The 144,179-nt window shown below is 39.1% G+C and overlaps 3 protein-coding genes and 2 long non-coding RNA genes across 7 annotated transcripts; 2 read left to right on the forward strand and 3 right to left on the reverse strand.

Annotated features, from left to right (window-relative positions):
- Positions 1 to 1,421: 1,421 nt before the first annotated feature.
- Positions 1,422 to 29,305, reverse strand: LOC131356611 (carcinoembryonic antigen-related cell adhesion molecule 5-like). Its single transcript, XM_058395745.1, has 8 exons — positions 29,044 to 29,305; positions 27,814 to 28,083; positions 4,708 to 4,983; positions 4,288 to 4,563; positions 3,321 to 3,656; positions 2,725 to 3,000; positions 2,276 to 2,392; positions 1,422 to 2,006 (listed from the first exon to the last, which is right to left on the reverse strand). The coding sequence occupies exons 1-8, from the start codon at positions 29,162 to 29,164 to the stop codon at positions 1,957 to 1,959; spliced, it is 1,722 nt and encodes a 573-aa protein (XP_058251728.1). The 5' UTR covers positions 29,165 to 29,305; the 3' UTR covers positions 1,422 to 1,956.
- An 11,818-nt stretch (positions 29,306 to 41,123) lies between these two features.
- On the forward strand, positions 41,124 to 44,247 carry LOC131356617 (uncharacterized). Of its 2 annotated transcripts, none has more exons than XR_009205048.1 (3): positions 41,124 to 41,249; positions 42,080 to 42,866; positions 43,826 to 44,247. It is a non-coding gene; the product is annotated as an uncharacterized LOC131356617 (long non-coding RNA). The 2 variants fall into 2 exon arrangements; XR_009205047.1 differs by lacking the exon at positions 41,124 to 41,249 and adding an exon at positions 41,775 to 41,963.
- Positions 44,248 to 46,560: 2,313 nt separating this feature from the next.
- On the reverse strand, positions 46,561 to 83,698 carry LOC131356610 (B-cell receptor CD22-like). Its single transcript, XM_058395744.1, has 10 exons — positions 83,616 to 83,698; positions 73,082 to 73,117; positions 72,437 to 72,718; positions 71,231 to 71,500; positions 49,847 to 50,122; positions 49,427 to 49,702; positions 48,460 to 48,795; positions 47,864 to 48,139; positions 47,415 to 47,531; positions 46,561 to 47,145 (listed from the first exon to the last, which is right to left on the reverse strand). Exons 1-10 carry the CDS (start codon positions 83,644 to 83,646, stop codon positions 47,096 to 47,098), a joined length of 1,950 nt encoding a protein of 649 aa, XP_058251727.1. The 5' UTR covers positions 83,647 to 83,698; the 3' UTR covers positions 46,561 to 47,095.
- Positions 83,699 to 84,074: 376 nt separating this feature from the next.
- LOC131356615 (uncharacterized) lies at positions 84,075 to 87,667 on the forward strand. Of its 2 annotated transcripts, none has more exons than XR_009205043.1 (3): positions 84,075 to 84,215; positions 85,433 to 86,219; positions 87,181 to 87,667. It is a non-coding gene; the product is annotated as an uncharacterized LOC131356615 (long non-coding RNA). The 2 variants fall into 2 exon arrangements; XR_009205044.1 differs by lacking the exon at positions 84,075 to 84,215 and adding an exon at positions 84,577 to 85,316.
- A 5,515-nt stretch (positions 87,668 to 93,182) lies between these two features.
- On the reverse strand, positions 93,183 to 141,984 carry LOC131356308 (carcinoembryonic antigen-related cell adhesion molecule 5-like). The gene is made up of 11 exons (XM_058395210.1): positions 141,865 to 141,984; positions 132,829 to 132,864; positions 132,172 to 132,435; positions 131,060 to 131,341; positions 129,131 to 129,403; positions 128,394 to 128,657; positions 127,407 to 127,679; positions 126,164 to 126,427; positions 125,153 to 125,425; positions 93,636 to 93,899; positions 93,183 to 93,187 (listed from the first exon to the last, which is right to left on the reverse strand). Exons 1-11 carry the CDS (start codon positions 141,893 to 141,895, stop codon positions 93,183 to 93,185), a joined length of 2,229 nt encoding a protein of 742 aa, XP_058251193.1. The 5' UTR covers positions 141,896 to 141,984.
- Between the last annotated feature and the right edge of the window lie 2,195 nt (positions 141,985 to 144,179).

Raw genomic sequence — 144,179 nt, forward strand, 5'->3', positions numbered from 1 at the left:
CCAACCAATGATTTGCTCCTTCACATCCTGCACGATAATGCAGTCTTTAAAAAGCAGGAACAATCTGCTGAAGCAGTCATGTGTTTTACACAGTCGAGACTTAAGAGAATAAAATAATGAGTCAGTACATGGAAGTGAAGGAGAATGATTGGATCATGGATGAAACATCACTACATGTGAGAGTTTCCTTAAATCCCTGTAATGTTTTATTAGACCTGATATCTGTCATGTGATTTGTTGTAGAATAGTTTTAAATGTAATCTGATATAGGGAACAAAACATGATGAGCTTTAGTTGAGCCCACAAATAGTTTTCTCACTGAATATCACATTTTCCTTCATAACACACACTAATGATGTCTAACAGCCAGCTGATTTTTTTTCTTTTCCATGAGAAATGAATTTTAAAATCTCGTACACAAATGATACTGTAACTACTACATACTGTTTCATTGTGGACTCAATTACAGAGTGAAACCCCAGAACTGCAGAACTTTTATTTTGAAAGATGTCCGGAAGTACTAGTTACAGGCTTGTTCCTGCTTTTATTGCTTGTGGTTTCTCTGTTTGGAAGGTGTATATTATTCTCTTTTATATATAGTTATATATATCTGTCACTCCTCTACAAAGGTGCAGCAAAGGGCTGTGTCAAAGTCTGGTCTTAAGTATACTGCTGGACAGGTTCAGGAAATCCAGGTTCATCATCCTGGAGAAGTCTGTAATTTGTTCTCCTGCTATCACTGTGTGCACCACTGCTGCCCTCTGCTGGCTGCTGTCGGTGTAGCATGGTCTCAGAGTAACAAACAGGATTTAATGTTAATTAATACAGTAAAATATACAAGAAACTATTTTCATGTTACAGTTTTCCCCTTGAAGAAGTGTGTGATGTTCTTCACTGCAGACACCTAGCAACAATTCACCTCAATTCTGTAGAGCGTGTTAGTGCTCATATACAACACTGATTTAGGTCTAAGCTTGATTTACAAACCTCTAACCCTGACTGTCTTACTCCCTCTGCCAGGACTGGGAAGAAATGCACTTATGATGATGTTGTCTAGCAGAGTTTTACACTGAAACCATGTACTTCACTTCATAAGTAGCTTTTGATTGGCTGTAATGTTGATTTCCTGATTGGTTTTCAGTGTTGTGTTAGTCCTGTACATCAGTGTACCAGTGTGTAGACATGCAGAAAGAGTAACAACACTTCTGTTTGATTCCTCATTTACTCCTGACCTTTACTGCACTGAGATCCTCTACTGACACTGAATAATACTGCAGGATCGAGTTATCTGATAAAACTTTATTAATCCCACGGAGGAAATTCCAATGTTACAGCAGGAGACAAGAAACATTATGAGACAATGAAAAGACAACAATATAGCAGCAGTGAACTGATAATGATGTATTTATTTAATTGATCAAACATTTCATTCATAAATCTCCTCAAACAACTACAATTAAAGTTCACACAGCTGAAAAGTCACACAAATCTAACATCAGTGTCTAACTGAGATGTCTACTCCTTGGTCTATAAATAGAACAAAATCTCTCCAAAAACGTCTACTCCTCATTATTTAACTCGAGAAAATCTCATAGAGAAATAAAATAAAACACAGCAGTACAAATACAGTAGAAGTAGAACTAATACTGAGAAAACACAAAACACAATATTAGTTCAGCACCATATTTCAGATGACCGTCAATAAACTTGTTTTTATATTGCATACAAAGCTGGATGTAGGGCTTATTGAACACTACACACATGATCACTTTCACCTCATGAGGAGGTTTACAGGCTTTAGCTAAACAAATCCATTCAGAACAGTGAGGGTGTCTAAGATGCTGAGAAAATAACAGCAGGACATTAAAATGAGAAATCAGAATTATTTTAAAATCCACACAAAACCATAAAGAACAAGAAATTCTGAATTATTTTTCCAGTAAATATATCCTCTTTTTATAGATGAACGTTGACTGCATTCTCAATTCTCTCTTCATCAGTGTGAGCTGTTAAAGAAATTTAAAAAGTCATTTCTTTCATATCAAAATTTATTCCATGTAATTATAGCACGAAAAAAAAAAACTGCATTTGATATTGTCCTAAACACAGTTTAAATGGTGTTTTTAATTTTAATTTAAGAACAAATGTAGATTTTTGCTTTTAAAATAAGAAGAGTGCTTTCTACATTTCCTCAGGTGAAGATGTTTTTCTCACAATAATTAAAGTCATGATGCTCGTTATGTGAAGTGTCGAGACGTACTGAAAGAGTTCTTACCTCGAGCTCTGTAACATATGAGCAGCAGAATGATGGTCACCAGCAGATACGGAGAGACCGTCACCACACTACAGATCAGCATGAGCACTGAGAATGGAGCTTCTACACCTGATGGACCTGAAGCAGAATAAAATAATAATCATGCTGAACTGTTTGAATTATTATACATGACCCTGAGTAGCACACAAGAGTAATCAACATAAACAGAGGTATTCAAAACGTTCCTTCACATCTCTTATTGATTATTTATTGGTAACTGTGAATTTGTATTCAGCCTGGAAGGAAACACAGGTATCCTTACTCAGAATTATAGAAATTGCAGGTAATGTATTGAGGGAGGAAAACTGTTGTCTTTGTCAGATTGAACAATTCTTCCCAGTTGGAATTTTAAATAATCTGAAACATTTCCCCTTTTCCTTTAACATTAAACACACTCCATGAAGACTCACCATGCACTGTGATGTGGACAGGATTACTGTTTCCTCCAGATTCAGACTCACACCAGTAAACTCCAGTGTAGGATGTGGAGAGGAAGCTGATGTTACATGTAGATCCTGTAACTGATCCCCAGTGTGAACAATCTAACACTCTCTCACTGTGTGTGTATCGTCTCACTGTCCATCCAGTAGAGTTACTCTGGTCCTCACAGCTCAGTGAGAGAGAGTCATTAGTAAAGTGTTGAGTTCTGCTGGGATTGATGATCAGAGAGACTGGAGGAGATTCACCTTAAACATAGAAAAGTAGCCATGTGAATAAATAAAAAACTAAATTAGGACATGCACAATAATAAGCAGAACACAGGATAATTAATGTATTGATTTTGAAAGTTTTTATTTTCTTGTATGGTACCAAGAAAAATGACCCAATAACAAGAGCTGGAGAAATCACAAAATAAAGGGGAACACAAGGAACATCATAACAGTAATTATCTACCAGCATTTAGTACTCTGACATGTACTTATGAATAAATAAATGCTGCATTAATCTGATCTTACATTCACACTTTTCTATTCTACACTTCAACACAACAGTTAATTTTCCTCACCAGTGATCCATAGTGGCTGTGGATTGCTGTACTGTGAGTGAAGGGCTGGTTCTCCTCTCTCTCCTCTGCACATATAAACTCCTGTGTGATTAAGAGCAGCAGGACTGAGAGTGTATTTGCCTCCAGATCCTCTGCTGCTGTCTGAGAGGAGCTCCACATACACGCTATAGCCACCATTATTATTTATTCCAGTTAAGCCGTCTCTGTAGGGAACAACTGTGTACCAGCTGAATGTCCAGTCTGTAGAGGAGTCTGTAACCTCACAGCTTAGAGTCACTGACTCTCCTTCAGTCAGCCAGCTCTGTGGAGATACACTCAGTACTGCCGGTGGTCTCTCTGTTGCACAGGAAATACAAACAATGTCTTTTCTAGATGTATTTAATACCCAGTAAGAAGCTTTTCATGAATGTCTAACTGCACATTTTCATGTCTCCAGAAATCCTCACACACTCCCCTGATACAGTCAGTGTAACTAGAATCTGTCAGCAGTCACGATATCTTACAGAAACACTACAATTTTACACAGACCTGTTTAACTACAAAAGACCAACTAAGAACTAAGAATTAAAAATACTAATTATTCTGAGTTACTGTACTTTCTATCCATTTATTGTTGAGGAATGTCTGCAAAAGCAGTTCTTGTTCTCACTTACATTATAGCAGCTATAAACAGTCATATCATCAATAACATATTTTTCTCACTCCTTTAATGAATCAATAAATTCGTTGTTTGTTTGTTTTTGTTTATTAAATAAAATGTTTTTAAAATGTTGCAGTGGATGTCACCAGCCACAAAAGATAAATTCTTGTATATACTATATGTGTTTTAGGATTACTGTGAACATAAAAATAGCAGGAAATAACAATATATTATAAAGCAATATTTACAATTATTACAATATAATTAAGCAATATTATAACACCTCTAACAAACGTAATCAGAGTAGAGGAAAAAGTCATGGCATACCTCTCACTGTAATCTTGACAGGATCACTGAACTCTGTGAAGTAGTAGTAGTTGTTGTTTATCCTGTTTGCCCGACACCGGAACTCTGTTTCTCCTGCATTATCCACTGTCACTTTAAGTGTGTTCTCTTGTTCACTGCTCAGATTCTGTAACTGATTATTTCTGTACCAGAGAAACTTCCATCCAGTCTCCTGCTGCAGCTCACAGCTCAGAGTGACGGTGTCTCCAGTGTAGACGGAGCTCTGAGGATTCACTCTCACAGTCGCTTTGGGTTTTGCTGTTGATCCCAAATGAAAAATTATTTGTACAGAAAATAAACTATCAAAATAATTTGTACAAATTTCCAGGAGTTTCAGCTGAAATGAAAAATCATAATTACAATTACACTGTAATCAAAGTAGAGGAAAAAATCATGACATACCTCTCACTGTAATCTTGACAGGATCACTGAACTCTGTGAAGTAGTAGTAGTTGTTGTTTATCCTGTTTGCCCGACACCGGTACTCTGTTTCTCCTGCATTATCGACTGTCACATTAAGTGTGTTCTCTTGTTCACTGTTCAGATTCTGTAACTGATTATTTTTGTACCACTGAAACTTCCATCCAGTCTCCTGCTGCAGCTCACAGCTCAGAGTGACGGTGTCTCCAGTGTAGACGGAGCTCTGAGGATTCACTCTCACAGTCGCTTTGGGTTTTCCTGTTGGTATGAAATGAAAAATTATTTGTACAGAAAATAAACAACTATAAAAAAAATTGTTTCCAGCTGAAATGAAAAATTATAATTATAATTACAGCATAGTGCAGGTTTCCTGTACCATTTCATGTATATATATATATATATTTTTTTCATTACAGTTGTTTTTAACCATTAACACTTCATAACTATTTGTGAAAATAATTTCTTACATGTCTCACACATTCACTCCTGGTGTTGGAGGTACTGTATATTGTGTATTTATTTTTTTCTTTTAACAAAGTTTAAGTAATAAAACACTCTGTCTAACACTGTTATAGACTTCCTGTTTCCACCCTGTAGTACAGATTATTTTTAACAGCATGTGCCAATGATTACAGTTTAATTATTTAATGAATGAGTGTAATGTTCATACATTTATATTTACAGTTACTGTTGTGAAATGTCTGCAAAACGAGTTAGTTCCTGTTTTTGTCACATTATGGGGCTGGAGGCAGATACAAGTGTAGAAGTTCATTTATTTACAGAGAAAAAATAAACTATAAAAATGTGACACAGAAACAAAGCAAAAACAAACACTAGATCAGGGATGTGGAAGAATAAACACACATGGATAATATCAGTATTTTCTGTCCCCATAACATCCAATTATGGAATTGTAGATATGTGTTATATAAGAGCAAATATTTATTTTACCAAAGTAAATGCACCTTTTAGATAAAACTGGAAATATCTTATGATTAAACATAAACTTTAAATGATGGAAACTGTATGACAGTGTTATCAAAACAATCCCACAATCTAGTTCAAATGCCATACAATTTATATCATAATAATGAACATGCTCTCACTAGCCCAAATTTTCACAATACCATAATTATGAAGGCCTATGTCAAAGAGCTATAACCTTTATGAAACAACAGATGATTTATTGTGATGTAGATTTGCCTGTACACTTAGAGAAGATTCACATTACTGGTTATTTCCTAAATTTAGAGAAAAAAAAGTGATTGTTGGCATTATTGTAAAAGATGACATATCAGTCAGTGCAATTATTATTCTTTTAAAACTTTTTAACTTTTTTGGGTTGTTTTTTTTTTTTTACACAGGAACAGATTTCTTAGATTTCTTTAGATTTTTTTAATTTCACAACAAAAGACAGTACATTGTAGACAAACAAAACAACAAATAAGAACAAATGATGAGAAGACAAGACTTAAGTTACCCATGTACAGTGTGTGTGTTTGTTTGCATAAGCACACCGGGGTAATGGGTGGAGGGGTTGTTTTTGGAAAAGAGAAAGGAGAGAGCAAAGAGGGAGGACACAGGAAGAGAAAAAAAACATAATAATAATAATAATAATAATAACAACAACAACAACAACAACAACAACAAAAGGAAGGAAGGAGAGCAAGAAGGAGAAAAGAATACAGGAAGAAGGGAAAAAAGAAAATAAAGGAAAAAAAATAAATAAATATAAGAAAATAAAGAAAAGGACAAATATATAACTCAAAAATGCACGGCCCTCACCTTATTGTAATAATAAAGTTGGGGAGGGGGGTCGTTTATTCAAGGGGGCTCCAGGGTGGTCCAGCTAGGTATGGTCTACCTTTTTTTTTTTCTTCGGTTTAGCCTGACCAACATTCTCCCGCTCTGAGTCGCTCTCAACCCCTACAGGTGAGGGCTGGCCCATCACTTGTTACCCTCCTAAACCACTCCCCAACCCTAAGGAGGGAGCTTGTTTATCTGGGCAAAACAGTCGACAAAATGCAGTTGTGGCCAAAACTGAAACCCCTCCTGTTCCAATAATAAATTAAAAAAACAAACAAACAAAACAAAAAAACCCTTTTGTTTGGATGATAGTGACAGGTGATACTAATGGTAGATTGATAGGTAAGTATAAATAAATAAATAAATAAATAAATAAATAAATAAATAAATAAATTTGTTTTTAGGAATTTCCAGGTGTGTGTGTGGGGATGTACGTGGCTTTTGTATGGTATGTAGCAGTTATTTGTTATGTGTTCTGTAAGAAGATTAATCTAGTGACTGATATGTGATACGTTTTTAGTTTTCCAGTTAAGAAGAACGATTTTGTTTGTGATAGTTAGAGAAATGTTTAGTGGGTTTCTGTATTTAACTGGGAGATAGTCGCCTTCTGAGATGTTTCCGAGCAAACAGAGAGATGGGGATGTGGGGATTCTGCAGCTCAGGATGGTGGAGAGTTTCTCTGTTACCTCTACCCAGAGGGAGTGAACTGGTTTACATGCCCAAGTGGAGTGGAAGTAATTGTCTATGGTACCTGAGGTGCACTGTGAACAGGTGTCTGTGTCGGTTAAACCCATTTTAAACATTTTACTTTGGGTGACATGGATTCTGTGGATAGTCTTGTATTGTATGAGTTGTAAATTTGTGTTGCTGGTCATAGAGAATATATTGTTAGACATTTCTGTCCAAAAGTCGGAGTTGGGGGAGAAAGTAAGATCTTTTTCCCATTTTGCCATTGGGATTGTTGTCATAGTGCCTTTATTGGATGTTATTTTATAGAGTTTAGATAGTAGTTTCTTTGAGCTTGTAATGTTCATAATCTCATCAGTTAATTTGGAAGGCTGTAGTGGGATATTAGTTATATTAATTTTTAATTTAATTATGGATTTGAGTTGCTGGTATTGGAGGAACTGTTCTCCCCCAACTCCATACTTCTCCATTAGTGTCTTAAATGATAGAAATTGGTTATTCTCAAATAGGTGGTGAAGGTGGGTGATTCCTTTATGCTGCCATGTTGGAAAGTGAACTGGGGTATTGTGTAGTTGAAAGTCAGGATTGTGCCAGATGGGGGTGTATCTATATTGTGTTAATGTTAATTTGGTAATCTTGGGATCTTTCCACCATGCTGTCAGAGTTGATGAAATAGTAATATTCTTGAAATAGTTCATTTTTTTATTGATTACAGCATGAAAGTGAGATCAGTGACTGAAATACATTTACATTGATTTTGTTCTCGGTCTATCCATGAGTTGGTGAAATTATTCTTTTGAATCCATTTGACAATGTTAAATGTTTCCTTTAGTGAATTGTAGGGGTCCTGTAAATGTAATAATATGTCATCTACATAAACACTTATTTTATGTTGTAAATTTGTATCCTGAATTCCTTTCATTTTGATGTTTTCTCGTATGGCTGCTGCTAGTGGTTCTATAAAGATGGCAAATAAGGACAGGGAGAATGGGCATCCTTGTCTGGTTCCCCAGTGAACTGTGAAACTCTGTGAGGTATTCTGGTGGCTAGTGTTTTGGTAATTATTTTTAAGTCTGTATTGATGAGGGAAAGGGGTCGGTAGCTGGAAGGGTGGGTTGGGTCCTTATTGGGTTTTAGTAGCCATAACAGCTGTCATAAGTGTCATAAGTCATAAGTGTCATAACAGTTGTATTCATGAGTGCTGGTGTTGTTGAGGTAGCTTTAATTTCTGTAACTACTCTGTGATAAAAACTGTTTATTTACTTGTGATAAAAACTGTTTATAGAATTCTGCTGGAAATCCGCCGGGTCCAGGTGATTTGTTATTGGGCATTTTATTTAGTGCTTTATGGAGTTCATGTTCTTGGGATAGTGAAGGCAGTTTACGGTTGTTTAGAAAGAGGTCTATATCTGACTGATTTACATTGTGATCAGAGGAGTATAGGTCACTGTAGAAGTTTTGAAAAACAGCATTAATATCCTGTGAATTGTGGACCATTTCACCTGTAGAGTTTATTATGGATGGAATAATTGCTATCTTTTTTATGTTGTAGTTGATTTGCTAGATATTTACCTGTTCTGTTGCTAGACTGGAACTGTTCATATTTAAGTTGTTGAATGATCGTTTTGGTTTTTCTGTGTATAATACTCTCATATTGCATTTTATAATAGTTTAACTCGTTCTGTGTTTGTTCACTGGGATTATTTGAGTATGAGTTTGTTCATTCTTTAACAAATCTTTCAAATCTTTTGCTCTAAAGTGGTTTCCTGTTTTTGTTGCTGTTTTTTCTTGTATGATGAGTAGGATATTATTTTACCTCTTAGAACTGCTTTGCCTGTTTCCCATAGTACTGATGGTGTGATATCAGGAGAGTCGTTCATCTCCAGAAAGGATGCCCACTCTTCCTTAATGAGATGATCAAATTCAATGTCTTGAAGTAGTGATGAACTGAAATGCCATCTTGTGCAGGGTTTAATATGAGCGTGGATGTTTAGTGTGATGGATATGGGGGCATGGTCACTGATTATGATTAATGATGAATTATGGTCAGTTACATGTTGGGTGAATGAGTTGCTAATGAGGAAAAGATCAATTTGGGAAAAAGTCTGATGGAGTGGGGAACAGTAAGTGTATTCTCTAGATGTGGGGTTATTTATTCTCCAACTGTCATTGAGTCCATGGTGATACATATATTGTTTTATTATTTCAGAAGAGTGCCAATTTCTTGTGTTATCAGAGGAACTTGAGCGGTTGATTTTGGGGTTTATAACAGTGTTGAAGTCACGAGCATTGATGATGTTTGTTGAGTCACATAATAGAGAAAATAGATTATGAAAAACAGATGGATTCTCATTGCTTGGGCCATATATGTTAAAAAATGTAAGCATTGTATGATTAATTGATGCATTAATGATAATAAATCTTCCTTCTAGATCAATAATAGATGTATTGTGGACCAGTGGTATATTTTTATTTATTAAGATTGACACACCTCGTTGTTTACTTCTGTATGTTGTTGAGAATATTTTATTATATTGCTTAAATGTTAAGTTTTGCAGGTCTGAGTTTGTCAAATGTGTTTCCTGTAAGAAGTATATCAGCTTTAAGCTTAGTTAGGTGATTGATGACTTTAAATCTTTTTGTCTGGGTTCTGAAACCACACACATTCCACAATACTACTTTAAGGTGTTGTGTTATTGGTTGTTAAAAGTAAAATGTCTTAATCTAAACGATGGAACGTTATACCTGCCTATGTGTGTGTTTAATACATGTACTGAAGCTGAGGGAATAGAAAGAAAGAAGGAGGGAAGCAGGAGGAATGTAGCGAATAAGGAAAACATGGGCTTAAAAACATTGGTTGATGTGTGTGTGTGTGTGTGTGCGCTGTAGTTGAAACATAACAGTGTAAAAAGAAAAACGTGGTGTACGGGGATTAGAACAGTAACACATAGAAACAAACAAATACACATACAAACATGTTTTGAGAAAACGAGGGAGACATTAATGCAGAAAGAGGTTGTACGGTGCGTTGTGCAGAACAGATTTCTGAAAATGAAATAAACTTCTATATTTTTCAAAAGAATTATGTAAATACTTTTCATCTTTGAAATTAATGCAGAAGAGGAATCCCTTGATTCTTTATAACCTGGTGGAGGAGATTAACCAGGTTAAGATCTTAGCTATGTGTTCTTTTTTTAATTTTGTCCTTAAAACTTTACATTATTTATTTATTTATTTATTTATTTATTTATTTATTTATTTATTCATATTATTTTAGATTTTGTATGTATCGTGGTGTGTGAGTGTGTATAGGTGTGTATGTTAGTCACGTGGTGTGTGTATAGGTGTGTATGTTAGTCACGTGGTGTGTGTGTGTGTGTATAGGTGTGTATGTTAGTCACATGGTGTGTGTATAGGTGTGTATGTTAGTCACGTGGTGTGTGTGTGTGTATAGGTGTGTATGTTAGTAACGTGGTGTGTGAGTGTGTATAGGTGTGTATGTTAGTCACGTGGTGTGTGTGTGTGTGTATAGGTGTGTATGTTAGTCACATGGTGTGTATAGGTGTGTATGTTAGTCACGTGGTGTGTGTGTGTGTGTATAGGTGTGTATGTTAGTAACGTGGTGTGTGAGTGTGTATAGGTGTGTATGTTAGTCACGTGGTGTGTGAGTGTGTGTATAGGTGTGTATGTTAGTCACGTGGTGTGTGTATAGGTGTGTATGTTAGTCACGTGGTGTGTGTGTGTGTGTATAGGTGTGTATGTTAGTAACGTGGTGTGTGAGTGTGTGTATAGGTGTGTATGTTAGTAACGTGGTGTGTGTGTGTGTGTATAGGTGTGTATGTTAGTCACGTGGTGTGTGAGTGTGTATAGGTGTGTATGTTAGTCACGTGGTGTGTGAGTGTGTGTATAGGTGTGTGTTAGTCACATGGTGTGTGAGTGTGTGTATAGGTGTGTATGTTAGTCACATGGTGTGTGTATAGGTGTGTATGTTAGTCACGTGGTGTGTGTGTATAGGTGTGTATGTTAGTAACGTGGTGGGTGAGTGTGTATAGGTGTGTATGTTAGTCAGGTGGTGTGTGAGTGTGTGTATAGGTGTGTATGTTAGTCACGTGGTGTGTGAGTGTGTGTATAGGTGTGTATGTTTGTCAAGTGATGTGTGAGTGTGTATAGGTGTGTATGTTAGTCACGTGGTGTGTGAGTGTGTATAGGTGTGTATGTTAGTCACGTGGTGTGTGAGTGTGTATAGGTGTGTATGTTAGTCATGTGGTGTGTGAGTGTGTATAGGTGTGTATGTTAGTCACATGGTGTGTGAGTGTGTATAGGTGTGTATGTTAGTCACGTGGTGTGTGAGTGTGTATAGGTGTGTATGTTAGTCATGTGGTGTGTGAGTGTGTATAGGTGTGTATGTTAGTCACATGGTGTGTGAGTGTGTGTATAGGTGTGTATGTTAGTCACGTGGTGTGTGAGTGTGTATAGGTGTGTATGTTAGTCACGTGGTGTGTGAGTGTGTATAGGTGTGTATGTTAGTCACGTGGTGTGTGTGTGTGTGTATAGGTGTGTATGTTAGTCACGTGGTGTGTGAGTGTGTATAGGTGTGTATGTTAGTCACGTGGTGTGTGAGTGTGTGTATAGGTGTGTATGTTAGTCACGTGGTGTGTGAGTGTGTGTATAGGTGTGTATGTTAGTCACGTGGTGTGTGTGTGTATAGATGTGTATGTTTGTCACGTGGTGTGTGAGTGTGTATAGGTGTGTATGTTAGTCACGTGGTGTGTGAGTGTGTATAGGTGTGTATGTTAGTCACGTGGTGTGAGTGTGTATAGGTGTGTATGTTAGTCAAGTGGTGTGTGAGTGTGTGTATAGGTGTGTATGTTAGTCACGTGGTGTGTGAGTGTGTGTATAGGTGTGTATGTTAGTCACGTGGTGTGTGTGTGTATAGGTGTGTATGTTTGTCACGTGGTGTGTGAGTGTGTGAATAGGTGTGTATGTTAGTCACGTGGTGTGTGTGTGTGTATAGATGTGTATGTTTGTCACGTGGTGTGTGAATGTGTATAGGTGTGTATGTTAGTCACGTGGTGTGTGTGTGTATAGATGTGTATGTTTGTCACGTGGTGTGTGAATGTGTATAGGTGTGTATGTTAGTCACGTGGTGTGTGTGTGTATAGGTGTGTATGTTAGTCACGTGGTGTGTGTGTGTATAGATGTGTATGTTTGTCACGTGGTGTGTGAGTGTGTATAGGTGTGTATGTTAGTCACGTGGTGTGTGAGTGTGTGTATAGGTGTGTATGTTAGTCACGTGGTGTGTGAGTGTGTGTATAGGTGTGTATGTTAGTCACGTGGTGTGTGAGTGTGTATAGGTGTGTATGTTAGTCAAGTGGTGTGTGAGTGTGTGTATAGGTGTGTATGTTAGTCACGTGGTGTGTGAGTGTGTAGAGGTGTGTATGTTAGTCACGTGGTGTGTGAGTGTGTGTATAGGTGTGTATGTTAGTCACGTGGTGTGTGAGTGTGTATAGGTGTGTATGTTAGTCAAGTGGTGTGTGAGTGTGTGTATAGGTGTGTATGTTAGGCACGTGGTGTGTGTGTGTATAGGTGTGTATGTTAGTCGAGTGGTGTGTGTGTGTGTGTGTGTATAGGTGTGTATGTTTGTCACGTGGTGTGTGAGTGTGTGTATAGGTGTGTATGTTAGTCACGTGGTGTGTGTGTGTATAGATGTGTATGTTAGTCACGTGGTGTGTGAGTGTGTGTGTATAGGTGTGTATGTTAGTCAGGTGGTGTGTGTGAGTGTGTGTATAGGTGTGTATGTTAGTCACGTGGTGTGTGTGTGTATAGGTGTGTATATTAGTCACGTGGTGTGTGAGTGTGTATAGGTGTGTATGTTTGTCACGTGATGTGTGAGTGTGTATAGGTGTGTATGTTAGTCACGTGGTGTGTGTGTGTATAGATGTGTATGTTTGTCAAGTGATGTGTGAGTGTGTATAGGTGTGTATGTTAGTCACGTGGTGTGTGAGTGTGTATAGGTGTGTATGTTAGTCACGTGGTGTGTGAGTGTGTATAGGTGTGTATGTTAGTCATGTGGTGTGTGAGTGTGTATAGGTGTGTATGTTAGTCACATGGTGTGTGAGTGTGTATAGGTGTGTATGTTAGTCACATGGTGTGTGTATAGGTGTGTATGTTAGTCACGTGGTGTGTGAGTGTGTATAGGTGTGTATGTTAGTCACGTGGTGTGTGTGTGTGTGTATAGGTGTGTATGTTAGTCACGTGGTGTGTGAGTGTGTATAGGTGTGTATGTTAGTCACGTGGTGTGTGAGTGTGTGTATAGGTGTGTATGTTAGTCACGTGGTGTGTGAGTGTGTGTATAGGTGTGTATGTTAGTCACGTGGTGTGTGTGTGTATAGATGTGTATGTTTGTCACGTGGTGTGTGAGTGTGTATAGGTGTGTATGTTAGTCACGTGGTGTGTGAGTGTGTGTATAGGTGTGTATGTTAGTCACGTGGTGTGTGTGTGTGTGTATAGGTGTGTATGTTAGTCACGTGGTGTGTGAGTGTGTATAGGTGTGTATGTTACTCACGTGGTGTGTGAGTGTGTGTATAGGTGTGTATGTTAGTCACGTGGTGTGTGAGTGTGTGTATAGGTGTGTATGTTAGTCACGTGGTGTGTGTGTGTATAGATGTGTATGTTTGTCACGTGGTGTGTGAGTGTGTATAGGTGTGTATGTTAGTCACGTGGTGTGTGAGTGTGTATAGGTGTGTATGTTAGTCACGTGGTGTGTGAGTGTGTATAGGTGTGTATGTTAGTCACGTGGTGTGTGAGTGTGTGTATAGGTGTGTATGTTAGTCACGTGGTGTGTGTGTGTATAGGTGTGTATGTTTGTCACGTGGTGTGTGAGTGTGTGAATAGGTGTGTATGTTAGTCACGTGGTGTGTGTGTGTATAGATGTGTATGTTTGTCACGTGGTGTGTGAATGTGTATAGGTGTGTATGTTAGTCACGTGGTGTGTGTGTGTATAGATGTGTATGTTTGTCACGTGGTGTGTGAATGTGTATAGGTGTGTATGTTAGTGACGTGGTGTGTGAGTGTGTATAGGTGTGTATGTTAGTCAAGTGGTGTGTGAGTGTGTGTATAGGTGTGTATGTTAGTCACGTGGTGTGTGAGTGTGTGTATAGGTGTGTATGTTAGTCACGTGGTGTGTGTGTGTATAGGTGTGTATGTTAGTCACGTGGTGTGTGTGTGTATAGATGTGTATGTTTGTCACGTGGTGTGTGAGTGTGTATAGGTGTGTATGTTAGTCACGTGGTGTGTGAGTGTGTGTATAGGTGTGTATGTTAGTCACGTGGTGTGTGAGTGTGTGTATAGGTGTGTATGTTAGTCACGTGGTGTGTGAGTGTGTGTATAGGTGTGTATGTTAGTCACGTGGTGTGTGTGTGTGTGTATAGGTGTGTATGTTAGTCACGTGGTGTGTGAGTGTGTATAGGTGTGTATGTTACTCACGTGGTGTGTGAGTGTGTGTATAGGTGTGTATGTTAGTCACGTGGTGTGTGAGTGTGTGTATAGGTGTGTATGTTAGTCACGTGGTGTGTGTGTGTATAGATGTGTATGTTTGTCACGTGGTGTGTGAGTGTGTATAGGTGTGTATGTTAGTCACGTGGTGTGTGAGTGTGTATAGGTGTGTATGTTAGTCACGTGGTGTGTGAGTGTGTATAGGTGTGTATGTTAGTCACGTGGTGTGTGAGTGTGTGTATAGGTGTGTATGTTAGTCACGTGGTGTGTGTGTGTATAGGTGTGTATGTTTGTCACGTGGTGTGTGAGTGTGTGAATAGGTGTGTATGTTAGTCACGTGGTGTGTGTGTGTATAGATGTGTATGTTTGTCACGTGGTGTGTGAATGTGTATAGGTGTGTATGTTAGTCACGTGGTGTGTGTGTGTATAGATGTGTATGTTTGTCACGTGGTGTGTGAATGTGTATAGGTGTGTATGTTAGTCACGTGGTGTGTGAGTGTGTATAGGTGTGTATGTTAGTCAAGTGGTGTGTGAGTGTGTGTATAGGTGTGTATGTTAGTCACGTGGTGTGTGAGTGTGTGTATAGGTGTGTATGTTAGTCACGTGGTGTGTGTGTGTATAGGTGTGTATGTTAGTCACGTGGTGTGTGTGTGTATAGATGTGTATGTTTGTCACGTGGTGTGTGAGTGTGTATAGGTGTGTATGTTAGTCACGTGGTGTGTGAGTGTGTGTATAGGTGTGTATGTTAGTCACGTGGTGTGTGAGTGTGTGTATAGGTGTGTATGTTAGTCACGTGGTGTGTGAGTGTGTATAGGTGTGTATGTTAGTCAAGTGGTGTGTGAGTGTGTGTATAGGTGTGTATGTTAGTCACGTGGTGTGTGAGTGTGTATAGGTGTGTATGTTAGTCACGTGGTGTGTGTGTGTGTGTGTGTATAGGTGTGTATGTTAGTCACGTGGTGTGTGAGTGTGTGTATAGGTGTGTATGTTAGTCACGTGGTGTGTGAGTGTGTATAGGTGTGTATGTTAGTCACGTGGTGTGTGAGTGTGTGTGTATAGGTGTGTATGTTAGTCAGGTGGTGTGTGTGAGTGTGTGTATAGGTGTGTATGTTAGTCACGTGGTGTGTGAGTGTGTATAGGTGTGTATATTAGTCACGTGGTGTGTGAGTGTGTATAGGTGTGTATGTTTGTCACGTGATGTGTGAGTGTGTATAGGTGTGTATGTTAGTCACGTGGTGTGTGTGTGTATAGATGTGTATGTTTGTCAAGTGATGTGTGAGTGTGTATAGGTGTGTATGTTAGTCACGTGGTGTGTGAGTGTGTATAGGTGTGTATGTTAGTCACGTGGTGTGTGAGTGTGTATAGGTGTGTATGTTAGTCATGTGGTGTGTGAGTGTGTATAGGTGTGTATGTTAGTCACATGGTGTGTGAGTGTGTATAGGTGTGTATGTTAGTCAAGTGGTGTGTGTATAGGTGTGTATGTTAGTCACGTGGTGTGTGAGTGTGTATAGGTGTGTATGTTAGTCACGTGGTGTGTGAGTGTGTGTATAGGTGTGTATGTTAGTCACGTGGTGTGTGAGTGTGTATAGGTGTGTATGTTAGTGATGTGGTGTGTGAGTGTGTGTATAGGTGTGTATGTTAGTCACGTGGTGTGTGAGTGTGTGTATAGGTGTGTATGTTAGTCACGTGGTGTGTGAGTGTGTATAGGTGTGTATGTTTGTCACGTGGTGTGTGAGTGTGTATAGGTGTGTATGTTAGTCACGTGGTGTGTGAGTGTGTGTATAGGTGTGTATGTTAGTCACGTGGTGTGTGTGTGTGTGTATAGGTGTGTATGTTAGTCACGTGGTGTGTGAGTGTGTATAGGTGTGTATGTTAGTCACGTGGTGTGTGAGTGTGTGTATAGGTGTGTATGTTAGTCACGTGGTGTGTGAGTGTGTGTATAGGTGTGTATGTTAGTCACGTGGTGTGTGTGTGTATAGGTGTGTATGTTTGTCACGTGGTGTGTGAGTGTGTATAGGTGTGTATGTTAGTCACGTGGTGTGTGAGTGTGTATAGGTGTGTATGTTAGTCACGTGGTGTGTGAGTGTGTATAGGTGTGTATGTTAGTCACGTGGTGTGTGAGTGTGTGTATAGGTGTGTATGTTAGTCACGTGGTGTGTGAGTGTGTATAGGTGTGTATGTTAGTCACGTGGTGTGTGAGTGTGTGTATAGGTGTGTATGTTAGTCACGTGGTGTGTGTGTGTATAGATGTGTATGTTTGTCACGTGGTGTGTGAGTGTGTATAGGTGTGTATGTTAGTCACGTGGTGTGTGTGTGTGTATAGGTGTGTATGTTAGTCACGTGGTGTGTGAGTGTGTGTATAGGTGTGTATGTTAGTCACGTGGTGTGTGAGTGTGTATAGGTGTGTATGTTAGTCACGTGGTGTGTGAGTGTGTGTATAGGTGTGTATGTTAGTCACGTGGTGTGTGAGTGTGTGTATAGGTGTGTATGTTAGTCACGTGGTGTGTGTGTGTATAGGTGTGTATGTTAGTCACGTGGTGTGTGTGTGTATAGATGTGTATGTTTGTCACGTGGTGTGTGAGTGTGTATAGGTGTGTATGTTAGTCACGTGGTGTGTGAGTGTGTATAGGTGTGTATGTTAGTCACGTGGTGTGTGAGTGTGTGTATAGGTGTGTATGTTAGTCACGTGGTGTGTGTGTGTATAGGTGTGTATGTTTGTCACGTGGTGTGTGAGTGTGTGAATAGGTGTGTATGTTAGTCACGTGGTGTGTGTGTGTATAGATGTGTATGTTTGTCACGTGGTGTGTGAATGTGTATAGGTGTGTATGTTAGTCACGTGGTGTGTGTGTGTATAGATGTGTATGTTTGTCACGTGGTGTGTGAATGTGTATAGGTGTGTATGTTAGTCACGTGGTGTGTGAGTGTGTATAGGTGTGTATGTTAGTCAAGTGGTGTGTGAGTGTGTGTATAGGTGTGTATGTTAGTCACGTGGTGTGTGAGTGTGTGTATAGGTGTGTATGTTAGTCACGTGGTGTGTGTGTGTATAGGTGTGTATGTTAGTCACGTGGTGTGTGTGTGTATAGATGTGTATGTTAGTCACGTGGTGTGTGAGTGTGTATAGGTGTGTATGTTAGTCACGTGGTGTGTGAGTGTGTGTATAGGTGTGTATGTTAGTCACGTGGTGTGTGAGTGTGTGTATAGGTGTGTATGTTAGTCACGTGGTGTGTGAGTGTGTGTATAGGTGTGTATGTTAGTCACGTGGTGTGTGTGTGTGTGTATAGGTGTGTATGTTAGTCACGTGGTGTGTGAGTGTGTATAGGTGTGTATGTTAGTCACGTGGTGTGTGAGTGTGTGTATAGGTGTGTATGTTAGTCACGTGGTGTGTGAGTGTGTGTATAGGTGTGTATGTTAGTCACGTGGTGTGTGAGTGTGTATAGGTGTGTATGTTAGTCACGTGGTGTGTGAGTGTGTATAGGTGTGTATGTTAGTCACGTGGTGTGTGAGTGTGTGTATAGGTGTGTATGTTAGTCACGTGGTGTGTGAGTGTGTATAGGTGTGTATGTTAGTCACGTGGTGTGTGAGTGTGTGTATAGGTGTGTATGTTAGTCACGTGGTGTGTGAGTGTGTATAGGTGTGTATGTTAGTCACGTGGTGTGTGAGTGTGTGTATAGGTGTGTATGTTAGTCACGTGGTGTGTGTGTGTATAGATGTGTATGTTTGTCACGTGGTGTGTGAGTGTGTATAGGTGTGTATGTTAGTCACGTGGTGTGTGAGTGTGTATAGGTGTGTATGTTAGTCACGTGGTGTGTGAGTGTGTATAGGTGTGTATGTTAGTCACGTGGTGTGTGAGTGTGTATAGGTGTGTATGTTAGTCACGTGGTGTGTGAGTGTGTGTATAGGTGTGTATGTTAGTCACGTGGTGTGTGAGTGTGTGTATAGGTGTGTATGTTAGTCACGTGGTGTGTGAGTGTGTATAGGTGTGTATGTTAGTCACGTGGTGTGTGTGTGTGTGTATAGGTGTGTATGTTAGTCACGTGGTGTGTGAGTGTGTATAGGTGTGTATGTTAGTCACGTGGTGTGTGAGTGTGTGTATAGGTGTGTATGTTAGTCACGTGGTGTGTGAGTGTGTGTATAGGTGTGTATGTTAGTCACGTGGTGTGTGAGTGTGTATAGGTGTGTATGTTAGTCAAGTGGTGTGTGAGTGTGTGTATAGGTGTGTATGTTAGGCACGTGGTGTGTGTGTGTATAGGTGTGTATGTTAGTCGAGTGGTGTGTGTGTGTGTGTGTGTATAGGTGTGTATGTTTGTCACGTGGTGTGTGAGTGTGTGTATAGGTGTGTATGTTAGTCACGTGGTGTGTGTGTGTATAGATGTGTATGTTAGTCACGTGGTGTGTGAGTGTGTGTGTATAGGTGTGTATGTTAGTCAGGTGGTGTGTGTGAGTGTGTGTATAGGTGTGTATGTTAGTCACGTGGTGTGTGAGTGTGTATAGGTGTGTATATTAGTCACGTGGTGTGTGAGTGTGTATAGGTGTGTATGTTTGTCACGTGATGTGTGAGTGTGTATAGGTGTGTATGTTAGTCACGTGGTGTGTGTGTGTATAGATGTGTATGTTTGTCAAGTGATGTGTGAGTGTGTATAGGTGTGTATGTTAGTCACGTGGTGTGTGAGTGTGTATAGGTGTGTATGTTAGTCACGTGGTGTGTGAGTGTGTATAGGTGTGTATGTTAGTCATGTGGTGTGTGAGTGTGTATAGGTGTGTATGTTAGTCACATGGTGTGTGAGTGTGTATAGGTGTGTATGTTAGTCACATGGTGTGTGTATAGGTGTGTATGTTAGTCACGTGGTGTGTGAGTGTGTATAGGTGTGTATGTTAGTCACGTGGTGTGTGTGTGTGTGTATAGGTGTGTATGTTAGTCACGTGGTGTGTGAGTGTGTATAGGTGTGTATGTTAGTCACGTGGTGTGTGAGTGTGTGTATAGGTGTGTATGTTAGTCACGTGGTGTGTGAGTGTGTGTATAGGTGTGTATGTTAGTCACGTGGTGTGTGTGTGTATAGATGTGTATGTTTGTCACGTGGTGTGTGAGTGTGTATAGGTGTGTATGTTAGTCACGTGGTGTGTGAGTGTGTGTATAGGTGTGTATGTTAGTCACGTGGTGTGTGTGTGTGTGTATAGGTGTGTATGTTAGTCACGTGGTGTGTGAGTGTGTATAGGTGTGTATGTTAGTCACGTGGTGTGTGAGTGTGTGTATAGGTGTGTATGTTAGTCACGTGGTGTGTGAGTGTGTGTATAGGTGTGTATGTTAGTCACGTGGTGTGTGTGTGTATAGATGTGTATGTTTGTCACGTGGTGTGTGAGTGTGTATAGGTGTGTATGTTAGTCACGTGGTGTGTGAGTGTGTATAGGTGTGTATGTTAGTCACGTGGTGTGTGAGTGTGTATAGGTGTGTATGTTAGTCACGTGGTGTGTGAGTGTGTGTATAGGTGTGTATGTTAGTCACGTGGTGTGTGTGTGTATAGGTGTGTATGTTTGTCACGTGGTGTGTGAGTGTGTGAATAGGTGTGTATGTTAGTCACGTGGTGTGTGTGTGTATAGATGTGTATGTTTGTCACGTGGTGTGTGAATGTGTATAGGTGTGTATGTTAGTCACGTGGTGTGTGAGTGTGTATAGGTGTGTATGTTAGTCACGTGGTGTGTGAGTGTGTATAGGTGTGTATGTTAGTGACGTGGTGTGTGAGTGTGTATAGGTGTGTATGTTAGTCAAGTGGTGTGTGAGTGTGTGTATAGGTGTGTATGTTAGTCACGTGGTGTGTGAGTGTGTGTATAGGTGTGTATGTTAGTCACGTGGTGTGTGTGTGTATAGGTGTGTATGTTAGTCACGTGGTGTGTGTGTGTATAGATGTGTATGTTTGTCACGTGGTGTGTGAGTGTGTATAGGTGTGTATGTTAGTCACGTGGTGTGTGAGTGTGTGTATAGGTGTGTATGTTAGTCACGTGGTGTGTGAGTGTGTGTATAGGTGTGTATGTTAGTCACGTGGTGTGTGAGTGTGTGTATAGGTGTGTATGTTAGTCACGTGGTGTGTGTGTGTGTGTATAGGTGTGTATGTTAGTCACGTGGTGTGTGAGTGTGTATAGGTGTGTATGTTACTCACGTGGTGTGTGAGTGTGTGTATAGGTGTGTATGTTAGTCACGTGGTGTGTGAGTGTGTGTATAGGTGTGTATGTTAGTCACGTGGTGTGTGTGTGTATAGATGTGTATGTTTGTCACGTGGTGTGTGAGTGTGTATAGGTGTGTATGTTAGTCACGTGGTGTGTGAGTGTGTATAGGTGTGTATGTTAGTCACGTGGTGTGTGAGTGTGTATAGGTGTGTATGTTAGTCACGTGGTGTGTGAGTGTGTGTATAGGTGTGTATGTTAGTCACGTGGTGTGTGTGTGTATAGGTGTGTATGTTTGTCACGTGGTGTGTGAGTGTGTGAATAGGTGTGTATGTTAGTCACGTGGTGTGTGTGTGTATAGATGTGTATGTTTGTCACGTGGTGTGTGAATGTGTATAGGTGTGTATGTTAGTCACGTGGTGTGTGTGTGTATAGATGTGTATGTTTGTCACGTGGTGTGTGAATGTGTATAGGTGTGTATGTTAGTCACGTGGTGTGTGAGTGTGTATAGGTGTGTATGTTAGTCAAGTGGTGTGTGAGTGTGTGTATAGGTGTGTATGTTAGTCACGTGGTGTGTGAGTGTGTGTATAGGTGTGTATGTTAGTCACGTGGTGTGTGTGTGTATAGGTGTGTATGTTAGTCACGTGGTGTGTGTGTGTATAGATGTGTATGTTTGTCACGTGGTGTGTGAGTGTGTATAGGTGTGTATGTTAGTCACGTGGTGTGTGAGTGTGTGTATAGGTGTGTATGTTAGTCACGTGGTGTGTGAGTGTGTGTATAGGTGTGTATGTTAGTCACGTGGTGTGTGAGTGTGTATAGGTGTGTATGTTAGTCAAGTGGTGTGTGAGTGTGTGTATAGGTGTGTATGTTAGTCACGTGGTGTGTGAGTGTGTATAGGTGTGTATGTTAGTCACGTGGTGTGTGAGTGTGTGTATAGGTGTGTATGTTAGTCACGTGGTGTGTGAGTGTGTATAGGTGTGTATGTTAGTCAAGTGGTGTGTGAGTGTGTGTATAGGTGTGTATGTTAGGCACGTGGTGTGTGTGTGTATAGGTGTGTATGTTAGTCGAGTGGTGTGTGTGTGTGTGTGTGTATAGGTGTGTATGTTTGTCACGTGGTGTGTGAGTGTGTATAGGTGTGTATGTTAGTCACGTGGTGTGTGTGTGTGTATAGGTGTGTATGTTAGTCACGTGGTGTGTGTGTGTGTGTGTATAGGTGTGTATGTTAGTCACGTGGTGTGTGTGAGTGTGTGTAGGTGTGTATGTTAGTCACGTGCTGTGTGAGTGTGTATAGGTGTGTATGTTAGTCACGTGGTGTGTGAGTGTGTGTATAGGTGTGTATGTTAGTCAGGTGGTGTGTGTGTGTATAGATGTGTATGTTTGTCACGTGGTGTGTGAGTGTGTGTATAGGTGTGTATGTTAGTCACGTGGTGTGTGTGTGTATAGATGTGTATGTTTGTCACGTGGTGTGTGAGTGTGTATAGGTGTGTATGTTAGTCACGTGGTGTGTGTGAGTGTGTGTATAGGTGTGTATGTTAGTCAGGTGGTGTGTGAGTGTGTGTATAGGTGTGTATGTTAGTCAGGTGGTGTGTGTGAGTGTGTGTATAGGTGTGTATGTTAGTCACGTGGTGTGTGAGTGTGTATAGGTGTGTATATTAGTCACGTGGTGTGTGAGTGTGTATAGGTGTGTATGTTTGTCACGTGATGTGTGAGTGTGTATAGGTGTGTATGTTAGTCACGTGGTGTGTGTGTGTATAGATGTGTATGTTTGTCACGTGGTGTGTGAGTGTGTGTATAGGTGTGTATGTTAGTGAAGTGGTGTGTGAGTGTGTGTATAGGTGTGTATGTTAGTCACGTGGTGTGTGAGTGTGTGTATAGGTGTGTATGTTAGTCACGTGGTGTGTGTGTGTATAGATGTGTATGTTTGTCACGTGGTGTGTGAGTGTGTGTATAGGTGTGTATGTTAGTGAAGTGGTGTGTGAGTGTGTATAGGTGTGTATGTTAGTCACGTGGTGTGTGTGTGTGTGTATAGGTGTGTATGTTAGTCACGTGGTGTGCGAGTGTGTGTATAGGTGTGTATGTTTGTCACGTGGTGTGAGTGTGTATGTTAGTCACGTGGTGTGTGAGTGTGTGAATACGTGTGTATGTTAGTCACGTGGTGTGAGTGTGTATGTTAGTCACGTGGTGTGTGAGTGTGTGTATAGGTGTGTATGTTAGTCACGTGGTGTGTGTGTGTATAGATGTGTATGTTAGTCACGTGGTGTGTGAGTGTGTGTATAGGTGTGTATGTTAGTCACGTGGTGTGTGAGTGTGTATAGGTGTGTATGTTAGTCACGTGGTGTGTGAGTGTGTATAGGTGTGTATGTTAGTCACGTGGTGTGTGTGTGTGTATAGGTGTGTATGTTAGTCAGGTGGTGTGTGAGTGTGTGTATAGGTGTGTATGTTAGTCACGTGGTGTGTGAGTGTGTATAGGTGTGTATGTTAGTCACATGGTGTGTGTGTGTATAGGTGTGTATGTTAGTCAGGTGGTGTGTGAGTGTGTGTATAGGTGTGTATGTTAGTCACGTGGTGTGTGTGTGTGTGTATAGGTGTGTATGTTAGTCACGTGGTGTGTGAGTGTGTGTATAGGTGTGTATGTTAGTCACGTGGTGTGTGAGTGTGTGTATAGGTGTGTGTTAGTCACATGGTGTGTGAGTGTGTGTATAGGTGTGTATGTTAGTCACATGGTGTGTGTATAGGTGTGTATGTTAGTAACGTGGTGTGTGAGTGTGTATAGGTGTGTATGTTAGTCACGTGGTGTGTGAGTGTGTATAGGTGTGTATGTTACTCACGTGGTGTGTGAGTGTGTGTATAGGTGTGTATGTTAGTCACGTGGTGTGTGAGTGTGTGTGTATAGGTGTGTATGTTAGTCACGTGGTGTGTGAGTGTGTATAGGTGTGTATGTTTGTCAAGTGATGTGTGAGTGTGTATAGGTGTGTATGTTAGTCACGTGGTGTGTGAGTGTGTATAGGTGTGTATGTTAGTCACGTGGTGTGTGTATAGGTGTGTATGTTAGTCATGTGGTGTGTGAGTGTGTATAGGTGTGTATGTTAGTCACATGGTGTGTGAGTGTGTATAGGTGTGTATGTTAGTCACATGGTGTGTGTATAGGTGTGTATGTTAGTCACGTGGTGTGTGAGTGTGTATAGGTGTGTATGTTAGTCACGTGGTGTGTGAGTGTGTATAGGTGTGTATGTTAGTGAAGTGGTGTGTGAGTGTGTGTATAGGTGTGTATGTTAGTCACGTGGTGTGTGAGTGTATAGGTGTGTATGTTAGTCACGTCGTGTGTGAGTGTGTATAGGTGTGTATGTTAGTCACGTGGTGTGTGTGTGTGTGTGTATAGGTGTGTATGTTTGTCACGTGGTGTGTGAGTGTGTGTATAGGTGTGTATGTTAGTCACGTGGTGTGTGAGTGTGTATAGGTGTGTATGTTAGTCACGTGGTGTGTGTGTGTGTATAGGTGTGTATGTTAGTCAGGTGGTGTGTGAGTGTGTGTATAGGTGTGTATGTTAGTCAGGTGGTGTGTGAGTGTGTGTATAGGTGTGTATGTTAGTCACGTGGTGTGTGTGTGTGTGTATAGGTGTGTATGTTAGTCACGTGGTGTGTGAGTGTGTGTATAGGTGTGTATGTTAGTCACGTGGTGTGTGAGTGTGTGTATAGGTGTGTATGTTAGTCACGTGGTGTGTGAGTGTATAGGTGTGTATGTTAGTCACGTCGTGTGTGAGTGTGTATAGGTGTGTATGTTAGTCACGTGGTGTGTGTGTGTATAGATGTGTATGTTTGTCACGTGGTGTGTGAGTGTGTATAGGTGTGTATGTTAGTCACGTGGTGTGTGTGTGTATAGATGTGTATGTTTGTCACGTGGTGTGTGAGTGTGTATAGGTGTGCATGTTAGTCACGTGGTGTGTGAGTGTGTATAGGTGTGTATGTTAGTCAAGTGGTGTGTGAGTGTGTGTATAGGTGTGTATGTTAGTAACGTGGTGTGTGTGTGTGTGTATAGGTGTGTATGTTAGTCACGTGGTGTGTGAGTGTGTATAGGTGTGTATGTTAGTCACGTGGTGTGTGAGTGTGTGTATAGGTGTGTGTTAGTCACATGGTGTGTGAGTGTGTGTATAGGTGTGTATGTTAGTCACATGGTGTGTGTATAGGTGTGTATGTTAGTCACGTGGTGTGTGTGTGTGTATAGGTGTGTATGTTAGTAACGTGGTGGGTGAGTGTGTATAGGTGTGTATGTTAGTCAGGTGGTGTGTGAGTGTGTGTATAGGTGTGTATGTTAGTCACGTGGTGTGTGAGTGTGTGTATAGGTGTGTATGTTTGTCAAGTGATGTGTGAGTGTGTATAGGTGTGTATGTTAGTCACGTGGTGTGTGAGTGTGTATAGGTGTGTATGTTAGTCACGTGGTGTGTGAGTGTGTATAGGTGTGTATGTTAGTCATGTGGTGTGTGAGTGTGTATAGGTGTGTATGTTAGTCACATGGTGTGTGAGTGTGTATAGGTGTGTATGTTAGTCACGTGGTGTGTGAGTGTGTATAGGTGTGTATGTTAGTCACGTGGTGTGTGAGTGTGTGTATAGGTGTGTATGTTAGTCACGTGGTGTGTGTGTGTGTGTATAGGTGTGTATGTTAGTCACGTGGTGTGTGAGTGTGTATAGGTGTGTATGTTAGTCACGTGGTGTGTGAGTGTGTGTATAGGTGTGTATGTTAGTCACGTGGTGTGTGAGTGTGTGTATAGGTGTGTATGTTAGTCACGTGGTGTGTGTGTGTATAGATGTGTATGTTTGTCACGTGGTGTGTGAGTGTGTATAGGTGTGTATGTTAGTCACGTGGTGTGTGAGTGTGTATAGGTGTGTATGTTAGTCACGTGGTGTGTGAGTGTGTATAGGTGTGTATGTTAGTCAAGTGGTGTGTGAGTGTGTATAGGTGTGTATGTTAGTCACGTGGTGTGTGAGTGTGTGTATAGGTGTGTATGTTAGTCACGTGGTGTGTGAGTGTGTGTATAGGTGTGTATGTTAGTCACGTGGTGTGTGTGTGTATAGATGTGTATGTTTGTCACGTGGTGTGTGAGTGTGTATAGGTGTGTATGTTAGTCACGTGGTGTGTGAGTGTGTATAGGTGTGTATGTTAGTCACGTGGTGTGTGAGTGTGTATAGGTGTGTATGTTAGTCAAGTGGTGTGTGAGTGTGTGTATAGGTGTGTATGTTAGTCACGTGGTGTGTGAGTGTGTGTATAGGTGTGTATGTTAGTCACGTGGTGTGTGTGTGTATAGGTGTGTATGTTTGTCACGTGGTGTGTGAGTGTGTGTATAGATGTGTATGTTTGTCACGTGGTGTGTGAGTGTGTATAGGTGTGTATGTTAGTCACGTGGTGTGTGAGTGTGTGTATAGGTGTGTATGTTAGTCACGTGGTGTGTGAGTGTGTGTATAGGTGTGTATGTTAGTCACGTGGTGTGTGAGTGAGTATAGGTGTGTATGTTAGTCAAGTGGTGTGTGAGTGTGTGTATAGGTGTGTATGTTAGTCACGTGGTGTGTGAGTGTGTATAGGTGTGTATGTTAGTCACGTGGTGTGTGAGTGTGTGTATAGGTGTGTATGTTAGTCACGTGGTGTGTGAGTGTGTATAGGTGTGTATGTTAGTCAAGTGGTGTGTGAGTGTGTGTATAGGTGTGTATGTTAGTCACGTGGTGTGTGAGTGTGTATAGGTGTGTATGTTAGTCACGTGGTGTGTGAGTGTGTATAGGTGTGTATGTTAGTCATGTGGTGTGTGAGTGTGTATAGGTGTGTATGTTAGTCACATGGTGTGTGAGTGTGTATAGGTGTGTATGTTAGTCACATGGTGTGTGTATAGGTGTGTATGTTAGTCACGTGGTGTGTGAGTGTGTATAGGTGTGTATGTTAGTCACGTGGTGTGTGTGTGTGTGTATAGGTGTGTATGTTAGTCACGTGGTGTGTGAGTGTGTATAGGTGTGTATGTTAGTCACGTGGTGTGTGAGTGTATAGATGTGTATGTTTGTCACGTGGTGTGTGAGTGTGTATAGGTGTGTATGTTAGTCACGTGGTGTGTGAGTGTGTATAGGTGTGTATGTTAGTCACGTGGTGTGTGAGTGTGTGTATAGGTGTGTATGTTAGTCACGTGGTGTGTGAGTGTGTGTATAGGTGTGTATGTTAGTCACGTGGTGTGTGAGTGTGTGTATAGGTGTGTATGTTAATTCCTCTACACTCTGGTGGCAAAATTCAGGATTAAACATTCGGGTCTAGATTAAAATCATTCGGGGCTCGAGCTCTAGAGACACCCCTGGATGGGCCCTAGAGATGCCCCTGGCTGGGCCCTAGAGACGCCCCTGGATGGGCCCTAGAGACGCCCCTGGCTGGGCCCTAGAGATGCCCCTGGCTGGGCCCCTGAGTAAGTTAACCTTCAATTGCTCACTTGTATAAACTGAGATGAGTTGAGATGAGTAAGTTGCTCTGGATAAGGGCCTCTGCCAAATGTAACGCTTGTCTCTTCCCAGCACTGGGTTTATATTTTGACGCCATCTTTTTAATTTTTATATTTTTATGAGTTCAATAATAAAGTTAAATATATGTGTGAGTTTGTCCTCTGGTAGTCTGGTGGAGAAATGTTCCAAATATCAATGAGAATTCTCTCTTACATTATACATTACATGTTTTATCACCAGATTCTTTTTTACTCACTCTTATAATGAATAAATATAAAAATGCAGCTTGTTATGTTACAATAAAAAGGCAAAATATAAACTCCACTGTCCTGATAATTTTAAATGTTGGAAATACGTTTAAATACTTTTGAACATGTATTTCAAGATAATCTTGAACATTCTGGAAAAACAAGGAAGTGCAATAATTAAGCAATATTTTTTCTTACCCCTTCTGTGACAAAAAGAGGAAAAAATCATGACATACCTCTCACTGTAATCTTAACAGGATCACTGACGTCTGTGTAGTAGGAGCGAGTCTCACCGTAGTCGAAGTTCAGCCTAGATGCACGACACTGGTACTCTGTTTCTCCTGCATTATTGACTGTCATATTAAGTATTTCTGCTTGTAACTGATTATTTTTGTACCACTGAAACTCCCATCCAGTCCCCTGCTGCAACTCACAGCTCAGAGTGACGGTGTCTCCAGTGTAGACGGAGCTCTGAGGATTCACTCTCACAGTCGGTTTGGGTTTTGCTGTTGGTATGAAATGATGAAGGAGTCAGAGCTGCTTTTCACTTTACAACATAAGCAGTAGATTCACTGTGTCTAACAGATGCTTTGTGTCTAAAACAAACATTTATATTTAACATTTGATACCAGATGTTACAGTTGTATGTTTTCTTACACGGCTGGTATTCAGTTTATTTTCTATGGAACAAAGTTCATGATTAGATTGAAGTGTTTTGTGTTTTTTAGATTTTATTTCATGTATTCTCACCACCATCTGAACATAGGTATTTGCAATTTCTTAAAAATGATCAAAATCATGATTCATATAGTAAAACCATGACAGAGAACTTTTTCATTCTCCTTAAAGACACAGAAGAGACACACAGCTGAGGGTTTGTTATTTATCTCCATTTAGAGGATCACTTCACATGACAGTTCAGATATTTGAAAGTTTATTCTATCTGACTTTTGGCTTTTTAAAAAATGTAAGTAATTCTATTAGTATGCTAGTTAATGAATGTATATGAAGCAGACTAGAAAAATTCATTAGAAATTTCTACAACTGGATGCTCCTGTGCATCACATCATCATTAAAACAGGGGAGTGCTTTCACATTTTATAATATTTTACAAGTTATAAAATATTTAAATGACTTAATTCAAAGACATTAATAGAAATATAGCCAACAGAACAGAAGTGAATCAGGGATCAGTTCCACAGTGGTGTTTGTGTGAACAGACATCAGTCAAGTGAGGAGAAGATAATGAGGTGTGTATTTAAATGCTGTGAGGGATTTCTACCTCAGGTGATGAGAAAGAGACTGATGTGGATGATGCTGATCATCAATATCTCTCAAAATTACTGAATTTTCATTTAAAAAAAACCTTATAATTTCAAGGCAACAAATTGTCTTCTAGGAAAATCTGAACTCTAAAATATAATGTTAACATATTATATAAGAAATAAAAACACTCACAGACTCACCTGATACAGTCAGTTTAACAGCATCACTGATCTCTGAGCTCTGAGAGTCTCTCCCCTTTATACTGCAGGTGTAGGTACCACTGTCAGAGACTTTAACAGACCGGATTCTGAACACCTGCATTGTGTAGGGTTTCCCTCCTCCCTCTGAGACTACTTTATTATTTCTCTTCCAGCTGTAAGTCCCCTGAGTGTCTCCTCCTCCCTGTATGTCACATCTGAGAGTAACAATCTCTCCAATGAACACATGTGTATCAGGCGTTATGGACACAGCTTTAGGACTCCCTATAAAACATTCTGTTGTTAATAAACCTTACATAAAGTCATTCCCAAGTCTACACTACTAATATCATCTTTAGAGTGAGTGTGAGTACATGTTTTTGTTACTTGTTGATACTGATGTGTGTAACCTGCTTAATATTAAGAAATCAGGGGCATCATGGAGCATTTTATTTAGCACTAGTGATGTCAGTTACTCTCTTGTGCTGCTGTCATTAAACTTGTGCTGTTTTATATTTAAGTTATAAAGACATTTAAGCAGCATAAAATCTTTTGACTATAAAACAATTTATTGCATTTATAAACTGCATTTACAAGCTTATCTGCAAATCTGCAGACAATATAAAGAATAAAGTATATATAAATCACCTTGAGCCTGGGCCACTGGTATAAGTGAAATCAGCACTAAAAAGGAAACAGAAACAGAACATGACATAAATATGTTAATAAGTTGGATTTTATTAAGGGTCTGTACACTCTTGTTGGAGTAAGAGATTCTGGTCCATTTGCTCATTCGGATGTGGTTCCACTTTACTGGTTATCTCTTGTCCACCTAAAGTCAGGACCATGAAGGAGAAAATTCCTAATAAATGAACTGTAATATTTTATATTTGATAATTAATTCTAATGTAATATTTAAATCTATACACTGCATTTCTAACTAATATCATCATTTCTGTACTTAAGCGCTCAGTTAATTACAGGCTTATCTATTTATCTTACACCTGCACTGTGATAGTAATGGTTCAGTATGAGCTTGTCTAAGTGGCTGATGGAAATTGTAGAGTTGATTAGAAACAGAATGTCTGGTCTGAAGAATTTTTTCTGTACCATGATGTAGATGGTCAGGATTTAGTGTCTACAGCATGAATCCATGACACCATCCTGCATGTGAACAGTTCAGGCTGCTCGTGGCGGTCTAGGAATGTTTTCTTGATACACTTTTCATCCCTTAATACCAGTCAGACATTGTTTGAAGTTTGATCCATTTATGAACAAAATTTACAGCTAACTCCAGTAAATAAAGTGTTCCTAATAAAGTGACCAGTAAAGATAGTTAGATAAAGATAGTTATTGCTTTCACACACCCATCTTCACACCTCGCTTCTTCACAGCTGGATTTGCACCAGAGAACGGCTCCCAGAAACAATTATTGAACTTATATTTAATATGGAAATAATAATCATTGATAATTAGTAAATAATAAAATAATAAGTGATTATTTTAAAATAAGTTAAGAATAATAGTTATGCATTAGTTCATTAATTACAGATTCTCTTCTCATGACAGATATGGATACACTGATCACAAAGAAAAGATAAATGCCCTGCTGGAAGAGGTCTGAGTAGAAGACTGACCAGAGTGTTTGTGTGTGTGTGTGTGTGTGTTTGTGCATGTGTGTGTGTGTGTGGTTGCCTGTGTGTGTGTGTTTGCCTGTGTGTGTGTGTTTGCCTGTGTGTGTGTGTGTGTGTGTGTGTGTCGACTTCTGTATTTCCTGATCTGTGATACTACAGGAGACCCAGCAGATGGTGCTGTTCTTTTTCTTTTTAGAAGATGTGTGTGAATGTGGAGACAAATAGAGGCTAGCTCAGGTGCATTTCTTAAATTTAATGCATCTTGTAGTCAGTGGATTAAGATTCACTTGATCATTACAGATAAAACCAGCATTATTCATTGTAGGGCCAATTAAAATTCTATTCATTTATTTTTTTTATGTGCTAACTAAATTTGCATAATTGCCAAAGAATAAAAATTATACCTCATAATTCAGGTGCACTTAAATTTCATTTTTAATATGGAAATTCAGATAATCATCCCTATTTATTTATTTATTTGTTTGTTTGTTTATTTATTCATTTATTTAATTAGCATTTTCCATTTTCTTTGTTTTGCTTTGTTGTATTTTGGAATATTAGTCTGCTTGTCAGATATATGAAAAAGTGTGTTAGAGTGTGTGATGCTGATTAATGATGAATCATAAAATTGCTGCTAGAAAATTATTGACCACTGGGTCATACAGAGGATTAGTAACATACTGTACGTAGATAAATGTTTTAAAGGTTTAGTGAAAATGTCATTTTTATCCATTGGCTTATTGCAGTTTTTGCACTGTATATTTATGTGATATTATGTGATATTTTGTTGCTGGTTATGGAAAGTCAATTATAATAACTAAAGTCAGTACCATCACAAAGAGAGAGAATTAAAGAGTCCATTAGGACAGAGGACCAATTTGTCGGTTGTTTTAGGTTAAGAACCATGTTTTAGGGATGGTCTGGAGGAATATCAGACATCAGACAACATAAACAGTAAATTGTGGACAACAGAACTTTGTGTTATGGACACTGAGGGAAGAATGGACTGAAGGAAACCATCACATATTAGACACTTTACTTGAAAGTCAGGTTGGAGCTAATGACAGATGACATTTCTACCTGGATATCAGCACCAAATATACACCTGGGTAAAAGAGTGAATGAGTGACCCAACTCATCACTGACCTTCTAGCTTACAATATCAGACCCCTTTCTCTTTCCCACTTACAGGTGAGATCTGGATCACCAAAAGACTCTGTAGTGGGAGAAATTGACTAGTGGTCACCCTCCATACAGAGATAGACAGTGTGGGGTTAGGCTTCAGTTTATGGTGAGGTTTTAGGTTAGATTTATGATACTCATTCATTAGAAGCACTCTGCAGCTCATAGCCCAATATATTTCACACAGTGAGTCCTTATCTTTGGCACTTATGGGAATGTACACTTTGACAATGAAAACAGTGGTGAATTCCTGTTGTAAATCAAATGACCTGCATCTAACAGTCACAACTCCAGTGATGAGCAGCAACTAGAAACAAGCACAGAGTTCTTGCACCATTCTGTGTTGATGTTAACACACATGCCACCACCCTGAGTCTTACCACATAAAGCTTGACTAATGATAACTGTTTGTTTCCACACAAACCATTTCTCTTATTTTTAATATAAAAATAATAAGCAGCCAAACAGTGCACATTTAACATACAGCTAGTGCACATCAGTGCTGAATTTAACAAGACAAGACATAGACTAACACAAGACATGATACACATAAGACAACTAGTTGACCTAGCAAAATAGGAGCACTCTGCTGAAACTGCCATCTTCACCATCTTGGATCTCCAGAATGTTGGTGATAATTGTTTAGTAATAGTAAATAATGATTAGTGCTGTGTATTAGTTTGGTATTAGTGTGTATTAGAGTGAATTTGCTGTACTTATGACTGACTGACAAAAAGAGGTGTGGTGTGGGGTACAGCCTAACCACTTCCTGTTTGCTCATGGGGGCAGAGAGTGCAGACAGAGAGAGAGAGAGAGAGAGAGAGAGAGAGAGAGAGATTAAAACCACCTATCTAATACTGTGTATGTCCCCTTGTGCCAGAGAGAGAGAGAGTCACCCAATGTATACACATTTCAGGAAAATAAAAATTTGTATGAATATTTTATTAATACATTTATTGCTATATGTTATAGATTGATATATATGATGATATTATGATAATATTATTAATATTATATTAATATTATGTAATTTAATTAATATTATGTAATATAATATACATCATACTATTTTTCTTTTCCTGAAGTGTATATACATTTTTTGGTTGACACTGTATATATAAATTGTGAACATGAAGCCATATTTAAAAAAATAAAAATAAAGGGGCAAGAGCCTCTAGTGGACATAGTCTAGTACTGCAGGAGTCAGGCCAAAACCATGTCCAGTCAATGGACTGATGAATGTAAAAATTTGTTGTGAGCCGTTAGAGCAAAATCATGAAACTAGACAAACTTACTCTCAACCAGTTGTTCTTTCTATGTAAAATGTTTTGAAACATTCCACTGTTAAGATATAAGAACATTAATTTTCTTCTATTATGTCCTCACCATAGCAACATCATTCACAATATCACAAATTCCTTCACAGCTTCACATCAGCCATGTCCTGACATTATTCTGACTGATTTTCAACCAAATCAGATGAAAGTAAGGGACAAAACATTAGATTTCTAAAACATACTTCCTGCTGCCAGTTGGTGGCGCTATGACTGAGACTCACAGCAGTCATGACCGTGTGATCAGCTTTCTTCTCTTAACATAAAGTTGAGGTTTGATGTACATCACTTAATGTACACAGAAGTTATTAGCCACTTCCTGTTTCCTTTTATTCGCCATAAGTTTAAGGGCTCCTCACGGCTGAACCGTTTGAGATATCAAGAATCCCTTCACAATTTGGCATTATCAATGTCTTGAGATCATATTAGCCTGGGTTTGGTGGGGGTTGTATCAGTGTCTTGAGATCATATTAGCCTGGGTTTGGTGGCGGTTGTATCAGTGTCTTGAGATCATATTAGCCTGGGTTTGGTGGCGGTTGTATCAATGTCTTGATCATATTAGCCTGGGTTTGGTGGGGGTTGTATCAATGTCTTGATCATATTAGCCTGGGATTGGTGGGGGTTGTATCAATGTCTTGATCATATTAGCCTGGGATTGGTGGGGGTTGTATCAATGTCTTGAGATCATATTAGCCTGGGTTTGGTGGGGGTTGTATCAATGTCTTGAGATCATATTAGCCTGGGTTTGGTGGGGGTTGTATCAATGTCTTGAGATCATATTAGCCTGGGTTTGGTGGCGGTTGTATCAGTGTCTTGAGATCATATTAGCCTGGGTTTGGTGGCGGTTGTATCAATGTCTTGATCATATTAGCCTGGGTTTGGTGGGGGTTGTATCAATGTCTTGATCATATTAGCCTGGGATTGGTGGGGGTTGTATCAATGTCTTGATCATATTAGCCTGGGATTGGTGGGGGTTGTATCAATGTCTTGAGATCATATTAGCCTGGGTTTGGTGGGGGTTGTATCAATGTCTTGAGATGATATTAGCCTGGGTTTGGTGGGGGTTGTATCAATGTCTTGAGATCATATTAGCCTGGGTTTGGTGGTGGTTGTATCAATGTCTTGATCATATTAGCCTGGGTTTGGTGGGGGTTGTATCAATTCCCTAGGAGGAGTATTTCAAATTCCATTGGGTGCGTTTTGCAAACAACTCAAAATAACTGACTTCCTATGGATTAGACTTAATGACATGCAATGAGAAAGTTGTTCAGTTCAATGAGATCTAAGTGTGTACCAAGCTGTACATGGATACGTGCAAGTGTGTATCAGCTATGCAGCATGATTTTCCCAGGGGGCGCTGTGACGGGTGTGTGCCACGCCCAGGGCCGAGCCACAGTGACGTCCTAATGGCGGCAGATTCCAACCTGTCTGCTGATTTTCATGAGTTTTTGAGCATGTTAAGACCCCCAAAAAATAATCCTTAGAAGAAAAAGAGGGTCCTCCACACTGCTAGTGCTTGGGCCCTAATAATATATAAATAAAGTAAGGTAGGGTATATGTGTATACAGAATATGTATATAAAATATAGAATATATACAAGAAATGTAAAATGTAAACAGCTGTATTGTACAGAACTATATAAAGTGAGTAGTGTTAAATAATGTGCAAAGTTCAGACAGCAGCAGTACAGGGTGGTCCTGTAGTGAAATAAGGTGATGATGATGAGAAACAGTGTTATTGTCTTCATCTCCATCTTTAAAGTACAGATGTGCACAAGTCCTCTTTGTGTATAAATGGGAGCAGAATGTGCCAGATATATATATATATATATATATAAGCACAACATGCTTGTGGCTTAGTGAAAACTTCCCTTCATGCATTGACCACATCATTCACAAGCAACAGCAGCAGGCTTCTCACTAAATATCTTGAATTTATTATTTATAATTAACTATAATTAATTAGAATTATAAATAAAGTAATAAATAAATAAAGTAATTATAAAAAATTAGAGTGGAAGAGTAATAACAAACAAATGCTTTTTGTTAATAAAAAGGTTGAAAACGAACACTTTCCTCATTGCTGCAGAAGTACAGTATACCAGTATCTTAGAGTGGCCTTAAAACACTGACTTGGAGAAGAAGGGGACCTTGGAGTAAAAAAGGTTAAGAACCACTGATTTAAACATTTGTAGCATTGATGTTCAAACTAATATCATCATTTGTTTCCTTTATTAAAACTCACCCATTACACCTACATGGTGATGGTAATGGTTCAATCTATGAGCTCGTGTAAGTGGCTGATGGGAAGATAAGAAAAAGGAATCATGATTTCTGTTCAAAGAATTTATTTGTCTAGAAATTTAAAAAATATTATACCTCATATTTCATGTGCACTTACATTTTCATTTTTAATATGAAAAATACTGTATAATATTTATTATATATAGCATTTATCACTTATAGCAATTAGCATCAACAATCAGTTGCTTGTGGGATATGACACAGTGGGTTAGAGTGTGTGAAGCTGATTACTGATGATTCCTAAAACTGCTGCTACAAAATTATGGGTCATATGAGGGTCATAGAAGGATTAATAATATATGAAGTTGTGTTTTAAACGTTATTGAAAATGTCATTATTATCCATTGGCTTATTGCAGTTTTTGCACTGTAGGTGATATTTTGTGGCTGGTTATGGAAAGTCCACTATAATAACACTGTGGAGTAACATCACAAAGAGAGAGAATTAAAAGAGTCCATTAGGACAGAGAACCAATTTGTAGGTTGTTTTAGGTTAAGAATCTTGTTTTAAGAATAGTGTGGAGGAATATCAGAAACCAGACAACATAAACCGTAAATTGTGGACAACAGAACTTTGAGTTATGGACACTGAGGGAAGAATGGACTGAAGGAAACCTAACTGACATCTTAGACACTTTACTTGAAAGTCAGGTTGGAGCTAATAACAGATTCAAATACAGACCATGGTAAGACTGAATGAGGACAGTGACCCAACTCTTCCTCCTATATCTTATGTAAAGGGTTACGAAATGGTGCATTAAATTTTTAGTGGAAAACAGACCCCCCCCCTCACCCTAAGTTTTAAATTTTAGCATCACAAATGGAGTTATTTAAATATACATAGGTATGTGTGTGTATCAGGTCACAACTGCAGCATCAATTTCACGCCATAAGTATTGTGGTCGTAAAAATTATTGTAACATCTGGGAACCCCTGCCTTGTGCAGGGCATGAACCAAGACCTCCGTGGTGGTGGCATGCACTGACACGCCATGGAGAAAGACCCAGGATTTAATGAAGTACTGCTTTACTAACATAAACACAAGACATGGGGCAGACTAACCTAACACTAGACATGATGTTACTGAAATCAAAAACAAGAACATGCCATAACCAGATACAGGACAAAACCACAGCGCAGATGAACAATGACCGACAAGGCCACAAGGGTCCTTATTTATAGGGCTAGACATTAAGGTAAATGGGGAACAGGTGATACAACAGGAAGGAGAACAATAGGAAAGGCATCACACAAAATACACACAAAGAAGCAGGCTTCCAAGAATCCTGGAGCGCCCTCTCCAGGCCTGGCAGGGAACTGTCCAGCTGTTTCTGACAAATATAATAAACCAAACAAAGAAATCTAAAAGAAAAGAACACAAAATAGTAGGAATTAAATACTAAATTTTATTTTCCTTGCTTACTTTCTTTACTTTACTTTACTTATTTCTTTCTGCTATATTTGGTTGTAATTTTCTTTTTATCCACGCTTCCGTTTTCTGTGTTGCTAGTTTGAAATTCCAAATATCCAGAAATCAAGTAGAGTTTTATTCAGATTAGAGGCAGGATAAATGTGTCCATTGGTCCACTGCTTCTGACAGCCTTTTTTTCTCTTTTTTTTAATTAATTAATTAATTTATTTATTTATTTATTTATTTTTCTGGAGACTAAGCAAAGTTTATCAAATCAAATTTTAAGAAAATGTCATACACAATATAGATATCAGTTTCCACTTGGTCAAACACTCAATGTGTTTTTTCCTGTAACATTAAACAGAATGTGAAGAAACTTTAAATAATCTTCACTGCAACATTAAGCATGATAGAGAAAAGAAGCAACATCTCTCTGGAATAAAGCCCTTAAATTGAAATTTGGAAGCAAAACCTCTATTATAAAGTGTACCACTGAAGTAGTAGCTTCCTGTGTAATATTCAGTATCGAGCTCAATCAGCGGTCTCAGCCAGGTGTTACCTGCTCCAGGAAAACTGGACAGAGACACCAGGGGCTTGATTTCTCCGGCAGGAATCTTCTCTCCGTACATATGGAGTCCTGCACAGGCGTAAATAGTTTCCTAATAAAGTGGCCAGTGAGGACATTTAGTGACACCTTCTCACTTTGAATAGTTCTTTTGTCTTCATCTGACTGCTTTTGACTTTAAATGAGTTCGATGTTGTCAGTGGATTTAAATTTATCCACATTATCAACAGGTAAATGTTAATTATTGCTTTCAAACCTTCATCTTCACACCTCCTCCTCTTCTTCACAGCTGAAATTGCATCACTAAATGAAAATAGAAAATAAACCACATCTGTGACCTGCTCTCTGCTCTCAGGCCTCTAACACGGTCCCTGCTCTGTGTGTACAGGACTAATGAGAAGTGTCTGATAACACAACTAGATGACCAAGCAAAATACACTCCGGTTTATACAGAACTCTCAATAAACTGAGATTTGCACAGGACTCATAAACACGCAGTTTTGGCACATAACAGTTTTTGCACATCGACTAGGTCTGTAACTTTAAACACTTGTCTTTGCACATTATTTATCTTGTTTTTCATCTCATTCTCCATATTTATTTCTAAATCTCTGTATTTAGTAGTTTTCTGATATATTTTGTTATATTGTTATATTCTGCTATATTTGGTAATATTTTATATTCTTGTTATTTGATATATTTTTTGTTATATTTTTGTACCCTAATTTGGTTATTTTAGTATTTTTGTTATATTCCTTCCTATTTTATCTATTACCTGTGTTTGTGGATACTGCTGGAAACTGTGAATTTCCCTTTGAGATGAATAAAGTATCTATCTATCTATCTATCTATCTATCTATCTATCTATCTATCTATCTATCTATCTATCTATCTATCTATCTATCTATCTATCTATCTATCTATCTATCTATCTATCTATCTATCTATCTATCTATCTATCTATCTAAAATAGGAGCACTCTGCTGAAATTCCCATAACAAAATGTTAGTGATAATTATTTAGTGATTAGATTTAGCATTAGTTTGGTATTAGTTTGTATTACAGTGATTTTGCTGTTCTAAGGACTGACTGACAGAGCAGTGGTGTGGGTGAAAGTCTTAGCACTTCCTGTTTTCTCATGGAGAGAGAGAGAGAGAGAGAGAGAGAGAGAGAGTATAACATGTTCCCCTTTTTCTGTCAAAACAGCTGTGATGGACAAGGCATGACCTCTAAAAGACCTCTGAAGCACCTAGACATTTGCAGCAGATCTTTGAAGTCCTGTAAACTGTGAGCTCAGGCCTCCATTCCACAAAACAGGAGATAGACATGCAGCTCAATATTCAAAGGTCTGGATAGGAGTTTTGTGGATGTGGAAAAGAGATATGCAGAAAAACTGACATGTGACATCAGTAAGCACAGCCTGTACAATGAACATGCGACAAATAAATTCAGTTACATTCTAATGAATTAATCTTCCGGACCACACTTCACTTTACCTTATTACTTTTCTTCTGCTATTTCACAATTTTTTGATTTTCTTCGTATATTTTTGCCAATTTTTTTCAAGGGATATGTCAAAACAGCAGAAGATCACTCCTGTCAGACAAGAAAAGGAATCCAATCACAGAGTGGACACAGGCTCACCCAAACTGACCGTTTGAAAATGGCTTGATTTTTACTGCATGATGCATGTGGCAAATATTTTTAGCCTTTACACCTCCTCCCCTTCATCACAGCTGCACACACAGCACTGAATTAAAAAAAGAAGAAGCTAAACCACAACTTCCAACTTGTCTCTTTAAAAGAGTCACTACACTGTGTGTGTCAGTGTACAAGGCTAATGAGAAGTGTTTATTTCTGCATAAGTTTTTAATACATTTGACACAGTAAGTAAATAAGTTTTTGGGTGTCTCCAGGCAACCGGCATAAAATGTTTCCTGAAGATGGATTCATGATTTTATGAGTCGATCACAGCAGTTCCTTTGTTTTTAGGAATTTTAGGAATGTGAGGAATATCAATAGTGGTCTTGAGCAAACCTGAGCACCCCAATATATTCTTGTTACAATTTTTCTAAAGATAACACAACCTGCTGCACCAGCATTCCCACTTATAAATTCATAACATTTAATTATGCCTCGTATGGACAGTATTCCTAACATAGGTGACCACTGAAGCTTCTGACCAGAAAAAAAACCTCTGAGGATGATGAATAATAAAAAATATGTAATTTAATTTTGAAATAAGAATAATTATTCATATCTACAATGTCCATATAGAATATACCCAGTAATACTGATGGTTCCTAATAAAGGCTAGTTCTGAAATCTAATCAAACTGAATAGTTGTTTTGTCTCCAAATGTCTCTGCTGTGGAGACGCTGTCTTTAAATGACTGTCTTCAGATTGGACAACTTTTGAATTAAAAAGAGTTCAATGATTTCAGGGGAGTTAGATTTAGTCCATCTTCACACCTCCTCATCTTTTTCACAGCTCAAATTGCATCAATAAATGAAGATAGAAAATAAACCACATCCTCAAACTGCTCTCTGCTCTCAGGCCTCTAACATGGTCACTGCTCTGTGTGTACAGGACTAATGAGAAGAGTTTGTTTCTGCCCAGAAAATGCTGTTTTTTTTATAACATAAAATAATAATTAGTGAGAATGAGTAAATAATGATTTGGGATTATTTTATAAATGCAGTGCAATCATTTGGTATTAGTGTATATTAAAGTTAACATTATTCCTACAATAATAACAAAAATGGAAATATAGGTTATGAGGCATTTTCTCAGAAAATCTAATTAATAGTTTTGTTAAAATCATGTTACATTTAATATGGTTTTTAACACAAAACATGTTTCTGTATACAGGAAACAACAAAAGACAACCATCAGGTACAGATTCCAACTCATTAGATGATTTAAACCCTGTGTTTTAAACTCGCTCTACTTGTACTCTTGCCTGTTGTTCTATCATACTTACTGAGAGTAGATACACATCAAACTAAACCCTTCTCATAACAGATATGGAGACACTGATCCACCTGAGCAGTCATGCTGAAGTACACACAATGTCCTAATCACACAATAAGATCATCACTCAGGACATTCAGACTGCAGATGAACAACTTTATACCCCACCACTCACTCTAATGAAGACACAAAGAGAACATTTACTCACAGAGCATCACAGAGAGTGGACTGAGCTCCATCCTGTCCCTCTAATGACTGACTGACTGACAGAACAGTGGCGTGTGTTAAAGCTGTGCCACTTGATCACTTCCTCTATTCTAACACACACACACACACACACACACAGACAGAGACCCACCACAATGTCTGTCTGTGACCCCTCTTGTATGTAGATATGCAGTTCAATATTCAGACATCTGAATAGGAGTTTTTGGATGTCTGGGGATGTGTAGGACAGGTGCAGGAATTATTATTGACATATAAAAGTTCAATTTAGTTCAGACGTTGTGGTGTGTGGTTGCCTGTTAGACCATAATGTTCTAATGGTCTAATTTTTTTGGACTAATTGTTTGATGCTTTGGCAATTGTTTTTGAAATTTTCATCAACTGAACTAAATGTAATTATTACAAGTGGTGTTGCTGTACCTAGTTGAACAAGTGCTCGCGCATGCGCAGTTCAGATCAGACAGCGGTTCCCCTCCATGCTCGAGTCTCCTGCTTGTAGTCCATGTGATGTTCTGCTCTTGTCAGGACCGTGTTACAGCAAGACAAAAGTCACAACTCATCCAGATAGTTGAAGACACTTAAGGTAAGATCAACTAAGTTCCGATTATAAATGTACTTAGTGTTAGCTTTATATTGTAGACTTCTGGAAGAAAGTATGTCCGGGGGCGGGGCTAGGGGGAAACAGATCCCCAAACAGAGTTGGATAGATGTTTTAATTTTGTCCTCTTTTGGTCAGAGCAGCGTGTCGCAGCAGGTTAGAGTACAGTTGTGTACAAGGGATTCAAACCTTGATATTTTATACTAATATGTGGACTTGGTGTATGAATACAGGTGTCTTTACACATAGAGACTATTTAAACGGTTATTATTGGTTTTACGGAAGTGACGTCTTTGGTTCGTGAAGGTTTCCGGTTATCTTTTGCACACATTCAAAAACATCGGCGTGAGGCCGTTTATATGGCGTCAAATGATGTGTATATGCTGCCTTTATATTGTTTATATATTTTGTTTACATTTTTGTAAAATCACTTTTGTAATTGAAGTTAAGCTGTGTTTGTTATTTGTATCTTTATAGATTGTTTTGTTTTGTATGTTGCGGGACTTTTATTTTGAAGCCTCGGTTCCGGTCTCGTGCAGATGCTGATTTAGCGGGAGGGTTTTTAGTGAAGAAAGTTAGCGGTAAGCACGGACATTATGGATGCTCTGATAAAAGTTTATTCTAGTCATAAAAAGAACTTAAACTATCATAAAGAAGATTTAAAGACTATTTCCCTTTCTCACAGCATGCAGCAACGAGGTATTTGTTTATTTGTCTGTATTTTCTGTCTGTAAACTGCCATTGCTTCTGTTCCTCACGCTTTCACTGTGTGTCAAGATAATGTGTTTGTTGTGTTTTGTTGTTACTGTGTTTAGTTTTCACGGTGGATTTGAGGAAAAGTCTTCAAATAAATCAGTAACAGGAGATCCGTGTGTGTGTTGATGATCTTGGAGACGGTCATGTCATCAATACACTTGTCGATGTAGCCGGTCACTGATGCCGTGTTCTCCTCCAAGTTGATAGAGTCTCCGTTGGTTGCAGCCTCCCTGAACATATTCCAGTCAGTGAACTCAAAACAGTCCTGAAGAGCAGAGGTGACTCCTGCTGACCAGGTTTTCTACTGTTTCAGAACCGGTTTAGAGCGTCTGACCAGCGGTCTGTATGCTGGAATTAACATAACAGAGATGTTGTCACCATTCTGTGTTGATGTAAACACACACACCACCACCCCGAGTCTTACCGCACAGAGCTGCATTTCTGTCGGCAAGAAACAATGAGAGCCCGGCTATCTGAATGGCGGCGTCTGGAACTCTGTTGGTGAGCCACGCCTCTGTGAAAACAGACGCAGCAGTCTCTAAACTCTCGCCGTGTTTACTGGAGTCGGACGTGGTCTGGTTTATTGTCCATTGAGCAAACGTTGGACAGAATAATGGACGGGAGAGCCGGCCAGCTAGGTTTTGTTTTAGCCTAGCACGGACACCTGCCCGCTTTCCACACCTTCCGCCTTCCTCAAGCACCGCTTGCGACATCCCCTCTCCTGGCCACCAGCATCAGGTGACGCTGAGGTCTGAAGGCCTGGTCTTCACAGCAAGCCGAGGTTCAGAAGTTTTCTGAGTAAATCATCATTATGGAAGTGGCATCTTTGGTCCTTGAACATTTATGGTTAGTTGTTGTGCACATTCAAAACCTCAGTGGGAGGCCGTCTATACACTTTTGTAATAATATTGGGTGTGGCTATATCTGTCTATCTTTGTATGTGACTATCCATGAAAACCACAAGAGAACTGACTTGAAAAGTCAATGTTTGCCTCTAGTTTTGACTCAATCTAAAGTTGTCGTTATACATGTACTAATCTACTGTTACTTTTACTGTTACTAGCAACACAAGTTTATGTATTAGAATATTAAAAGTTAAAGACACTAGCAGACACTGAATTGAATGCAGCTTCTTGTTTATTATTTATACACACAAGTCTCATATCACAGATGGAGCCTTTAAACCCTCTGACACACTGTTCCACAGCAACAAGGATCACAGCAACATGACAACAAACTTCACCTCACCTCCAGACTTTCTGAATGTAGAAAATAATTACGTTTGCAGTAGGTAATAATGGCACAGAGTTATTTTACTGGTATACATTTAGAAATGTAATTTATTATTTGCACAGATATACAAGCCATGCAAGTGTAATGTCCACTAAGAACCTCACCAGTCACCATAGCGAGAAACCATGTGGAGTAAGTTTTGGACACCGAATGACTTGCTCCATCTTCACCACAGACAAGACAAATGTCTTCCACACTGTATGAGCAGATGTTCCCAACTTTTCCACTTAGAAAATAGTTATAAACATCCAGACTGTGATAAGCTTTTACAGATTCTCTCGTATAGACACACTCAGGTTCAACCAGATAATGATACACATCTGGATTTGAGACAGATTTATAAAGTACACTCTTGGTATATTGTTTTGATAGATTTCAGAAATGAAAATGGTGACACTGTAAATGTTTCAGGACCAGACATGCACAGCAGCATTGCAGTGCGTTTGTTATTGTTTACATTTAACATTTATGAAATGGTCTATATAGAATTGTTTCTTTTTCCTCTCTTGCAGCTGCAGTAATGAAATGGAGCAAAGACACAGCCGAGGAGACGATCAAACAACATGCTTCAGATCTCCTTAATCATGCAGCAGTGAGAGAGAGAGGGATTGGTGTTTATTTATTCATTTTTATCCACTGCAGTGTGAGGTAATTATCAGGTTTGTTTATCACTTTCTCAAACACACACACACACTTACACTCTATATTATTCCACTCCCTTCACAATTTTCCCACATTTCTTTTTAGACTGCTGCTACAACAATAAAACACAATGATCTGTTTTTCTGTTAACTGTGTATTGTGTTTACATCCACAGCATTTTACTATTGCACTTTATTCATTACAAAACTGTGTAGTGGTCAGTGCTGCGCTGTCCCTGGTCAGTTATTGTACTGTACTGTACTGTCTTGCACTGTGTACACACATGCACTTTATGTAGTACTGTGTAGGTCTGTGTAGTGAACTTAGTTCTGTGTTGTCTCCTGTAGTTGTGTGTTTTATGTAGCACCATGGTCCTGGAGGAACGTTGTTTCATGTTACTGTGTACTGTACCAGCTGTATGTGCTTCAAATGACAATAAAAGCTACTTGACTAAACACCAGTGACCTGGAGTCCCAGTTAATGACGTCCGCTCGTAACAACGAGTCTAAAGTCTTTACTTATGGTTTAGTAACTGGATACATGGAAATTATTTTAACTCATTTCAGCACTTTTCAACACTACACAGTTCTGGACCACATTATTCTCACACCAGTCTCTTCACTACACAAATCTTTTCTGATTGGCTCATAACAGATCCATCATAACAGGAGAAACTTCCTATTGGACGATCAAATAAAAACTGTTACAGCAATTACATTTCACATAACTGAACACATTCATACTCAATATATCCTTCTTACTGTATTATATTTATGTATAATTTCATATTAAGAAACTAAGTCATGTAATTTTTATCTAAAAATGTAACATTATCTAAATGTACATTAATTTCTCACTGTGTACTTTATTTATTATTATATATTTATTGGTGCAATTATCAAAGTCTGCCAATCATGTAGCAGCAGCACAATGCATACACTCATGCAGTAACACACACACACACACACACCAGTCTGTATAGATTACACAAACAAACAGAAAGCCTTGTTGGTGAGAGCGGTCAGAGGAGAATGGTCAGACTGCTGGAGCTGACAGGAAGGCTACAGTACCTCAGTATGTGGGGGTCAGTGATTGAAAAGTGAAACTAAAATGTCTTTGACTCCCTCTAGTGGTAACTGCTGTATGGTTTTAATCCTGACTAGTAAGGGGTGGATTCTTCAATACATCCAACCAATGATTTGCTCCTTCACATCCTGCACGATAATGCAGTCTTTAAAAAGCAGGAACAATCTGCTGAAGCAGTCATGTGTTTTACACAGTCGAGACTTAAGAGAATAAAATGAGTCAGTACATGGAAGTGAAGGAGAATGATTGGATCATGGATGAAACATCACTACATGTGAGAGTTTCCTTAAATCCCTGTAATGTTTTATTAGACCTGATATCTATCATGTGATTTGTTGTAGAATAGTTTTAAATGTAATCTGATATAGGGAACAAAACATGATGAGCTTTAGTTGAGCCCACAAATAGTTTTCTCACTGAATATCACATTTTCCTTCATAACACACACTAATGATGTCTAACAGCCAGCTGATTTTTTTTCTTTTCCATGAGAAATGAATTTTAAAATCTCGTACACAAATGATACTGTAACTACTACATACTGTTTCATTGTGGACTCAGTTACAGAGTGAAACCCCAGAACTGCAGAACTTTTATTTTGAAAGATGTCCGGAAGTACTAGTTACAGGCTTGTTCCTGCTTTTATTGCTTGTGGTTTCTCTGTTTGGAAGGTGTATATTATTCTCTTTTATATATAGTTATATATATCTGTCACTCCTCTACAAAGGTGCAGCAAAGGGCTGTGTCAAAGTCTGGTCTTAAGTATACTGCTGGACAGGTTCAGGAAATCCAGGTTCATCATCCTGGAGAAGTCTGTAATTTGTTCTCCTGCTATCACTGTGTGCACCACTGCTGCCCTCTGCTGGCTGCTGTCGGTGTAGCATGGTCTCAGAGTAACAAACAGGATTTAATGTTAATTAATACAGTAAAATATACAAGAAACTATTTTCATGTTACAGTTTTCCCCTTGAAGAAGTGTGTGATGTTCTTCACTGCAGACACCTAGCAACAATTCACCCCAGTTCTGTAGAGCGTGTTAGTGCTCATATACAACACTGATTTAGGTCTAAGCTTGATTTACAAACCTCTAACCCTGACTGTCTTACTCCCTCTGCCAGGACTGGGAAGAAATGCACTTATGATGATGTTGTCTAGCAGAGTTTTACACTGAAACCATGTACTTCACTTCATAAGTAGCTTTTGATTGGCTGTAATGTTGATTTCCTGATTGGTTTTCAGTGTTGTGTTAGTCCTGTACATCAGTGTACCAGTGTGTAGACATGCAGAAAGAGTAACAACACTTCTGTTTGATTCCTCATTTACTCCTGACCTTTACTGCACTGAGATCCTCTACTGACACTGAATAATACTGCAGGATCGAGTTATCTGATAAAACTTTATTAATCCCACGGAGGAAATTCCAATGTTACAGCAGGAGACAAGAAACATTATGAGACAATGAAAAGACAACAATATAGCAGCAGTGAACTGATAATGATGTATTTATTTAATTGATCAAACATTTCATTCATAAATCTCCTCAAACAACTACAATTAAAGTTCACACAGCTGAAAAGTCACACAAATCTAACATCAGTGTCTAACTGAGATGTCTACTCCTTGGTCTATAAATAGAACAAAATCTCTCCAAAAACGTCTACTCCTCATTATTTAACTCGAGAAAATCTCATAGAGAAATAAAATAAAACACAGCAGTACAAATACAGTAGAAGTAGAACTAATACTGAGAAAACACAAAACACAATATTAGTTCAGCACCATATTTCAGATCACCGTCAATAAACTTGTTTTTATATTGCATACAAAGCTGGATGTAGGGCTTATTGAACACTACACACATGATCACTTTCACCTCATGAGGAGGTTTACAGGCTTTAGCTAAACAAATCCATTCAGAACAGTGAGGGTGTCTAAGATGCTGAGAAAATAACAGCAGGACATTAAAATGAGAAATCAGAATTATTTTAAAATCCACACAAAACCATAAAGAACAAGAAATTCTGAATTATTTTTCCAGTAAATATATCCTCTTTTTATAGATGAACGTTGACTGCATTCTCAATTCTCTCTTCATCAGTGTGAGCTGTTAAAGAAATTTAAAAAGTCATTTCTTGCATATCAAAATTTATTCCATGTAATTATAGCACGAAAAAAAAAAACTGCATTTGATATTGTCCTAAACACAGTTTAAATGGTGTTTTTAATTTTAATTTAAGAACAAATGTAGATTTTTGCTTTTAAAATAAGAAGAGTGCTTTCTACATTTCCTCAGGTGAAGATGTTTTTCTCACAATAATTAAAGTCATGATGCTCGTTATGTGAAGTGTCGAGACGTACTGAAAGAGTTCTTACCTCGAGCTCTGTAACATATGAGCAGCAGAATGATGGTCACCAGCAGATACGGAGAGACCGTCACCACACTACAGATCAGCATGAGCACTGAGAATGGAGCTTCTACACCTGATGGACCTGAAGCAGAATAAAATAATAATCATGCTGAACTGTTTGAATTATTATACATGACCCTGAGTAGCACACAAGAGTAATCAACATAAACAGAGGTATTCAAAATGTTCCTTCACATCTCTTATTGATTATTTATTGGTAACTGTGAATTTGTATTCAGCCTGGAAGGAAACACAGGTATCCTTACTCAGAATTATAGAAATTGCAGGTAATGTATTGAGGGAGGAAAACTGTTGTCTTTGTCAGATTGAACAATTCTTCCCAGTTGGAATTTTAAATAATCTGAAACATTTCCCCTTTTCCTTTAACATTAAACACACTCCATGAAGACTCACCATGCACTGTGATGTGGACAGGATTACTGTTTCCTCCAGATTCAGACTCACACCAGTAAACTCCAGTGTAGGATGTGGAGAGGAAGCTGATGTTACATGTAGATCCTGTAACTGATCCCCAGTGTGAACAATCTAACACTCTCTCACTGTGTGTGTATCGTCTCACTGTCCATCCAGTAGAGTTACTCTGGTCCTCACAGCTCAGTGAGAGAGAGTCATTAGTAAAGTGTTGAGTTCTGCTGGGATTGATGATCAGAGAGACTGGAGGAGATTCACCTTAAACATAGAAAAGTAGCCATGTGAATAAATAAAAAACTAAATTAGGACATGCACAATAATAAGCAGAACACAGGATAATTAATGTATTGATTTTGAAAGTTTTTATTTTCTTGTATGGTACCAAGAAAAATGACCCAATAACAAGAGCTGGAGAAATCACAAAATAAAGGGGAACACAAGGAACATCATAACAGTAATTATCTACCAGCATTTAGTACTCTGACATGTACTTATGAATAAATAAATGCTGCATTAATCTGATCTTACATTCACACTTTTCTATTCTACACTTCAACACAACAGTTAATTTTCCTCACCAGTGATCCATAGTGGCTGTGGATTGCTGTACTGTGAGTGAAGGGCTGGTTCTCCTCTCTCTCCTCTGCACATATAAACTCCTGTGTGATTAAGAGCAGCAGGACTGAGAGTGTATTTGCCTCCAGATCCTCTGCTGCTGTCTGAGAGGAGCTCCACATACACGCTATAGCCACCATTATTATTTATTCCAGTTAAGCCGTCTCTGTAGGGAACAACTGTGTACCAGCTGAATGTCCAGTCTGTAGAGGAGTCTGTAACCTCACAGCTTAGAGTCACTGACTCTCCTTCAGTCAGCCAGCTCTGTGGAGATACACTCAGTACTGCCGGTGGTCTCTCTGTTGCACAGGAAATACAAACAATGTCTTTTCTAGATGTATTTAATACCCAGTAAGAAGCTTTTCATGAATGTCTAACTGCACATTTTCATGTCTCCAGAAATCCTCACACACTCCCCTGATACAGTCAGTGTAACTAGAATCTGTCAGCAGTCATGATATCTTACAGAAACACTACAATTTTACACAGACCTGTTTAACTACAAAAGACCAACTAAGAACTAAGAATTAAAAATACTAATTATTCTGAGTTACTGTACTTTCTATCCATTTATTGTTGAGGAATGTCTGCAAAAGCAGTTCTTGTTCTCACTTACATTATAGCAGCTATAAACAGTCATATCATCAATAACATATTTTTCTCACTCCTTTAATGAATCAATAAATTCGTTGTTTGTTTGTTTTTGTTTATTAAATAAAATGTTTTTAAAATGTTGCAGTGGATGTCACCAGCCACAAAAGATAAATTCTTGTATATACTATATGTGTTTTAGGATTACTGTGAACATAAAAATAGCAGGAAATAACAATATATTATAAAGCAATATTTACAATTATTACAATATAATTAAGCAATATTATAACACCTCTAACAAACGTAATCAGAGTAGAGGAAAAAGTCATGGCATACCTCTCACTGTAATCTTGACAGGATCACTGAACTCTGTGTAGTAGTAGTAGTTGTTGTTTATCCTGTTTGCCCGACACCGGTACTCTGTTTCTCCTGCATTATCGACTGTCACTTTAAGTGTGTTCTCTTGTTCACTGCTCAGATTCTGTAACTGATTATTTCTGTACCAGAGAAACTTCCATCCAGTCTCCTGCTGCAGCTCACAGCTCAGAGTGACGGTGTCTCCAGTGTAGACGGAGCTCTGAGGATTCACTCTCACAGTCGCTTTGGGTTTTGCTGTTGATCCCAAATGAAAAATTATTTGTACAGAAAATAAACTATCAAAATAATTTGTACAAATTTCCAGGAGTTTCAGCTGAAATGAAAAATCATAATTACAATTACACTGTAATCAGAGTAGAGGAAAAAGTCATGACATACCTCTCACTGTAATCTTGACAGGATCACTGAACTCTGTGAAGTAGTAGTTGTTGTTGTTTATCCTGTTTGCCCGACACCGGTACTCTATTTCTCCTGCATTATCGACTGTCACATTAAGTGTGTTCTCTTGTTCACTGTTCAGATTCTGTAACTGATTATTTTTGTACCACTGAAACTTCCATCCAGTCTCCTGCTGCAGCTCACAGCTCAGAGTGACGGTGTCTCCAGTGTAGACGGAGCTCTGAGGATTCACTCTCACAGTCGCTTTGGGTTTTCCTGTTGGTATGAAATGAAAAATTATTTGTACAGAAAATAAACAACTATAAAAAAAATTGTTTCCAGCTGAAATGAAAAATTATAATTATAATTACAGCATAGTGCAGGTTTCCTGTACCATTTCATGTATATATATATATATATTTTTTTTTTCATTACAGTTGTTTTTAACCATTAACACTTCATAACTATTTGTGAAAATAATTTCTTACATGTCTCACACATTCACTCCTGGTGTTGGAGGTACTGTATATTGTGTATTTATTTTTTTCTTTTAACAAAGTTTAAGTAATAAAACACTCTGTCTAACACTGTTATAGACTTCCTGTTTCCACCCTGTAGTACAGATTATTTTTAACAGCATGTGCCAATGATTACAGTTTAATTATTTAATGAATGAGTGTAATGTTCATACATTTATATTTACAGTTACTGTTGTGAAATGTCTGCAAAACGAGTTAGTTCCTGTTTTTGTCACATTATGGGGCTGGAGGCAGATACAAGTGTAGAAGTTCATTTATTTACAGAGAAAAAATAAACTATAAAAATGTGACACAGAAACAAAGCAAAAACAAACACTAGATCAGGGATGTGGAAGAATAAACACACATGGATAATATCAGTATTTTCTGTCCCCATAACATCCAATTATGGAATTGTAGATATGTGTTATATAAGAGCAAATATTTATTTTACCAAAGTAAATGCACCTTTTAGATAAAACTGGAAATATCTTATGATTAAACATAAACTTTAAATGATGGAAACTGTATGACAGTGTTATCAAAACAATCCCACAATCTAGTTCAAATGCCATACAATTTATATCATAATAATGAACATGCTCTCACTAGCCCAAATTTTCACAATACCATAATTATGAAGGCCTATGTCAAAGAGCTATAACCTTTATGAAACAACAGATGATTTATTGTGATGTAGATTTGCCTGTACACTTAGAGAAGATTCACATTACTGGTTATTTCCTAAATTTAGAGAAAAAAAAGTGATTGTTGGCATTATTGTAAAAGATGACATATCAGTCAGTGCAATTATTATTCTTTTAAAACTTTTTAACTTTTTTGGGTTGTTTTTTTTTTTACACAGGAACAGATTTCTTAGATTTCTTTAGATTTTTTTAATTTCACAACAAAAGACAGTACATTGTAGACAAACAAAACAACAAATAAGAACAAATGATGAGAAGACAAGACTTAAGTTACCCATATACAGTGTGTGTGTTTGTTTGCATAAGCACACCGGGGTAATGGGTGGAGGGGTTGTTTTTGGAAAAGAGAAAGGAGAGAGCAAAGAGGGAGGACACAGGAAGAGAAAAAAAACATAATAATAATAATAATAATAATAACAACAACAACAACAACAACAACAACAAAAGGAAGGAAGGAGAGCAAGAAGGAGAAAAGAATACAGGAAGAAGGGAAAAAAGAAAATAAAGGAAAAAAAATAAATAAATATAAGAAAATAAAGAAAAGGACAAATATATAACTCAAAAATGCACGGCCCTCACCTTATTGTAATAATAAAGTTGGGGAGGGGGGTCGTTTATTCAAGGGGGCTCCAGGGTGGTCCAGCTAGGTATGGTCTACCTTTTTTTTTTTCTTCGGTTTAGCCTGACCAACATTCTCCCGCTCTGAGTCGCTCTCAACCCCTACAGGTGAGGGCTGGCCCATCACTTGTTACCCTCCTAAACCACTCCCCAACCCTAAGGAGGGAGCTTGTTTATCTGGGCAAAACAGTCGACAAAATGCAGTTGTGGCCAAAACTGAAACCCCTCCTGTTCCAATAATAAATTAAAAAAACAAACAAACAAAACAAAAAAACCCTTTTGTTTGGATGATAGTGACAGGTGATACTAATGGTAGATTGATAGGTAAGTATAAATAAGTAAATAAATAAATAAATAAATAAATAAATAAATAAATAAATAAATAAATTTGTTTTTAGGAATTTCCAGGTGTGTGTGTGGGGATGTACGTGGCTTTTGTATGGTATGTAGCAGTTATTTGTTATGTGTTCTGTAAGAAGATTAATCTAGTGACTGATATGTGATACGTTTTTAGTTTTCCAGTTAAGAAGAACGATTTTGTTTGTGATAGTTAGAGAAATGTTTAGTGGGTTTCTGTATTTAACTGGGAGATAGTCGCCTTCTGAGATGTTTCCGAGCAAACAGAGAGATGGGGATGTGGGGATTCTGCAGCTCAGGATGGTGGAGAGTTTCTCTGTTACCTCTACCCAGAGGGAGTGAACTGGTTTACATGCCCAAGTGGAGTGGAAGTAATTGTCTATGGTACCTGAGGTGCACTGTGAACAGGTGTCTGTGTCGGTTAAACCCATTTTAAACATTTTACTTTGGGTGACATGGATTCTGTGGATAGTCTTGTATTGTATGAGTTGTAAATTTGTGTTGCTGGTCATAGAGAATATATTGTTAGACATTTCTGTCCAAAAGTCGGAGTTGGGGGAGAAAGTAAGATCTTTTTCCCATTTTGCCATTGGGATTGTTGTCATAGTGCCTTTATTGGATGTTATTTTATAGAGTTTAGATAGTAGTTTCTTTGAGCTTGTAATGTTCATAATCTCATCAGTTAATTTGGAAGGCTGTAGTGGGATATTAGTTATATTAATTTTTAATTTAATTATGGATTTGAGTTGCTGGTATTGGAGGAACTGTTCTCCCCCAACTCCATACTTCTCCATTAGTGTCTTAAATGATAGAAATTGGTTATTCTCAAATAGGTGGTGAAGGTGGGTGATTCCTTTATGCTGCCATGTTGGAAAGTGAACTGGGGTATTGTGTAGTTGAAAGTCAGGATTGTGCCAGATGGGGGTGTATCTATATTGTGTTAATGTTAATTTGGTAATCTTGGGATCTTTCCACCATGCTGTCAGAGTTGATGAAATAGTAATATTCTTGAAATAGTTCATTTTTTTATTGATTACAGCATGAAAGTGAGATCAGTGACTGAAATACATTTACATTGATTTTGTTCTCGGTCTATCCATGAGTTGGTGAAATTATTCTTTTGAATCCATTTGACAATGTTAAATGTTTCCTTTAGTGAATTGTAGGGGTCCTGTAAATGTAATAATATGTCATCTACATAAACACTTATTTTATGTTGTAAATTTGTATCCTGAATTCCTTTCATTTTGATGTTTTCTCGTATGGCTGCTGCTAGTGGTTCTATAAAGATGGCAAATAAGGACAGGGAGAATGGGCATCCTTGTCTGGTTCCCCAGTGAACTGTGAAACTCTGTGAGGTATTCTGGTGGCTAGTGTTTTGGTAATTATTTTTAAGTCTGTATTGATGAGGGAAAGGGGTCGGTAGCTGGAAGGGTGGGTTGGGTCCTTATTGGGTTTTAGTAGCCATAACAGCTGTCATAAGTGTCATAAGTCATAAGTGTCATAACAGCTGTATTCATGAGTGCTGGTGTTGTTGAGGTAGCTTTAATTTCTGTAACTACTCTGTGATAAAAACTGTTTATTTACTTGTGATAAAAACTGTTTATAGAATTCTGCTGGAAATCCGCCGGGTCCAGGTGATTTGTTATTGGGCATTTTATTTAGTGCTTTATGGAGTTCATGTTCTTGGGATAGTGAAGGCAGTTTACGGTTGTTTAGAAAGAGGTCTATATCTGACTGATTTACATTGTGATCAGAGGAGTATAGGTCACTGTAGAAGTTTTGAAAAACAGCATTAATATCCTGTGAATTGTGGACCATTTCACCTGTAGAGTTTATTATGGATGGAATAATTGCTATCTTTTTTATGTTGTAGTTGATTTGCTAGATATTTACCTGTTCTGTTGCTAGACTGGAACTGTTCATATTTAAGTTGTTGAATGATCGTTTTGGTTTTTCTGTGTATAATACTCTCATATTGCATTTTATAATAGTTTAACTCGTTCTGTGTTTGTTCACTGGGATTATTTGAGTATGAGTTTGTTCATTCTTTAACAAATCTTTCAAATCTTTTGCTCTAAAGTGGTTTCCTGTTTTTGTTGCTGTTTTTTCTTGTATGATGAGTAGGATATTATTTTACCTCTTAGAACTGCTTTGCCTGTTTCCCATAGTACTGATGGTGTGATATCAGGAGAGTCGTTCATCTCCAGAAAGGATGCCCACTCTTCCTTAATGAGATGATCAAATTCAATGTCTTGAAGTAGTGATGAACTGAAATGCCATCTTGTGCAGGGTTTAATATGAGCGTGGATGTTTAGTGTGATGGATATGGGGGCATGGTCACTGATTATGATTAATGATGAATTATGGTCAGTTACATGTTGGGTGAATGAGTTGCTAATGAGGAAAAGATCAATTTGGGAAAAAGTCTGATGGAGTGGGGAACAGTAAGTGTATTCTCTAGATGTGGGGTTATTTATTCTCCAACTGTCATTGAGTCCATGGTGATACATATATTGTTTTATTATTTCAGAAGAGTGCCAATTTCTTGTGTTATCAGAGGAACTTGAGCGGTTGATTTTGGGGTTTATAACAGTGTTGAAGTCACGAGCATTGATGATGTTTGTTGAGTCACATAATAGAGAAAATAGATTATGAAAAACAGATGGATTCTCATTGCTTGGGCCATATATGTTAAAAAATGTAAGCATTGTATGATTAATTGATGCATTAATGATAATAAATCTTCCTTCTAGATCAATAATAGATGTATTGTGGACCAGTGGTATATTTTTATTTATTAAGATTGACACACCTCGTTGTTTACTTCTGTATGTTGTTGAGAATATTTTATTATATTGCTTAAATGTTAAGTTTTGCAGGTCTGAGTTTGTCAAATGTGTTTCCTGTAAGAAGTATATCAGCTTTAAGCTTAGTTAGGTGATTGATGACTTTAAATCTTTTTGTCTGGGTTCTGAAACCACACACATTCCACAATACTACTTTAAGGTGTTGTGTTATTGGTTGTTAAAAGTAAAATGTCTTAATCTAAACGATGGAACGTTATACCTGCCTATGTGTGTGTTTAATACATGTACTGAAGCTGAGGGAATAGAAAGAAAGAAGGAGGGAAGCAGGAGGAATGTAGCGAATAAGGAAAACATGGGCTTAAAAACATTGGTTGATGTGTGTGTGTGTGTGTGCGCTGTAGTTGAAACATAACAGTGTAAAAAGAAAAACGTGGTGTACGGGGATTAGAACAGTAACACATAGAAACAAACAAATACACATACAAACATGTTTTGAGAAAACGAGGGAGACATTAATGCAGAAAGAGGTTGTACGGTGCGTTGTGCAGAACAGATTTCTGAAAATGAAATAAACTTCTATATTTTTCAAAAGAATTATGTAAATACTTTTCATCTTTGAAATTAATGCAGAAGAGGAATCCCTTGATTCTTATAACCTGGTGGAGGAGATTAACCAGGTTAAGATCTTAGCTATGTGTTCTTTTTTTAATTTTGTCCTTAAAACTTTACATTATTTATTTATTTATTTATTTATTTATTTATTTATTTATTTATTTATTTATTTATTTATTTATTTATTCATATTATTTTAGATTTTGTATGTATCGTGGTGTGTGAGTGTGTATAGGTGTGTATGTTAGTCACGTGGTGTGTGTATAGGTGTGTATGTTAGTCACGTGGTGTGTGTGTGTGTGTATAGGTGTGTATGTTAGTCACATGGTGTGTGTATAGGTGTGTATGTTAGTCACGTGGTGTGTGTGTGTGTGTATAGGTGTGTATGTTAGTAACGTGGTGTGTGAGTGTGTGTATAGGTGTGTATGTTAGTCACGTGGTGTGTGTGTGTGTGTATAGGTGTGTATGTTAGTCACATGGTGTGTGTATAGGTGTGTATGTTAGTCACGTGGTGTGTGTGTGTGTGTATAGGTGTGTATGTTAGTAACGTGGTGTGTGAGTGTGTGTATAGGTGTGTATGTTAGTCACGTGGTGTGTGTGTGTGTGTATAGGTGTGTATGTTAGTCACGTGGTGTGTGAGTGTGTATAGGTGTGTATGTTAGTCACGTGGTGTGTGAGTGTGTGTATAGGTGTGTATGTTAGTCACATGGTGTGTGAGTGTGTGTATAGGTGTGTATGTTAGTCACATGGTGTGTGTATAGGTGTGTATGTTAGTCACGTGGTGTGTGAGTGTGTGTATAGGTGTGTATGTTAGTCACGTGGTGTGTGAGTGTGTGTATAGGTGTGTATGTTAGTCACGTGGTGTGTGTGTGTGTATAGGTGTGTATGTTAGTAACGTGGTGGGTGAGTGTGTATAGGTGTGTATGTTAGTCAGGTGGTGTGTGAGTGTGTGTATAGGTGTGTATGTTAGTCACGTGGTGTGTGAGTGTGTGTATAGGTGTGTATGTTAGTCACATGGTGTGTGTATAGGTGTGTATGTTAGTCACGTGGTGTGTGAGTGTGTGTATAGGTGTGTATGTTAGTCACGTGGTGTGTGAGTGTGTGTATAGGTGTGTATGTTAGGCACGTGGTGTGTGTATAGGTGTGTATGTTAGTCACGTGGTGTGTGAGTGTGTGTATAGGTGTGTATGTTAGTCACGTGGTGTGTGAGTGTGTGTATAGGTGTGTATGTTAGGCACGTGGTGTGTGTGTGTATAGGTGTGTATGTTAGTCGAGTGGTGTGTGTGTGTGTGTGTGTATAGGTGTGTATGTTTGTCACGTGGTGTGTGAGTGTGTGTATAGGTGTGTATGTTAGTCACGTGGTGTGTGTGTGTATAGATGTGTATGTTAGTCACGTGGTGTGTGAGTGTGTGTGTATAGGTGTGTATGTTAGTCAGGTGGTGTGTGAGTGTGTGTATAGGTGTGTATGTTTGTCAAGTGATGTGTGAGTGTGTATAGGTGTGTATGTTAGTCACGTGGTGTGTGAGTGTGTATAGGTGTGTATGTTAGTCACGTGGTGTGTGAGTGTGTATAGGTGTGTATGTTAGTCATGTGGTGTGTGAGTGTGTATAGGTGTGTATGTTAGTCACATGGTGTGTGAGTGTGTATAGGTGTGTATGTTAGTCACATGGTGTGTGTATAGGTGTGTATGTTAGTCACGTGGTGTGTGAGTGTGTATAGGTGTGTATGTTAGTCACGTGGTGTGTGTGTGTGTGTATAGGTGTGTATGTTAGTCACGTGGTGTGTGAGTGTGTATAGGTGTGTATGTTAGTCACGTGGTGTGTGAGTGTGTGTATAGGTGTGTATGTTAGTCACGTGGTGTGTGAGTGTGTGTATAGGTGTGTATGTTAGTCACGTGGTGTGTGTGTGTATAGATGTGTATGTTTGTCACGTGGTGTGTGAGTGTGTATAGGTGTGTATGTTAGTCATGTGGTGTGTGAGTGTGTATAGGTGTGTATGTTAGTCACGTGGTGTGTGAGTGTGTGTATAGGTGTGTATGTTAGTCACGTGGTGTGTGAGTGTGTGTATAGGTGTGTATGTTAGTCACGTGGTGTGTGTGTGTATAGGTGTGTATGTTTGTCACGTGGTGTGTGAGTGTGTGAATAGGTGTGTATGTTAGTCACGTGGTGTGTGTGTGTATAGATGTGTATGTTTGTCACGTGGTATTTGAATGTGTATAGGTGTGTATGTTAGTCACGTGGTGTGTGTGTGTATAGATGTGTATGTTTGTCACGTGGTGTGTGAATGTGTATAGGTGTGTATGTTAGTCACGTGGTGTGTGAGTGTGTATAGGTGTGTATGTTAGTCAAGTGGTGTGTGAGTGTGTGTATAGGTGTGTATGTTAGTCACGTGGTGTGTGAGTGTGTGTATAGGTGTGTATGTTAGTCACGTGGTGTGTGTGTGTATAGGTGTGTATGTTAGTCACGTGGTGTGTGTGTGTATAGATGTGTATGTTTGTCACGTGGTGTGTGAGTGTGTATAGGTGTGTATGTTAGTCAAGTGGTGTGTGAGTGTGTGTATACGTGTGTATGTTAGGCACGTGGTGTGTGTGTGTATAGGTGTGTATGTTAGTCGAGTGGTGTGTGTGTGTGTGTGTGTGTATAGGTGTGTATGTTTGTCACGTGGTGTGTGAGTGTGTATAGGTGTGTATGTTAGTCACGTGGTGTGTGTGTGTGTATAGGTGTGTATGTTAGTCACGTGGTGTGTGTGTGTGTGTGTATAGGTGTGTATGTTAGTCACGTGGTGTGTGTGAGTGTGTGTATAGGTGTGTATGTTAGTCACGTGCTGTGTGAGTGTGTATAGGTGTGTATGTTAGTCACGTGGTGTGTGTGTGTATAGATGTGTATGTTAGTCAGGTGGTGTGTGTGTGTATAGATGTGTATGTTTGTCACGTGGTGTGTGAGTGTGTGTATAGGTGTGTATGTTAGTCACGTGGTGTGTGTGTGTATAGATGTGTATGTTTGTCACGTGGTGTGTGAGTGTGTATAGGTGTGTATGTTAGTCACGTGGTGTGTGTGTGTGTATAGGTGTGTATGTTAGTCACGTGGTGTGTGAGTGTGTGTATAGGTGTGTATGTTAGTCACGTGGTGTGTGTGAGTGTGTGTATAGGTGTGTATGTTAGTCACGTGGTGTGAGTGTGTATATAGGTGTGTATGTTAGTCACGTGGTGTGTGAGTGTGTGTATAGGTGTGTATGTTAGTCACGTGGTGTGTGTGAGTGTGTGTATAGGTGTGTATGTTAGTCACGTGGTGTGTGAGTGTGTGTATAGGTGTGTATGTTAGTCAGGTGGTGTGTGTGAGTGTGTGTATAGGTGTGTATGTTAGTCACGTGGTGTGTGAGTGTGTATAGGTGTGTATATTAGTCACGTGGTGTGTGAGTGTGTATAGGTGTGTATGTTTGTCACGTGATGTGTGAGTGTGTATAGGTGTGTATGTTAGTCACGTGGTGTGTGTGTGTATAGATGTGTATGTTAGTCACATGGTGTGTGAGTGTGTGTATAGGTGTGTATGTTAGTCACGTGGTGTGTGAGTGTGTGTATAGGTGTGTATGTTAGTCACGTGGTGTGTGAGTGTGTGTATAGGTGTGTATGTTAGTCACGTCGTGTGTGAGTGTGTATAGGTGTGTATGTTAGTCACGTGGTGTGTGTGTGTATAGATGTGTATGTTAGTCACGTGGTGTGTGAGTGTGTGTATAGGTGTGTATGTTAGTCACGTGGTGTGTGAGTGTGTGTATAGGTGTGTATGTTAGTCACGTGGTGTGTGAGTGTGTGTATAGGTGTGTATGTTAGTCACGTGGTGTGTGAGTGTATAGGTGTGTATGTTAGTCACGTGGTGTGTGAGTGTGTATAGGTGTGTATGTTAGTCACGTGGTGTGTGTGTGTATAGATGTGTATGTTTGTCACGTGGTGTGTGAGTGTGTATAGGTGTGTATGTTAGTCACGTGGTGTGTGAGTGTGTATAGGTGTGTATGTTAGTCACGTGGTGTGTGAGTGTGTATAGGTGTGTATGTTAGTCACGTGGTGTGTGAGTGTGTATAGGTGTGTATGTTTGTCACGTCGTGTGTGAGTGTGTATAGGTGTGTATGTTAGTCACGTGGTGTGTGTGTGTGTATAGGTGTGTATGTTAGTCACGTGGTGTGTGTGTGTGTATAGGTGTGTATGTTAGTCACGTGGTGTGTGAGTGTGTATAGGTGTGTATGTTAGTCACGTGGTGTGTGAGTGTGTATAGGTGTGTATGTTAGTCACGTGGTGTGTGTGTGTATAGATGTGTATGTTTGTCACGTGGTGTGTGAGTGTGTGTATAGGTGTGTATGTTAGTCACGTGGTGTGTGTGTGTATAGATGTGTATGTTTGTCACGTGGTGTGTGAGTGTGTATAGGTGTGTATGTTAGTCAAGTGGTGTGTGTGTGTGTGTGTGTATAGGTGTGTATGTTAGTCACGTGGTGTGTGAGTGTGTATAGGTGTGTATGTTAGTCACGTGGTGTGTGTGTGTATAGATGTGTATGTTTGTCACGTGGTGTGTGAGTGTGTATAGGTGTGTATGTTAGTCACGTGGTGTGTGAGTGTGTATAGGTGTGTATGTTAGTCACGTGGTGTGTGTGTGTGTGTATAGGTGTGTATGTTAGTCACGTGGTGTGTGAGTGTGTATAGGTGTGTATGTTAGTCACGTGGTGTGTGTGTGTGTGTATAGGTGTGTATGTTAGTCACGTGGTGTGTGAGTGTGTGTATAGGTGTGTATGTTAGTCACGTGGTGTGTGAGTGTGTGTATAGGTGTGTATGTTAGTCACGTGGTGTGTGAGTGTGTATAGGTGTGTATGTTAGTCACGTGGTGTGTGAGTGTGTATAGGTGTGTATGTTAGTCACGTGGTGTGTGAGTGTGTATAGGTGTGTATGTTAGTCAAGTGGTGTGTGAGTGTGTGTATAGGTGTGTATGTTAGTCACGTGGTGTGAGTGTGTGTATAGGTGTGTATGTTTGTCACGTGGTGTGTGAGTGTGTATAGGTGTGTATGTTAGTCACGTGGTGTGTGAGTGTGTATAGGTGTGTATGTTAGTCACGTGGTGTGTGAGTGTGTGTATAGGTGTGTATGTTAGTCACGTGGTGTGTGAGTGTGTATAGGTGTGTATGTTAGTCACGTGGTGTGTGAGTGTGTGTATAGGTGTGTATGTTAGTCACGTGGTGTGTGAGTGTGTATAGGTGTGTATGTTAGTCACGTGGTGTGTGTGAGTGTGTGTATAGGTGTGTATGTTAGTCAGGTGGTGTGTGTGTGTATAGATGTGTATGTTTGTCACGTGGTGTGTGAGTGTGTGTATAGGTGTGTATGTTAGTCACGTGGTGTGTGAGTGTGTATAGGTGTGTATGTTAGTCACGTGGTGTGTGAGTGTGTATAGGTGTGTATGTTAGTCACGTGGTGTGTGTGAGTGTGTGTATAGGTGTGTATGTTAGTCACGTGGTGTGTGAGTGTGTGTATAGGTGTGTATGTTAGTCAGGTGGTGTGTGAGTGTGTGTATAGGTGTGTATGTTAGTCAGGTGGTGTGTGTGAGTGTGTGTATAGGTGTGTATGTTAGTCACGTGGTGTGTGAGTGTGTATAGGTGTGTATATTAGTCACGTGGTGTGTGAGTGTGTATAGGTGTGTATGTTTGTCACGTGATGTGTGAGTGTGTATAGGTGTGTATGTTAGTCACGTGGTGTGTGTGTGTATAGATGTGTATGTTTGTCACGTGGTGTGTGAGTGTGTATAGGTGTGTATGTTAGTCACGTGGTGTGTGAGTGTGTGTATAGGTGTGTATGTTAGTCACGTGGTGTGTGAGTGTGTATAGGTGTGTATGTTAGTCACGTGGTGTGTGAGTGTGTGTATAGGTGTGTATGTTAGTCACGTGGTGTGTGTGTGTGTGTATAGGTGTGTATGTTAGTCACGTGGTGTGTGAGTGTGTGTATAGGTGTGTATGTTAGTCACGTGGTGTGTGAGTGTGTATAGGTGTGTATGTTAGTCACGTGGTGTGTGTGTGTGTGTATAGATGTGTATGTTAGTCACGTGGTGTGTGAGTGTGTGTATAGGTGTGTATGTTAGTCACGTGGTGTGTGAGTGTGTGTATAGGTGTGTATGTTAGTCACATGGTGTGTGAGTGTGTATAGGTGTGTATTTTAGTCACATGTGTGTGAGTGTGTATAGGTGTGTATGTTAGTCACGTGGTGTGTGAGTGTGTGTATAGGTGTGTATGTTAGTCACGTGGTGTGTGAGTGTGTATAGGTGTGTATGTTAGTCACGTGGTGTGTGAGTGTGTGTATAGGTGTGTATGTTAGTCACGTGGTGTGTGAGTGTGTGTATAGGTGTGTATGTTAGTCACGTGGTGTGTGAGTGTGTATAGGTGTGTATGTTAGTCACGTGGTGTGTGAGTGTGTGTATAGGTGTGTATGTTAGTCACGTGGTGTGTGAGTGTGTGTATAGGTGTGTATGTTAGTCACGTGGTGTGTGAGTGTGTATAGGTGTGTATGTTAGTCACGTGGTGTGTGAGTGTGTGTATAGGTGTGTATGTTAGTCACGTGGTGTGTGAGTGTGTATAGGTGTGTATGTTAGTCACGTGGTGTGTGAGTGTGTGTATAGGTGTGTATGTTAGTCACGTGGTGTGTGAGTGTGTGTATAGGTGTGTATGTTAGTCACGTGGTGTGTGAGTGTGTGTATAGGTGTGTATGTTAGTCACGTGGTGTGTGAGTGTGTGTATAGGTGTGTATGTTAGTCACGTGGTGTGTGAGTGTGTGTATAGGTGTGTATGTTAGTCACGTGGTGTGTGAGTGTGTATAGGTGTGTATGTTAGTCACGTGGTGTGTGAGTGTGTATAGGTGTGTATGTTAGTCACGTGGTGTGTGAGTGTGTATAGGTGTGTATGTTAGTCACGTGGTGTGTGAGTGTGTGTATAGGTGTGTATGTTAGTCACGTGGTGTGTGAGTGTGTATAGGTGTGTATGTTAGTCACGTGGTGTGTGAGTGTGTATAGGTGTGTATGTTAGTCACGTGGTGTGTGAGTGTGTATAGGTGTGTATGTTAGTCACGTGGTGTGTGAGTGTGTATAGGTGTGTATGTTAGTCACGTGGTGTGTGAGTGTGTATAGGTGTGTATGTTAGTCACGTGGTGTGTGAGTGTGTATAGGTGTGTATGTTAGTCACATGGTGTGTGAGTGTGTATAGGTGTGTATGTTAGTCACATGGTGTGTGTATAGGTGTGTATGTTAGTCATGTGGTGTGTGAGTGTGTATAGATGTGTATGTTAGTCACGTGGTGTGTGAGTGTGTATAGGTGTGTATGTTAGTCACGTGGTGTGTGAGTGTGTGTATAGGTGTGTATGTTAGTCACGTGGTGTGTGAGTGTGTATAGGTGTGTATGTTAGTGATGTGGTGTGTGAGTGTGTGTATAGGTGTGTATGTTAGTCACGTGGTGTGTGAGTGTATAGGTGTGTATGTTAGTCACGTCGTGTGTGAGTGTGTATAGGTGTGTATGTTAGTCACGTGGTGTGTGAGTGTGTATAGGTGTGTATGTTAGTCACGTGGTGTGTGAGTGTGTGTATAGGTGTGTATGTTAGTCACGTGGTGTGTGAGTGTGTGTATAGGTGTGTATGTTAGTCACGTGGTGTGTGAGTGTGTGTATAGGTGTGTATGTTAGTCACGTGGTGTGTGAGTGTGTGTATAGGTGTGTATGTTAGTCACGTGGTGTGTGAGTGTGTGTATAGGTGTGTATGTTAGTCACGTGGTGTGTGTGTGTGTATAGGTGTGTATGTTAGTCATGTGGTGTGTGAGTGTGTATAGGTGTGTATGTTAGTCACGTGGTGTGTGTGTGTGTGTATAGGTGTGTATGTTAGTCACGTGGTGTGTGAGTGTGTATAGGTGTGTATGTTAGTCACGTGGTGTGTGAGTGTGTATAGGTGTGTATGTTAGTCACGTGGTGTGTGAGTGTGTGTATAGGTGTGTATGTTAGTCACGTGGTGTGTGAGTGTGTGTATAGGTGTGTATGTTAGTCACGTGGTGTGTGAGTGTGTATAGGTGTGTATGTTAGTCACGTGGTGTGTGAGTGTGTGTATAGGTGTGTATGTTAGTCACGTGGTGTGTGAGTGTGTGTATAGGTGTGTATGTTAGTCACGTGGTGTGTGAGTGTGTGTATAGGTGTGTATGTTAGTCACGTGGTGTGTGTGTGTGTGTATAGGTGTGTATGTTAGTCACGTGGTGTGTGAGTGTGTGTATAGGTGTGTATGTTAGTCACGTGGTGTGTGAGTGTGTATAGGTGTGTATGTTAGTCACGTGGTGTGTGAGTGTGTGTATAGGTGTGTATGTTAGTCACGTGGTGTGTGAGTGTGTGTATAGGTGTGTATGTTAGTCACGTGGTGTGTGAGTGTGTATAGGTGTGTATGTTAGTCACGTGGTGTGTGAGTGTGTATAGGTGTGTATGTTAGTCACGTGGTGTGTGAGTGTGTATAGGTGTGTATGTTAGTCACGTGGTGTGTGAGTGTGTATAGGTGTGTATGTTAGTCAAGTGGTGTGTGAGTGTGTGTATAGGTGTGTGTTAGTCACATGGTGTGTGAGTGTATAGGTGTGTATTTTAGTCACGTGGTGGTGTGTGAGTGTGTATAGGTGTGTATGTTAGTCACGTGGTGTGTGAGTGTGTATAGGTGTGTATGTTAGTCAAGTGGTGTGTGAGTGTGTGTATAGGTGTGTGTTAGTCACATGGTGTGTGAGTGTGTGTATAGGTGTGTATGTTAGTCACGTGGTGTGTGAGTGTGTGTATAGGTGTGTGTTAGTCACATGGTGTGTGAGTGTGTGTATAGGTGTGTATGTTAGTCACATGGTGTGTGTATAGGTGTGTATGTTAGTCACGTGGTGTGTGTGTGTGTGTGTATAGGTGTGTATGTTAGTAACGTGGTGTGTGAGTGTGTATAGGTGTGTATGTTAGTCACGTGGTGTGTGAGTGTGTATAGGTGTGTATGTTAGTCAGGTGGTGTGTGAGTGTGTGTATAGGTGTGTATGTTAGTCACGTGGTGTGTGAGTGTGTGTGTATAGGTGTGTATGTTAGTCACGTGGTGTGTGAGTGTGTATAGGTGTGTATGTTTGTCAAGTGATGTGTGAGTGTGTATAGGTGTGTATGTTAGTCACGTGGTGTGTGAGTGTGTATAGGTGTGTATGTTAGTCACGTGGTGTGTGTATAGGTGTGTATGTTAGTCATGTGGTGTGTGAGTGTGTATAGGTGTGTATGTTAGTCACATGGTGTGTGAGTGTGTATAGGTGTGTATGTTAGTGAAGTGGTGTGTGAGTGTGTGTATAGGTGTGTATGTTAGTCACGTGGTGTGTGAGTGTATAGGTGTGTATGTTAGTCACGTCGTGTGTGAGTGTGTATAGGTGTGTATGTTAGTCACGTGGTGTGTGTGTGTGTGTGTATAGGTGTGTATGTTTGTCACGTGGTGTGTGAGTGTGTGTATAGGTGTGTATGTTAGTGAAGTGGTGTGTGAGTGTGTGTATAGGTGTGTATGTTTGTCACGTGGTGTGTGAGTGTGTGTATAGGTGTGTATGTTAGTGAAGTGGTGTGTGAGTGTGTGTATAGGTGTGTATGTTAGTCACGTGGTGTGTGAGTGTGTGTATAGGTGTGTATGTTAGTCACGTGGTGTGTGAGTGTATAGGTGTGTATGTTAGTCACGTCGTGTGTGAGTGTGTATAGGTGTGTATGTTAGTCACGTGGTGTGTGTGTGTATAGATGTGTATGTTTGTCACGTGGTGTGTGAGTGTGTATAGGTGTGTATGTTAGTCACGTGGTGTGTGTGTGTATAGATGTGTATGTTTGTCACGTGGTGTGTGAGTGTGTATAGGTGTGTATGTTAGTCACGTGGTGTGTGAGTGTGTATAGGTGTGTATGTTTGTCACGTGGTGTGTGAGTGTGTATAGGTGTGCATGTTAGTCACGTGGTGTGTGAGTGTGTATAGGTGTGTATGTTAGTCAAGTGGTGTCTGAGTGTGTGTATAGGTGTGTATGTTTGTCACGTCGTGTGTGAGTGTGTATAGGTGTGTATGTTAGTCACGTGGTGTGTGTGTGTGTATAGGTGTGTATGTTAGTCACGTGGTGTGTGTGTGTGTGTGTATAGGTGTGTATGTTAGTCACGTGTTGTGTGAGTGTGTATAGGTGTGTATGTTAGTCAGGTGGTGTGTGTGTGTATAGATGTGTATGTTTGTCACGTGGTGTGTGAGTATAGGTGTGTATGTTAGTCACGTGGTGTGTGTGTGTATAGATGTGTATGTTTGTCACGTGGTGTGTGAGTGTGTATAGGTGTGTATGTTAGTCAAGTGGTGTGTGTGTGTGTGTGTGTGTGTATAGGTGTGTATGTTAGTCACGTGGTGTGTGAGTGTGTATAGGTGTGTATGTTAGTCACGTGGTGTGTGAGTGTGTGTATAGGTGTGTATGTTAGTCACGTGGTGTGTGAGTGTGTGTATAGGTGTGTATGTTTGTCACGTGGTGTGTGAGTGTGTATAGGTGTGTATGTTAGTCACGTGGTGTGTGTGTATAGGTGTGTATGTTAGTCACGTGGTGTGTGAGTGTGTATAGGTGTGTATGTTAGTCACGTGGTGTGTGAGTGTGTATAGGTGTGTATGTTAGTCACGTGGTGTGTGAGTGTGTGTATAGGTGTGTATGTTAGTCACATGGTGTGTGAGTGTGTGTATAGGTGTGTATGTTAGTCACGTGGTGTGTGAGTGTGTGTGTATAGGTGTGTATGTTAGTCACGTGGTGTGTGAGTGTGTGTATAGGTGTGTATGTTAGTCACGTGGTGTGTGAGTGTGTATAGGTGTGTATGTTTGTCACGTGGTGTGTGAGTGTGTGTATAGGTGTGTATGTTAGTCACGTGGTGTGTGAGTGTGTATAGGTGTGTATGTTAGTCACATGGTGTGTGAGTGTGTATAGGTGTGTATGTTAGTCACGTGGTGTGTGAGTGTGTGTATAGGTGTGTATGTTAGTCAGGTGGTGTGTGTGTGTATAGATGTGTATGTTTGTCACGTGGTGTGTGAGTGTGTGTATAGGTGTGTATGTTTGTCACGTGGTGTGTGAGTGTGTATAGGTGTGTATGTTAGTCACGTGGTGTGTGTGTGTGTATAGGTGTGTATGTTAGTCACGTGGTGTGTGTGAGTGTGTGTATAGGTGTGTATGTTAGTCAGGTGGTGTGTGAGTGTGTGTATAGGTGTGTATGTTAGTCAGGTGGTGTGTGTGAGTGTGTGTATAGGTGTGTATGTTAGTCACGTGGTGTGTGAGTGTGTATAGGTGTGTATATTAGTCACGTGGTGTGTGAGTGTGTATAGGTGTGTATGTTTGTCACGTGATGTGTGAGTGTGTATAGGTGTGTATGTTAGTCACGTGGTGTGTGTGTGTATAGATGTGTATGTTTGTCACGTGGTGTGTGAGTGTGTGTATAGGTGTGTATGTTAGTCACGTGGTGTGTGAGTGTGTGTATAGGTGTGTATGTTAGTCACGTGGTGTGTGAGTGTGTGTATAGGTGTGTATGTTAGTCACGTGGTGTGTGAGTGTGTATAGGTGTGTATGTTAGTCACGTGGTGTGTGTGTGTGTATAGGTGTGTATGTTAGTCACGTGGTGTGTGAGTGTGTGTATAGGTGTGTATGTTAGTCACGTGGTGTGTGAGTGTGTATAGGTGTGTATGTTAGTCACGTGGTGTGTGAGTGTGTGTATAGGTGTGTATGTTAGTCACGTGGTGTGTGTGTGTATAGATGTGTATGTTTGTCACGTGGTGTGTGAGTGTGTATAGGTGTGTATGTTAGTCACGTGGTGTGTGTGTGTATAGATGTGTATGTTTGTCACGTGGTGTGTGAGTGTGTGTATAGGTGTGTATGTTAGTCACGTGGTGTGTGAGTGTGTATAGGTGTGTATGTTTGTCACGTGATGTGTGAGTGTGTATAGGTGTGTATGTTAGTCACGTGGTGTGTGAGTGTGTATAGGTGTGTATGTTAGTCACGTGGTGTGTGAGTGTGTGTATAGGTGTGTATGTTAGTCACGTGGTGTGTGAGTGTGTATAGGTGTGTATGTTAGTCACGTGGTGTGTGTGTGTGTATAGGTGTGTATGTTAGTCACGTGGTGTGTGTGAGTGTGTGTATAGGTGTGTATGTTTGTCACGTGATGTGTGAGTGTGTATAGGTGTGTATGTTAGTCACGTGGTGTGTGTGTGTATAGATGTGTATGTTTGTCACGTGGTGTGTGAGTGTGTGTATAGGTGTGTATGTTAGTCACGTGGTGTGTGAGTGTGTATAGGTGTGTATGTTTGTCACGTGGTGTGTGAGTGTGTATAGGTGTGTATGTTAGTCAAGTGGTGTGTGTGTGTGTGTGTGTATAGGTGTGTATGTTAGTCACGTGGTGTGTGAGTGTGTATAGGTGTGTATGTTAGTCACGTGGTGTGTGTGTGTATAGATGTGTATGTTTGTCACGTGGTGTGTGAGTGTGTATAGGTGTGTATGTTAGTCACGTGGTGTGTGAGTGTGTATAGGTGTGTATGTTAGTCACGTGGTGTGTGTGTGTGTGTATAGGTGTGTATGTTAGTCACGTGGTGTGTGAGTGTGTGTATAGGTGTGTATGTTTGTCACGTGGTGTGTGAGTGTGTATAGGTGTGTATGTTAGTCACGTGGTGTGTGTGTATAGGTGTGTATGTTAGTCACGTGGTGTGTGAGTGTGTGTATAGGTGTGTATGTTTGTCACGTGGTGTGTGAGTGTGTATAGGTGTGTATGTTAGTCACGTGGTGTGTGAGTGTGTATAGGTGTGTATGTTAGTCACGTGGTGTGTGAGTGTGTATAGGTGTGTATGTTAGTCAAGTGGTGTGTGAGTGTGTGTATAGGTGTGTATGTTAGTCACGTGGTGTGTGAGTGTGTGTATAGGTGTGTATGTTTGTCACGTGGTGTGTGAGTGTGTATAGGTGTGTATGTTAGTCACGTGGTGTGTGTGTGTGTATAGGTGTGTATGTTAGTCACGTGGTGTGTGAGTGTGTGTATAGGTGTGTATGTTTGTCACGTGGTGTGTGAGTGTGTATAGGTGTGTATGTTAGTCACGTGGTGTGTGTGTGTGTATAGGTGTGTATGTTAGTCACGTGGTGTGTGTGTGTGTATAGGTGTGTATGTTAGTCACGTGGTGTGTGAGTGTGTGTATAGGTGTGTATGTTAGTCAGGTGGTGTGTGTGTGTATAGATGTGTATGTTTGTCACGTGGTGTGTGAGTGTGTGTATAGGTGTGTATGTTTGTCACGTGGTGTGTGAGTGTGTATAGGTGTGTATGTTAGTCACGTGGTGTGTGTGTGTGTATAGGTGTGTATGTTAGTCACGTGGTGTGTGTGAGTGTGTGTATAGGTGTGTATGTTAGTCACGTGGTGTGTGAGTGTGTGTATAGGTGTGTATGTTAGTCAGGTGGTGTGTGAGTGTGTGTATAGGTGTGTATGTTAGTCAGGTGGTGTGTGTGAGTGTGTGTATAGGTGTGTATGTTAGTCACGTGGTGTGTGAGTGTGTATAGGTGTGTATATTAGTCACGTGGTGTGTGAGTGTGTATAGGTGTGTATGTTTGTCACGTGATGTGTGAGTGTGTATAGGTGTGTATGTTAGTCACGTGGTGTGTGTGTGTATAGATGTGTATGTTTGTCACGTGGTGTGTGAGTGTGTATAGGTGTGTATGTTAGTCACGTGGTGTGTGAGTGTGTGTATAGGTGTGTATGTTAGTCACGTGGTGTGTGAGTGTGTGTATAGGTGTGTATGTTAGTCACGTGGTGTGTGAGTGTGTGTATAGGTGTGTATGTTAGTCACGTGGTGTGTGAGTGTGTGTATAGGTGTGTATGTTAGTCACGTGGTGTGTGAGTGTGTGTATAGGTGTGTATGTTAGTCACGTCGTGTGTGAGTGTGTATAGGTGTGTATGTTAGTCACGTGGTGTGTGTGTGTGTGTATAGGTGTGTATGTTAGTCACGTGGTGTGTGTGTGTGTGTATAGGTGTGTATGTTAGTCACGTGGTGTGAGTGTGTATGTTAGTCACGTGGTGTGTGAGTGTGTGAATAGGTGTGTATGTTAGTCACGTGGTGTGAGTGTGTATGTTAGTCACGTGGTGTGTGAGTGTGTGTATCGGTGTGTATGTTAGTCACGTGGTGTGTGAGTGTGTATAGGTGTGTATGTTAGTCACGTGGTGTGTGTGTGTGTATAGGTGTGTATGTTAGTCATGTGGTGTGTGAGTGTGTGTATAGGTGTGTATGTTAGTCACGTGGTGTGTGTGTGTGTGTATAGGTGTGTATGTTAGTCACGTGGTGTGTGTGTGTGTGTGTGTATAGGTGTGTATGTTAGTCACGTGGTGTGTGAGTGTGTATAGGTGTGTATGTTAGTCACGTGGTGTGTGAGTGTGTGTATAGGTGTGTATGTTAGTCACGTGGTGTGTGAGTGTGTGTATAGGTGTGTATGTTAGTCACGTGGTGTGTGAGTGTGTGTATAGGTGTGTATGTTAGTCACGTGGTGTGTGAGTGTGTGTATAGGTGTGTATGTTAGTCACGTGGTGTGTGAGTGTGTGTATAGGTGTGTATGTTAGTCACGTGGTGTGTGAGTGTGTGTATAGGTGTGTATGTTAGTCACGTGGTGTGTGAGTGTGTGTATAGGTGTGTATGTTAGTCACGTGGTGTGTGAGTGTGTGTATAGGTGTGTATGTTAGTCACGTGGTGTGTGAGTGTGTGTATAGGTGTGTATGTTAGTCACGTGGTGTGTGAGTGTGTGTATAGGTGTGTATGTTAGTCACGTGGTGTGTGAGTGTGTGTATAGGTGTGTATGTTAGTCACGTGGTGTGTGAGTGTGTGTATAGGTGTGTATGTTAGTCACGTGGTGTGTGAGTGTGTGTATAGGTGTGTATGTTAGTCACGTGGTGTGTGAGTGTGTGTATAGGTGTGTATGTTAGTCACGTGGTGTGTGAGTGTGTGTATAGGTGTGTATGTTAGTCACGTGGTGTGTGAGTGTGTGTATAGGTGTGTATGTTAATTCCTCTACACTCTGGTGGCAAAATTCAGGATTAAACATTCGGGTCTAGATTAAAATCATTCGGGGCTCGAGCTCTAGAGACACCCCTGGATGGGCCCTAGAGATGCCCCTGGCTGGGCCCTAGAGACGCCCCTGGATGGGCCCTAGAGACGCCCCTGGCTGGGCCCTAGAGATGCCCCTGGCTGGGCCCCTGAGTAAGTTAACCTTCAATTGCTCACTTGTATAAACTGAGATGAGTTGAGATGAGTAAGTTGCTCTGGATAAGGGCCTCTGCCAAATGTAACGCTTGTCTCTTCCCAGCACTGGGTTTATATTTTGACGCCATCTTTTTAATTTTTATATTTTTATGAGTTCAATAATAAAGTTAAATATATGTGTGAGTTTGTCCTCTGGTAGTCTGGTGGAGAAATGTTCCAAATATCAATGAGAATTCTCTCTTGCATTATACATTACATGTTTTATCACCAGATTCTTTTTTACTCACTCTTATAATGAATAAATATAAAAATGCAGCTTGTTATGTTACAATAAAAAGGCAAAATATAAACTCCACTGTCCTGATAATTTTAAATGTTGGAAATACGTTTAAATACTTTTGAACATGTATTTCAAGATAATCTTGAACATTCTGGAAAAACAAGGAAGTGCAATAATTAAGCAATATTTTTTCTTACCCCTTCTGTGACAAAAAGAGGAAAAAATCATGACATACCTCTCACTGTAATCTTAACAGGATCACTGACGTCTGTGTAGTAGGAGCGAGTCTCACCGTAGTCGAAGTTCAGCCTAGATGCACGACACTGGTACTCTGTTTCTCCTGCATTATTGACTGTCATATTAAGTATTTCTGCTTGTAACTGATTATTTTTGTACCACTGAAACTCCCATCCAGTCTCCTGCTGCAGCTCACAGCTCAGAGTGACGGTGTCTCCAGTGTAGACGGAGCTCTGAGGAGTCACTCTCACAGTCGGTTTGGGTTTTGCTGTTGGTATGAAATGATGAAGGAGTCAGAGCTGCTTTTCACTTTACAACATAAGCAGTAGATTCACTAAAACAAACATTTATATTTAACATTTGATACCAGATGTTACAGTTGTATGTTTTCTTACACGGCTGGTATTCAGTTTATTTTCTATGGAACAAAGTTCATGATTAGATTGAAGTGTTTTGTGTTTTTTAGATTTTATTTCATGTATTCTCACCACCATCTGAACATAGGTATTTGCAATTTCTTAAAAATGATCAAAATCATGATTCATATAGTAAAACCATGACAGAGAACTTTTTCATTCTCCTTAAAGACACAGAAGAGACACACAGCTGAGGGTTTGTTATTTATCTCCATTTAGAGGATCACTTCACATGACAGTTCAGATATTTGAAAGTTTATTGTATCTGACTTTTGGCTTTTTAAAAAATGTAAGTAATTCTATTAGTATGCTAGTTAATGAATGTATATGAAGCAGACTAGAAAAATTCATTAGAAATTTCTACAACTGGATGCTCCTATGCATCACATCATCATTAAAACAGGGGAGTGCTTTCACATTTTATAATATTTTACAAGTTATAAAATATTTAAATGACTTAATTCAAAGACATTAATAGAAATATAGCCAACAGAACAGAAGTGAATCAGGGATCAGTTCCACAGTGGTGTTTGTGTGAACAGACATCAGTCAAGTGAGGAGAAGATAATGAGGTGTGTATTTAAATGCTGTGAGGGATTTCTACCTCAGGTGATGAGAAAGAGACTGATGTGGATGATGCTGATCATCAATATCTCTCAAAATTACTGAATTTTCATTAAAAAAAAAACTTATAATTTCAAGGCAACAAATTGTCTTCTAGGAAAATCTGAACTCTAAAATATAATGTTAACATATTATATAAGAAATAAAAACACTCACAGACTCACCTGATACAGTCAGTTTAACAGCATCACTGATCTCTGAGCTCTGAGAGTCTCTCCCCTTTATACTGCAGGTGTAGGTACCACTGTCAGAGACTTTAACAGACTGGATTCTGAACACCTGCATTGTGTAGGGTTTCCCTCCTCCCTCTGAGACTACTTTATTATTTCTCTTCCAGCTGTAAGTCCCCTGAGTGTCTCCTCCTCCCTGTATGTCACATCTGAGAGTAACAATCTCTCCAATGAACACATGTGTATCAGGCGTTATGGTCACAGTTTTAGGACTCCCTATAAAACATTCTGTTGTTAATAAACCTTACATAAAGTCATTCCCAAGTCTACACTACTAATATCATGTTTAGAGTGAGTGTGAGTACATGTTTTTGTTACTTGTTGATACTGATGTGTGTAACCTGCTTAATATTAAGAAATCAGGGGCATCATGGAGCATTTTATTTAGCACTAGTGATGTCAGTTGCTCTCTTGTGCTGCTGTCATTAAACTTGTGCTGTTTTATATTTAAGTTATAAAGACATTTAAGCAGCATAAAATCTTTTGACTATAAAACTATTTATTGCATTTATAAACTGCATTTACAAACTTAACTGAAAATGTTCAGACAATATAAAGAATAAAGTATATATAAATCACCTTGAGCCTGGGCCACTGGTATAAGTGAAATCAGCACTAAAAAGGAAACAGAAACAGAACATGACATAAATATGTTAATAAGTTGGATTTTATTAAGGGTCTGTACACTCTTGTTGGAGTAAGAGATTCTGGTCCATTTGCTCATTCGGATGTGGTTCCACTTTACTGGTTATCTCTTGTCCACCTAAAGTCAGGACCATGAAGGAGAAAATTCCTAATAAATGAACTGTAATATTTTATATTTGATAATTAATTCTAATGTAATATTTAAATCTATACACTGCATTTCTAACTAATATCATCATTTCTGTACTTAAGCGCTCAGTTAATTACAGGCTTATCTATTTATCTTACACCTGCACTGTGATAGTAATGGTTCAGTATGAGCTTGTCTAAGTGGCTGATGGAAATTGTAGAGTTGATTAGAAACAGAATGTCTGGTCTGAAGAATTTTTTCTGTACCATGATGTAGATGGTCAGGATTTAGTGTCTACAGCATGAATCCATGACACCATCCTGCATGTGAACAGTTCAGGCTGCTCGTGGCGGTCTAGGAATGTTTTCTTGATACACTTTTCATCCCTTAATACCAGTCAGACATTGTTTGAAGTTTGATCCATTTATGAACAAAATTTACAGCTAACTCCAGTAAATAAAGTGTTCCTAATAAAGTGACCAGTAAAGATAGTTAGATAAAGATAGTTATTGCTTTCACACACCCATCTTCACACCTCGCTTCTTCACAGCTGGATTTGCACCAGAGAACGGCTCCCAGAAACAATTATTGAACTTATATTTAATATGGAAATAATAATCATTGATAATTAGTAAATAATAAAATAATAAGTGATTATTTTAAAATAAGTTAAGAATAATAGTTATGCATTAGTTCATTAATTACAGATTCTCTTCTCATGACAGATATGGATACACTGATCACAAAGAAAAGATAAATGCCCTGCTGGAAGAGGTCTGAGTAGAAGACTGACCAGAGTGTTTGTGTGTGTGTGTGTGTGTGTTTGTGCATGTGTGTGTGTGTGTGGTTGCCTGTGTGTGTGTGTTTGCCTGTGTGTGTGTGTTTGCCTGTGTGTGTGTGTGTGTGTGTGTGTCGACTTCTGTATTTCCTGATCTGTGATACTACAGGAGACCCAGCAGATGGTGCTGTTCTTTTTCTTTTTAGAAGATGTGTGTGAATGTGGAGACAAATAGAGGCTAGCTCAGGTGCCTTTCTTAAATTTAATGCATCTTGTAGTCAGTGGATTAAGATTCACTTGATCATTACAGATAAAACCAGCATTATTCATTGTAGGGCCAATTAAAATTCTATTCATTTATTTTTTTTATGTGCTAACTAAATTTGCATAATTGCCAAAGAATAAAAATTATACCTCATAATTCAGGTGCACTTAAATTTCATTTTTAATATGGAAATTCAGATAATCATCCCTATTTATTTATTTATTTATTTGTTTGTTTGTTTGTTTATTTATTCATTTATTTAATTAGCATTTTCCATTTTCTTTGTTTTGCTTTGTTGTATTTTGGAATATTAGTCTGCTTGTCAGATATATGAAAAAGTGTGTTAGAGTGTGTGATGCTGATTAATGATGAATCATAAAATTGCTGCTACAAAATTATTGACCACTGGGTCATACAGAGGATTAGTAACATACTGTATGTAGATAAATGTTTTAAAGGTTTAGTGAAAATGTCATTTTTATCCATTGGCTTATTGCAGTTTTTGCACTGTATATTTATGTGATATTATGTGATATTTTGTTGCTGGTTATGGAAAGTCCATTATAATAACTAAAGTCAGTACCATCACAAAGAGAGAGAATTAAAGAGTCCATTAGGACAGAGGACCAATTTGTCGGTTGTTTTAGGTTAAGAACCATGTTTTAGGGATGGTCTGGAGGTATGTTGGACATCAGACAACATAAACAGTAAATTGTGGACAACAGGACTTTGTGTTATGGACACTGAGGGAAGAATGGACTGAAGGAAACCTTCACATATTAGACACTTTACTTGAAAGTCAGGTTGGAGCTAATGACAGATGACATTTCTACCTGGATATCAGCACCAAATATACACCTGGGTAAAAGAGTGACTGAGTGACCCAACTCATCACTGACCTTCTAGCTTACAATATCAGACCCCTTTCTCTTTCCCACTTACAGGTGAGATCTGGATCACCAAAAGACTCTGTAGTGGGAGAAATTGACTAGTGGTCACCCTCCATACAGAGATAGACAGTGTGGGGTTAGGCTTCAGTTTATGGTGAGGTTTTAGGTTAGATTTATGATACTCATTCATTAGAAGCACTCTGCAGCTCATAGCCCAATATATTTCACACAGTGAGTCCTTATCTTTGGCACTTATGGGAATGTACACTTTGACAATGAAAACAGTGGTGAATTCCTGTCAAATCAAATGACCTGCATCTAACAGTCACAACTCCAGTGATGAGCAGCAACTAGAAACAAGCACAGAGTTCTTGCACCATTCTGTGTTGATGTTAACACACATGCCACCACCCTGAGTCTTACCACATAAAGCTTGACTAATGATAACTGTTTGTTTCCACACAAACCATTTCTCTTATTTTTAATATAAAAATAATAAGCAGCCAAACAGTGCACATTTAACATACAGCTAGTGCACATCAGTGCTGAATTTAACAAGACAAGACATAGACTAACACAAGACATGATACACATAAGACAACTAGTTGACCTAGCAAAATAGGAGCACTCTGCTGAAACTGCCATCTTCACCATCTTGGATCTCCAGAATGTTGGTGATAATTGTTTAGGGATAGTAAATAATGATTAGTGCTGTGTATTAGTTTGGTATTAGTGTGTATTAGAGTGAATTTGCTGTACTTATGACTGACTGACAAAAAGAGGTGTGGTGTGGGGTACAGCCTAACCACTTCCTGTTTGCTCATGGGGGCAGAGAGTGCAGACAGAGAGAGAGAGAGAGAGAGAGAGATTAAAACCACCTATCTAATACTGTGTATGTCCCCTTGTGCCAGAGAGAGAGAGAGTCACCCAATGTATACACATTTCAGGAAAATAAAAATTTGTATGAATATTTTATTAATACATTTATTGCTATATGTTATTGATTGATATATATGATGATATTATGATAATATTATTAATATTATATTAATATTATGTAATTTAATTAATATTATGTAATATAATATACATCATACTATTTTTCTTTTCCTGAAGTGTATATACATTTTTTGGTTGACACTGTATATATAAATTGTGAACATGAAGCCATATTTAAAAAAATAAATATAAAGGGGCAAGAGCCTCTAGTGGACATAGTCTAGTACTGCAGGAGTCAGGCCAAAACCATGTCCAGTCAATGGACTGATGAATGTAAAAATTTGTTGTGAGCCGTTAGAGCAAAATCATGAAACTAGACAAACTTACTCTCAACCAGTTGTTCTTTCTATGTAAAATGTTTTGAAACATTCCACTGTTAAGATATAAGAACATTAATTTTCTTCTATTATGTCCTCACCATAGCAACATCATTCACAATATCACAAATTCCTTCACAGCTTCACATCAGCCATGTCCTGACATTATTCTGACTGATTTTCAACCAAATCAGATGAAAGTAAGGGACAAAACATTAGATTTCTAAAACATACTTCCTGCTGCCAGTTGGTGGCGCTATGACTGAGACTCACAGCAGTCATGACCGTGTGATCAGCTTTCTTCTCTTAACATAAAGTTGAGGTTTGATGTACATCACTTAATGTACACAGAAGTTATTAGCCACTTCCTGTTTCCTTTTATTCGCCATAAGTTTAAGGGCTCCTCACGGCTGAACCGTTTGAGATATCAAGAATCCCTTCACAATTTGGCATTATCAATGTCTTGAGATCATATTAGCCTGGGTTTGGTGGGGGTTGTATCAATGTCTTGAGATCATATTAGCCTGGGTTTGGTGGGGGTTGTATCAATGTCTTGAGATCATATTAGCCTGGGTTTGGTGGCGGTTGTATCAATGTCTTGAGATCATATTAGCCTGGGTTTGGTGGGGGTTGTATCAATGTCTTGAGATCATATTAGCCTGGGTTTGGTGGGGGTTGTATCAGTGTCTTGAGATCATATTAGCCTGGGTTTGGTGGCGGTTGTATCAATGTCTTGATCATATTAGCCTGGGTTTGGTGGTGGTTGTATCAATGTCTTGAGATCATATTAGCCTGGGTTTGGTGGGGGTTGTATCAATGTCTTGAGATCATATTAGCCTGGGTTTGGTGGTGGTTGTATCAATGTCTTGATCATATTAGCCTGGGTTTGGTGGCGGTTGTATCAATGTCTTGATCATATTAGCCTGGGTTTGGTGGGGGTTGTATCAATTCCCTAGGAGGAGTATTTCAAATTCCATTGGGTGCGTTTTGCAAACAACTCAAAATAACTGACTTCCTGTGGATTAGACTTAATGACATGCAATGAGAAAGTTGTTCAGTTCAATGAGATCTAAGTGTGTACCAAGCTGTACATGGATACGTGCAAGTGTGTATCAGCTATGCAGCATGATTTTCCCAGGGGGCGCTGTGACGGGTGTGTGCCACGCCCAGGGCTGAGCCACAGTGACGTCCTAATGGCGGCAGATTCCAACCTGTCTGCTGATTTTCATGAGTTTTTGAGCATGTTAAGACCCCCAAAAAATAATCCTTAGAAGAAAAAGAGGGTCCTCCACACTGCTAGTGCTTGGGCCCTAATAATATATAAATAAAGTAAGGTAGGGTATATGTGTATACAGAATATGTATATAAAATATAGAATATATACAAGAAATGTAAAATGTAAACAGCTGTATTGTACAGAACTATATAAAGTGAGTAGTGTTAAATAATGTGCAAAGTTCAGACAGCAGCAGTACAGGGTGGTCCTGTAGTGAAATAAGGTGATGATGATGAGAAACAGTGTTATTGTCCATCTTTAAAGTACAGATGTGCACAAGTCCTCTTTGTGTATAAACGGGAGCAGAATGTGCCAGATATATATATATATAAGCACAACATGCTTGTGGCTTAGTGAAAACTTCCCTTCATGCATTGACCACATCATTCACAAGCAACAGCAGCAGGCTTCTCACTAAATATCTTGAATTTATTGTTTATAATTAACTATAATTAATTAGAATTATAAATAAAGTAATAAATAAATAAAGTAATTATAAAAAATTAGAGTGGAAGAGTAATAACAAACAAATGCTTTTTGTTAATAAAAAGGTTGAAAACGAACACTTTCCTCATTGCTGCAGAAGTACAGTATACCAGTATCTTAGAGTGGCCTTAAAACACTGACTTGGAGAAGAAGGGGACCTTGGAGTAAAAAAGGTTAAGAACCACTGATTTAAACATTTGTAGCATTGATGTTCAAACTAATATCATCATTTGTTTCCTTTATTAAAACTCACCCATTACACCTACATGGTGATGGTAATGGTTCAATCTATGAGCTCGTGTAAGTGGCTGATGAGAAGATAAGAAAAAGGAATCATGATTTCTGTTCAAAGAATTTATTTGTCTAGAAATTTAAAAAATATTATACCTCATATTTCATGTGCACTTACATTTTCATTTTTAATATGAAAAATACTGTATAATATTTATTATATATAGCATTTATCACTTATAGCAATTAGGATCAACAATCAGTTGCTTGTGGGATATGACACAGTGGGTTAGAGTGTGTGAAGCTGATTACTGATGATTCCTAAAACTGCTGCTACAAAATTATGGGTCATATGAGGGTCATAGAAGGATTAATAATATATGAAGTTGTGTTTTAAACGTTATTGAAAATGTCATTATTATCCATTGGCTTATTGCAGTTTTTGCACTGTAGGTGATATTTTGTGGCTGGTTATGGAAAGTCCACTATAATAACACTGTGGAGTAACATCACAAAGAGAGAGAATTAAAAGAGTCCATTAGGACAGAGAACCAATTTGTAGGTTGTTTTAGGTTAAGAATCTTGTTTTAAGAATAGTGTGGAGGAATATCAGAAACCAGACAACATAAACAGTAAATTGTGGACAACAGAACTTTGAGTTATGGACACTGAGGGAAGAATGGACTGAAGGAAACCTAACTGACATCTTAGACACTTTACTTGAAAGTCAGGTTGGAGCTAATAACAGATTCAAATACAGACCATGGTAAGACTGAATGAGGACAGTGACCCAACTCTTCCTTCTATATCTTATGTAAAGGGTTACGAAATGGTGCATTAAATTTTTAGTGGAAAACAGACCCCCCCCTCACCCTAAGTTTTAAATTTTAGCATCACAAATGGAGTTATTTAAATATACATAGGTATGTGTGTGTATCAGGTCACAACTGCAGCATCAATTTCACGCCATAAGTATTGTGGTCGTAAAAATTATTGTAACATCTGGGAACCCCTGCCTTGTGCAGGGCATGAACCAAGACCTCCGTGGTGGTGGCATGCACTGACACGCCATGGAGAAAGACCCAGGATTTAATGAAGTACTGCTTTACTAACATAAACACAAGACATGGGGCAGACTAACCTAACACTAGACATGATGTTACTGAAATCAAAAACAAGAACATGCCATAACCAGATACAGGACAAAACCACAGCGCAGATGAACAATGACCGACAAGGCCACAAGGGTCCTTATTTATAGGGCTAGACATTAAGGTAAATGGGGAACAGGTGATACAACAGGAAGGAGAACAATAGGAAAGGCATCACACAAAATACACACAAAGAAGCAGGCTTCCAAGAATCCTGGAGCGCCCTCTCCAGGCCTGGCAGGGAACTGTCCAGCTGTTTCTGACAAATATAATAAACCAAACAAAGAAATCTAAAAGAAAAGAACACAAAATAGTAGGAATTAAATACTAAATTTTATTTTCCTTGCTTACTTTCTTTACTTTACTTTACTTATTTCTTTCTGCTATATTTGGTTGTAATTTTCTCTTTATCCACGCTTCCGTTTTCTGTGTTGCTAGTTTGAAATTCCAAATATCCAGAAATCAAGTAGAGTTTTATTCAGATTAGAGGCAGGATAAATGTGTCCATTGGTCCACTGCTTCTGACAGCCTTTTTTTCTCTTTTTTTTAATTAATTAATTAATTAATTTATTTTTCTGGAGACTAAGCAAAGTTTATCAAATCAAATTTTAAGAAAATGTCATACACAATATAGATATCAGTTTCCACTTGGTCAAACACTCAATGTGTTTTTTCCTGTAACATTAAACAGAATGTGAAGAAACTTTAAATAATCTTCACTGCAACATTAAGCATGATAGAGAAAAGAAGCAACATCTCTCTGGAATAAAGCCCTTAAATTGAAATTTGGAAGCAAAACCTCTATTATAAAGTGTACCACTGAAGTAGTAGCTTCCTGTGTAATATTCAGTATCGAGCTCAATCAGCGGTCTCAGCCAGGTGTTACCTGCTCCAGGAAAACTGGACAGAGACACCAGGGGCTTGATTTCTCCGGCAGGAATCTTCTCTCCGTACATATGGAGTCCTGCACAGGCGTAAATAGTTTCCTAATAAAGTGGCCAGTGAGGACATTTAGTGACACCTTCTCACTTTGAATAGTTCTTTTGTCTTCATCTGACTGCTTTTGACTTTAAATGAGTTCGATGTTGTCAGTGGATTTAAATTTATCCACATTATCAACAGGTAAATGTTAATTATTGCTTTCAAACCTTCATCTTCACACCTCCTCCTCTTCTTCACAGCTGAAATTGCATCACTAAATGAAAATAGAAAATAAACCACATCTGTGACCTGCTCTCTGCTCTCAGGCCTCTAACACGGTCCCTGCTCTGTGTGTACAGGACTAATGAGAAGTGTCTGATAACACAACTAGATGACCAAGCAAAATACACTCCGGTTTATACAGAACTCTCAATAAACTGAGATTTGCACAGGACTCATAAACACGCAGTTTTGGCACATAACAGTTTTTGCACATCGACTAGGTCTGTAACTTTAAACACTTGTCTTTGCACATTATTTATCTTGTTTTTCATCTCATTCTCCATATTTATTTCTAAATCTCTGTATTTAGTAGTTTTCTGATATATTTTGTTATATTGTTATATTCTGCTATATTTGGTAATATTTTATATTCTTGTTATTTGATATATTTTTTTGTTATATTTTTGTACCCTAATTTGGTTATTTTAGTATTTTTGTTATATTCCTTCCTATTTTATCTATTACCTGTGTTTGTGGATACTGCTGGAAACTGTGAATTTCCCTTTGAGATCTATCTATCTATCTATCTAAAATAGGAGCACTCTGCTGAAATTCCCATAACAAAATGTTAGTGATAATTATTTAGTGATTAGATTTAGCATTAGTTTGGTATTAGTGTGTATTACAGTTATTTTGCTGTTCTAAGGACTGACTGACAGAGCAGTGGTGTGGGTGAAAGTCTTAGCACTTCCTGTTTTCTCATGGAGAGAGAGAGAGAGAGAGAGAGAGAGAGAGTATAACATGTTCCCCCTTTTCTGTCAAAACAGCTGTGATGGACAAGGCATGACCTCTAAAAGACCTCTGAAGCACCTAGACATTTGCAGCAGATCTTTGAAGTCCTGTAAACTGTGAGCTCAGGCCTCCATTCCACAAAACAGGAGATAGACATGCAGCTCAATATTCAAAGGTCTGGATAGGAGTTTTGTGGATGTGGAAAAGAGATATGCAGAAAAACTGACATGTGACATCAGTAAGCACAGCCTGTACAATGAACATGCGACAAATAAATTCAGTTACATTCTAATGAATTAATCTTCCGGACCACACTTCACTTTACCTTATTACTTTTCTTCTGCTATTTCACAATTTTTTGATTTTCTTCGTATATTTTTGCCAATTTTTTTCAAGGGATATGTCAAAACAGCAGAAGATCACTCCTGTCAGACAAGAAAAGGAATCCAATCACAGAGTGGACACAGGCTCACCCAAACTGACCGTTTGAAAATGGCTTGATTTTTACTGCATGATGCATGTGGCAAATATTTTTAGCCTTTACACCTCCTCCCCTTCATCACAGCTGCACACACAGCACTGAATTAAAAAAAGAAGAAGCTAAACCACAACTTCCAACTTGTCTCTTTAAAAGAGTCACTACACTGTGTGTGTCAGTGTACAAGGCTAATGAGAAGTGTTTATTTCTGCATAAGTTTTTAATACATTTGACACAGTAAGTAAATAAGTTTTTGGGTGTCTCCAGGCAACCGGCATAAAATGTTTCCTGAAGATGGATTCATGATTTTATGAGTCGATCACAGCAGTTCCTTTGTTTTTAGGAATTTTAGGAATGTGAGGAATATCAATAGTGGTCTTGAGCAAACCTGAGCACCCCAATATATTCTTGTTACAATTTTTCTAAAGATAACACAACCTGCTGCACCAGCATTCCCACTTATAAATTCATAACATTTAATTATGCCTCGTATGGACAGTATTCCTAACATAGGTGACCACTGAAGCTTCTGACCAGAAAAAAAACCTCTGAGGATGATGAATAATAAAAAATATGTAATTTAATTTTGAAATAAGAATAATTATTCATATCTACAATGTCCATATAGAATATACCCAGTAATACTGATGGTTCCTAATAAAGGCTAGTTCTGAAATCTAATCAAACTGAATAGTTGTTTTGTCTCCAAATGTCTCTGCTGTGGAGACGCTGTCTTTAAATGACTGTCTTCAGATTGGACAACTTTTGAATTAAAAAGAGTTCAATGATTTCAGGGGAGTTAGATTTAGTCCATCTTCACACCTCCTCATCTTTTTCACAGCTCAACTTGCATCAATAAATGAAGATAGAAAATAAACCACATCCTCAAACTGCTCTCTGCTCTCAGGCCTCTAACATGGTCACTGCTCTGTGTGTACAGGACTAATGAGAAGAGTTTGTTTCTGCCCAGAAAATGCTGTTTTTTTTATAACATAAAATAATAATTAGTGAGAATGAGTAAATAATGATTTGGGATTATTTTATAAATGCAGTGCAATCATTTGGTATTAGTGTATATTAAAGTTAACATTATTCCTACAATAATAACAAAAATGGAAATATAGGTTATGAGGCATTTTCTCAGAAAATCTAATTAATAGTTTTGTTAAAATCATGTTACATTTAATATGGTTTTTAACACAAAACATGTTTCTGTATACAGGAAACAACAAAAGACAACCATCAGGTACAGATTCCAACTCATTAGATGATTTAAACCCTGTGTTTTACACTCGCTCTACTTGTACTCTTGCCTGTTGTTCTATCATACTTACTGAGAGTAGATACACATCAAACTAAACCCTTCTCATAACAGATACGGAGACACTGATCCACCTGAGCAGTCATGCTGAAGTACACACAATGTCCTAATCACACAATAAGATCATCACTCAGGACATTCAGACTGCAGATGAACAACTTTATACCCCACCACTCACTCTAATGAAGACACAAAGAGAACATTTACTCACAGAGCATCACAGAGAGTGGACTGAGCTCCATCCTGTCCCTCTAATGACTGACTGACTGACAGAACAGTGGCGTGTGTTAAAGCTGTGCCACTTGATCACTTCCTCTATTCTAACACACACACACACACACACACACAGACAGAGACCCACCACAATGTCTGTCTGTGACCCCTCTTGTATGTAGATATGCAGTTCAATATTCAGACATCTGGATAGGAGTTTTTGGATGTCTGGGGATGTGTAGGACAGGTGCAGGAATTATTATTGACATATAAAAGTTCAATTTAGTTCAGACGTTGTGGTGTGTGGTTGCCTGTTAGACCATAATGTTCTAATGGTCTAATTTTTTTGGACTAATTGTTTGATGCTTTGGCAATTGTTTTTGAAATTTTCATCAACTGAACTAAATGTAATTATTACAAGTGGTGTTGCTGTACCTAGCTGAACAAGTGCTCGCGCATGCGCAGTTCAGATCAGACAGCGGTTCTCCTCCATGCTCGAGTCTCCTGCTTGTAGTCCATGTGATGTTCTGCTCTTGTCAGGACCGTGTTACAGCAAGACAAAAGTCACAACTCATCCAGATAGTTGAAGACACTTAAGGTAAGATCAACTAAGTTCCGATTATAAATGTACTTAGTGTTAGCTTTATATTGTAGACTTCTGGAAGAAAGTATGTCCGGGGGCGGGGCTAGGGGGAAACAGATCCCCAAACAGAGTTGGACACAACACCGGCATTACTTTTGAAAACTGCCACAGCAGAAGAAAATCCTCACAACTGTAACGTTAGCAGAAGAGACTGAACAAGCTTTGTCTAAATAACTAAGCGCTAGGCAACTAACACGTCGAGCTAGCATTAGGGCTAATGTTAGCTAGCTACAAATGTTGGTGCCAGGTTAGCTAGTTAGCACGTTAGCCGTCCTACATGACGGTCATGTTAAATCAAGCAGAAACGAGCTAACGGCACCGTTACAGTTGGGAATATTTTCTTCTGCTATGGCAGTTTTCTAAAGTAATGCCCGGTTAGCTCCTAACGCTAACTCTGACTGAAACCAGCGTTTAGCTAACGGTAGCTAGTTACCATGATGGGACAAAGCTAGCTGTTGGATAGATGTTTTAATTTTGTCCTCTTTTGGTCAGAGCAGCGTGTCGCAGCAGGTTAGAGTACAGTTGTTGTACAAGGGATTCAAACCTTGATATTTTATACTAATATGTGGACTTGGTGTATGAATACAGGTGTCTTTACACATAGAGACTATTTAAACGGTTATTATTGGTTTTACGGAAGTGACGTCTTTGGTTCGTGAAGGTTTCCGGTTATCTTTTGCACACATTCAAAAACATCGGCGTGAAGCCGTTTATATGGCGTCAAATGATGTGTATATGCTGCCTTTATATTGTTTATATATTTTGTTTACATTTTTGTAAAATCACTTTTGTAATTGAATTTAAGCTGTGTTTGTTATTTGTATCTTTATAGATTGTTTTGTTTTGTATGTTGCGGGACTTTTATTTTGAAGCCTCGGTTCCGGGTCTCGTGCAGATGCTGATTTAGCGGGAGGGTTTTTAGTGAAGAAAGTTAGCGGTAAGCACGGACATTATGGATGCTCTGATAAAAGTTTATTCTAGTCATAAAAAGAACTTAAACTATCATAAAGAAGATTTAAAGACTATTTCCCTTTCTCACAGCATGCAGCCAACGAGGTATTTGTTTATTTGTCTGTATTTTCTGTCTGTAAACTGCCATTGCTTCTGTTCCTCACGCTTTCACTGTGTGTCAAGATAATGTGTTTGTTGTGTTTTGTTGTTACTGTGTTTAGTTTTCACGGTGGATTTGAGGAAAAGTCTTCAAATAAATCAGTAACAGGAGATCCGTGTGTGTGTTGATGGTCTTGGAGACGGTCATGTCATCAATACACTTGTCGATGTAGCCGGTCACTGATGCCGTGTTCTCCTCCAAGTTGATAGAGTCTCCGTTGGTTGCAGCCTCCCTGAACATATTCCAGTCAGTGAACTCAAAACAGTCCTGAAGAGCAGAGGTGACTCCTGCTGACCAGGTTTTCTACTGTTTCAGAACCGGTTTAGAGCGTCTGACCAGCGGTCTGTATGCTGGAATTAACATAACAGAGATGTTGTCACCATTCTGTGTTGATGTAAACACACACACCACCACCCCGAGTCTTACCGCACAGAGCTGCATTTCTGTCGGCAAGAAACAATGAGAGCCCGGCTATCTGAATGGCGGCGTCTGGAACTCTGTTGGTGAGCCACGCCTCTGTGAAAACAGACGCAGCAGTCTCTAAACTCTCGCCGTGTTTACTGGAGTCGGACGTGGTCTGGTTTATTGTCCATTGAGCAAACGTTGGACAGAATAATGGACGGGAGAGCCGGCCAGCTAGGTTTTGTTTTAGCCTAGCACGGACACCTGCCCGCTTTCCACACCTTCCGCCTTCCTCAAGCACCGCTTGCGACATCCCCTCTCCTGGCCACCAGCATCAGGTGACGCTGAGGTCTGAAGGCCTGGTCTTCACAGCAAGCCGAGGTTCAGAAGTTTTCTGAGTAAATCATCATTATGGAAGTGGCATCTTTGGTCCTTGAACATTTATGGTTAGTTGTTGTGCACATTCAAAACCTCAGTGGGAGGCCGTCTATACACTTTTGTAATAATATTGGGTGTGGCTATATCTGTCTATCTTTGTATGTGACTATCCATGAAAACCACAAGAGAACTGACTTGAAAAGTCAATGTTTGCCTCTAGTTTTGACTCAATCTAAAGTTGTCGTTATACATGTACTAATCTACTGTTACTTTTACTGTTACTAGCAACACAAGTTTATGTATTAGAATATTAAAAGTTAAAGACACTAGCAGACACTGAATTGAATGCAGCTTCTTGTTTATTATTTATACACACAAGTCTCAGATATCACAGATGGAGCCTTTAAACCCTCTGACACACTGTTCCACAGCAACAAGGATCACAGCAACATGACAACAAACTTCACCTCACCTCCAGACTTTCTGAATGTAGAAAATAATTACGTTTGCAGTAGGTAATAATGGCACAGAGTTATTTTACTGGTATACATTTAGAAATGTAATTTATTATTTGCACAGATATACAAGCCATGCAAGTGTAATGTCCACTAAGAACCTCACCAGTCACCATAGCGAGAAACCATGTGGAGTAAGTTTTGGACACCGAATGACTTGCTCCATCTTCACCACAGACAAGACAAATGTCTTCCACACTGTATGAGCAGATGTTCCCAACTTTTCCACTTAGAAAATAGTTATAAACATCCAGACTGTGATAAGCTTTTACAGATTCTCTCGTATAGACACACTCAGGTTCAACCAGATAATGATACACATCTGGATTTGAGACAAATTTATAAAGTACACTCTTGGTATATTGTTTTGATAGATTTCAGAAATGAAAATGGTGACACTGTAAATGTTTCAGGACCAGACATGCACAGCAGCATTGCAGTGCGTTTGTTATTGTTTACATTTAACATTTATGAAATGGTCTATATAGAATTGTTTCTTTTTCCTCTCTTGCAGCTGCAGTAATGAAATGGAGCAAAGACACAGCCGAGGAGACGATCAAACAACATGCTTCAGATCTCCTTAATCGTGCAGCAGTGAGAGAGAGAGGGATTGGTGTTTATTTATTCATTTTTATCCACTGCAGTGTGAGGTAATTATCAGGTTTGTTTATCACTTTCTCAAACACACACACACACTTACACTCTATATTATTCCACTCCCTTCACAATTTTCCCACATTTCTTTTTAGACTGCTGCTACAACAATAAAACACAATGATCTGTTTTTCTGTTAACTGTGTATTGTGTTTACATCCACAGCATTTTACTATTGCACTTTATTCATTACAAAACTGTGTAGTGGTCAGTGCTGCGCTGTCCCTGGTCAGTTATTGTACTGTACTGTACTGTCTTGCACTGTTTACACACATGCACTTTATGTAGTACTGTGTAGGTCTGTGTAGTGAACTTAGTTCTGTGTTGTCTCCTGTAGTTGTGTGTTTTATGTAGCACCATGGTCCTGGAGGAACGTTGTTTCATGTTACTGTGTACTGTACCAGCTGTATGTGCTTCAAATGACAATAAAAGCTACTTGACTAAACACCAGTGACCTGGAGTCCCAGTTAATGACGTCCGCTCGTAACAACGAGTCTAAAGTCTTTACTTATGGTTTAGTAACTGGATACATGGAAATTATTTTAACTCATTTCAGCACTTTTCAACACTCTACACAGTTCTGGAGCACATTATTCTCACACCAGTCTCTTCACTACACAAATCTTTTCTGATTGGCTCATAACAGATCCATCATAACAGGAGAAACTTCCTATTGGACGATCAAATAAAAACTGTTACAGCAATTACATTTCACATAACTGAACACGTTCATACTCAATATATCCTTCTTACTGTATTATATTTATGTATAATTTCATATTAAGAAACTAAGTCATGTAATTTTTATCTAAAAATGTAACATTATCTAAATGTACATTAATTTCTCACTGTGTACTTTATTTATTATTATATATTTATTGGTGCAATTATCAAAGTCTGCCAATCATGTAGCAGCAGCACAATGCATACACTCATGCAGTAACACACACACACACACACACCAGTCTGTATAGATTACACAAACAAAAAGAAAGCCTTGTTGGTGAGAGAGGTCAGAGGAGAATGGTCAGACTGCTTGGAGCTGACAGGAAGGCTACAGTACCTCAGTATGTGGGGGTCAGTGATTGAAAAGTGAAACTAAAATGTCTTTGACTCCCTCTAGTGGTAACTGCTGTATGGTTTTAATCCTGACTAGTAAGGGGTGGATTCTTCAATACATCCAACCAATGATTTGCTCCTTCACATCCTGCACGATAATGCAGTCTTTAAAAAGCAGGAACAATCTGCTGAAGCAGTCATGTGTTTTACACAGTCGAGACTTAAGAGAATAAAATAATGAGTCAGTACATGGAAGTGAAGGAGAATGATTGGATCATGGATGAAACATCACTACATGTGAGAGTTTCCTTAAATCCCTGTAATGTTTTATTAGACCTGATATCTGTCATGTGATTTGTTGTAGAATAGTTTTAAATGTAATCTGATATAGGGAACAAAACATGATGAGCTTTAGTTGAGCCCACAAATAGTTTTCTCACTGAATATCACATTTTCCTTCATAACACACACTAATGATGTCTAACAGCCAGCTGATTTTTTTTCTTTTCCATGAGAAATGAATTTTAAAATCTCGTACACAAATGATACTGTAACTACTACATACTGTTTCATTGTGGACTCAATTACAGAGTGAAACCCCAGAACTGCAGAACTTTTATTTTGAAAGATGTCCGGAAGTACTAGTTACAGGCTTGTTCCTGCTTTTATTGCTTGTGGTTTCTCTGTTTGGAAGGTGTATATTATTCTCTTTTATATATAGTTATATATATCTGTCACTCCTCTACAAAGGTGCAGCAAAGGGCTGTGTCAAAGTCTGGTCTTAAGTATACTGCTGGACAGGTTCAGGAAATCCAGGTTCATCATCCTGGAGAAGTCTGTAATTTGTTCTCCTGCTATCACTGTGTGCACCACTGCTGCCCTCTGCTGGCTGCTGTCGGTGTAGCATGGTCTCAGAGTAACAAACAGGATTTAATGTTAATTAATACAGTAAAATATACAAGAAACTATTTTCATGTTACAGTTTTCCCCTTGAAGAAGTGTGTGATGTTCTTCACTGCAGACACCTAGCAACAATTCACCTCAATTCTGTAGAGCGTGTTAGTGCTCATATACAACACTGATTTAGGTCTAAGCTTGATTTACAAACCTCTAACCCTGACTGTCTTACTCCCTCTGCCAGGACTGGGAAGAAATGCACTTATGATGATGTTGTCTAGCAGAGTTTTACACTGAAACCATGTACTTCACTTCATAAGTAGCTTTTGATTGGCTGTAATGTTGATTTCCTGATTGGTTTTCAGTGTTGTGTTAGTCCTGTACATCAGTGTACCAGTGTGTAGACATGCAGAAAGAGTAACAACACTTCTGTTTGATTCCTCATTTACTCCTGACCTTTACTGCACTGAGATCCTCTACTGACACTGAATAATACTGCAGGATCGAGTTATCTGATAAAACTTTATTAATCCCACGGAGGAAATTCCAATGTTACAGCAGGAGACAAGAAACATTATGAGACAATGAAAAGACAACAATATAGCAGCAGTGAACTGATAATGATGTATTTATTTAATTGATCAAACATTTCATTCATAAATCTCCTCAAACAACTACAATTAAAGTTCACACAGCTGAAAAGTCACACAAATCTAACATCAGTGTCTAACTGAGATGTCTACTCCTTGGTCTATAAATAGAACAAAATCTCTCCAAAAACGTCTACTCCTCATTATTTAACTCGAGAAAATCTCATAGAGAAATAAAATAAAACACAGCAGTACAAATACAGTAGAAGTAGAACTAATACTGAGAAAACACAAAACACAATATTAGTTCAGCACCATATTTCAGATGACCGTCAATAAACTTGTTTTTATATTGCATACAAAGCTGGATGTAGGGCTTATTGAACACTACACACATGATCACTTTCACCTCATGAGGAGGTTTACAGGCTTTAGCTAAACAAATCCATTCAGAACAGTGAGGGTGTCTAAGATGCTGAGAAAATAACAGCAGGACATTAAAATGAGAAATCAGAATTATTTTAAAATCCACACAAAACCATAAAGAACAAGAAATTCTGAATTATTTTTCCAGTAAATATATCCTCTTTTTATAGATGAACGTTGACTGCATTCTCAATTCTCTCTTCATCAGTGTGAGCTGTTAAAGAAATTTAAAAAGTCATTTCTTTCATATCAAAATTTATTCGTTTTTTATGAAAGAAAAAAAAACAAAATTCTGCTTTTAAAATGAGAAGAGTGAGTCAAATGCTTTTCAGATGCTTAAAGTCATGATGCTCGTTATGTGAAGTGTCGAGACGTACTGAAAGAGTTCTTACCTCGAGCTCTGTAACATATGAGCAGCAGAATGATGGTCACCAGCAGATACGGAGAGACCGTCACCACACTACAGATCAGCATGAGCACTGAGAATGGAGCTTCTACACCTGATGGACCTGAAGCAGAATAAAATAATAATTATTATAATAATCATGTTTTATCAATACTGAACTGTTTGTATGTTTTAGTTCAATCTGCAGTACAATACCTACAGTACAGTACCTGTGTGCTCAAGTCTAATATAATATATTTTACAGAAACTTACAAAAGCTAGGTTGAACTCATTAAATCACAGTTGTATTTAAATTAATATTTAAATGATTTCTCACGTCTGACTGAGATCCAGCTTTGGGGTGACTCTCCTCTCTCTGGGTGTTTACAGTGGTAGAAACCTTCATCTGACTTTGAGACAGTTTGGATGATCATCTCTCCTGTAGTCTGGTTCTGGAGAACTGATCCACCTTTATAGAAATCAGCTCGGAGGTTTGAGGGATTTGGGTTGTGATATAAACAGCGTAGAGTCAGAGGATGTCCCTCAGTCACAGGATGGACAGGACTCTCCAGGATCACATCACCATCTAGAACACAGAAAATCACAAAGAAGGAAATCCACACACTATGATGTGTCTGTAGATAATAAATAAAAGTTCTCTAATTTATCTGTAAATACCTTAAAACCCTTAAACCTGTGGAGTCTGCAGGTATTTAATTCAAGTCTGCAGAAAACTGCCTACACTAGCTCATGAGAAAACATTCAACTGAATTATGTTTGTATCAGTACAGAATTATAAAAATTACAGGTAATGTACTAAAAAAAAACCACAGTTTTTTTAGATGTAAGTTGAGAGTTCTGAATATTTTCTAATGAAACCTTTCCCTTTTCCTTTAACATTAAACACACTCCATGAAGACTCACCATGCACTGTGATGTTGACAGGATTACTGTTTTCTCCAGATTCAGACTCACACCAGTAAACTCCAGTGTAGGATGTGGAGAGGAAGCTGATGTTACATGTAGATCCTGTAACTGATCCCCAGTGTGAACAATCTAACACTCTCTCACTGTGTGTGTATCGTCTCACTGTCCATCCAGTAGAGTTACTCTGGTCCTCACAGCTCAGTGAGAGAGAGTCATCAGTAAAGTGTTGAGTTCTGCTGGGATTGATGATCAGAGAGACTGGAGGAGATTCACCTTAAACACAGAATTTAAAAAAAAAAACTAAAGTGGGAACATGCACAATAATAAGAACACAAGGAATTTGCTGTAAATTGACTTTTTTTTTGTACGTTACCAAGAAAAATTACCCCATAACAAGGGGTGGAGAAATCACAATATACAGAGGAACACAAGGAACATCATGACAATGATCCTCTACTAGCACTTAGGACTATATACATATGAACATGCTGCATTGATCTGATCTTACATTCACACTTTTCTATTCTATACTTCAACACAACAGTTAATTTTCCTCACCAGTGATCCATAGTGGCTGTGGATTGCTGTACTGTGAGTGAAGGGCTGGTTCTCCTCTCTCTCCTCTGCACATATAAACTCCTGTGTGTTTAAGAGCAGCAGGACTGAGAGTGTATTTGCCTCCAGATCCTCTGCTGCTGTCTGAGAGGAGCTCCACATACACGCTATAGCCACCATTATTATTTATTCCAGTTAAGCCGTCTCTGTAGGGAACAACTGTGTACCAGCTGAATGTCCAGTCTGTAGAGGAGTCTGTAACCTCACAGCTTAGAGTCACTGACTCTCCTTCAGTCAGCCAGCTCTGTGGAGATACACTCAGTACTGCCCATGGTCTCTCTGTTACACAGGAAATACAAAACAATTTTCTTTCCAGATTTATTTAATACACTTATACATTTATTTAATATAACTTTTCATGAATGTCTAACTGCACATTTTCATGTCTCCAGAAATCCTCACAGACTCACCTGATACAGTCAGTGTAACAGCATCACTGGAGTGTGAGGAGCGTGAACCTCCTCTCTCTGTTCCTCTACAGGTGTATTTACCTGTGTGGGTCACTTCAACACCACTGATTCTGTACACCTGTCCACTACTGACAGGACTGTGTGAAGCATCTTTATACCAGCTGTACTGCCAGCTAGAGACACTTTCATCCTGTATGTCACATCTCAGAGTGACGGTCTCTCCACTGAACACCTGATTATCAGGATTTATGGATGCCACTGGTTTAGGTCTTGCTGTAGAATAATAGAGCATCTAAATTGTTATGATGAATTTGGCATCATGGTGTATAAAACCACACAACACAACATCTAGATCCAATTAAACACTACTGGACAGTGTAGGATTCATAAAGTTAACTGAAATGAAAAATTATAATTAAGAATACAGCATGGGGCAGGTTTTGTGTAAAATTCTATTTTATTAATTACAGTAAATTTCTGCTTAACCCTTAAGACTTTACAACAGATTGTGGAGATAAGAAGTTATTATTCTATTCAATATAGTATGTTGGGTTTAGACTGTAATAAAATGAGAATTTATTTAGAAACAAAAACACCACTAAATCATTCTAAATGTATGTGTAGAGTCTGGTGGGGATGTGTCACAAATTCCTGTGACAGTTCTCACATTATAAGTCTTTTCCCCCTAAGCTACCTTTTTTACACACTCTTTCAATAAATACATAAAAAATGCAGCTTTCATGTTACAGTAGAACTGCAAAACATAAACTCCTTTGTCCTGAAGAGTTTTACATGTCAGAAAACAGAAAGTTAAAGCTTTACCTCAGTTTTTTTATTTGTTAATGAAAATGTTTAGCATTGGATCTCACCAGCAACAAATGACAAATACTTTTAAACATATGTATTTCACAATTATTTTAAACATTCTGGAATAACAAGGAATTACATTAATTAAGCAATATTTTTTATTACCCTTCTAACACATGTGATGAAAATGATGACATACCTCTCACTATAATATTGACAGGATCACTGATCTTTGTGTAATAGTTTCCCCTGTATACGATACACTTGTACTCTGTTTCTCCTGCATAATCGACTGTCACTTTAAGTGTGTTCTCTTGTTCACTGTTCAGATTCTGTAACAGATTATTTATGTACCAGTAAAACTCCCATCCAGTCTCCTGCTGCAGCTCACAGCTCAGAGTGACGGTGTCTCCAGTGTAGACGGAGCTCTGAGGATTCACTCTCACAGTCGGTGTGGGTTTTGCTGTTGGTATGAAATGATGAAGGAGTCAGAGCTGCTTTTCACTTTACAACATAAGCAGTAGATTCACTGTCACTGTGTCTTACAGAGAAGATCAGGAGGTAGTCACACTTAAGGTACATTAGACAGCATCTGTCATGTACTATGGCCCACTGGCAAGTAACAATGCCTTGGAAAAAAAAAACATACATTTACAGTTTATGGACAATCGCAGAATTTTAGAGGGCTGAGTAGAAATGTTAGGGGAGCTTTAAAATGGCCTAGCGATGCCCATGGCTAGCAGTCTAGCTAATTTGTTGTGAATGTTATCAATACAGGTCTTGAGTACACTATGGGCTCGATGAATGCGCAGGCGCGTTTTAGTGGATTTTTTCCACAGAGCAGCTTCAGTAAATCAACTGACCACTCCGTCACTTTTTATTATACAGAAACGAGTAATATATCATTCCAAACTAAAGGGTCTGTATTTATTTCTGTGCACTCACAATAATGACAAAAATTTTACATTTTAAACATATTATAAAATAAAGAAAGGCTAGGGTCCATACCTGCAGATGCTTCCTCAGGTTCAACATTGAAGCCTTTCATGCTGAAAGCATTTTAACAGCCGGCAAACTAATGTTGCCCTGAACTGTTACAACAAATTACTAATTATTCAACATATACTACTTTTTTTAAAGAAAATATTCAGATGTAACTCTATTTGTAATCTTTAACATTTTCATAAGTAACTGTAATTTAATTACATATTTTTCGAAGTAACTGTAAGGAGTTACTGTTACATTTATTTTGTAATTAAGTTACGTAACGCGGTTACATGTAACTATAGTTACTCCCAACACTGTGTATATATATATAGCGGCCTGCCAACACGCATTGTGCAAAAATGCAGTAGCAGCGGTTGAGGTAGTGCAAATAGAAATAAACATAAATATAGCAGTGGATGAAATATTAACAGGGTTGAGGTAGTGCAATAAGTAATGAACAATATACAGTAAGTTTGTTCACACAGGTGTGTGTGTGTGTGAGAGAGAGAGCGAGAGAGAGAGAGAAGGAAAGAAAGAAAGAAAGCAAGCGAGAGAGAGAGAGAAAGAGAGAAGGAAAGAAAGCAAGAGAGAGAGAAAGAAAGAAAGAGAGAGAGAGAGAGAGAGAGAGAGAAGGAAAGAAAGCAAGCGAGAGAGAGAGAGAAGGAAAGAAAGCAAGCGAGAGAGAGAGAGAAGGAAAGAAAGCAAGAGAGAGAGAGAGAGAGAGAAGGAAAGAAAGAAAGAAAGAAAGAAAGCAAGAGAGAGAGAGAGAAAGAAAGAGAGAGAAGGAAAGAAAGAAAGAAAGCAAGAGAGAGAAAGAGAGAGAGAGAAGGAAAGAAAGAAAGAAAGCAAGAGAGAGAGAAAGAAAGAAAGAAAGCAAGAGAGAGAGAGAGAGAAGGAAAGAAAGAAAGAAAGCAAGAGAGAGAGAAAGAAAGAAAGAAAGCAAGAGAGAGAGAGAGAGAAGGAAAGAAAGAAAGAAAGCAAAAGAGAGAGAAAGAGAGAGAGACTTTTTTTATGCATCTTTATTTACACAAGTCACATGTAAAAGTCACAGTGACTTAAACAAATAAGTAAATAAATAAATACGTATTAAAATAAATGTCAATAAATTATTTTAAATATGAGTGATTAGTTTAGTTCTGCTGCAAAGTTAAGTTTCCTTTCTGCAACAGAACACAACACATTATCACAACACCACACACATTTAAACATATCCAAGTCATTCATACTTTTATAAAAATTAAAATCAATTGAAATTCTAGATTTCGTCAGCCTTTTCAGAATTTTTATGGCGTCAGTCAGTGCTTTGTGCAATTTGGTTTTTCCGGCTCAGGTATATTGCCATTTTGGCCTGACCAAATATAAAATTGATCAGTTGGCACCTGAACCGGTGTTTTCTGACGTACTTAAAACCAAAAATAAAACACTGAAAAGTAAAAACACAAACAGTGGAAGTAATCTGGAGCAGTGAATAAAAGCATGAAAAACTGTTTCTCTCTGTGAACAAAAAGGACAATCATGTGCAATATCAGGGTTTAAAACAGAAATAAAAGAGTTCACAGAGATAATACAGTGTAAAATCCTCCATTGGAGGTCGGCAGCTTTTTTAGTTAACAGTGGTTTATACAGTGCGTCCACTCTGGTTTAAAATCATCATTAAAACCATGTACACTTCTCCATGGGGTGTCCACCCTCCCACTCAGCTTTTTCTTGTTTAAAACCTTTACACACGCTCTGTAGAGCAGCTTCCCCGACACTGACCCAAAGTCCATGTCCCCTTCACCCCGGCACTCCAGGAGGGGGCCTGCACACCCGTTGAGGTCAGGAGCGATGTTCAGCTGGGGAAAGGGTTCGTCCTCTGTAGGACCAGTCTCTGTGTGTGAATAGTCCATTAGCTGAACACGCTCCTCTGATGTCAATGTAGATTTCCAGCGGTGTAGGAGCTGATTGACAACACGCAGGGACCGCAGTCCCATACGCGCTGCCAGGTCCTCTGCCCTCGACAAGTCCGACCCCGCGATGTTCACAAGCTCCCGGAGCGTTATAATCCCTGAGGAGATGAGAGTTCTGGACAGTGCAGGGACGGTCACACTGGAGATGTCCAGTCTCCCGCCGTACACCAGAGGTTCCTCCAGCAGCCAGTGTAGCGTTCTACAGCCCTTGTTTTGTTTCTTAAAACAGTTCCAAATTTTAAAAAATCCACGGTAAAAGGCTGGTAGTCCAGAAATGTCCAGCATTTTTGTGTCCATTAAAAACAACGCTCTGTCCAGCCCCAGTCCTTGCACTGTTCGTAATAATCCACTGGCTGCTGCTCTCCATACTAAGTCTCCGGGTCCAGTGAGGAGTCTCTGGATGAACTGGAGGCGGAAGGCTGCGGCTCTGCTGGACAGCTGGACCAGCCCCTGTCCTCCTTCCTCCATCGGCAGATGAAGCACACTCTGTGGAATCCAGTGTAGACCGTCCCAGAAGAAGTCCACCAGCAGGGCCTGGATGTTTGGCAGCAGGTTCGGCGGCGGATCCACGCATGCCAGCTTGTGCCAGAGGGACGACGCGGCGAGGTTGTTGATGACCAGCGTTCTCCCCCTGTAGGACATCTTTGGAACCAGCCACTTCCACCTGCTCAGTCTGCCCTTCACGTGCTCTACAGAACCTTCCCAGTTTTTACTTAAAAACTCATTGTTCCCCAGGTAGACACCTAAGTATTTAAAACCACCTCTTTTCCACGCTAAGCCTCCTGGTAGTGACGGTTGCCCACCTTCCCACTCCCCAACTAAAATGGCTTCACTTTTAGACCAGTTAACCTTGGCGGAGGATAAAATTTGAAAGTCATTTAAAATATCAGTTAAAACATTGACATCATTTTGTGTGTTTATCATCACTACCAGATCATCTGCATAAGCTGATAAACATATTGAGGCATTAGCATGTGGCATATTAAAACCAGAGAGATTATTTCTTAACTTATTTAAAAGAGGTTCAATAGCTAGAGAGTACAACATTCCAGAGAGGGAACAGCCCTGCCTGATCCCTCTGTACACTCTAAAAGGAGCACATAAACCACCGTTAACCTTCAGTACACTCTCAATGTTACTGTACAACACCTTGATCATGGCTATAAAACCTGGGTTGAACCCGAAGGCTTCCAGCACCTTCCACAAATATTCATGTTCAACCCGGTCAAAAGCCTTTTCCTGATCTAGAGAAATCAGACCAGTCTTTAAGCCCAATAGCCTAGAGACGTCCAAAATGTCACGAATTAGATACACATTATCGAATATGGACCTATCAGGCACACAGTACGTCTGGTCCTGGTGAATGAGCTGCTCCATTACCTTAGTCAGTCTCGAGGCTAATGCTTTTGAGAGCAGCTTGCAGTCAGTGCACAGTAGTGAGACCGGGCACCAGTTTTTCAGGTGGGTCAGGTCTCCCTTCTTCGGTAGCAGGGTCAGGACGGCCCTCCTGCAGCTCAACGGGAGTTCACCTCTCCGTACGCTGTCCCGTAGGACATCTAGCACGTCCTGCCCTATGATGGCCCAGAATGCCTTGTAGAACTCGACAGGGAGACCGTCTATACCTGACGCCCGTCCATTCTCCATCCCCTGGAGAGCCTCATGAACCTCCTCCAGCGTCAGCTCCCTGTCTAGCTCTCTCGCCGCTTGCTCAGAGAGCTTTGGCAGGTCCATGAGGAAGCTGTCCTCCACTGCTTGTGCCCCTGACCACTCACTGCTGTACAGCTTCGAGTAGAAGCTTACTGTCTGCTGGCGAATTTCAGTGGGCTCAGATACGAGATCCCCTGATTCTGTTTGCACAGCATGTATAAATCTTTTCTGTCCATTCTTCTGCTCTAAACTGAAAAAGAACTTTGAAGGAGCATCCATCTCAGCAGCGCTTTTAAAGCGTGAGCGGACCAGCGCCCCCTGTGCTGTAATGTCTAACAGGTCGTTCATTTTGGATTTTTTACATTTGAGGGCTTCAATATGCCCTCGATTTCCAGTGGCCTCCAAACGCTGGAGCTCCACTATTTCTATCTCCAGAGCTTTCAGAGATCCAACAATGTCTCTTGTGACATTGAGAGTGTACTGTTGACAAAATACTTTGACTTGTGCTTTTGTCACATCCCACCACAGCTGAAGTGAACTAAAAGCTGCCTTCTCATGTTTAAAACAAATCCATAAAAAAATAAAAGACTCCCTGAAATTAGCATCTTCTAAAAGAGCAGTGTTAAAATGCCAGTAGGCACTCCTAGGTTTAACCTTCTCTTTAGTAATAGTACACTGTACCATACTGTGGTCAGAGATACCTACTGGAACAGTAAAACACTTTGTAAAAAACGTCAGCTGATGCTTAAAACCATAAAAACGATCTAATCTCGCCAGGGAGAGAGTGTGTTATCTATGGCATGGGCCCACGTGTACTGTCTCTTGTTCTTATGAAAAGTTCTCCATATGTCGCTCAACTCGTGGGCCTCCACCATCTCCCACAGACGCTTACGGGAAGCCATGTGAGGTTCTGTGTGGTTCCGGTCTAAAATATCTGTAGTACAGTTAAAATCACCACCCAGAATTAAAATTTCTGCAGTGTTGCAGTCAGCAATGACATTGTTCAGAGTATCTAAAAACATCATCCTCTCCACTGCACTGGTGGGAGTGTACACACAAATAAAAACTAAAACCTCATAAAAAGTTTTCACTTTTAAAAGCCTCCCATTTAAAAATTCTTCAACTGAATAAGAACAAGGAATAAAACTGCGAGCAAAGAGCAAGGCGACTCCACCACTGAGCGTTGTGTTATGGCTTAAAATCACCAACCCATCCCACTCCTTCACCCAATCAGCAGCATTGCTGGTGTCGCTGTGGGTTTCTTGCAGCATGGCAACGTCAATGTGCTTCTGCTTTAAAACTTCATACAGTTTAGCTCTCTTGATTTGCTCTCTTGCCCCATTAATATTTAAACTCGCAATATTAACTCCTTTCATAAAAATAAATAAAATAAATAAAATTAAACAGAGGGTAAAAACCACTCTACCATAAAAAAACACCACATTAGTCATCATCAGAATTTTCCTTATTCACTCTTGTGATCAGTTTCTTCAGACGGAAAATTTCAACATCAATGAATGCACCTTCTCTTCTGAAGAACTTAACGTCGTGAATAAACTGCTTACGGTTCGGGAAAAACTCTTCCAATGCTACATTTTTCTGCCATTTGGTGTTCCTTAAAAACTCTTTAATATCATCAGCGCTGTACACAACATTAACCTGTTCCTCCTGGGAATCGAACATTAAAACAGAGTCTGACATGCAGTCATCACTGTCTGATTCTCGTTCTCCCATCTTTGTGTCCTTCTTTGCCTGCTTTTTTCCCCGTCCCTTACCTTGCTTTTTCCTTTTATTCGGCACTTTAAAGACGGGCTCATCCACCATATCCACGTCTCCCCCGTCCCCCTGCACTGGTGTAGTGTCCGGTGTTTCCGGGCGTTCGCTCTGCACCTCCGTGCCTGCCTCTGCCAGCGCAGGCAGCTCCAGCACTGCTCCAGAACCCACTGAGCTCTTCTCAGTGGAGCACGGCTTCTCCCGGTCCGGTTGAGCCGAGCATGGCTCTTCCGCGGCCGGTTCGGCCGTGCATGGCTTTTCCGGGGCTGTTGCAGCTCCAGTGGGCTTCTGGGTTGCAGGCTGGGCTTGGGGCTCACTCTCTTTCGGGTCTGGTGCAGCAGCAGCTCCGGGGCCCTCAGCAGCCGGCCGAACTGTAGCCGCAGGGGGAACGACCCCAGCCGACTGAGCTGCGTCCTGCCCCGGTCGCTCAGAAACACCGGGGTCACTCTGCCTCTAAGGGCAGGCCCGAGCAAGATGACCAGTTTTTCCACATTTAAAACACTTAATATCTGTATCAGAAGAAACAAACAGATTGTAGTCAAAGCCTTCAACTCTGAATTTAAAAACGGCATTCAGCTCTTCCACACCTTCTTTAAAAACCATGAAGACCATTCTTCTAAAAGAAACCAAGTGTTTAACCAGTGGGGACTTACAGCCAAGAGGGATTCTCTTAATGGGGGAGACAATTCGCCCGTACCAAGACAGTTCTTTACAGATAGCTTCATCTGAAATAAAAGGAGGGACGTTGGACAACAAGACTTTCTTAGCTGGGGAACTGAGGGGAGAAACCAGTATTTGCTCATTATTAACAATGATGCCTTTCTGAATCAGATTTCTTACTTTCTCAACATTATTCAGAAACACCACAATGGCACTATTCATTCTGGAGGCAGAGACAATGTTCTCATGCCCCACCACGTTACCGACTGCTAAACAACATTCTTCAACACTCACCGGACACACAACACGGACACCGTGCCGGACACACAACACGGACACCGTGCCGGCGAGTCAAACTCTCACACAACCTCGCGGTCGGATCCGCCATAACCACGCTTCACCGACACGCTACTCACACACACCTGCACACACACACGCGCGCGCGCGCACACACACCTGCACACACACACGCGCGCGCGCGCACACACACACACACACACAGCTATTGTCCGCACACACTCGCTCACACTCACACAATAAGTATATTAATATTCCGAGATTTTAAACGGAAAAGAACTGCACTTTAGTGCCGAAAAAATTGGCAAAACGCCAACCGCTCTCACGCGCTCCACACGCCACACTCGCCTCTCCGCCGCGCATGCGCAGAGAGAGAGAGAGAGAGAGAAGGAAAGAAAGAAAGCAAGAGAGAGAGAGAGAGAGAGAAGGAAAGAAAGAAAGCAAGAGAGAGAGAGAGAGAGAGAGAGAAGGAAAGAAAGAAAGCAAGAGAGAGAGAGAGAGAGAGAGAAGGAAAGAAAGAAAGCAAGAGAGAGAGAGAGAGAGAGAAGGAAAGAAAGAGCATATTTGCATATTCTTAATTATACTTTTATTTATAATTTCTTTCTAATTTGATAAATGTATTCCTGACACTATACCTCAGTTTATCTTGTATGTTTTAATTAAATCAGGTGAAATTGTTAGAGGGATTTTATCACAATATTTCACTTGTCTTATTTTCAGGTAAATAATGAAAAAAGTACATCTTTTATTCATAAATAAATCACACATTTCTACACGACATATGAAAAGAATAATGTGAATAAAGAAAATGCTTTGTACCCTAAATACCTTTCTACTCTGTGTGCTGATTTTAGATTATTAAATTAGATTATTATTAGGTTATTTTATGAATCCTGCACAAATCCTGAACAAACATCTGAATATGTCTGCATTTTCTTAAAAATAAAAACAAAAAAACAAACAAAAAAAAAAACCTTGTTTCATACATTAAAGCCATGACTTTTTCCAGAATCTAGAGGCAATCTGTAGCTGAACATAATCTAGACTTTACTTTCCTTTATTACTTTCAACATTTTAATTTCAGTCCAAGAAGGAGGATCGTGAATGTATGATCAGCCTGGCTTTTTAGTGAAGATTAAATGTGTTTGTATTCATATCAGTTCAAGTACATTAAGTACAATTATATAAAATTATACTATACATCAAATCTGACATGTGATACTCCTGTGCATTAACACTGGGAGGAGTCCTTACACATTTTATACAGATGACAGCAAAGAAATACAAAGATATTAATAACTAGAAATATATCCAACAGAACAGAAGTGAATCAGGGATTATTTCCCCAGCAGTGTTAGTGTGAACAGACATCAGTCAAGTGAAGAGATAATGATAATAAAGATAACGAGACTTGTATATAAATGCTGTGAGGGATTTCTACCTCAGGTGATGAGACAGAGACTGATGTGGATGATCCTGATAATCCAGATCGCTCAAAATTACAACATTCTCAGATAAAACCTTATAATTCCATTGCCTTGAATTATTATTAAATTACCTTCTAAGAAAATCTGAACACATAATGTTAACATCGTAAATAAAAAAATAAAAACACGCACAGACTCACCTGATACAGTCAGTGTAACAGCATCACTGATCTCTGAGATCTGAGAGTCTCTCCCCTTTATACTGCAGGTGTAGGTACCACTGTCAGAGACTTTAACAGACCAGAAACTAAACTCCTTCTGTGTGTCATCTGTGTAGAAAACATCCCCCCCCTCTGAGACTACTTTATTATTTTTCTTCCAGCTGTAAGTCCACTGAGTGTCTCCTCCTCCCTGTATGTCACATCTGACAGAAATACTCTCTCCAATGAACACATGTGTATCAGGCGTTATGGACACCACAGCTTTAGGACTCCCTATAAAACATTCTGTTATTAATAAACCTTACATAAAGTCATTCCCAAGTCTACACTACTAATATCATGTTTAGAGTGAGTATGAGTACATGTTTTTGTTACTTGTTGATACTGATATGTGTAACCTGCTTAATATTAAGAAATCAGGGGCATCATGGAGCATTTTATTTAGCACTAGTGATGTCAGTTGCTCTCTTGTGCTGCTGTCATTAAACTTGTGCTGTTTTATATTTAATATTTTAAAGCATTTGAGGCAGCGTAAAACTATTTGTTCACATCTGATGTTTTGTTGGTCTTCATATTCTTATAATATAATATAATATAATATAATATAATATAATATAATATAATATAATATAATATAATATAATATAATATAATATAATATAATATAATAACAGTATTTTTCTTTATGAAAGGTTTCACTGATGCATGTGCTTTAAATTTAACTTTTTAAATGTGAATTTTCTTGGTTAAAGCTATATAAAGTTCATTACTATACTAGGAACAAATTGTGCAAACTTTTGCAGCCCCAAAACAAATTATATATCCAGTGAAATTATAGAATAAACTATATATAAATCACCTTGAGCCTGGGCCACTGGTATAAGTAAAATCAGCACTAAAAAGGGAACAGAAACAGGATGTAAATATGGAAAATATTCAATAATAAAAACAGCACATTTAAGACACAGAAACCACAAGATTAAATTTTATTCAGGAAATCTAAACTACCATCTGTGGGAAATACATTTTATCCTCTCTTAATAATAAATGAAAAAAAAAAACTACTACAATAAAGAGGATTATTACACTAATGTTCTTACAGAACATTTTGTGCTTGTGTGTGTGTGTGTAGTGAGTGTGTGTGTGTGTGTGTGTGTGTGGTGTGTGTAGTGAGTGTGTGTGTGTGTGTGTGTGTGGTGTGTGTAGTGAGTGAGTGTGTGTGTGGTGTGTAGTGAGTGTGTGAGTGTGTGTGTGTGTGGTGAGTGTGTGTGGTGTGTGTAGTGAGTGTGTGTGTGTGTGTGTGTGTGTAGTGAGTGAGTGTGTGTGTGTGTGTCATAGAGGAACTGTTTCTCAAAAAAAGGAGAAATACAAAGGCTAAAAACAGTGAGTCTTACACTCACCTGCAAACAGCAGCCCAGACCACCCACCACCCAGACACCAGCAACCCACACTCTGACACCTGAGTCCAACACTGCAACAACCTCAGAACCACAGACAACACAGAAAAGACCCCAGAACACCCACAAGAGCAAGAAAATAATATGTAGACGTGTTCATCTTTATTTATTCAAACGGCAAGTTAATCAATGAAAAGCAGTTTCTTCCTAGCCATAATACATTAAATATCTGGTTGCAAAAAACAGACAGTGCCTTACAACAACTAAACAAGGAAAATCTGGGTAAACCCAGCCAGATCCTCATTCATGTGGAGATGAATGACCTGAGCACACAAGAGCGAATGGCAGAATCAGGACATGGGAGGCCATGAAAACAACACACACCTCCCCAGCACCAAAAATAGTTATGTCCACCATCATACCCAGTACAGACTTCTATCCTAGGACCATACAAAGAGTGAATACAGACATTTCATGTGGATGTGCTGGAATGCCAAATAACCTACATAACCAATATTTACCTGGCATAGGTAAAAAAACACCCAATATTTACCTGGCACATCACCCCACACTGGATCTTCACTACCTCCATGACCACCTCTGTAAATACAGTGTTCATCTGTTTAGTAAAACCCTAAAAGCTTTGCACTGGGCCGATCCTATGGCAGTTTTCCAAAGACTACTAGAAACGCCCCCATCCCTCAACCACTTAGATGCTTTTTAACAGAACCAATACAAATCAATGCCTCTCCACACTCAGCTGAGCATATATATATATATATATATGTATTACAGGAACACTTTATAATCAGAGTATAGCATCAAGTCAATTAAACTGAAGTAGCAGAGGGGGTTGTTAATCAGTTTCAGCTGCTTTGGTGTTAATGAAATTAACAACAGGTGCACTAGATGGGCAACAATAAAATGACCCCAAAACAGGAATGGTTTACTGGTGGAGGCCACTGATATTTTTTCCCTACTTATCTTTTCTGACTGTTTTTCACTACTTTTGCATTTGGCTATGGTCAGTGTCACTACTGGAAGCATGAGGTGATACCTGAACCCTACAGAGGTTGCACAGGCAGTCCAACTCCTCCAGGATCAATACAAATTCATCAATCAGTATCAAATTCAAATTTTATTTGTCACATACGAAATCATACACAGTACGACATGTAGTGAAATGCTTTTTACGACTGTCTAAGAGGAAAGAGTAAGAAAGAAAATGTGTAACAGATGTAAGTGTAAAAATATAAAAGTATAAAAGCAAACACAAAAAATATATATATGTATATATATATATGTGTGTGTGTATATATATAGAGTACAATATAGTATATGTATAGTATATGTGAAAAATAAAACAATATAAATAACTATATGTGTAGACTCTATAATGTACAGAAGATACAGTATATGAATATATGCAGATAAAAAGGTCTGCTAAAGTCAACATTGAAATGGTGTTGCAAAAGAGTATAGTATGTACAGTGTGCATATGTAAGATAAATATATAAATATATTGTAGAAGTGTATATGAGGCAAAATATAATGTCCAGTTTTTCAGGGAGTAAAGTGACAGTGCAGTGCACACACAAAGATGTACAGAGAAGAAGACTGAATGATGGCGGCACGGCAGTAGCACGCAGCGGCCACTCCGGAACCAAAATGGTGCATTCTTTTTGTTTTAGCGCTAAATTTAAAGTGCATGGACGTCAAAGACAGTGGTGTTCATGTGTACGACCGCCAGACGATATTACGGTACAGAAATCATGCAGTTACTAACTTGTAAGTACTCTGCAAACTTCACAAACTCGGCTTGCTGCGAAGACCAGGCCATCAGTCCTCGGTGTCGCCTGATGCCGGTGGCCAGGAGAGAGGATGTCGCAAACGTTGTTCGAGGAAGCGGAAGCGCGGTAAACGGGCGGGTGTCCGTGCTAGGCTAACAACCAACCCTAGCCGGCCGGCACTCCCTTCCATCATCTTGTCCAACGTCTGCTCACTGGATAATAAACTGGACTACATCCGACTCCAGCGAACTTCACGGCATGAGTTCAGAGACTGCTGCGTCTTTGTTTTCACGGAGACGTGGCTCAGCGACAGATTTCCAGACGCCGCCATTCAGCTAGCCGGGCTAACCGTGTTTCGTGCCGACAGGAATGCAGCTCTGTGCGGTAAGACTCGCGGGGGCGGTGTGTGTGTGTTTACATCAACACGGAATGGTGTAAGGACTCTGTGCTTGTGTCTAACTACTGCTCATCGGTAGTGGAGTTTGTGACCGTTAGATGCAGACCTTTTTATTTACCCCGGGAATTCACCACTACTCTCATTATCGGAGTGTACATTCCCCCCAGCGCTAATGCTAAGGAGGCTCTGTGTGAGCTGTACGGAGCTATTAGTGAGCTGCAGAATGCTCACCCCGACAGACTGTTTATCAATCATCGCCGGAGATTTCAATCATGCAAATCTCAGAACAGTGCTCCCTAAATTCCATCAGTATGTGGACTTTGCTACGAGAGGGGCGAACACGCTGGATGTTGTTTATTCAAACATTCCCGGCGCGTATCGTGCGGAGCCCCTCCCCCACCTCGGCTACTCAGAGCACATCTCTGTTATGTTGATTCCAGCATACAGACCACTCGTCAGACGCTCTAAACCGGTTCTGAAACAGTAGAAAACCTGGTCAGTAGGAGACACCTCTGATCTTCAGGACTGTTTTGAGTACACTGACTGGAATATGTTCAGGGAGGCTGCAACCAACGGCGACTATATTGACTTGGAGGAGTACACGGCATCAGTGACCGGCTACATCGGGAAGTGCATCGATGACGTGACAGTCTCCAAGACCATCACAACACGCTCCAACCAGAAGCCGTGGATGACTGCGAAAGTGCGTGCTCTCCTGAAGCCGAGAGACTCTGCCTTCAGATCAGGGGACAGGGCGGCCTTAAAAATTGCAAGGGCCACACTGTCCCGAGCCATCAGAGAGGTGAAGCACACGCCCAGAGAATCCACGGCCACTTCCAGAACAGCAGAGACTCCCGGCACATGTGGCAGGGCATCCAGGCGATCACCAACTACAGGACAACTTCACCTTCCTGTGACAGTGATGCCTCCCTTCCAGACGCGCTGAACGACTTCTACGCTCGGTTTGAGGCACAGAACAACACAACAGTGAGGAAGACCATCCCTCCTCCTAATGACCCAGTGCTCTGTCTCACCACGGCTGATGTGAGGAGAACTCTATGCAGAGTTAACCCACGGAAGTCTGCTGGACCAGACAACATTCCTGGCAGAGTTCTCAGGGAGTGTGCAGAGCAGCTAGCAGATGTCTTCACTGACATCTTCAACATCTCGCTGAGCAGCTCCATCATCCCTACGTGCCTCAAGACAACGACCATCGTCCCTGTGCCAAAGAAGTCTACGATTTCCTGCCTCAATGACTACCGTCCCGTCGCACTCACACCAATCGTGATGAAACGCTTCGAGAGGCTCGTCATGAGGCACATCAAGTCACAGCTACCACCCTCGCTGGACCCCTTGCAGTTTGCGTATCGTCCTAACCGTTCCACGGACGACGCCATCACCACAACCCTCCATCTTGCCCTCACACACCTGGACTGTAAGGACTCCTACGTTCGAATGCTGTTCATAGATTTCAGTTCAGCATTCAACACAATCATCCCTCAGCAGCTGATTGAGAAGCTGAGTCTCCTGGGCCTGAACACCTCTCTCTGCAACTGAATCCTGGATTTCCTGACTGGGAGACCCCAGTCAGTCCAGATCGGGAGCAGTATCTCCAGCACCACCACAGTGAGCACTGGAGCTCCTCAGGGCTGTGTGCTCAGTCCATTGCTGTTCACTCTGCTGACTCACGACTGTGCAGCAATGCACAGATTGAACCACATCAAGTTCGCCAATGACACGACCGTGGTGGGTCTCATCAGCAAGAACGACGAGTCAGCATACAGAGAGGAGGTGCAACATCCAACAGCCTGGTGCAGAGCCAACAACCTCTCCCTGAACGTCGACAAGACCAAAGAGATGGTTGTTGACTTCAGGAGAGCACAGAGTGACCATTCTCCGCTGTCCATCGACGGCTCCTTGGTGGAGATCGTCAAGAGCATCAAATTCCTTGGTGTCCATCTGGCGGAGAACTTCACCTGGTCACTCAACACCAGCTCCATTACCAAGAAAGCCCAGCAGCGCCTCTATTTCCTGAGGAGGCTGAGGAAAGCCCATCTCCCTTCCCCCATCCTGACTGTGTTCTACAGAGGGACCATCGAGAGCGTCCTGAGCAGCTGCATCACTGCCTGGTTTGGGAACTGCACAGTCTCGGATCGCAAGACCCTTCAGCGGATAGTGAGGACAGCTGAGAAGATCATCGGAGTCTCTCTCCCCTCTATCACGGACATTTACACTGCACGCTGCATCCGCAAAGCCAACAGCATTGTGGCTGACCCCACACACCCCTCACACACACTCTTCACCTTCCTGCCATCTGGAAAGAGGTACCGGAGCATTCGGACCCTCACAACCGACTGTGTAACAGTTTCTTTCCTCAAGCCATCAGGTTCTTCAACACCCGGGACTGAACTGTTCTACACTCTCTCACACACACACGCACACACACACACACACATACACTCACTCAGGACTGAACTGTATATAATCTCTCTGTCTCTCTCACACAAAGGTACACACACTCTCTCTTGACTGTGTGGACGCATACACACAATTTATATTGTTCATTACTTACTGCACTACCTCTACCTGTCATCCGCTGCTATAGTTATATTTATGTTTATTTCTATTTGCACTACCTCAACCGCTGCTGTGTATTTTTTGCACAATACTTTTTTTTTTTTTTTTTTTTTACATCATTTCACTTTATCTATTTTTATTTCACTTACATTCCAGTACACATGTTCCTTTCTTTTTTTTCGGCGCTAAGTGTGCTGTGTTCTTTTGTGTTGTCTTTCTTGTATTTATTGTCTTTTGCACTGTCTTGTCTATGCTCTGTTTGCACCTAGCTGCACACTGTGCCCTTTACGTGGCTAAGACAAACTTCTGTCCTAGCTCTGTGGTGGTGTTTTGTGTTGAACTTGTTGTTGTATGTTTATGTAGCACCAGGCCCTGGAGAAACGTTGTTTCATTTCACTATGTACTGCGTCAGCTATATGTGGTTGAAATGACAATAAAGCTTCTTGAATCTACAGTGAGTGTTATTGTGTGTACAGAGTAGTGCAATATTAGCATGTGCAACATGCTAATATTGCTGAGGTAGAATGTTATGTTATGTTGTGTGGGGGTAAGACCAGAGAGTCCAGATCCTAGGTGTACTGGTTGAGGGCCCGAATGGCCTGCGGGAAGAAGCTCCCCCTCATTCTCTCTGTGTTCGCCTTCAAGGAACGGAAACGTTTCTCTGACCTTAACAGAGAGAAGAGTCCATTGTTGGGATGGCTGAGGTCCTTCATAATCTTGCTGGCTTTGGTCCAGCACCGCTTGCTATATATGGTGTCCAGGTCAGGAAGCTTGGTGCGGATGGTGCGCTCGGCTGATCGCACCACCCTCTGTAGAGCTTGCCTGTCCTGTTTGGTGCTGTTCCCAAACCAGGCAGTGATACTTCCCGTCAGGATGCTCTCAATGGTGCAGGTGTAGAATGTCTTTAGCACCTTTGAGGGCAGTTTAAAGTCCTTCAGGCGTCTGAGATGATAAAGACGCTGGCGGGCCTTCTTCACCAGGGTGTTAACGTGACAGGACCACGTCAGGTCCTGCGTGATGTAGACACCTAGGTAACAGAAACTGTCCACTCTCTCCACTGGGGTCCCATCGATGGTGAGGGGCTGGTAATTCCTCTCCTGCTTTGTGCTAAAGTGCACTATCAGCTCCTTAGTCTTGCTGACGATTAGGAGGAGATTGTTGACCTGGAACCATGTCTCCAGGTTTTTATCATTGCCAGAAGGTTTGCTGTGTCTCCCAGCACAGTCTCAAGAGCATGGAGGAGATTCCAGGAGACAGGCAGTTACTCTAGGAGAGCTGGACAGGGCCATAGAAGGTCCTTAGCCCATCAGTAGGACTGGTATCTGCTCCTTTGTGCAAGGAGGAACAGGATAAGCACTGCCAGAGCCCAATAAAATTACCTCCAGCAGGCCACTGGTGTGAATGTCTCTGAAAATCAGAAACAGACTTCATGAGGGTGGCCTCAGGGCCCAGCTGTCCCCTAGTGGACCTTGTGATCACTGCCCGGCAGCATGGAGCTCGATTGGCATTTGTCATTACAAACCAGTATTGGCTCGTCCACCACTGGTGCCCTGTGCTTTTCACAGATGAGAACAGGTTCACCCTGAGCACGTGACAGACTTGTAAAGGTTTGGAGAAGCCATGGAGTATGTTATGCTGCCTGTAACATCGTTCATTCTTTTGGGTCAGTGATGGGCTGGGGAGGCATATCCATGGAGGGACCCACAGACCTCTACAGGCTAGACAATAGCACCCAGACTGCTATTAGGGATTGGGATGAAATCCTTGGACCCATTGTCACACCCTACACTGGTGCAGTGGGTTCTGGGTTACTCCTGGTGCACAACAATGCCCGGCCTAAAGTGGTGAGAGCAGGCAGTTCTGGGAGGATGAAGGAATTGATACCACTGAATGGCACCCACGCTCGCCTGACCGAAATCCAAAAGAACACCTCTGGGACATTGTGTTTTGGTCCATCTGACAAGACCTTGTTGCACCAGTCATGCCCTGGTCCAGATCTGGGAGGCATTACCCCAGGACACAATCCGTTGTCTCATTAGGAGTATGCCCCGATGTGGGGGCTATACAAACTACTGAGTACCATTTTCAGTTGCTCTAGTCTGCTGCATCATTTTTTCACTTTGATTTTCGGGGTGTCTTTGAATTCAACTCTCATTGATGATTTTCATTTCTATCAAACGATGTGGTATCCTTTCATTCCTAACACATTACCCAGTCCATATCAGTATAGACATCCAGCATGATATTTTCCCCATTGAGCTCTGTTGTGTTTTCAAAGTGTTCCTTTAATTTCCTTCAAACTCCCTCTGAATCCCTATAGTATAATGAAGACATCTTTGAGCCACTTCAAGTGGTTTCTTTGATAAATGAACGGCTTCAAGTGTCAACACCATGAACTCTAACACCAACCTGCCTGTATGTATTTAGGCTGCTCGTGGTGGTCTAGGAATGCTTTCTTGGCACACGTTAGATCCCATTACAAATAAAAAAAATCAAAAATTCGGGTTTGGAAAACTTTTGGCTTTAAAAAAAAACTCAATGATGTCAGAGGAAATACATTTACCCATACTGTCATTGGTTCTAAAGTTAAAAGATAGTTATTGCTTTGCCACATCCTTCCTCACACCTTCTGTGCTGTTTCACAGCAGAATGTACACCACAACACTAAAATAGGAAATAAACCACATTGGTAATAGTATAGTGTTCCTAATAAAGTGGCTAGTGATGGTATGGTCAGAGATCTTATTCTTCAGAATACCACTAATAAGTTATTTATTGCTTTCCCACGGTTATTTTCACACCTCTTCCATTTTTCTCAGCAGAATGTGCACCACAACATGAAAATAGAAATAAACCACAGGGAGCTGCTCTCTGTTCTCAGGCCTCTAACACGTCTCTGCTCTGTGTGCAGTAACAAAAATGGAAATGTAGGTATTATGAGGCATTTTCTCAGTAAGTCTAATTAATGCTAACAGATTTTGTTAAAACCTTTATGTATACAGGAAACACCATCAGAAGATACAGATTCCAACAATACAGACTCATGTACATTTACATTTATAGTGTTTAGCAGACGCCCTTATCTGGAGTGTCGTACAAAAGTGCTTTGAGGTCTCTATCAGTGAATACATTCACCACTGGTTCACTAGGTTACAGACTTCAGTCTAAAACTCTGTTGGGAGGAATTCAGGAATTCAGTTTGTTACTTGTTTTTTTTTGTAAAGGTTGAGTCCCCAGTAGTTACTTTAGTTAGCAGCCTAAATTTAGCTAGTATAATATTGCCAGTAATGGTAATAGAATTGTGTTCCTAATAAAGTGGCTAGTGAGGGTATGGTCAGAGATCTCATCACTCTGAACACACTGAAAAGTTATGTATTACTTTCCCACGGTTATTTTCACACCACCTGTCCTTTTTCACACCTACGTTTGCACCACAACATGAAAATAGAAATAAACCACATCCGCGAGCTGCTCTCTGTTCTCAGGCCTCTAAACGGTCACTGCTCTTTGTCTGTACAAGACTAATGAAGTGTTTGCTTCTGAACAATTATTGCTTTTATTTCTTACACAGAAACATAAATAATCATAAGTGACTTTTTTTAAGTACTATGTATTAGTTTGGTATTAGTGTGTATTAGACTCAACCTGCTGTACTGAGTTTTTCTGCACAGACCATAATAGTAACAAAAGGCATTATCTCTGTAAGTCTAGTTAATGCTAACATGGTTTTATTCAACCCTTTCTTTAAACAGGAAGATGACCATCAGGTACAGACTCCAACAATACAGACTCCTTTACTCTCATTAAATGATTTAAACCCTGTGTTTTAAACTCACTCTACTTGTACTCTTACCTGTTGAACTATCATAGTTACTGAGAGTAGATACACATCAAACTAAACCCTTCTCATAACAGATATGGAGACACTGATCCACCTGAGCAGTCATGCTGAAGTACACACAATGTCCTAATCACACAATAAGATCATCACTCAGGACATTCAGACTGCAGATGAACAACTTTATACCCCACCACTCACTCTAATGAAGACACAAAGAGAACATTTACTCACAGAGCATCACAGAGAGTGGACTGAGCTCCATCCTGTCCCTCTAATGACTGACTGACTGACAGAGCAGAAGTGTGAGTTAAAGCCTTACCACTTTACCACTTCCTGTGTTCTAACAGAGAGAGAGAGAGAGAGAGAGAGAGAGAGAGAGAGAGAGAGAGAGAGAGAGAGAGAGAGAGAGAGAGAGAGAGAGAGAGAGACCCCACCCCATCATCTGACTATGACCCCTCTTGAGTGTAGATGATTGGTTTGATATTCGACACACTGGATAGAAGTTATTTTTACGTCTAACAGGTGCATGAAGTAGAAATATGAACAATCAATTTATTTCAAATATTGTTATTGTCAGTTGTGGTGTGTGGTTGTCTGTCATAGCATAATGTTCATATTGCTGTTATAGTGTACTGTCCAAGTTGTTTGATTCTTTGACAATTGTTCTTGAATCTTTCAAAAACTAAATTAAAATAAAAACCTAGTCAATGCCATCCTCCTATGAAAATGTAATCATAACTAGCGAGTTTGTCCAAGTGGAGTTGCCGTACAGAGCTGTGTAACAAGTGCTCGCGCATGCGCAGTTCAGATCAGACAGCGGTTCTCCTCCATGCTCGAGTCTCCTGCTTGTAGTCCATGTGATGTTCTGCTCTTGTCAGGACCGTGTTACAGCAAGACAAAAGTCACAACTCATCCAGATAGTTGAAGACACTTAAGGTAAGATCAACTAAGTTCCGATTATAAATGTACTTAGTGTTAGCTTTATATTGTAGACTTCTGGAAGAAAGTATGTCCGGGGGCGGGGCTAGGGGGAAACAGATCCCCAAACAGAGTTGGACACAACACCGGCATTACTTTTGAAAACTGCCACAGCAGAAGAAAATCCTCACAACTGTAACGTTAGCAGAAGAGACTGAACAAGCTTTGTCTAAATAACTAAGCGCTAGGCAACTAACACGTCGAGCTAGCATTAGGGCTAATGTTAGCTAGCTACAAATGTTGGTGCCAGGTTAGCTAGCTAGCACGTTAGCCGTCCTACATAACGGTCATGTTAAATCAAGCAGAAACGAGCTAACGGCACCGTTACAGTTGGGAATATTTTCTTCTGCTATGGCAGTTTTCTAAAGTAATGCCCGGTTAGCTCCTAACGCTAACTCTGACTGAAACCAGCGTTTAGCTAACGGTAGCTAGTTACCATGATGGGACAAAGCTAGCTGTTGGATAGATGTTTTAATTTTGTCCTCTTTTGGTCAGAGCAGCGTGTCGCAGCAGGTTAGAGTACAGTTGTTGTACAAGGGATTCAAACCTTGATATTTTATACTAATATGTGGACTTGGTGTATGAATACAGGTGTCTTTACACATAGAGACTATTTAAACGGTTATTATTGGGTTTACGGAAGTGACGTCTTTGGTTCGTGAAGGTTTCCGGTTATCTTTTGCACACATTCAAAAACATCGGCGTGAGGCCGTTTATATGGCGTCAAATGATGTGTATATGCTGCCTTTATATTGTTTATATATTTTGTTTACATTTTTGTAAAATCACTTTTGTAATTGAAGTTAAGCTGTGTTTATTTGTATCTTTATAGATTTTGTTTGTTGTATGTTGCGGGACTTTTATTTTGAAGCCTCGGTTCCGGGTCTCGTGCAGATGCTGATTTAGCGGGAGGGTTTTTAGTGAAGAAAGTTAGCGGTAAGCACGGACATTATGGATGCTCTGATAAAAGTTTATTCTAGTCATAAAAAGAACTTAAACTATCATAAAGAAGATTTAAAGACTATTTCCCTTTCTCACAGCATGCAGCCAACGAGGTATTTGTTTATTTGTCTGTATTTTCTGTCTGTAAACTGCCATTGCTTCTGTTCCTCACGCTTTCACTGTGTGTCAAGATAATGTGTTTGTTGTGTTTTGTTGTTACTGTGTTTAGTTTTCACGGTGGATTTGAGGAAAAGTCTTCAAATAAACCAGTAACAGGAGAACCGTGTGTGAGTGTGTGTGTGTGTGTGTGTGTGTGTGTTCAGTACAGATCAGTTCTGGGTGTTGAGGAGTCACAGACAGGTGATGTTGTCTTGTAGTTGGTGATCACCTGTATGTCCTGCCACATGTGCTGCGTATCTCCACTGTCCTTATAGTGGTCATGGATTCTCTGGACATGTGCTCTCTGCCTCTTTTGTGACTCGGGACAGTTTGGCCCTTGCTGTTTTTAAGGCCGTCTTGTCCCCTGATCTGAAGGCGGAGTCTGTAGACTTCAGCAGCACCTTTGCGGTCATCCACGGCTTCTGGTTGGAGTGTGTGGTGATGGTCTTGGAGACGGTCATGTCATCAATACACTTGTCGATGTAGCCGGTCACTGATGCCGTGTTCTCCTCCAAGTTGATAGTCTCTGTTGGTTGCAGCCTCCCTGAACATATTCCAGTCAGTGAACTCAAAACAGTCCTGAAGAGCAGAGGTGACTCCTGCTGACCAGGTTTTCTACTGTTTCAGAACCGGTTTAGAGCGTCTGACCAGCGGTCTGTATGCTGGAATCAACATCACATAGATGTGGTCTGAGTAGCCGAGGTGGGGGCGGGGCTCCACATGGGACGTGCCAGGAATGTTTGTGTAAACAAGATCCAGTGTGTTAAGTCCACATGTCCATAGAATTTAGAGAGAGTACTGATTTGAGACTTCTCCGGCGATAATAAACAGACCGTCGGGGTCAGCATTCTGCAGATCGCTAATAGCCCCATAGAGTTCACAGCAACATGGCAACAAACTTCACCTCACCTTCAGAGACATTTCTGAACACAGAAAATAATTACGTTTGAAATAGGTGAATGTGCCGTTATTATGTGTTTGTTATTGTTTACATTTATGAAATGGTCTATATAGAATTGTTTCTTTTTCCTCTCTTGCAGCTGCAGTAATGAAATGGAGCAAAGACACAGCCGAGGAGACGATCAAACAACATGCTTCAGATCTCCTTAATCATGCAGCAGTGAGAGAGAGAGGGATTGGTGTTTATTTATTAATTGTTATTCACTGCAGTGTGAGGTAACTTTCAGTTTTCTCACACACACACACACACACACACACACACACACACTTGCTGAACTGTACATCATTACACTCCCTTCACAATTTTCCCACATTTCTTTTTAGACTGCTGCTACAACAATAAAACACAATGATCTGTTTTTCTGTTAACTGTGTATTGTGTTTACATCCACAGCATTTTACTATTGCACTTTATTCATTACAAAACTGTGTAGTGGTCAGTGCTGCACTGTCCCTGGTCAGTTATTGTACTGTACTGTACTGTCTTGCACTGTTTACACACATGCACTTTATGTAGTACTGTGTAGGTCTGTGTAGTGAACTTAGTTCTGTGTTGTCTCCTGTAGTTGTGTGTTTTATGTAGCACCATGGTCCTGGAGGAACGTTGTTTCATGTTACTGTGTACTGTACCAGCTGTATGTGCTTCAAATGACAATAAAAGCTACTTGACTAAACACCAGTGACCTGGAGTCCCAGTTAATGACGTCCGCTCGTAACAATGAGTCTAAAGTCTTTACTTATGGTTTAGTAACTGGATACATGGAAATTATTTTAACTCATTTCAGCACTTTTCAACACTCTACACAGTTCTGGAGCACATTATTCTCACACCAGTCTCTTCACTACACAAATCTTTTCTGATTGGCTCATAACAGATCCATCATAACAGGAGAAACTTCCTATTGGACGATCAAATAAAAACTGTTACAGCAATTACATTTCACATAACTGAACACGTTCATACTCAATATATCCTTCTTACTGTATTATATTTATGTATAATTTCATATTAAGAAACTAAGTCATGTAATTTTTATCTAAAAATGTAACTATCTAAATGTACATTAATTTCTCACTGTCTACTTTATTTATTATTATATATTTATTGGTGCAATTATTAAAATCAGCCAATCATGTAGCAGCAGCACAATGCCTACACTCATGCAGTAACACACACACACACACACACACACACACCAGTCTGTATAGATTACACAAACAAAAAGAAACCCTTGTTGGTGAGAGAGGTCAGAGGAGAATGGTCAGACTGCTTGGAGCTGACAGGAAGGCTACAGTAACTCAGTATGTGGGGGTCAGTGATTGAAAAGTGAAACTAAAATGTCTTTGACTCCCTCTAGTGGTAACTGCTGTATGGTTTTAATCCTGACTAAAACTGGAATGTATGGAAACAACATTAGTTCCTATGACAGGCTTTCTGACAGTTTTAATGTGTATGTTTGTATAAGGTTAGAGTTTTAACTTCACCATATTGATGTGCTGAAATGTGTTATATTCACCTGCTCTCAGTGTGTGTCTCGTCCCTGCAGCAGATTATAACTTCTTTTTATTATAATTGGAGCAATCAAATGAGTCCATTTATTGACCTCCACCTTTCTGCTACACCTGTACAGGTATGTTAACTCTCACAGATGTTTTGTGTATGTTTTTTGATGGTTTTGTGATTTAGCCCGTGGATTACCAATAGCCTGATGGTGGATTTATCTTTTTTCTCTCTCTCGGAGTAATACACTTTTCACCATTTTAATACACATTCCCTATTCCAAAAATTTCATTCATCACATACAAAATCATACACAGTACGACATGTAGTGAAATGCTTTTTACGACTGTCCTACATTTGAAGAAGAAAAGAGTAAAAATTAAAGTGTATGGACATGAAAAATAAAGGGATATAGTTAAAAATGTAAAAAGAAAAATAGGGAAAATTAAATGTAGAAATTGAAGACAAAAATAATTGAGAAAAACCAGTAGTTATCGGATATGCATATGTATATGAATATTAATATGTATATAACATAAATATAAACAGTAAATATAATATAAAAATATAAAATTAAAATATAATAAAATATATAAAATATAAAATAATATAGTATAATATATAGAAAGATACAATATATACATATATGTAGATGGACACATTTAAATGGTATGACAATAAATACAGTATGTACAGTACAGTGTCCATATGTAAGATATATATATATATATATATATATATATAAATATATATTTATTTAAGATAAATATGGGGGTAAATCCAGAAAGTCCAGGTTCTAGGTGTTCTGGTTGAGGGCCTGAATGGCCTGCAGGAAGAAGCTCTTCCTCATTCTCTCTGTGTTTGCCTTCAAGGAACGGAAACTTTTTCCTGACCTCAACAGAGAGAAGAGTCAATTGTTGGGATGGCTGAGGTCCTTCATTATCTTCCTGGCCTTGGTTCAGCACCCCTTGCTGTATATGGTGTCCAGATCAGGAAGCTCAGTACGGATGGTACGCTCGGCTGATCGCACCACCCTCTGGAGAGCTTGCCTGTCCTGCTTGGTGCTGTTTCCAAACCAGGCTGATGAAAGGCTATTCCTGAAGAAAGTGGGTAAAAAAGTGTTTTTAATCCCCAGACACATGAAAATGTTTATGGAATTTTAATTAATATTATTTTTTTATTGCTCCCCAATAAGCTTGTGTAACGCTGTGTAAATAAGTTAAATGTTAAATATATCTGTAAAGTTCCTACATAAATGTGCACAGCGCCCTCTATCTGTTGAATGATGGTATATTGGAGTGAAATCCAGGGTTTCTCCCAGCAGGTTTAATGGGACATGCTGTGGGTAAGCTGTGTGCTTTGAGAGGATTAAAATGACTAATCACTTAAACGACATTCCTTCATATCTGATGACACTGTATAATCAAAGCTGATTTATGTTGATGTTTAGAATAATAAATAAACGTTCTCTCTTCTTTACTTTAAACATCAATAGTAACACACTGTAAACACAGTTCCAGACATCCACCGATCTCTCTATTACAAAGACATGTCTCAGGTTTTCTGTATCTGTAGACCAGCAGGTGGAAAAGGAATATTTTATCAAACTTATTTAAATAGCTGAGATGTTAATGTTGTCCCGCACACAGCCGCTAGATGGCGCCGCGAGCTCGTGCAGTGCTGCCGGAAGTGACACGTGCATGAAACCAACGTATTTATGAATGCAGTATTTTGTTCAGTGATTGTTTAAGGACATTTCATGTTTTCAGTCTTTATACAGTCCATAATGCAGCTGGGATTACTATCCAGTTTAATCACAGCAAACTCTTCTGTGTTGATATCAGGATAAACTGAGGTCTAAGAACACCAGAGGAAATTCATCAAATAAATTTGTTCCCTCTTGCTGTTTTTTGTTTGTCATTACTTAAAAACATAGACACACTATTACGATATACAATGATATACAGTAAAGAAGTACAAGAAGGATCAGAATCTCCCCCAAATCCACCAAAACACTCAGCCTCAGAGCAACAGCCTTAGAGGATCACTCAAGAATTTCCCTGTGAACTGCAAGGATAATAACAAGTTAAGATAAAACCTGTTCTTTATACCATATGAGGAAATGTGGGCATGTCTTAAAATCCATATATTGATAGTTAGAATAATGTTCTTCCAGCTCATGTACACAGATTCACTTTCAGAGATTTTGTGAATGCATAATATCTGTATTCCATTTCCAACGCTTTATTAAAATAGGTATTGTGCATGCATAAAACTTTAATACAAACATTATTTAAGCTACAAACAAAGTCATGTCAGGACATTTATGAACACAGTGAGATGAGTTACAAAGCATCAGGTCATTTGTAAAGACAAAAATATGAACAATAAAAATTTTCAATTGTGTGTGTGTGTGTGTGTGTGTACCAGCAGAACAACAGATCATATGACATCATCATTGATCCAGGACTTGTAGAACAAAAAAGTAAATAATTCTTCATCTTAAACTTTACTTTCATCTTAATTCGTTCATCAGTGAAGTTTTGTACATCAACAAGATTAACTTACTTTCTGTTAGAAAACAGTGACGGCCTTACAGACTTCACTCACGTTTCCAAAAACCAACCAAAAGCACTGAAGTGTAAGTATATGAGAAAAAGAAAAATAAACAATTTTAGTAAAATATGTAAATGAGCCACAAACATAAATTAATGTACTTTCAGTGGAATTAGTATATGAGTAACAGAAAAATCTGTATTTTAGACTCTCGTTTCTGACCTTATTTTTCTTGTACTTGTATAGCATGTATCCAGGTGAAAGTGCATTAATACAATTATATTTACTATGAATTATATATTTTTAAATGTTTTAAAATATGCAAATGTGCCACATGTATATATACATAGACTCTACTCCTGTGTACAGGAAGGGGATGAGTAGACTCTACTCCTGTGTACAGGAAGGGGATGAGTAGACTCTACTCCTGTGTACAGGAAGGGGATGAGTAGACTCTACTGCTGTGTACAGGAAGGGGATGAGTAGACTCTACTGCTGTGTACAGGAAGGGGATGAGTGGACTCTACTGCTGTGTACAGGAAGGGGATAAGGAGACTCTACTGCTGTGTACAGGAAGGGGATGAGTAGACTCTACTGCTGTGTACAGGAAGGGGATGAGTAGACTCTACTGCTGTGTACAGGAAGGGGATGAGTAGACTGTACTTTCTGAGGAAGCTCAGATGCTTTAATGTTTGCAGTAAGATGTTGGAGATCTTCTACCAGTCTGATGTTGTGAGTGCTGTCTTCTTTGCAGCATTATGCTGGGGAGGCAGCATTAGAGCCGGAGAAGCAAGGAAGCTGAACACACTGATAAAGAAGACTGGCTCTGTACTGGGATGCTCCCTCAACTGTTTTGATGTGATCGTGGAAAAGAAGACACTAAACAAACTAATGTCCATCCTGGACAATGCATCACATCCCCTCCATGACTTATTGGTCAAACAGCTGCAGCAAGGACCGGTACAGGAGAATAGTTCATCACTGTACCAGGATGTTATTGTGTCTGTTCCTTAAATAAGTGCATTGGGCTTCTGTTGGTGGGATTCTGTTTACTGCACTGCTGCTAATCACTATATAATTACACTGATGCAGATTATTGTGGATGATCATATCTACTGTGCTGCATATCTGTTGTTAATACTTGCACTGATACAGTTATATTTATTTTAATTTATAATTTTATATGATATTAGAGATTACATTTATTTACTCTTGATTATTTCTTATATTATTAACCATATATTATTCTTTTTCATCAGCTGTAATGTGTAAATTTTTCTTTGAGATTATCTATCTATCTATCTATCTATCTATCTATCTATCTATCTATCTATCTATCTATCTATCTATCTATCTATCTATCTATCTATCTATCTATCTATCTATCGGTTTTCCTTCTATCTGTTTGATAACTGTAGCTTCATCAGAACAGACACATGGCTCACTGCAGAGAGAAAGAAAGAGACAATAAATAGATTTATAAATACATTTCTCCTGATATTGCTGTCACTGATGTTACAAACTAGTTAACTTGTTGGCAAAAAATCAGTTATTCGCTGTCAGTATTTTGCGTGTTCATAGTTAACTCTATAATAACTGTCCATGTAGACGGAAATAATGGAAAGTTATCTAAACAGCTTCCAAACAAACATGGATGAACTCTTACAGATTCTGTGAGCTGGGGTTTTGTGTACATGGATACTGTAACTGCTGGATGATAAAATCTCTCTAATGTACCTTTTAATCTTTCTTACTTCATGGTGTTTGGTTTGTTTTATGCTGTAAATGTCATGAGTCTTACCTCCATGTTGTGCTTTACTGCTGAATAGACAGTATCATCAGCCACACTGGCCTTTTCTAGTGGAAATCAGATATCATGAATTAATTTCCTGAAATATTTCAACTTAAATTATTACACAGAAAATGATCTTTATATTATATCATACACAAGTAAAATACATTAGACCACAGCAGTGTTGAATTCTGGATTCTGATTGGTCAGAAGGTGTTGATTAATTTTCTATAACAGAGGCTCTGACAAAAGTGCAGCTGAAAATCACAGGTTTAAATTAATGTGCTTGTTCTAATACCTTAAAATTTCTTTAGGGGGACGTGTTTTTATTATTCAAAAAACATGTTAATATGGACTTTTGTGTAAGAAGTTTATTTAATATTTATGGAAGGAGTCTCCAGTGTCAGCGTGGTGTTAAATTTTTAAAACATATTCAAAAAAATGTTAAAAGATTTAAGACATTTTCTGACATTGGAAAATCTTTAACACAGAGGAAGTTATACTCTATAACTGGACAGATAGCAGATTTTTGTCTTATTCACTTCAAGAGGCTGGTAAGAGAATGACTGTTTATACTGTACATGCTGTAAAATTAAATAATGAAGCTGCTGTGGTTAAACACTTTGGGGTGTGCTGTAGTAACAAGTAGGGCGTAGGGCGCATGAAATAAAACTGCTTCATTTTGCTCTACCTTTAATTTTCGTTGCTTTTTTCTTTGGTTTTAGTTCAATCTCAGCATAAGTCACATCAGCATCAGCACCTGCAGTATCTGAGAAACAAAACCATACAATGATCTATAGCTTTTTTATACATCAGTCATAACATCAGTCATTATCAGTCTCTAGATTATGACCTCAGACGCTTGGATGCAGTTTGTTAATAATACAAATGATTGACTGTGCTGAAGACTTCAAGTGTTCATTGTTGTAGCGTTAAAAATACTCTACCATTGTTCCTGTTTGTCTTCTTTTTCTTTATGACCTGTGCGTAAGTGGCTTCATTGCTCTGAGCTGCAGCTTCACCTGAACACAGTGCAGTGTGTTAGTCTCTACAAGACACTTCTGTACTTTACTGTACAGAGTTAATCTATAGATAAATCCCCTAAAGCAAGAGGAAATGTCTGAAAGGAAATAAAGCTACCTGTTCCACTTGTATCTGCCTCATGCACAGTGGCATGAATATTAGCACTTCCTACAGGAAACAGAACAAAGTCTCAGAAAAATACTATAAGAAATACTGAAAAGATCTTCGAAGAACAAATGTAGATATAAACAGTCATTGAGACAGTGTCTGACCAGCCTGAAGTGTTGTGTGTCCTGACTGAGAGTCTTCAGCTCCTGACTGGATCTGATTCTGATCTGATGTCTGATTGGTTTTCTGCTGCTTTTCTATAGAGAGAGACCGATTCTACATCTGAACATTGTGTACATAGTGACAAGAACATTTTATATTTCTATTTTACACAGCCCTGATTACAGTATAATAAACAGAGTGTGTACAAAAGGTCACCTATACAATAGAAATAAAAAAAAACAAAACAAATATTAATGATGAATGCTATAACAATATGTATTACATGATATATAGTCTTTGGATTTAAATAGTGTTCAAAACTATTGGAATTTTTGTATTAGAAATTTATATTTTCAATACACTGAATTTGCTCTTAACACACATCAGCACTTCTGCCACACCATTCTGCTTCTTCTGAAATAGAATTTTGATTTAAATATGACTTTATAGCATGTTATGTGTATATAATAATATTCATGTGTAATATGACTTTGTAGTATTGTTTACATTATAGTTAATATTTTCTATATTTAGTATGTGTAAATAATTATTATTTACTTCAGAGTCTACACTGTATTTAAACTGTTTCTTGCACTGTAATCAGGAATCTGTAATCTCACAGAACAATACTGACTTTATTCCTTTATAATAATGAAATATTTTCCATGACTGTGTGATATAACAAATTGAGTTGCTTTATTTTTTTAAATTGTGTATATATTATACACGACATAGCTAAAGCAGTTATCAGACCTTTTTTTCTTTTGCAGGACCACAGCAGGATCATTAAGATCAGAATAGCGATGAACAAAAATCCCAAACCCACAACCAGTCCTACTGTTAAACCACTGGAACCTGAACCTGAAACTGAGGAGAGAAAAAGAGCAGCAATTAAACACAAAAACTCTGATATTAAAAAGAGAATTCAAATAAAAATAAATTCTGAAATGATTTCTCACGTCTGACTGAGATCCAGCTTTGGGGTGACTCTCCTCTCTCTGGGTGTTTACAGTGGTAGAAACCTTCATCTGACTTTGAGACAGTTTGGATGATCATCTCTCCTGTAGTCTGGTTCTGGAGAACTGATCCACCTTTATAGAAATCAGCTCGGAGGTTTGAGGGATTTGGGTTGTGATATAAACAGCGTAGAGTCAGAGGATGTCCCTCAGTCACAGGATGGACAGGACTCTCCAGGATCACATCACCATCTAGAACACAGAAAATCACAAAGAAGGAAATCCACACACTATGATGTGTCTGTAGATAATAAATAAAAGTTCTCTAATTTATCTGTAAATATCTTAAAACCCTTAAACCTGTGGAGTCTGCAGGTATTTAATTCAAGTCTGCAGAAAACTGCCTACACTAGCTCATGAGAAAACATTCAACTGAATTATGTTTGTATCAGTACAGAATTATAAAAATTACAGGTAATGTACTGAAAAAAAACCTCTGTCTTTCTGAACAGTTTTTTTAGATGTAAGTTGAGAGTTCTGAATATTTTCTAATGAAACCTTTCCCTTTTCCTTTAACATTAAACACACTCCATGAAGACTCACCATGCACTGTGATGTTGACAGGATTACTGTTTTCTCCAGATTCAGACTCACACCAGTAAACTCCAGTGTAGGATGTGGAGAGGAAGCTGATGTTACATGTAGATCCTGTAACTGATCCCCAGTGTGAACAATCTAACACTCTCTCACTGTGTGTGTATCGTCTCACTGTCCATCCAGTAGAGTTACTCTGGTCCTCACAGCTCAGTGGGAGAGAGTCATTAGTAAAGTGTTGAGTTCTGCTGGGATTGATGATCAGAGAGACTGGAGGAGATTCACCTTAAACACAGAATTTTAAAAAAACTAAAGTGGAAACATGCACAATAATAAGAACACAAGGAATTTGCTGTAAATTGAAAGTTTTTTATTTTTTTGTATTTTACCAAGAAAAAATACCCATAACAAGGGGTGAAGAAATCACAATATACAGAGGAACACAAGGAACATCATGACAATGATCCTCTACTAGCACTTAGGACTATATACATATGAACATGTTGCATTGATCTGATCTTACATTCACACTTTTCTATTCTATACTTCAACAGTTAATTGTCCTCACCAGTGATCCATAGTGGCTGTGGATTGCTGTACTGTGAGTGAAGGGCTGGTTCTCCTCTCTCTCCTCTGCACATATAAACTCCTGTGTGATTAAGAGCAGCAGGACTGAGAGTGTATTTGCCTCCAGATCCTCTGCTGCTGTCTGAGAGGAGCTCCACATACACGCTATAGCCACCATTATTATTTATTCCAGTTAAGCCGTCTCTGTAGGGAACAACTGTGTACCAGCTGAATGTCCAGTCTGTAGAGGAGTCTGTAACCTCACAGCTTAGAGTCACTGACTCTCCTTCAGTCAGCCAGCTCTGTGGAGATACACTCAGTACTGCCTGTGGTCTCTCTGTTACACAGGAAATACAAACAATTTTCTTTCAAGATTTATTTTTTACACATTAAGAATCTTTTCATGAATATCTATTTGCACATTTTCATGTCTCCAGAAATCCTCACAGACTCACCTGATACAGTCAGTGTAACAGCATCACTGGAGTGTGAGGAGCGTGAACCTCCTCTCTCTGTTCCTCTACAGGTGTATTTACCTGTGTGGGTCACTTCAACACCACTGATTCTGTACACCTGTCCACTACTGACAGGACTGTGTGAAGCATCTTTATACCAGCTGTACTGCCAGCTAGAGACACTTTCATCCTGTATGTCACATCTCAGAGTGACGGTCTCTCCACTCAACACCTGATTATCAGGATCTATGGATGCCACTGGTTTAGGTCTTGCTGTAGAATAATAGAGCATCTAAATTGTTATGATGAATGTGTCATCATGGTGTATAAAACCACACAACACAACATCTAGATCCAATTAAACACTACTGGACAGTGTAGGCTTCATAAAGTTAACTGAAATGAAAAATTATAATTAAGAATACAGCATGGGGCAGGTTTTGTGTAAAATTCTATTTTATTAATTACAGTAAATTTCTGCTTAACCCTTAAGACTTTACAACAGATTGTGGAGATAAGAAGTTATTATTCTATTCAATATAGTATGTTGGGTTTAGACTGTAATAAAATGAGAATTTATTTAGAAACAAAAACACCACTAAATCATTCTAAATGTATGTGTAGAGTCTGGTGGGGATGTGTCACAAATTCCTGTGACAGTTCTCACATTATAAGTCTTTTCCCCCTAAGCTACCTTTTTTACACACTCTTTCAATAAATACATAAAAAATGCAGCTTTCATGTTACAGTAGAACTGCAAAACATAAACTCCTTTGTCCTGAAGAGTTTTACATGTCAGAAAACAGAAAGTTAAAGCTTTACCTCAGTTTTTTTATTTGTTAATGAAAATGTTTAGCATTGGATCTCACCAGCAACAAATGACAAATACTTTTAAACATATGTATTTCACAATTATTTTAAACATTCTGGAATAACAAGGAATTACATTAATTAAGCAATATTTTTTATTACCCCTTCAAACATGTAAAAGAGGAGAAAATGATGACATACCTCTCACTGTAATCTTGACAGGATCACTGATCTTTGTGTAATAGTTTCCCCTGAATGCCCAACACTGGTACTCTGTTTCTCCTGCATTAACGACTGTCACTTTAAGTGTGTTCTCTTGTTCCCTGTTCAGATTCTGTAACTGATTACTTTTGCGCCAGTAAAACTCCCATCCAGTCTCCTGCTGCAGCTCACAGCTCAGAGTGACGGTGTCTCCAGTGTAGACGGAGCTCTGAGGAGTCACTCTCACAGTCGGTTTGGGTTTTGCTGTTGGTATGAAATGATGAAGGAGTCAGAGCTGCTTTTCACTTTACAACATAAGCAGTAGATTCACTGTGTCTAACAGATGCTTTGTGTCTAAAACAAACATTTATATTTAACATTTGATACCAGATGTTACAGTTGTATGTTTTCTTACACGGTTGGTATTCAGTATATTTTCTTTGTAACAAAGTTAATGATTGGATTGAAGTGTAGAATTTGCTGATTTTAGATTGTTATTTTATGGATCCTGCACTAATCCTGCACCACCATCTGAACAGATCTGCATCTTTTTAAAAATGAGCAAAAACATGACTTCCTACAGTAAAGCCATTGGAGACAGGTGTTATATAATATTATAAACTATATGCTAAAATATTATAAAGTATTCAAATGACCATAGATATTAATAACTAGAAATATAGCCAACAGAACAGAAGTAAATCAGGGATTATTTCCCCGGCAGTGTTAGTGTGCAAATTTAATATAAAATCCAGATGCTACTGAAAAAGACATGATGATGAATCTTGTGAAAGAAATTGGTGTCTGCTAGAAACAGGGACTCAGTTACTGACAGCTCAAAATCTGAACCCTAAAAATAATAACATTTCATTGTCTGTACCGCTTATCTTATCTATCCTTGGGTCACGGGGAGCCTGTTCCTATCTCAGGTGTCATCGGGCATCAAGGCAGGATACACACTGGACGGAGTGCCAACCCATCGCCGGGCATACACACACTCACGCAATCACACACTATAGACAATTTAGAGACTCCATTCAGCCTAGAAGCATGTCTTTGGACTGTGGGAGGAAACTGGAGCACCCGGAGGAAACCCTTAAAGCACAGGGAGAACATGCAATCTCCACACACACAGTGAGCCTCAAACCTAGGATGCTGGAGGTTTGAGACAAATGTGATAACCACTAAGCCACTGTGCCGCCATAACATTAACATATTACATAAACAATAAAAACAGACTCACCTGATACAGTCAGTGTAACAGCATCACTGGAGTGTGAGGAGCGTGAACCTCCTCTCTCTGTTCCTCTACAGGTGTATTTACCGGTGTGGGTCACTTCAACACCACTGATACTGTACACCTGTCCACTACTGACAGGACTGTGTGAAGCATCTTTATACCAGCTGTACTGCCAGATAGAGACACTTTCATCCTGTATGTCACATCTCAGAGTGACGGTCTCTCCACTGAACACCTGATTATCAGGATTTATGGATGCCACTGGTTTAGGTCTTGCTGTAAAATAATAGAGCATCTAAATTGTTATGATGAATTTGTCATCATGGTGTATAAAACCACACAACACAACATCTAGATCCAATTAAACACTACTGGACAGTGTAGACTTCAAAAAGTTAATTGCAATGAAAAATTATAATTAAGAATACAGCATGGGGCAGGTTTGGCGTAAAATTCTATTTTATTAATTACAGTAAATTTCTGCTTAAGACTTTACAACAGATTGTGGAGATAAGAAGTTATTATTCTATTCAATATAGTATGTTGGGTTTAGACTGTAATAAAATGAGAATTTATTTAGAAACAAAATCATTTCTAAATGTATGTGTAGAGTCTGGTGGGGATGTGTCACAAATTCCTGTGACAGTTCTCACATTATAAGTCTTTTCCCCCTAAGCTACCTTTTTTACACACTCTTTCAATAAATACATAAAAAATGCAGCTTTCATGTTACAGTAGAACTGCAAAACATAAACTCCTTTGTCCTGAAGAGTTTTACATGTCAGAAAACAGAAAGTTAAAGCTTTACCTCAGTTTTTTTATTTGTTAATGAAAATGTTTAGCATTGGATCTCACCAGCAACAAATGACAAATACTTTTAAACATATGTATTTCACAATTATTTTAAACATTCTGGAATAACAAGGAATTACATTAATTAAGCAATATTTTTTATTACCCTTCTAACACATGATGAAAATGATGACATACCTCTCACTGTAATCTTGACAGGATCACTGAACTCTGTGTAGTAGTTTCTCCTGAATGCTCGACACTTGTACTCTGTTTCTCCTGCATTATCGACTGTCACTTTAAGTGTGTTCTCTTGTACCCTGTACTGATTCTGTAACTGATTATTTCTGTACCAGAGAAACTCCCATCCAGTCTCCTGCTGCAGCTCACAGCTCAGAGTGACGGTGTCTCCAGTGTAGACGGAGCTCTGAGGATTCACTCTCACAGTCGGTGTGGGTTTTGCTGTTGGTATGAAATGATGGAGTCAGAGCTGCTTTTCACTTTACAACATAAGCAGTAGATTCACTGTGTCTAACAGATGCTTTGTGTCCAAAACAAACATTTATAAATATTTGATAAAAGATGTTACAGTCGTATGTTTTCTTACACGGCTGGTATTCAGTTTATTTTCTATGTAACTAAGTTCATGATTATAATATTATAAACTATATGCTAAAATATTATAAAGTATTCAAATGACCATAGATATTAATAACTAGAAATATAGCCAACAGAACAGATGTGAATCAGGGATTATTTCCCCAGCAGTGTTAGTGTGCAAACTTAATATAAAACCCAGATGCTTCTGAAAAAGACATTATGATGAATCTTGCTATCTACTAGAAACAGGGACTCAGTTACTGACAGCTCAAAATCTGATCCATATAAATAATATTAACATATTAAATAAGAAATAAAAACACCCACAGACTCACCTGATACAGTCAGTGTAACAGCATCACTGGAGTGTGAGGAGCGTGAACCTCCTCTCTCTGCTCCTCTACAGGTGTATTTACCTGTGTGGGTCACTTCAACACCACTGATTCTGTACACCTGTCCACTACTGACAGGACTGTGTGAAGCATCTTTATACCAGCTGTACTGCCAGATAGAGACACTTTCATCCTGTATGTCACATCTCAGAGTGACGGTCTCTCCACTGAACACCTGATTATCAGGATCTATGGATGCCACTGGTTTAGGTCTTGCTGTAGAAACATAATAGAGCATCTAAATTATTATGATGAATGTTTCATCATGGTGTATAATGATGACATCAGTGGAATAGTAAGCAGTTTGCTTTTATTAACACTGTCAGTTAATTTACAGATATGGGGGGGCACAAAATAATCTGAACACCCATTTGTATAGGGGTTAATATTACTTGTGTATGCTGCTGTGAAAAAAATACATGATGAAATAAATAAATAATAATAATAAATAATCATTTGTTTATGTTTTATTAATATATATATATTGTCTAGGATGCATGCCAGTATAAAACAAGTTGTGTTCATCAGTGGTTGATTTAAAGGAGAAGTTCACTTCCAGAACATAAATCTACAAATAATTTCCTCACCCCCTTGTCATTCCAGATGTTCATGTCTTTCTTCCTTCATCTGTAAAGAAATGATGTTTTCTGAGGAAAACATTTCAGGATTTTTTCCATATAGTGGACTTCAATGGTGCCGCGAGTTTGAACTTCCAAAATGCAGATTAAATGCAGCTTTAAAGAGCTCTAAACCATCCCAGACCAGGAAGAAGACTCTTATCTAGAGAAATGATTGGTCATTTTCTTATTTCCATTGAAGTCCACTATATGGAGAAAAATCCTGAAATGTTTTCCTAAAAAACATCATTTCATTAAGACTGAAGAAAGAAAGACATGAACATCTTGGATGACAAGGGGGTGAGGAAATTATCTGTAGATTTTTGTTCTGGAAGTGAACTGCTCCTTTAAGACATTGTTGAAATGTTGGATCATATTTTCCCACATAAACCCAGTCTTCATTATTAAAACAGTTTCAGTATCACACACACACACACACACACACACACACACACACACACACAAACACACACACAAACACACACACACACACATGAATTTTTACAAAGTTCTAACAGTTATTCCATTCAATATAATATGTGGTGTTTAGACTGTAATAAAGTGAGGAAATGATTTAGATTGCTCAGATTTCTCTATATTTTATATTATAGTTTCAGTAATGAAACACTCTAACACTGTTATAGAAAAATACTGAGTGATGTGCTGGTGTTATGAAGCTGAGTTTCTGTTTCCACCTGGAAGTAGAGATTATATTCTTATAACAGCATGTGTCAATGATTACAATATAATTTATTCATGAATGACACCCTGTACTTTTCATCCATTTCTAGTTACATTTACTGTTGTGGAATGTCTGCAAAACAAGTTAGTTCCTGTTCTTGTCACATTATGGGGCTGGAGGCAGTAGAAGTGCCGAAATTACAAGTACAAGTGTAGAAATTCATTAATTTACAGAGAAAAAGAGAAACTATAAAGTGGATAGAGGAATGAAGCAAAAACAAACACTAGGTCAGTGCTGTGAAAGACATACACATGGGTAACAACAGTTGAAGACAAAGACATGGTGAAACAAAGGATCTTAAATACACAGACAAATCAAGTGTGAAACTGAAAACAGGTGAGAATAACCCAGACACATTAGAACAACAACCAATGACAGGACAGGGGCGGAGAAAAGACATGAATCAGAATTATTTTAAACGTTCTTAAATAAAAATAGAATTACAATAAATACAACATTTTTCTTACCCCTTCTTATATACGGCGATAAAAAGAGGAAAAATTCATGACATACCGTTCACTGTAATCTTGACAGGATCACTGAACTCTGTGGAGTAGCTGGACTGTGTGTTGTAGTTTCTCCTGATTGCGATACACTTGTACTCTCTTTCTCCTGCATTATCGACTGTCACGTTAAGTGTGTTCTTTTGTTCACTGTTCAGATTCTGTAACTGATTATTTCTGTACCACTGAAACCCCCATCCAGTCCCCTGCTGCAGCTCACAGCTCAGAGTGACGGTGTCTCCAGTGTAGACGGAGCTCTGAGGAGTCACTCTCACAGTCGGTTTGGGTTTTGCTGTTGGTATGAAATGATGAAGGAGTCAGAGCTGCTTTTCACTTTACAACATAAGCAGTAGATTCACTGTGTCTAACAGATGCGTAGTGTCTAAAACAAACATTTATATTTAACATTTGATACCAGATGTTACAGTTGTATATTTTCTTACACAGCTGGTATTCAGTTTATTTTCTTTGGAACAAAGTTCATGATTAGATTAAAGTGTAGAAACACTGTATTTACTGATTTCAGATTTTAGATTTTTTATAGATCCTGCACAAATCTGTACCACCATCTGAATATATCTGAAAGAAAAAAGTTATTTGCTGAATATTTGTGAAACAGTCCTGTAATTGATAAAACTGGATTCTGGAAACAGCCACACATGATGAATAATCAGGTCATTTCAACCTTTATATATAGAGCACTTTTTAATAAAAAGAATTGACCCAAACTTTTAATTACTTTTAGTTAGACAGGTAAACAAAGACAGTTAATGGACTTATGTATAATAATAATAATAATAATAATAATAATAATAATAATAATAATAATAATAATAATAACCTATTAAGGACCTATTCAGAAGGCAAAGATAAAAGAAGGTGAAAAAAGAAATATTTAGAAGGTGGCTATTGAAGAAGCTGTGCACAGAGAAAGGTGCTCAGAGAGTGACGTCACATGGATGCTACTGAAAAAGACATGACTGTGATCATTTTTATGAAAGAAATTGGTGTCTACTATAGATAGAAAAGTGAAAATCAACATTAAATAAACAACTCAACATCTGAACCCTAAAAAATAATGTTAACATATTAAATAAGAAATAAAAACACTCACAGACTCACCTGATACAGTCAGTTTAACAGCATCACTGGTCTCTGAGCTCTGAGAGTCTCTCCCCTTTATACTGCAGGTGTAGGTACCACTGTCAGAGACTTTAACAGACTGGATTATGAACACCTGCATTGTCTTGTCTTCATTATTATTTTTCTTCCAGCTGTAAGTCCACTGAGTGTCTCCTCCTCCCTGTATGTCACATCTGAGAGTAATTCTCTCTCCAGTGAACACATGTGTATCAGGCGTTATGGACACCACAGCTTTAGGACTCCCTATAAAACATTCTGTTGTTAATAAACCTTACATAAAGTCATTCCCAAGTCTATACTACTAATATCATGTTTAGAGTGAGTGTGAGTACATGTTTTTGTTACTTGTTGATACTGATATGTGTAACCTGCTTAATATTAAGAAATCAGGGGCATCATGGAGCATTTTATTTAGCACTAGTGATGTCAGTTGCTCTCTTGTGCTGCTGTCATTAAACTTGTGCTGTTTTATATTTAATATGTTAAGGTATTTACTCAGCATAAAACATTGCATTTATAAACTGCATTTACAAACTTAACACCATTTATAAACAATGAACAAATTAATAAATTTCATCGGCCACAAAACAAGTTAAATCTGCAGACAATATAAAGAATAAAGTATATATAAATCACCTTGAGCCTGGGCCACTGGTATAAGTGAAATCAGCACTAAAAAGGAAACAGAAACAGAACATGACATAAATATATTAATAAGTTGGATTTTATTAAGGGTCTGTACACTCTTGTTGGAGTAAGAGATTCTGGTCCATTTGCTCATTCGGATGTGGTTCCACTTTACTGGTTATCTCTTGTCCACCTAAAGTCAGGACCATGAAGGAGAAAATTCCTAATAAATGAACTGTAATATTTTATATTTGATAATTAATTCTAATGTAATTAGCTATTATCTATCTATAAAAGTAATATCATCATTTCTTTACTTAAAAACTCAATTAATTACAGGCTAATCTATTTATCTTACACCTGCACTGTGATGGTAATGGTTCAGTGTGAGCTTGTGTAAGTCCCAGAAACAATTATTGCACTTATTATTAACATGGAAATAATAATTATTGATAATTAGTAAATAATAAAATGATTAGTGAATATTTTAAAATAAGTTAAGAATAATAGTTATGCATTAGTTCATTAATTACAGATTCTCTTCTCATGACAGATATGGATACACTGATCACAAAGAAAAAATAAATGCCCTGCTGGAAGAGGTCAGAATAGAAGACTGGCCAGAGTGTTTCTGGCTTCAGAATGTGTGTGTGTGTATGTGTGTGTGTGTGTGTGTGTGTGTGTGTGTGGTTGTCTATGTGTGTGTCTGTGTGTGTGTGTGTGTGTGTGTGTATTGAATTCTGTATTTCCTGATCTGTGATACTACAGGAGACCCAGCAGATGGTGCTGTTCTTTTTCTTTTTAGAAGATGTGTGTGAATGTGGAGACAAATAGAGGCTAGCTCAGGTGCCTTTCTTAAATTTAATGCATCTTGTAGTCAGTGGATTAAGATTCACTTGATCATTACAGATAAAACCAGCATTATTCATTTTAGGGTAAATTAAAATTGTATTTATTTATTTTTTATGTGCTAACTAAATTTGCATAATTGGCAAAGAATAAAAATTATACCTCATAATTCATGTGCACTTGAATATCATTTTTAATATGGAAATTCAGATAATCATCCCTATTCATTCATTCATTCATTCATTCATTTATTTAATTTATTAGCATTTTCCATTTTCTTTGTTTTGCTTTGTTGTATTTTGGAATATTAGTCTGCTTGTCAGATATATGAAAAAGTGTGTTAGAGTGTGTGATGCTGATTAATGATGAATCATAAAATTGCTGCTAGAAAATTATTGACCACTGGGTCATACAGAGGATTAGTAACATATGTAGATGTGTTTTAAAGGTTTAGTGAAAATGTCATTTTTATCCATTGGCTTATTGCAGTTTTTGCACTGTAGGTGATATTTTGCGGCTGGTTATGGAAAGTCCATTATAATAACTAAAGTCAGTAACATCACAAAGAGAAAGAATTAAAAGAGTCCATTAGGATAGAGGACCAATTTGTAGGTTGTTTTAGGTTAAAAATCATGTTTTAGGGATGGTCTGGAGGAATATCAGACATCAGACAACATAAACAGTAAATTGTGGACAACAGAACTTTGTGTTATGGACACTGAGGGAAGAATGGACTGAAGGAAACCTTCACATATTAGACACTTTACTTGAAAGTCAGGTTGGAGCTAATGACAGATGACATTTCTACCTGGATATCAGCACCAAATATACACCTGGGTAAAAGAGTGAATGAGTGACCCAACTCATCACTGACCTTCTAGCTTACAATATCAGACCCCTTTCTCTTTCCCACTTACAGGTGAGATCTGGATCACCAAAAGACTCTGTAGTGGGAGAAATTGACTAGTGGTCACCCTCCATACAGAGATAGACAGTGTGGGGTTAGGCTTCAGTTTATGGTGAGGTTTTAGGTTAGATTTATGATACTCATTCATTAGAAGAGAAATATATCATTTAACAGAGTACAAAATGGCCCAGAACATTAGACCTTCCATTGCAAAAGAGGAAAATCTTATAAAACAAAACACCTAAAAGAAGGAAATGCTAAAAGAGTTCAGGAAGGATAAAGCCAAGGAAAGTAGTGAGGCAGCAGACCAAACACTGCATCTGTTCACTGATAACACTGTTACTGTTCTGTGTGTGTCAAGTCAAGAAGCTTTTATTGTCATTTCAACCAACCAGTATGCTCTGAATTGCCAGTGTGGGGATTGATGGTAAGCACCAGGGGAGGTTCGTGTAAACAAAATCCAGCATGTTCGCCCCTCTCATTGCAAGGTTCACATGTTGATGGAATTTAGAAATCCCCAAGTTGAATGGTTGAAGTCTCCGGTTATAATAAACAGTCCATCGGGGTGAGCACTCTGCAGCTCATAGCCCCATAGAGTTCACACAGTGAGTCCTTATCTTTGGCACTTATGGGAATGTACACTTTGACAATGAAAACAGTGGTGAATTCCTGTTGTAAATCAAATGACCTGCATCTAACAGTCACAACTCCAGTGATGAGCAGCAACTAGAAACAAGCACAGAGTTCTTGCACCATTCTGTGTTGATGTTAACACACATGCCACCACCCTGAGTCTTACCACATAAAGCTTGACTAATGATAACTGTTTGTTTCCACACAAACCATTTCTCTTATTTTTAAGCAACCAAACAGTGCACATTTAACATACAGCTAGTGCACATCAGTGCTGAATTTAACAAGACATGATACACATAAGACAACTAGTTGACCTAGAAAAATAGGAGCACTCTGCTGAAACTGCCATCTTCACCATCTTGGATCTCCAGAATGTTGGTGATAATTGTTTAGTGATAGTAAATAATGATTAGTGCTGTGTATTAGTTTGGTATTAGTGTGTATTAGAGTGAATTTGCTGTGCTAATGACTGACTGACAAACAGAGCAATGGTTTGGATTACAGCCTTACCACTTCCTGTTTGCTCATGGAGAGAGAGAGTGCAGAGAGAGAGAGAGAGAGAGAGAGAGAGAGGATAGACACATGTACACTAATCAGTCATTAGATGTGTATGTCCCCCTTGTGCCATCAGAACAGCTCTGACTGTCAAAGCATGAACTCCACAAGCCCTCTGAAGGTGTGCTGTGGTATCTGGCACATAGACATTTACAGCAGATCTTTTAAGTCCAGTAAATTGCAAGGTCAGGCCTCTATTCCAGAAAACAGGAGACATTTATTAAAAGTGTAACATGTCTATATTGAGTTTAGTTTAATATTTCAATTAAGTAGTTATGAATTAATCTTTTGGGGCACATGTCACTACTCCTTATTTCTCTCTTCTTGTCTTCTGCTATTTTAAGATTTTCATGATATTTTTGCCAGACTTTTCCTTAAAAATGTCAAATCAACTAGGTTAAGACGATGGACTTGAAATAAATATATAGTTATATTAAATAAATAAATATAGTTGCAGGCAACGATGATCAGGCCCAAGCAATGGTGCCATCGCCACCCAGGCGCACCAGACAAAGTAGGCACAGTGGGTACATGCATTTAAAGGGGAAATACCAAAAGAACAAGAGTGACAATTTGGGTCTAATGTAAGTGATCACAGAAATGTACACTGATGGCAAAAAGACAACTGCCTCTCCATCTAAACTATATAAGTGGAAAAGTGACAGTTTGGCTGTAATGAAACAGATCATAGCAATGTCCAGTGATGTCAAAAGGGACAATGACTCTCCCTAGAGACAATAACTATATTTCTATATCAGTTTTTATATATATAGAGTCACCCAGAAAAATGTATACACATTTCAGGAAAAGAAAAATTTGTATAAATATTTTATTACTAAATTTATTGCTATATGTTATAGAATGATATATATGATGATATTATGATGATATTATGATAATATTATTAATATTATTCTAATATAATTTACATCATACTATTTTTCTTTTCCTGAAGTGTATATACATTTTTTGGTTGACTCTGTATATATAAATTGTGAACATGAAGCCATTCTTTAAAAAATAAAAATAAAGGTGAAAGAGTGGACATAGTCTAGTTCTGGAGTCAGGCCAAAGCCATGTCTAGTCAATGGACTGATGAATGTAAAAATTTGTTGTGAGCCATTAGAGCATCACAAAATCATGAAACTAAGCAAACTTACTCTCAACCAGTTGTTCTTTCTATGTCAAATGTTTTGAAACATTAGGACTTTCCACTGTTAAGATATAAGAACATTAATTTTCTTCTATTATGTCCTCACCATAGCAACATCATTCACAATATCACAAATTCCTTCACAGTTTCACATCAGCCATGTCCTGACATTATTCTGACTGATTTTCAACCAAATCAGATGAAAGTAAGGGACAAAACATTAGATTTCTAAAAGTGACACACTTCCTGCTGCCAGTTGGTGGCGCTATGACTGAGACTCATATGAGTTGTCATATCCATGTGATCAGCTTTCTACTCTTAAAATAAAGTTGAGGTTTGATGTACATCAGTCAATATACACCGAAGTTATTAGCCACTTCCTGTTTCCTTTTATTCGCCATAAGTTTAAGGGCTCCTCACAGCTGAACCGTTTGAGATATCAGGAATCCCTTCACAATGTTAGATCCTCAATGTCTTCAGATCATATTGGACCCTGTTTGAGTTCTAATGGGTGTGTTTTTCAAACATCCCAAAATAACTGACTTCCTGTTGAGCAGATCCTATGACAGGTGGATGAACGTCATTTAGCTCAATGAGATCTAAATGTATTCCAGCTCTCATGCATATACGTCTAAGTGTATATGAGCTGTGCAGCTATATTTCTGACAAAGTTCCAGGGGGTGCTGTGACAGCCCTGTGCCACGCCCGGGGACCAGCCACACTGGCCTTTATCATAAACATTTATAATCACTATGTGAAATATTTTGGAACATTAGGCCTTTCCACTCGTAAGATATGAGAAGATTCATTTTCTTCTATTATGTTCTCATGTAAATCGTCGCCATAGTAACACAATTCAAAGTATCAAAAATTCCTTCACAGTTTCACATCAGCCATGTCTTGATATTATTCTGACTGATTTTGACCCAAATCAGGTGAAAGTAAGGGAGAAAATATTAGGGATTTCTAAAAGTGACACACTTCCTGCTGCCAGTTGGTGGCGCTATGACCAACACTCACAGTTGTCATATCAGTGTGATCAGCTTTCTATGCTTAACATAATCCTAAGGTTTCATGTAGATAACTTAATGTACACAGAAGTTATTAGCTACTTCCTTTTTCGTTTTAGTCACCATAAGTTTAAGGGCTCCTCACGGCTGAACCATCTAAGATATCAAAAATCCCTTCGCAACTTTGCATTATCAATGTCTTGAGATCATATTAGCCTGGGTTTGGTGGGGGTTGTATCAATGTCTTGAGATCATATTAGCCTGGGTTTGGTGGCGGTTGTATCAATGTCTTGAGATCATATTAGCCTGGGTTTGGTGGGGGTTGTATCAATGTCTTGAGATCATATTAACCTGGGTTTGGTGGGGGTTGTATCAATGTCTTGAGATCATATTAGCCTGGGTTTGGTGGGGGTTGTATCAATGTCTTGAGATCATATTAGCCTGGGTTTGGTGGCGGTTGTATCAATGTCTTGAGATCATATTAGCCTGGGTTTGGTGGGGGTTGTATCAATGTCTTGAGATCATATTAACCTGGGTTTGGTGGGGGTTGTATCAATGTCTTGAGATCATATTAGCCTGGGTTTGGTGGGGGTTGTATCAATGTCTTGAGATCATATTAACCTGGGTTTGGTGGGGGTTGTATCAATGTCTTGAGATCATATTAACCTGGGTTTGGTGGGGGTTGTATCAATGTCTTGAGATCATATTAGCCTGGGTTTGGTGGCGGTTGTATCAATGTCTTGAGATCATATTAGCCTGGGTTTGGTGGTGGTTGTATCAATGTCTTGAGATCATATTAGCCTGGGTTTGGTGGCGGTTGTATCAATGTCTTGAGATCATATTAGCCTGGGTTTGGTGGCGGTTGTATCAATGTCTTGAGATCAATTTCCCTATGAGGAGTATTTCAAATTCCATTGGGTGCGTTTTGCAAACAAGTCAAAATAACTGACTTCCTGTAGATTAGACTTAATGAACTTAATAAAGACTTAATAAAGTTGTTCAGCTCAGTGAGATTTAAATGTGTACCAAGTTTTGCCATATCTATCTATCTATCTATCTATCTATCTATCTATCTATCTATCTATCTATCTATCTATATATATATATATATATATACATATATATATATAAGAAATGTACATATTATATAGTTCTGTATATATACAGAACTATACAGAACTATATAAAGTGAATAGTGTGCGATAATGTGCAAGGTGCAGATAGCAGCAGTACAGAGTGGTCATGTAGTGAAATAAGGTGATGAGATGATGAGAAGCAGTGAGAAGATGAGAAGCAGTGGTATTGTCCATTTTTAAAGTACAGATGTGCACAAGTCCTCTTTGTGTATAAACGGGAGCAGAATGTGCCATATACATACATACATATATATATATATATACATATAATAAAGTGGCCAGTGAGGACATTTAGTGACACCTTCTCACTTTGAATAGTTCTTTTGTCTTCATCTGACTGCTTTTGACTTTAAATGAGTTCGATGTTGTCAGTGGATTTAAATTTATCCACATTATCAACAGGTAAATGTTAATTATTGCTTTCAAACCTTCATCTTCACACCTCCTCCTCTTCTTCACAGCTGAAATTGCATCACTAAATGAAAATAGAAAATAAACCACATCTGTGACCTGCTCTCAGGCCTCTAACACGGTCCCTGCTCTGTGTGTACAGGTCAGATTTGCACAGGACTCATAAACACGCAGTTTTGGCACATAACAGTTTTTGCACATCGACTAGGTCTGTAACTTTAAACACTTGTCTTTGCACATTATTTATCTTGTTTTTCATCTCATTCTCCATATTTATTTCTAAATCTCTGTATTTAGTAGTTTTCTGATATATTTTGTTATATTGTTATATTCTGCTATATTTGGTAATATTTTATATTCTTGTTATTTGATATATTTTTTGTTATATTTTTGTACCCTAATTTGGTTATTTTAGAATTTTTGTTATATTCCTTCCTATTTTATCTATTACCTGTGTTTGTGGATACTGCTGGAAACTATCTATCTATCTATCTATCTATCTATCTATCTATCTATCTATCTATCTATCTATCTATCTAAAATAGGAGCACTCTGCTGAAATTCCCATAACAAAATGTTAGTGATAATTATTTAGTGATTAGATTTAGCATTAGTTTGGTATTAGTGTGTATTACAGTGATTTTGCTGTTCTAAGGACTGACTGACAGAGCAGTGGTGTGGGTGAAAGTCTTAGCACTTCCTGTTTTCTCATGGAGAGAGAGAGAGAGAGAGAGAGAGAGTATAACATGTTCCCCTTTTTCTGTCAAAACAGCTGTGATGGACAAGGCATGACCTCTAAAAGACCTCTGAAGCACCTAGACATTTGCAGCAGATCTTTGAAGTCCTGTAAACTGTGAGCTCAGGCCTCCATTCCACAAAACAGGAGATAGACATGCAGCTCAATATTCAAAGGTCTGGATAGGAGTTTTGTGGATGTGGAAAAGAGATATGCAGAAAAACTGACATGTGACATCAGTAAGCACAGCCTGTACAATGAACATGCGACAAATAAATTCAGTTACATTCTAATGAATTAATCTTCCGGACCACACTTCACTTTACCTTATTACTTTTCTTCTGCTATTTCACAATTTTTTGATTTTCTTCGTATATTTTTGCCAATTTTTTTCAAGGGATATGTCAAAACAGCAGAAGATCACTCCTGTCAGACAAGAAAAGGAATCCAATCACAGAGTGGACACAGGCTCACCCAAACTGACCGTTTGAAAATGGCTTGATTTTTACTGCATGATGCATGTGGCAAATATTTTTAGCCTTTACACCTCCTCCTCTTCATCACAGCTGCACACACAGCACTGAATTAAAAAAAGAAGAAGCTAAACCACAACTTCCAACTTGTCTCTTTAAAAGAGTCACTACACTGTGTGTGTCAGTGTACAAGGCTAATGAGAAGTGTTTATTTCTGCATAAGTTTTTAATACATTTGACACAGTAAGTAAATAAGTTTTTGGGTGTCTCCAGGCAACCGGCATAAAATGTTTCCTGAAGATGGATTCATGATTTTATGAGTCGATCACAGCAGTTCCTTTGTTTTTAGGAATTTTAGGAATGTGAGGAATATCAATAGTGGTCTTGAGCAAACCTGAGCACCCCAATATATTCTTGTTACAATTTTTCTAAAGATAACACAACCTGCTGCACCAGCATTCCCACTTATAAATTCATAACATTTAATTATGCCTCGTATGGACAGTATTCCTAACATAGGTGACCACTGAAGCTTCTGACCAGAAAAAAAACCTCTGAGGATGATGAATAATAAAAAATATGTAATTTAATTTTGAAATAAGAATAATTATTCATATCTACAATGTCCATATAGAATATACCCAGTAATACTGATGGTTCCTAATAAAGGGTATGTTTTGAAATCTAATCAAACTGAATAGTTGTTTTGTCTCCAAATGTCTCTGCTGTGGAGACGCTGTCTTTAAATGACTGTCTTCAGATTGGACAACTTTTGAATTAAAAAGAGTTCAATGATTTCAGGGGAGTTAGATTTAGTCCATCTTCACACCTCCTCATCTTTTTCACAGCTCAAATTGCATCATTAAATGAAGAAAATAAACCACATCCTCAAACTGCTCTCTGCTCTCAGGCCTCTAACATGGTCACTGCTCTGTGTGTACAGGACTAATGAGAAGAGTTTGTTTCTGCCCAGAAAATGCTGTTATTTTTATAACAGTCTACTTGTACTCTTACCTGTTGATCAATCATAGTTACTGAGAGTAGATACACATCGAACTAAACCCTTCTTATAACAGATACACACAATAAGATCATCACTCAGGACATTCAGACTGCAGATGAACAACTTTATACCCCACCACTCACTCTAATGAAGACACAAAGAGAACATTTACTCACAGAGCATCACAGAGAGTGGACTGAGCTCCATCCTGTCCCTCTGATGACTGACTGACTGACAGAACAGAGGTGTGTGTTAAAGCTGTGCCACTTTACCACTTCCTGTGTTCTAACACACACACACACACACACACACAGACAGAGACCCACCACAATGTCTGTCTGTGACCCCTCTTGTATGTAGATATGCAGTTCAATATTCAGACATCTGGATAGGAGTTTTTGGATGTCTGGGGATGTGTAGGACAGGTGCAGGAATTATTATTGACATATAAAAGTTCAATTTAGTTCAGACGTTGTGGTGTGTGGTTGCCTGTTAGACCATAATGTTCTAATGGTCTAATTTTTTTGGACTAATTGTTTGATGCTTTGGCAATTGTTTTTGAAATTTTCATCAACTGAACTAAATGTAATTATTACAAGTGGTGTTGCTGTACCTAGCTGAACAAGTGCTCGCGCATGCGCAGTTCAGATCAGACAGCGGTTCCCCTCCATGCTCGAGTCTCCTGCTTGTAGTCCATGTGATGTTCTGCTCTTGTCAGGACCGTGTTACAGCAAGACAAAAGTCACAACTCATCCAGATAGTTGAAGACACTTAAGGTAAGATGAACTAAGTTCCGATTATAAATGTACTTAGTGTTAGCTTTATATTGTAGACTTCTGGAAGAAAGTATGTCCGGGGGCGGGGCTAGGGGGAAACAGATCCCCAAACAGAGTTGGACACAACACCGGCATTACTTTTGAAAACTGCCACAGCAGAAGAAAATCCTCACAACTGTAACGTTAGCAGAAGAGACTGAACAAGCTTTGTCTAAATAACTAAGCGCTAGTCAACTAACACGTCGAGCTAGCATTAGGGCTAATGTTAGCTAGCTACAAATGTTGGTGCCAGGTTAGCTAGCTAGCTAGCACGTTAGCCGTCCTACATGACGGTCATGTTAAATCAAGCAGAAACGAGCTAACGGCACCGTTACAGTTGGGAATATTTTCTTCTGCTATGGCAGTTTTCTAAAGTAATGCCCGGTTAGCTCCTAACGCTAACTCTGACTGAAACCAGCGTTTAGCTAACGGTAGCTAGTTACCATGATGGGACAAAGCTAGCTGTTGGATAGATGTGTATCTGCTGCCTTTATATTGTTTATACAGTTTATATATTTTGTTTACATTTTTGTAAAATCACTTTTGTAATTGAAGTTAAGCTGTGTTTGTTATTTGTACCTTTATAGATTGTTTTGTTTTGTTGTATGTTGCGGGACTTTTATTTTGAAGCTTCCGTTCCGGGTCTCGTGCAGATGCTGATTTAGCGGGAGGGTTTTTAGTGAAGAAAGTTACTGTGTAACTGAGAAAGTGTTCTCCTCCAAGTTGATAGAGTCTCCGTTGGTTGCAGCCTCCCTGAACATATTCCAGTCAGTGAACTCAAAACAGTCCTGAAGAGCAGAGGTGTCTCCTGCTGACCAGGTTTTCTACTGTTTCAGAACCGGTTTAGAGCGTCTGACCAGCGGTCTGTATGCTGGAATTAACATCACATAGATGTGGTCTGAGTAGCCGAGGTGGGGGGCGGGGCTCCACATGGGACGTGCCAGGAATGTTTGTGTAAACAAGATCCAGTGTGTTAAGTCCACATGTCCATAGAATTTAGAGAGAGTACTGATTTGAGACTTCTCCGGCGATAATAAACAGACCGTCGGGGTCAGCATTCTGCAGATCGCTAATAGCCCCATAGAGTTCACAGCAACATGGCAACAAACTTCACCTCACCTTCAGAGACATTTCTGAACACAGAAAATAATTACGTTTGAAATAGGTGAATGTGCCGTTATTATGTGTTTGTTATTGTTTACATTTATGAAATGGTCTATATAGAATTGTTTCTTTTTCCTCTCTTGCAGCTGCAGTAATGAAATGGAGCAAAGACACAGCCGAGGAGACGATCAAACAACATGCTTCAGATCTCCTTAATCATGCAGCAGTGAGAGAGAGAGGGATTGGTGTTTATTTATTAATTGTTATTCACTGCAGTGTGAGGTAACTTTCAGTTTTTTTGTAAAGACAGGGTGGGAGTGGGCGGGTTCTAATTTAATTATGACTTATGAGGACGTCATCTACTAGCACACACGTCATTAACCAAGAGAGTCATAGTTGCTTAAGTTTACCCATGACAGTACAACATTTCAATATCAGCATATAGAAAATTTCATCACCAAGCGACTTTGATCTTATAAGACATTTCAGAAAATAACTGAGTTTGAGTATAACAAGTTTGAAGTGAGTCAAGAGCATTTTAGGAGAGAGATGAGGGGGTTATAAACAGGGAT

The sequence above is a fragment of the Hemibagrus wyckioides genome, linkage group LG07 (assembly GCF_019097595.1).
Source record: "Hemibagrus wyckioides isolate EC202008001 linkage group LG07, SWU_Hwy_1.0, whole genome shotgun sequence".
Classification (NCBI taxonomy): domain Eukaryota; kingdom Metazoa; phylum Chordata; class Actinopteri; order Siluriformes; family Bagridae; genus Hemibagrus; species Hemibagrus wyckioides.

Excerpts from the sequence above, each read along its gene's own strand:
- LOC131356611 (XM_058395745.1), bottom strand. The coding sequence starts at position 29,164 with ATGCAGGTGTTCAGAATCCGGTCTGTTAAAGTCTCTGACAGTGGTACC. Across the intron at positions 4,984-27,813 it reads TGTTAAGATTACAGTGAGAG|GAAAACCCAAAGCGACTGTG; the intron begins GTATGTCATGAT and ends TCATACCAACAG. Across the intron at positions 2,007-2,275 it reads CATATGTTACAGAGCTCGAG|CTCACACTGATGAAGAGAGA; the intron begins GTAAGAACTCTT and ends TTTCTTTAACAG.
- LOC131356610 (XM_058395744.1), bottom strand. The coding sequence starts at position 83,646 with ATGGAGCTCAGTCCACTCTCTGTGATGCTCT. Across the intron at positions 72,719-73,081 it reads ACCAGTGGCCCAGGCTCAAG|GGAGTCCTAAAACTGTGACC; the intron begins GTGATTTATATA and ends AATGTTTTATAG. Across the intron at positions 47,532-47,863 it reads TGTCCACATCACAGTGCATG|GTCCATCAGGTGTAGAAGCT; the intron begins GTGAGTCTTCAT and ends ATTCTGCTTCAG.
- LOC131356308 (XM_058395210.1), bottom strand. The coding sequence starts at position 141,895 with ATGGAGCTCAGTCCACTCTCTGTGATGCTCT. Across the intron at positions 128,658-129,130 it reads TGTTACACTGACTGTATCAG|CAAAACCCACACCGACTGTG; the intron begins GTGAGTCTGTGG and ends TCATACCAACAG. Across the intron at positions 127,680-128,393 it reads TGTCAAGATTACAGTGAGAG|CAAGACCTAAACCAGTGGCA; the intron begins GTATGTCATCAT and ends ATTATTTTACAG.